The sequence below is a fragment of the Armigeres subalbatus genome, chromosome 3 (assembly GCF_024139115.2).
Source record: "Armigeres subalbatus isolate Guangzhou_Male chromosome 3, GZ_Asu_2, whole genome shotgun sequence".
Lineage (NCBI taxonomy): Eukaryota > Metazoa > Arthropoda > Insecta > Diptera > Culicidae > Armigeres > Armigeres subalbatus.
This window is the reverse complement of record NC_085141.1, coordinates 8,622,137-8,744,032: the sequence shown is the minus strand read 5'-3', so window position 1 is coordinate 8,744,032 and position 121,896 is coordinate 8,622,137. Positions and strand designations below refer to the sequence as shown.

The 121,896-nt window shown below is 42.0% G+C and overlaps 12 protein-coding genes, 7 long non-coding RNA genes and 1 pseudogene across 26 annotated transcripts in view; 8 read left to right on the top strand and 12 right to left on the bottom strand.

Moving 5' to 3' along the window:
- Positions 1-2,382: 2,382 nt before the first annotated feature.
- On the top strand, positions 2,383-11,756 carry LOC134220279 (uncharacterized). Its single transcript, XR_009981833.1, has 6 exons — positions 2,383-3,231; positions 3,317-3,597; positions 3,733-4,091; positions 4,145-11,159; positions 11,239-11,351; positions 11,603-11,756. It is a non-coding gene; the product is annotated as an uncharacterized LOC134220279 (long non-coding RNA).
- A 2,614-nt stretch (positions 11,757-14,370) lies between these two features.
- On the bottom strand, positions 14,371-21,978 carry LOC134221454 (RNA-binding protein spenito-like; annotated as a pseudogene).
- LOC134227151 (uncharacterized) lies at positions 17,548-19,188 on the top strand. Its single transcript, XM_062708452.1, has 2 exons — positions 17,548-17,813; positions 17,905-19,188. The coding sequence occupies exons 1-2, from the start codon at positions 17,613-17,615 to the stop codon at positions 18,253-18,255; spliced, it is 552 nt and encodes a 183-aa protein (XP_062564436.1). The 5' UTR covers positions 17,548-17,612; the 3' UTR covers positions 18,256-19,188.
- LOC134227152 (uncharacterized) lies at positions 19,497-20,255 on the bottom strand. 2 transcript variants are annotated; one of them, XR_009983620.1, is made up of 3 exons: positions 20,132-20,255; positions 19,857-20,076; positions 19,497-19,791 (listed from the first exon to the last, which is right to left on the bottom strand). It is a non-coding gene; the product is annotated as an uncharacterized LOC134227152 (long non-coding RNA). The 2 variants fall into 2 exon arrangements; XR_009983621.1 differs by having other exon boundaries at positions 19,857-20,054; positions 20,132-20,250.
- Positions 21,979-26,963: 4,985 nt separating the features above from the next.
- On the bottom strand, positions 26,964-29,042 carry LOC134226131 (uncharacterized). The gene is made up of 3 exons (XM_062706708.1): positions 28,653-29,042; positions 28,370-28,585; positions 26,964-27,787 (listed from the first exon to the last, which is right to left on the bottom strand). Exons 1-3 carry the CDS (start codon positions 28,721-28,723, stop codon positions 27,166-27,168), a joined length of 909 nt encoding a protein of 302 aa, XP_062562692.1. The 5' UTR covers positions 28,724-29,042; the 3' UTR covers positions 26,964-27,165.
- A 3,875-nt stretch (positions 29,043-32,917) lies between these two features.
- LOC134225847 (uncharacterized) lies at positions 32,918-61,519 on the top strand. Of its 4 annotated transcripts, XM_062706256.1 has the most exons (5): positions 58,077-58,183; positions 58,270-58,715; positions 58,791-59,113; positions 59,294-61,049; positions 61,111-61,519. In XM_062706256.1, exons 1-5 carry the CDS (start codon positions 58,100-58,102, stop codon positions 61,448-61,450), a joined length of 2,949 nt encoding a protein of 982 aa, XP_062562240.1. In that variant the 5' UTR covers positions 58,077-58,099; the 3' UTR covers positions 61,451-61,519. The 4 variants fall into 4 exon arrangements, with proteins under 4 accessions (XP_062562242.1, XP_062562240.1, XP_062562239.1 ...); XM_062706258.1 differs by lacking the exon at positions 58,077-58,183 and adding an exon at positions 32,918-33,209 and having other exon boundaries at positions 58,270-59,113; XM_062706255.1 differs by having other exon boundaries at positions 58,270-59,113.
- LOC134223703 (uncharacterized) lies at positions 35,582-36,633 on the bottom strand. Its single transcript, XM_062702893.1, has 3 exons — positions 36,435-36,633; positions 36,205-36,354; positions 35,582-36,112 (listed from the first exon to the last, which is right to left on the bottom strand). Exons 1-3 carry the CDS (start codon positions 36,487-36,489, stop codon positions 35,982-35,984), a joined length of 336 nt encoding a protein of 111 aa, XP_062558877.1. The 5' UTR covers positions 36,490-36,633; the 3' UTR covers positions 35,582-35,981.
- Positions 39,424-40,185, top strand: LOC134221167 (uncharacterized). The gene is made up of 2 exons (XR_009982237.1): positions 39,424-39,554; positions 39,655-40,185. It is a non-coding gene; the product is annotated as an uncharacterized LOC134221167 (long non-coding RNA).
- LOC134227504 (uncharacterized) lies at positions 41,087-52,062 on the bottom strand. Its single transcript, XM_062709047.1, has 6 exons — positions 51,924-52,062; positions 51,376-51,868; positions 50,760-51,309; positions 50,390-50,693; positions 49,949-50,283; positions 41,087-42,631 (listed from the first exon to the last, which is right to left on the bottom strand). Exons 1-6 carry the CDS (start codon positions 51,952-51,954, stop codon positions 41,087-41,089), a joined length of 3,258 nt encoding a protein of 1,085 aa, XP_062565031.1. The 5' UTR covers positions 51,955-52,062.
- On the top strand, positions 43,620-45,406 carry LOC134219117 (uncharacterized). The gene is made up of 2 exons (XR_009981490.1): positions 43,620-44,204; positions 44,629-45,406. It is a non-coding gene; the product is annotated as an uncharacterized LOC134219117 (long non-coding RNA).
- Positions 47,030-48,038, top strand: LOC134219118 (uncharacterized). Its single transcript, XR_009981491.1, has 3 exons — positions 47,030-47,576; positions 47,647-47,686; positions 47,763-48,038. It is a non-coding gene; the product is annotated as an uncharacterized LOC134219118 (long non-coding RNA).
- Positions 61,520-61,628: 109 nt separating the features above from the next.
- Positions 61,629-62,901, bottom strand: LOC134225849 (large ribosomal subunit protein mL44). Its single transcript, XM_062706260.1, has 2 exons — positions 62,715-62,901; positions 61,629-62,650 (listed from the first exon to the last, which is right to left on the bottom strand). The coding sequence occupies exons 1-2, from the start codon at positions 62,770-62,772 to the stop codon at positions 61,728-61,730; spliced, it is 981 nt and encodes a 326-aa protein (XP_062562244.1). The 5' UTR covers positions 62,773-62,901; the 3' UTR covers positions 61,629-61,727.
- A 3,816-nt stretch (positions 62,902-66,717) lies between these two features.
- Positions 66,718-68,123, bottom strand: LOC134220930 (uncharacterized). Of its 3 annotated transcripts, none has more exons than XR_009982120.1 (4): positions 67,700-68,123; positions 67,320-67,629; positions 66,949-67,235; positions 66,718-66,888 (listed from the first exon to the last, which is right to left on the bottom strand). It is a non-coding gene; the product is annotated as an uncharacterized LOC134220930 (long non-coding RNA). The 3 variants fall into 3 exon arrangements; XR_009982119.1 differs by having other exon boundaries at positions 67,035-67,235; XR_009982118.1 differs by having other exon boundaries at positions 66,718-67,235; positions 67,700-68,122.
- Positions 68,124-77,065: 8,942 nt separating this feature from the next.
- Positions 77,066-78,947, bottom strand: LOC134220070 (arrestin domain-containing protein 3-like). The gene is made up of 3 exons (XM_062699025.1): positions 78,550-78,947; positions 77,593-78,483; positions 77,066-77,518 (listed from the first exon to the last, which is right to left on the bottom strand). The coding sequence occupies exons 1-3, from the start codon at positions 78,716-78,718 to the stop codon at positions 77,352-77,354; spliced, it is 1,227 nt and encodes a 408-aa protein (XP_062555009.1). The 5' UTR covers positions 78,719-78,947; the 3' UTR covers positions 77,066-77,351.
- A 7,052-nt stretch (positions 78,948-85,999) lies between these two features.
- LOC134221453 (uncharacterized) lies at positions 86,000-86,864 on the top strand. Its single transcript, XM_062700643.1, has 2 exons — positions 86,000-86,461; positions 86,541-86,864. The coding sequence occupies exons 1-2, from the start codon at positions 86,000-86,002 to the stop codon at positions 86,862-86,864; spliced, it is 786 nt and encodes a 261-aa protein (XP_062556627.1).
- Positions 86,865-88,631: 1,767 nt separating this feature from the next.
- LOC134221452 (uncharacterized) lies at positions 88,632-89,767 on the top strand. The gene is made up of 2 exons (XM_062700642.1): positions 88,632-88,770; positions 88,938-89,767. Exons 1-2 carry the CDS (start codon positions 88,632-88,634, stop codon positions 89,765-89,767), a joined length of 969 nt encoding a protein of 322 aa, XP_062556626.1.
- A 7,189-nt stretch (positions 89,768-96,956) lies between these two features.
- Positions 96,957-99,032, bottom strand: LOC134226081 (arrestin domain-containing protein 3-like). The gene is made up of 3 exons (XM_062706620.1): positions 98,367-99,032; positions 97,410-98,300; positions 96,957-97,167 (listed from the first exon to the last, which is right to left on the bottom strand). Exons 1-3 carry the CDS (start codon positions 98,479-98,481, stop codon positions 96,992-96,994), a joined length of 1,182 nt encoding a protein of 393 aa, XP_062562604.1. The 5' UTR covers positions 98,482-99,032; the 3' UTR covers positions 96,957-96,991.
- Positions 99,033-100,912: 1,880 nt separating this feature from the next.
- Positions 100,913-102,052, bottom strand: LOC134224700 (uncharacterized). Of its 2 annotated transcripts, none has more exons than XR_009983025.1 (4): positions 101,899-102,052; positions 101,743-101,831; positions 101,617-101,686; positions 100,913-101,544 (listed from the first exon to the last, which is right to left on the bottom strand). It is a non-coding gene; the product is annotated as an uncharacterized LOC134224700 (long non-coding RNA). The 2 variants fall into 2 exon arrangements; XR_009983026.1 differs by having other exon boundaries at positions 100,913-101,505.
- A 4,218-nt stretch (positions 102,053-106,270) lies between these two features.
- LOC134226080 (arrestin domain-containing protein 3-like) lies at positions 106,271-107,861 on the bottom strand. The gene is made up of 3 exons (XM_062706619.1): positions 107,675-107,861; positions 106,674-107,588; positions 106,271-106,609 (listed from the first exon to the last, which is right to left on the bottom strand). Exons 1-3 carry the CDS (start codon positions 107,787-107,789, stop codon positions 106,401-106,403), a joined length of 1,239 nt encoding a protein of 412 aa, XP_062562603.1. The 5' UTR covers positions 107,790-107,861; the 3' UTR covers positions 106,271-106,400.
- Positions 107,862-108,014: 153 nt separating this feature from the next.
- The window catches only part of LOC134226079 (arrestin domain-containing protein 4-like), a 17,390-nt gene continuing 3,508 nt past the window's right edge, over positions 108,015-121,896 (bottom strand). Inside the window, exons 2-3 of the mRNA XM_062706618.1 lie at positions 108,715-109,731; positions 108,015-108,257 (exon numbers count right to left, since the gene is read on the bottom strand). Of these exons, the coding sequence (XP_062562602.1) occupies positions 108,115-108,257; positions 108,715-109,731 (1,160 nt within the window). The 3' untranslated portion in view covers positions 108,015-108,114. The remainder of the gene's footprint in view (positions 108,258-108,714; positions 109,732-121,896) is intronic.

Here is a 121,896-nt window from a genome sequence, read left to right as displayed (position 1 = left end):
CCATCTCCTTCTCTCTGTTGCTCTACTGTAAAAACCCATAAAGAACTGTCATTGTTTGTGTGAAGAATTTTGCTTCGACTTCGCGAATGCGTATATATTGAGTTCTCCAGATGAATAAAAGTGTGCGTGATTCCGCAGTACTCCTGTCGATGTATGCTGTCTTCCCCTTGAATTCGTGATATTTTTGCTGCAACTAGATTACCACCCACATTTATTTTATATATCCTACACTGTTACCGAAGACGGCTAATAACAAGACACACAGCTCCCTCTCTTTTTCAGTCTACACTTTCGAAGCGCCCTCAGCGGGTCACGGAAACACTACGATGAAGTGTTTGTGTGTGTGAATTTGTTTCGACAGCGCGAGGACTAGAGAGCTTACTAACGGCTAATCATCTTTCTCTTTCCAGCAGAATAGGATTTGTTTCATGTTTCCTGCTGGAAATTGAAACACAATCAGACGACAACTAGCACTATTATTAGTGAAAATAATCTGCACGTTCGCAAGTATTGTTGCGAGATCTGCTGCCAGTGGATAATAAATTCAAATAAGTCAAATTATTCTCAGCATACTCCTCAGGTTTTCATAATTTATTCACATACAAGAAGCTCATGCACTTGATGGTAATCGACATTGTCCTCTTTTGTAAATAGCGGAAAATAATCAAATCAAATAGGGATAAAATCAGTTGGTTTATAGTGCTTTGCATTTTTTTTTCTAGGTTCCTTTCTGACTTTACGATACCGGACGGTTTATCTCACCTATAATTAATAAAGTTCGCATCCAAATTGTTGTGTCGGTTTCCATTCAATTTTGTCGATTTACCGTTGCACCGGATCATCGCAAATAGCGTTCGCTACCATCCATGCAAAAGATATTTTTCCGGAAAGAAACCGCTCGTGGTTCGGAATGTTCAATGCAAAAAGAAATGGCCTTGACGTTTCTCCTTGCATCAAACGGAAACGAACACATGATATAGTTTGAGTTTATCACGCACACAATCATGTTAATATTACTGGGAGTCGTTGGGGGCGCAAGTGTACATGATGTTTACACTGTATATGCAAGGATTTGACAGCTGTGTGTCTTGTTATTAGCCGTCTTCGCTGTTACTTTAGTGTGCGTGAAACTGCATGCATGCGCTTGGAGAACTCAATATATATATTGGCAAAAATCCATAGATTTAACTTATGATGTATATCAGCGCACACATAACCATTCTCTACGCGAACTACTAATAAAATATATATTCAAATAAACTTTATGTGTGGTCTCGAATTAGCAATTCTCGCTTAACTTTTCAAAAGGACCTAAGTAACATTTTTTTCATGAATTAATTTGAATACTGCAATCAATAGCTTTCATGTTGTTATGTTGATTGCGCTATTCAAATTAATTCATGAAAAAAATGTTACTTAGGTCCTTTTGAAAAGTTAAGCGAGAATTATTTAATTTATGTGTGGTTCTATATCGATTATATTAGGGTGGAGCTATTGCAAAAATTTATAACGGCGACACATATATCTTATATAGATATTTTTGGCAGTGTAGTCATTTAGCATGACTTTCAAACTATTTAGTATAAATATATTTCTGAGTGTACAGTGAGATGGAGACCGTGACCGTCCTTCAAATTCTACCAAAATTTTGATATTTTTCAAAAAAACCGCATTAGTTATAACTAGGATATATCCATGACTCGGCCCCATTCCTACACAGAAAGAAAAATCATTAGTAATGTTAAGAAAAACATTGGTTAAAATAAAAAGTTGCGTTGGTTCTTTTTCGTAGAGAGTTGGTTATGTTCAAAATAAAAGTATGGAAACTTTTGCAACTACCATGGCTTAAAAGCTGCTTACCACTCTAAATTTAATAGTTTGAACTTTCAAATTAAAATTGTAGAAATGTCAATACAAAATCATTACACTGGTGGAAGCAGCATGTGTAACACTTTAATTCAGAGATTTTTCATTCTTAAAATCCCTCTACCCACCATCTATCGGTTTCATTCAAACCTAATAAAATCGTATTAAATAGCTTTTAATGTTTAATTGCATTTTCAGAATTAATTTGTACTACACGTTACAGCTGCGGCTAAAATGCAAAGGTGGCCGCTTCGGAGTAATACAGTTACTCATCGGAGAGCACGTAGTTAGCATGTGGAGATACTGCGCCATCTTTCTTGTCGGCCAGAAGTTCCGACTCATGCGAATTATCTGCAAGGCAAAAACAAAAGAAAATCTCGCATAAGTATTTATCGTGATGTGTTCCGTTATTTCAACGCTGTTTAATTAGAATTAGTGAACACTGGCACTGCTTTGCATTTCACATTTTTCACGTTATAATTAGGAAAATACGGAGAATATCCATTGACGAATACATAGACGGAGGGGTGGCCATTTTTCCGGGCACCACTATATACCCCTGGGGAGTGACGGATTACAATTATTACAATCACTCGACCATTGAGAAGCCCCTCAATTCGAACCACGTCAGTTTGACAACAGTTGTCATTTTCATTTTTGTTTATGTTTTTGTTATGTTTTTCAGTTTTTCCCTCGCGTGCCGCACAGCAACAACTTTTTCGGTTATTCTTTTTTATTTATTTAAAAGTTATTTAAACGAGGTCGTCTACTGATCCGCCAGCAGCGGATAAAGAAAGGAAGTGACTCATCCTCGTCCGGTCAGCAGTACGGGTCCGACTTGGACACGCTGGACGTAACGAACATGTACCCGCAAAACCTATTGACGATTCCGGCGCACCATCATTTTGAAAGGCAAATTTCCGAACCGATCATTCCAACATCGCCGGCCGTATCGTCTCCACCGGAAGCGCGATCAGCACCCGCGGATCGTTCACACGGTGGACATCATCTCACCGTATCTCAGCAGCCATATCTTGCAAGAACATGACATGACAAACAACACTCCCACCCATTGTTGCCAAGGCGTTTCAGGCTATTTCGTCATACCCACCACACAAAGCTCAACTCCGTTGACCCTGGTCACCAGTAGTAGTGGGTCCACCCACTATCTAACGCCGTCCTCCTCTCTGAAAACCGATTCGGACGATGAACCGTCGACACCCGTACCCCCAATTCCACAAATCCGACAAATCCACCTGAAAACGGATCGCACATCGAGTCCAACGGTTGTTCTCGTTTCCGATATGGAATCGCTCCAACAGCAGCACCAGCACCATTTATCGGGAAGTGCGGTTGCCAGTACAAGTACCATACCTATAATTATATACAAACTACTAAATTTGCTACTTTCTTTGTAACAAAAAAAATCTAACATTTTTTCATTTCATAGTGACGGTGAAGATGCCCTAATAACAAAAATCCAACCATGGTACCAGTATTTACGATGACTTTGTGGATTCTGTCTGGGCGACCGTACGGTCCACGGATATACGCCGCGGCGATGCAGATATACCTAAATGAACGTGACACGCCTTCCGCACAGTCGCCAAGTGTTTTGCAATCCAGCGACTATTCACTATCGGTTATGCTAAAAAAAGAACCGTGGGTGCACAAACCTAGTTGGCGGTGCGAGTATCCAGGATGGAAACTTTGTTTATCTACCCCAGGATGGTAAGTGGTTCTGTTTCCTTAATTTTCAAGTGCCAAAGACTTTTTTTTAATTGATTCAGCATATTGTGAAGGATCGTCTACATTGCAGAAAAATCAAAGTAAATATTCCTCAAACATGTTTTTTTATTTTTTCAGGTACCTAATCAATACGTTCCGTTGATTGTGCCATGCACAAGCTAGAGAATAGGAACTGCAAGCTATACGGCCAATATGGCATGTCGAGAAGGATGTAAAGCAATGAGTAGTTTTATCCCCCTGCGATTATCTATTTTAACGCAAACAGATGCCTTTCAAATCCTGCGACTGCAGGAATCCATGCTTGGTGCTCGTTTGGGACTTCACCAGGTTCCTAAAACAATCGTGGTGGAGCTCACTTATAAGTTAGTGGATGCCGTTTGTCCGGACCATGACGTGACAAGCACTGGAATTTTAAAGGATCGTCTCCAGGAGGAAAATAATCTAAAGGCTCAAAATACTGCCAATATGTATAAAATGTAAGCAGTTACTATTCACAGCAACAAAAAGTCACTGACTGAATTGCATCAAGTTGCAGAATTCTCTTACTTTGATATGGAGGCTATTCGTTCGATTCGATTGAAGTCATGCCCGTTCTGTTCTTTATGTCCTATAATCAACGGCCTGAAATAATGTAGTCTGGACTATAACTTGACTTATTTGGAGGTAGTCGGAAAAGGCTGAATTTTGCAATCATGTGCAAAAGTGTCCCCAAGGGGCATTTTCGTATGTGAGAATAGTACCACTAATGCTGGACTGACCGTGGCTGTTTGAAGTTTGAACAGAAAAAGGCTCACGAGAATACTTGAAAAGAGTACTGGCAGATCAGGATGCTCGTTGTATCAATGAATTAGATAAATTGTCCGAAAACCATCAGATATTGTTGGAAGCCATGGAGTAGCAAGTTTTAGGCGTGGCTAAAGAAGGAGTTATTTGTTCACTACCCTTGTATCTTAGTCAGTCTCCTATAATGAAACCAGCTTTCTTGTCTTGGTTTTCATTCAACTTGATCGACCGAATGCCCATCTGGACAACATGCTAGCAGCTACGTTCAACGACTATGCGGCTATATACTATAGTTGTTTTGTTGGTTGCTTGAATGGTTGATTGATTAGTTGGTTGGTTGATTGATTGATTTGTTAGTTGGTGAAATGATTATTTGCTTGATAAGTTAGTTGGTTGATTGAGAGCTTGTTTGATTCGTTAATTGCTTGATTGGTTAATGGTTGCTTGATTGATTGGAAGTGGTCTTGAATGATTGTTTCCTTGATTGGTTGGTTGCCTAATTGGTTGGTTAGTTGCTTGATAGGTTAATTGGTTGCTTGATTTATTTTTTAATTGATTGGTAGCTTGCTTGAATGGTTGAATGATTGGTTGCTTGGTTGATTGGTAAGATGCTTGATAGGATGGTTGTTTAATAGGATGGTTGCCTAAATTAGTTTATTGGTAGCTTGCTTGAATGGTTGATTGATTGTTTTATTGTTTGCTTGAATGGTTTTCATGTTGGTTGCTTGAAAAGTTGATTGGGTTACTTGATTGATTAGTAGGTTGTTTGATTAGTTTGTTGTTTCATTGGTTGGTTGACAGGCTGGTGGATTGGTAGGTTGTTTGAATGGTTGGTTGGTTGATTGGTATAGCTTGCTTGAATGGTTGAATAATTGGGTGGTTGGTTGGTTGATTTGTTAGTTGGTTGAATGGTTGGTTGGTAGCTCGCTTGAATGCCTAATTGTTTTATTGGTTGGTTAGTTAATTGATAGCTTGCTTAAATGGTTGATTTATTGGTTGCTTGATTTTTTGGTCAGCTGGTTAGTTGATTATTTGTTTTTTGGTTGCTTGATTGGTTGATTAGTTGGTTGGTTGATTGATTGATTAGTTGATTTGTTAGTTGGTTAAATGTTTAATTGCTTGATTGGTTGGAAGTTGATTGGTAGCTTGCTTGAATGGTTGATTGGTTGATTGGTAGATTGGTTAATGGTTGCATGATTAATTGGAAGTGGGTTAGAATGATTGTTTGTTTGATTGGTTTAATTGCTTGATTGGTTTCCCTTGTCATAAGACGAGTTTGTACAATCCCATTGAATTCTACCACTTAATTGTTTCTTGACAGATACGTATTTCAACCAACAGTAAAACCGTCTTCAGTGTTTCGTACTTGACTCGACTCGTCGTCGTCTTATGACAAATGAAGACATTCCACTAAAAAGTTCAAAATAATTTTCTTAACAAATTGATTGGTTTGTTACTTGATTGATTTGTTGGTTGCTTAGTTGGGGGGTTGGTAGATTGATTAGTTGCTTGATTGGTTAATTGTTTGCTTGATTGATTGGAAGTGGGCTTGAATGATTGGTTGCTCGATTGTTTAGTTGGTAACTTGATTCTTTATTTATAAAGTTGATTAGTGATTTGGTTGCTCGATTGCTTGATTTGTTCTTCTTCTTCTTCTTATTGGCATTACATCCCCACACTGGGGCAGAGCTGCCTCGCAACTTAGTGTTCATTAAGCACATCCACAGTTATTAACTGTGAGGTTTCTAAACCAGGTTACCATTTTTACATTCGTATATAATGAGGCTAAGATAATACTTTTATGCCCAGGGAAGTCGAGACAATTCCCAATCCGAAAATTGCCTAGACTGGCACCGGGAATTGAACCCAGCCACCCTCAGCATGGTCTTGCTTTGTAGTCGCGCCTCCTACCGCACGGCTAAGGATGGCCCCTGCTTGATTTGTTAGTTGGCTGAATGGTTGGTTACTTGATTGGTAGTTGCTTGGTAGGTTGGTTGTCTAATACTAATGACACACTGATGGTATTCGTACCATGGTACAAGTTGTACCACAGGTGTGTCACCTTGTACCATGCTGGTACAACGTGGAAAACCGTGGTACAATATGTACTAGGGTACATAACCGTGGTATACCACGGTCCTTGTACCACCAGTGTGTCTTTAGTATAAATGGTTTATTGTTTGGTTAGTTCTTTGGTAGCTTGCCTAAATGATTGATTGCTTGATTGGTTGGTTGATTGGTTTATTGCTTGATTGATTGGATGGTTGCTTAATTGATGGGTTGGTTGATTGATTAGTTGCTTGATTGGTTAATTGGTTGCTTGAGTGATTGGAAGTGGGCTTGAATGGATGGTTGCTCGATTGGTTAGTTGCTTATTTGGTTGCTTGTTTAGTTGATTAGTAGTTTTATTGATTGCATGAATGGTTAATTGATTGGTTCTTTGATTGGTTGATTAGTTGGTTGGTTCATTCATTGCTTGGTTGATTGGTAGCTAGCTCACTAATAACTGTGGAAGTGCTTAATGAACACTACGCTGCGAGGCGGCTCTGTCCCAGTGTGGGGTGTAATGCCAATAAGAAGAAGAAGGTATTGGTTACCAAAGTTTCATGGTTTGCTAAGAACGGAATTTCAGTTCAATGTCTGGAAGCAGTTACGGTTTTACCTTGTCATTCGATAATAAATAGAAACCGGAAGCAGCTGTTGATCGTCGCAAACCTAAAAATATGGTGGCATACTCCGACGGCCTTGTGTTGGAACCAATAAAGGGGTTCAGGAATACAACATTTGCTACCGATGCAGAAGATTATGAGAACGCCGGCGCTCAGATCCTCCAAAGAAGCAAAATGGGAATATTGTCTCGCCAAATTCGGAAACTCGTCGAGAGCAGAAAATTAGTGAAACAGCTAATGAAAACAATATTCGCCAGATGCGCTCAATTTTTCATTTTTCATTGATTATATTAACGAAGATACATTTGCATGACTTGGTGATTCGCATTGCTGCCCACACTACCGTAATATGTAATAGATTACCGTAATGATTACGAATACATACCTATTTTAAGATCACTTCAAAACGAACTTTTGTTGAGAGGCCCGAAGATCCATATTGTTACACATCAATCGACTCAGCTAAGTTGCTTGATTGATTGATTGGTATGGTAGCTTGCTTGAATGGTTGAATGGTTGGTTGCTTAAGTTGTTGACTGTTTGGTTCACTGGTTGATTGATTAGTTGGTCGGCTGGTAAGTTGATAAGTTGTTTTGTTGATTGCTTGGTTAATTAGTTTTTTGGTTGCTTGATTGGTTGATTAGTTGGTAGGTTCCTTGATTGCTTGGTAGATTGATAGCTTGTTTGACTGGTTGGTTACTTGATTGGTTGGATGATTATTTGGTTGGCTGCTGCTTGATTTGTTAGTTGGTAGTATGGTATGGTTGATTGGTTGGTTGCTTGACAGGCTGATTGATTGGTTAGTCGGCTGGTTAGTTGATTATTTGTTTTGTTGGTTGCTTGGTTGATTAGTTAATATGTTGATTGATACCTTGCTTGAATGGTTGGTTGCTTGATTTGTTGGTTATTTGGTTGCAGCTTGATTTGTTAGTTGGAAGAATGATTGATTGGTTGGTTGCTTGATTGTTGGTTGGTTGCCAATCCAACCAACCAATCAGGTTATTTGATTGATTGGTTGCATGACTGGCTTGACTGGTTGATTGAATGGTTGGTCGGCTGGTTAGTTCATATGTTGTTTTGTTGGTTGCTTCAATGGTTGCTTGGTTGATGATTAGTTGGTTGGATGCTTGATTGCTTGGTTGATTGGTAGCTTGCCTGAATGGCTGATTGCTGGATTAGTTGGTTGGTTGCTTAATTGGTTGATTGTTTGCTTTACTGGTTGATTGAATAGTTGGTCGGTTGGTTAGTCGATTAGTTGTTTTGTTGGTTGCTTGAATAGTTGATTGGTTGGTTGCTTATTTGGTTGATTAGCTTGTTGGTTGCTTGATGTGTTGGTTTGTTATTTGGTTTCTTGATTGGTTGACTGGTTGGTTGGTTGCTTGCTTGATTTGTTAGTTGGTTGAATGGTTATTTGCTTAATTGGTTGATTAGTGGCTTAATTGATTGATTGGTAGGTTATTTGGTTGTTTGGTTGCTTGACTGATTGATTGATTGGTTGGTCGGCTTGTTAGTTGATTAGTTGTTTTGTTGGTTGCTTATTTGATTGATTAGCTTGTTGGTTGATTGGTTGATTAGTTAGTTGGTTGATTGGTAGCTTGCTTGATTGGTTGGTTGCTGGATTAGTTGATTGATTGACGGTTGGTTACTTATTTGGTTGATTGGTTGCTTTACTTGATTGATTGGGTGTGGTTATTTAGTTGATTGGTTGCTTCATTGTTTGGTCGTCTCGTTAATTGATAAGTTGTTTAGTTGATTGGTTAATTAGTTGGTTAGTTGCTTGATTGGTTGGTTGCTTGCTTGATTGATTGGTTGGTTGCTTGATTAGTTGGTTGGTTGCTTGATTGCTTGATTGATTGCTGCTTGATTTGTTAGTTGGTAGTATGGTTGATTGGTTGGTTGCTTGACATGTTGATTGATTGGTTAGTAGGCTGGTTAGTTGATTAGTTGTTTTGTTGGCTGCTTGGTTGATTGGTTAATAAGTTGATTGCTGGATTGGTTGGTTAGTTGATTGGTTGGTTATTTAGTTGATTGGTTGTTTGATTGGTTATTGATTGGTTGCTTGATTGTTGGTTGGTTGCTTGACTGGTTGATTGGTTGGTTGCTTGTTGGTTAGTAGGCTGGTTAGTGGATTAGTTGTTTTGTTGATTGCTTGATTGGTTAGTTGATTGATTGGTTAAGTATTTGGTTGATGGGTTGGTTGGTTGCTGCTTGATTTGTTAGTTGATAGAATGGTTGATTGGTTGGTTGCTTCATTGTTGGTTGATTGATTGATTGGTTGGTAATTTGGTTGATTAGTTGCTTGACTGGTTGATCTGCTGGTTGGCTGGTTAGTTGATATGTTGTTTTGTTGGTTGCTTGGTTGGTTGATTGGTTGGTTGTTGCTTGATTTGTTAGTTGGTAGAACTTTTGATTAGTTGGTTCCTAGATAGTTGGCTGGTTGCTTCATCGTATGTTGGTTGCTTGGTTGGTTATTTAGTTGATTGGTTGCTTGATTGACTAATCCAGCAATCAGCCATTCAAGCAAGCTACCAATCAATCAAGCAACGAATCAATTAATCGACCAACCAAGCAACCAATAAAACAACATATCAACTAACCAGCCGTTCAGCCAATCAAGCAACCAAATAATCAACCAGTCAAGCAACCAATTAACCAAATTACCAATCAATTAATCAATCAATCAATCAACCAACAATGAAGCAACCAACCAATCAACCATTCTACCAATTAACAAATCAAGCAGCAACCAACCAACCCATCAACCAAATAACTAACCAATCAAGCAACCTAGCAAACAACTTATTAACCAATCAACCAAGCAATCAACAAAACAACTAATCAACTAACCAGCCTACTAACAAACAAGCAACCAACCAATCAACCAGTCAACCAACCAACCAACAATGAAGTAACCAACCAACAATCAAGCAACCAATCAATCAACCATACTTCCAACTGACAAATCAAGCAGCAACCAACCAATCATGTAAGCTACCAATCAACCAACCAATCAAGCGACCAATCAACTAAACAACTTACCAATTAACGAAACGACCAACCAATCAACTAAATAACCACAACCAATCAATCAAGTAAAACAATCAATCAACCAAATAAGTAACCAACCACCAATCAATCAACTAATCCAGCAACCAACCAATTAAGCAAGCTACCAATCAACCAAATAACTAATCAACCAATCAACCAACAAGCTAATCAACCAAATAAGCAACCAACCAATCAACCATTCAAGCAACCAACAAAACAACTAATCAACTAACCAGCCGACCAACCATTCAATCAACCAGTAAAGCAAACAATCAACCAAATAACCAACCAATTAAGCAATCAACCAACTAATCCAGCAATCAGCCATTCAGGCAAGCTACCAATCAACCAAGCAATCAAGCAACCAACCAACTAATCATCAACCAAGCAACCAACAAAACAACATATGAACTAACCAGCCGACCAACCAATCAAGCAACTAATCAATCAACCAGTCAAGCAACCAATCAACCAAATAACCTGGTTAGTTGGTAAGATTGAGAACCGATCAACAATCAAGCAACCAACCAACCAATCAATCATTCTACCAACTAACAAATCAAGCAGCAACCAATCAACCGATCAACCAAATAACCAACCAATCAATCAACCAACCAATCAACCAATCAATTATCCAACCTACGAACTAATCAAGCAAGCAACAAAACAGTCGAGTCAAGTACGAGACACTGAATACGACCACACAGTTGTGGTCGAAATACGTACACAGAAAAAAATAATATTGTTCTACAGAAAATATCATACTTTGTATATTGAAGTTGCCCAATTTACGTTAAAATAAAAGTTAAATTGTTTTCAGTGAAAGTTAAATTTCTTGGTTAAAAGTTTTATCCGTTTTCATTGAGTGTAGATTTAAAAGTACAACTTTTTGATAAGAAAACTGTTGAATAGTCAATCCACCCAGTATCGTTTGAAGTCGATGACAAACAACAACAATAGAAGTTGTCAACTTGCTTTCCTTTTTGCACGAGTTTGTGTGCAGTAAGAATTCTGCCTTCGACTCCTAAATCTTGTTAGCTGCTGGTAAGTATAAATACTAAAGGCCGGAGTGCTTGCTGACTATCAGCTCATATATTTATTATCTTTATTAATTTAATTACAGATACAAAATAATCAGTTCCCCAGAATTTTTCGTGCGACGTTGCGATAAGGAAAGGCACCGCCCACTCTACGGCCATGGCGCAAACAACCAGAAAAACACCAAGGAGAGATCAGGTGAGAAAAAATTATTGATATGCATGTTAAATGTTACACAAAAATGCTTATGTTTATAGGCTGTTTTTGGTGCTAACTCTAAACTACAATAGCGTGAATGGATTTGGGTTCTTATCCTTGATTTTTATCTAAATTTAGGAAAACAAAAATCTAAATAAGCACCCAATTCCATTCATGCTATTGAAGTGCTGAATTTGGTTACTGTTTTCATGTTGATGATCCTTATGTGAGACTTGTTATTTTTCTTACAGATTCGGCTCGGGATGTTTGACTGGAAGAATGACTATGGCGCGATAAACGGCATTTTGAGGACATACGCATGTATCCGTCAACTCAAATTAATTACTAAAGATGAAGTTCAAAATAAATATATAATAACATAAAATCTAAAATCGATTCCATAAAGTTTTGACAGAAATCATGAATAGACAAACTTATTTTGGGAAACTAAACTTTCGTTTCAGATTGAAAATACTAAACTTTTTTTTCTACAGTTTGACAGACAGTTCCACAATATTATTTTGAAAGTTTTGTACTTTTATTTTCAGATCCTCATGCCACTTTCAAAGCCTAGGTGTAACAAAAGTTTTCGTACTTTTATTCTAAACATACTGAACTCTCTACGAAAAAGAACCAACGCAACTTTTTATTTTAACCAACGTTTCTTTTAATTTGGTTAATGATTTTTTTTTCTATCTGCAAAGATGTCAAAATAATTGGTGGAATTAAATGGAAAGTCCTAAACTCGTCTTGAACGGTTGAACAAAACAGTATCAACTAACCAGCCGACCAACCAATCAATCAACCAGGCAAGCAACCAATCAATCAAATAACCTGATTGGTTGGTTGGATTGGCAACCAACCAACAATAAATTGGTTGATTAGTTGTTTTTTTTGGTTTCTTGATTGGTTGATTAGTTGATTGATTGATTGATTGGTTGGTTATGCTTGATTAGTTAGTTGGTAGAACTGTTGATTAGTTGGTTCCTTGATAGTTGGCTGGTTGCTTAATTGGTTGGTTTATTGCTTCATTGTTTGTTGGTTGCTTGGTTGTTTATTTAGTTGATTGGTTGCTTGATTGGATAATCCAGCAATCAGCCAATCAAGCAAGCTACCAATCAATCAAGCAACGAATCAACTAATCAACCAACCAAGCAACCATTGAAGCAACGAACTAAACAACATATCAATAACCAGCCGACCAGCCAATCAAGCAACCAAACAATCAACCAGTCAAGCAACCAATCAACCAAATTACCAACCAATCAATCAATCAACCAACAATGAAACAACCATCCAATCAACCATTCTACCAACTAACAAATCAAGCAGCAACCAACCAACCCATCAACCAAATAACTAACCAATCAAGCGACCTAGCAATCAACTTATTAACCAATTAACCAAGAAACCAACAAAACAACTAATCAACTAACCAGCCGACCAACAATCAATCAACCAGTCAAGCAACCAACCAACAATGAAGCAACCAATTAAGCAACCAACCAACTATAAACCATTCAACAGTTCTACCAACTAACAAATCAAGCAGCAACTAAACAATCAATCAATCATTCTACAAACTAACAAATCAAGCAACCAACCAATAATCAGGCAACCAACCAACTAATCTACCAATCAAGCAATCAACAAAACAACTAATCAACCCATCAAGCAACCGACCAACAATCAACCAACCAACTAATCAACCAATCAACTAATAAATCAACCAATCAAGCAACCAATCAACTGAATAATTAACTAGTCAACGATTCCAGCAATCAACCAATCAAGCAAGCCACCAATCAAGCAACCAACTAATCAGCCATTTAAGCAACCAACAAAACAATTAATCAACTAACCAGCCAACCAACCAATCAATCAACCAGTCAAACAACCAATCAACCAAATAACCAACCAATCAACCAAATAACCAACCAATCAACCAAATAACCAACCAATCAAGCAACCAACCATTCAACAGTTCTACCAACTAACAAATCAAGCAGCAACCAACCAATTAATCATTCTACCAACCAACCAATCATGCAACCTTCTTCTTCTTCTTATTGGCATTACATCCCCACACTGGGACAAAGCCGCCTCGCAGCTTAGTGTTCATTAAGCACTTCCACAGTTATTAACTGCGAGGTTTCTAAGCCAAGTTACCATTTTGCATTCGTATATCATGAGGCTAACACAATGATACTTTTAGGCCCACGGAAGTAGAGACAACTTTCAATTCAAAAATTGCCAAGACCGTCACCGGTAATCGACCCCTGCCCCCCTCAGCCTGGTCTTGCTTTGTAGCCGCGCGTCTTACCGCACGGCTAAGGAGGCCCACCAATCATGCAACCATTCAACTAAATAACCAATCAATCAACCAACAAACAATGAAGCAACCAAACAACCAACTATCAAGGAACTAACTAATCAACAATTCTACCTACTAACAAATCAAGCAACAACCAACCAATCAACTAATCAATCAATCAATCAACTAATCAACCAACCAGCCGACCAATCATTCAATCAAACGGTAAAGCAACCCATCAACCAAATAACCAACCAACTAATCCAGCAATCAGCCATTCAAGTAAGCTACCAATCAATCAAGCAACAAATCAACTAATCAACCAACCAAGCAACCAACAAAACAACATGTCAACTAACCAGCCGACCAACCAATCAATCAACCAGTCAAACAACCAATCAACCAAATAACCAACCAATCAAGCAACCAACCAACTGTGAAGCAACCAAGTACCAACTAACAAATCAAGCAGCAACCAACCAATTAATCATTCTACCAACCAACAATCAACCAACCAACCAATCAACTAAATAACCAATCAATCAACCAATAAACAATGAAGCAATAAACAAACAATGAGCAAACAACCAACCAGCTATTAAACTGATCCAATATTATTTTTCAGATCGCTCACTGCAGGTAAACTTTTTATCAGAATTCTAAATATTTAGGACTTCTGCTAGATCAAAAATTAACTTTTAAAAATCACATTGAAGGCCTTCAAGCCAAATGTAACAAATATATTAAGTGTCTATATCCACTTATAAACAGAAAATCAAAACTTTGTCTTAAGAACAAACTTTTGATTTACAAACAAATGTTTAGACCAGCCATGTTGTATGCTGGGCCAATATGGACTAGTTGCTGCAATACCAGAAAGAAGGGACTTCAGAGGATTGTTCCTCCTCGGACCACCACGATTACCAGATGGTCTTCCTTCAGTGAGGTTGTGACATGTTCGTTTCAACAATTCTGTCGAAAAATCGCATGGCGGGAATGAGTAGAGCACACCGGTTGCTTCCGTAGTTGTAGAGCACACCGCCGGCCGCTTCTTTCTGCTTCAGGTAGGACACGAGATTCCGCAGACCGCACATCACCGCAATCAATAATTTGCAATTAGTTCTACCCAAGGAATTGGCGTCAGATGCATTCTTCCGAAATAAAAAAAAAACTGGACTGCCAACCCAAGCAACCAGAAGTTCGGATAAGAAGGGCTATTTTTGGCTTAATCAGCTCTCATTTTAAGTAATTTTTTGTATGTAACGGAACTTTAAGTGAACTTTAAAGTTCCGTTAAGGATGCTTGGAACTTGATGTGAACCATAGTGAACCAATTAGTTCGGTTAAGAGTAAATTTAAGTAAAATCTGAACTTTTGGTTGCTTGGGAACAGTGGGTGCCACTCCTGCTGCAAGGACCTGCACGAATCACCGTCTCGTAACGACGAATCCTGCGATAGTGGCATCTTCTCCTGCAGAAATGATCTTTGTTTACGGAGCACATCTATGAACGGAGAATAATTCCTATAGCAAGAATGAAGGGATTTACCATAAATTAATCAGAAGTTACCTAATTTTGATCGTTTAGCAACTGATTCGCTGGATTCCTCTGTTCCAAAAGCTTCTAAAGAACCAGCAACAGACCGACCCTTTTTACAATACAGCGCATTGCACTGTTCCACACGGCCAATCATCGACCTCGCCTCCGACCGTGAGAGAAAGGGAAGTTGTATCCGAGGTTTTATCTGTAATAAATAGTTCAAATTTAGAAACCAATTCCATTGTAAACCCAGGAGGATTTGTATATATACTTATCTTCGATGCTCCGATGATCAATGAACGTCTGGAATCAAGAAAAAACTATGATTTGATATATTTACTTATTTAATATGTGTGCTAATTGCGTGATTCTTTATACACATTTTCTCATAATGATTATAAATATGACAATGAATTATTTAATGTTTTTCCGTTTTTTCAATGTTGGGTACTTCAAGGTACTTTATGTGAGTTAAGTGCCTGCCAGAGTAGACGCGTCTACACGACGCCGCGGAACTGCACGCAAAGGAAAATAATAAGGAGCTGTCAAATCGTATGGACGCTTCGCTTTGCTTCGCACTTCGCGTCTACTCTGGCCGCACCCTTAGGTACAATTAAAATTGCCCTTCCTCAGCTCAAACGTTATATTTAATTATTTAAGCGCATTGCTCATAATCAACATAAAATGGAATAAACATTCATCATAAACTTACTTGTTTGGATATTAGAATCGTTGGCCTTGTTTCTACGCTAGCAATGATCATTTCCGGAACAATCGTATGGTGCGTCGTCGGAGAAAAGTATGGGATATAATTGTTGCTCTTTAGAAGGCCAGTACGAACGCTACGCATGCTCAACTGCTAGCGGTCTTCCCAGGTCGTGTATAGGCGTTTGATGGCGGGGGATTATGCGTAGGTGTTTCATATGTGGGCAGACTTCCAGAAATTATCCCATAATTTACCGGTAGCGATCCTAAATATCCGACTGGTGTTTAAACCATCGGTTCTTAACCGGAATTCTATAGATTGAAGCTGGCGATGAACACATACGTTGGATCGCGAGAAAATGATGAGATACAATCGACGGCGTTTGAACGGTGGTTTACAGGTTGGTTTGCGGAGACGTTTCTATTCGAGTCTGTGGGGAGGTAAACGAGATAAATGATTATCGAAATTTTCATTTCCAAAGCATTTCCATTTACCTTTCATCTGCAAATTAAACTATTGCTTCCTGAATATTAACACCAAATTTGACGCCATGGCCACAACCGTATACGCGAAGACCACATTATCCTTGATAAAGTGGTCTTCGATTTTATGAAGATGAGTTTGGATATCGTAAACATAAGCAAAAATGCAAACACCGAAACGACGACGCAAAGTGAGGGAGAAAAACAAACAGACAAAATGTCAAAACGTTGAGAGGGGTAAGTCAGTACTCGTAAAATATTTATTTATGTAATGTAATTCGTCACCCACGAGGGGTATTTTCTTCAAAATGAAGAAGAAGACATGGTGCCCGATTTTCTGATGGCTTTGTACCGGACATTTCGGTCTATGTATTCGTCAATGGAATATCTACCTTCTTGCTCCGTGAAATAAACGATAGCGTTTTAATATCGACGACACATTTGCGTGAACTTGATGGCACTTCTGGTTTTGGTTGGCAAACGCAATCGAATACAACCGAAAAAGCAATATATTCTTCTTCTCTGTTTTTTCAGAACTTTTTGTTGACAGTTGAACAGTTTTTTGATAGTAACTATCACCATTGACGAATACATAGACGGAGGGGTGGCCATTTTTCCGGGCACCACTATATAGACGAATCCAAGTAAAAATAAGAAGAAGACACACGACGGTGTTAACTTTGACAGATCCTACAGCTCAGCATAGGGAGATGATTTTAAAATGCTTATAATAAATTCTAGACAAATTGTTATTAAAATCTGATTGATGTACGGTACGGAAAAAGTTCCGAATTACATATCTGGAAGCTTATCTCAATTTTTTGATTTTTTTCCAAAAACGTATCTATCATACAGTTCGGAGCTTTTTCCGTATCATACATCAATCAGATTTTAATTACATTTTGTCTAGAATTTATTATAAGCATTTTAAAATGATCTCCCTATGCTGAGCTGTAGGATCTGTCAAAGTTAACACCGTCGTGTGTCTTCTTCTTATTTTTACTTGGATTCGTCTATACCCCTGGGGAGTGACGGATTACAATTATTACAATCACTCGACCATTGAGAAGCCCCTCAATTCGAACAATGAAAACAAAAATGAAAATGACAACTGTTGTCAAACTGACGTGCACGTCAGTTTGACAACAGTTGTCATTTTCATTTTTGTTTTCATCTGAAAACCGATCGCACATCGAGTCCAACGGTTGTTCTCGTTTCCGATATGGAATCGCTCCAACAGCAGCACCAGCACCATTTATCGGGAAGTGAGGTTGCCGGTACACGCACCGGAGGTGCTAGTGCTCCTATCACAACGATCACCACGACCAGCACCACCAGCTCCACCGCCGCAGTGCTACTTGCCGACCTGAGTTCAATTCGCATAAAAGGCGACGAATTGTCGCGGTCTGCTTCATCTCCTTTGGTAAGTGTTAACATTTCCTGAATCAAAATTTACCTTTGTTTTGTACTTAAATGCCAGTATTTACAGTGAATTGATCTATCTTCTCATACAGATGAGCAGCCGATCGAAGGAAATACCCGGCCTGGACAGCCAACGGTCTCGCCACTGTCCGGTGGTACGGGAGGGTCCCGCGCTGGGTTGCAATTTCTGCAGGAACACAAGGAGGATACTGCGACGGAAAACCAAGTACCACTGTCCCGAGTGCCAGACGAACTTGTGCATTGCGCCCTGCTTCCAGGAGTATCACGAACGCCAATCGGCGGAGAACCCTGCCCCCACCAGCAGCGACAGCGGAAGCGGCTGTGTGTATGGTGTAGGTGGATTGTACGCAAAAGTGGATCTCCGATTTGTTGAGAATCTTTACTTTTGCGGAATTGTGTCATTCTCTTTTTTTTATGGGTAAGAATAGAACACTCATTCAGACTATTGCTAGGAAGAAACATGTTTTGTAACGCTGCCTCCGGCTTGGATCGCTCCCCCGATCACGCTCGTCTACTCAGATTTACCTGGACCGTTTTACTGTATTCGGATTTTCTTTGAAATAATCAACCAAGAGGCGGAAAAAGTATACAATTATTAACGAAAATGTTTTACAAATCAAATTCGGTAGAAAAACACACAAATCTGATAGAAGGCAACGATGATCGTAATCCCTTTTGTCGGCGGAGTGACCGCTTGGAGGTTCAGGTCATATTTGTGAAAGTTTTCCCGTACAATATAAAATATTTGGACCGGCACCGGAAGTCGAACCCAGCCACCCTCAGCATGGTCTTGCTTTGTAGCCGCGAGTCTTACCGCACGGCTAAGGAGGACCCTTAATTATTACGAATACATATCTTAGGATCACTTAAAAATGAACTTTTAATAGGATATCCGGAAATCCACATAATACATCAATCGACTCAGCTCGATAAATTAATTGATTGGTTTGTTGCCTAATTGATTACTAAGTTGCTTGATTGCTTTATTAGTTGGTTGGTTGCTTGATTGATCGTAGCTTGCTTGAATGGTAGAATGGTGAGTTCCTTGATTGGTTGACTGGTTGGTTGCTTGATTTGTTAGTTAGTTAATGGGTTGGCTGCTTGATTAATTGGTTGCTTAATTGGTGGGTTATTTGGTTGGTCGGCTTGTTAGTTGATTACCCAAGTAACCGTAAGCATTAATCCACTGCATACTAATGGCCTTATATTGGCATTTGAGCTGCATAAAAGCTTGATAATAGCAATCATGAAGCGGACATGTCTTATACTAGCATCTCTAATGCACTGTAGCACTGACAAATTTGGCATCAATATTAGCATTACATTCGTCTATAGTGCTCATTTAGTGCATTGAAACACTGGACCTCGCATTGGACATTTCAAGGGCATATTTGCCGTAAATCTGCATTAAGAATGCAATCGTCAAATCTATTTTTAGATATTGTGGACCTAATTGACAATCAGCCGCAGCCTTTGTCGCAATTGTATAAATAGCATGGACTTGAAAGAGCAGAAAACATTATAATATATGCAAAATTCCACCCCACAATTCCACAAGTTTCTTCTTCTAAAAACTGGGAAAGTCGGGAAGGTAACACTTTTGAAATCCGGCTCATCATAAACTTCAAGTTTCGGAAAAAATAAAACTCGTTCAGATCACAGGTTTCTTTCAATTTATTGCACCGATCCCTCTTGAACATTCCATTCCATATGCTGTTAGCATAGGACGAAGCTGATGATTTTCATATCGACTTTGCTGCTGTGGATTTCATCATTCCTTCTTCTGTGGTTTACTTCCATCCGCATAGTAGAAAAGTTTTCACACAGCCCGTGATGATGCTCCGCCACATTTTGATTCTTGTCTGTAATTGAGATGTGTCGAAGTCCTGCCATCTTGGAAATTATTCCCTATATGTGACGGAGCCTCAATTCGCCATAAGTTTTCTCTCACATATTGTCTGTAGAAATGCAAAATAATATATTTAATAACACAATAACACGTTAAAAGGTAGTCTAAACTTACTTAGTCGAGGCGGTCGAAATATATCAAAATTGTTGTGTTGCGTTTCAATTTACGCCGGTAGGCGCTCAGCCTTTTGGTATGTGCTTTGACCATCATTTCCCTAATCCGAGAGCTGGAAGAATCACGCGCAACGTCCAGGACCAGGGCTTTCGTTCTCAATTCGCTTCGTGCGACCAGAAGTGCAACCTACGGCGAAAGCTGATCAGGCGACTCATTGTACCTGTACGAAATAAAAATGTATTACACAATATTTTATTCCGTTGTGAATAACTTACCAATAACGCAAAAACAATCAAAATTAACACAAAGTTAATCAGAAATAAAGCATAAAGAGCCAAAAGTTTAAGAATATGAAAGGCTACCAAAATTATACGATTATTGTTTTGTTATGAAGTTGGATTTGACGTTTCACTGATCGACTTTTTAGGGCAGAGCTGCCAGTTTTACGGTATATTCAGTATAACATCCCAATCATTATATAAATATTATTCAAATTATGAAATTTACTAAAAATATAATAGGGATAGAATTTATGAATAAATAGCTTACCAGGGTGCTGATATAACAACGAAAAATCGCATGACGGGAATGAGTAGAGCACACCAGTTGCTTCCGTTTCTTTATTGAGTAAGGATATAACGCCGGCCGCTTCTTTCTGCTTCAGGTAGGACACGAGATAACGCAGTGGACGCGTCTGAACGCTGGCATCATCCGACGATGCTACCGATGACGTCGATCCCGGCAGGCCGAGGAAGATTGCGTGCGACGATGACGTCGATATGCGCTTCTGCACATCTTCCAACTTGGGTTGATCGAGGCGTAGTCGCTGAGTAATACGAAGGTGGTGTTTACCTTCCTCGTCCTTCATCAGGCTGTCCACTATTCCGTTGTCTCCGTCCGTTAGGTGCAACTTGGCGGGGAATAGAGAAATCTGCAAAATCAACGCCCCTTGTCAGACTGTGGTAGATTTCCGTGCCACTTCTGGTAACGTTCTTGCATTCAATAACATGCCATTCCTACAAGACTGCGTCGCCTCGGGGAACGGGAACGAGATCTATCGATTCCTGGTTCACGTGATCCAGAACGACGGCGTGAATCATATTCGCCATCGGCTCCTGATCGACGCCATTCATCATTGTCCCCGTGGTGCGGTGGGCCATCACGATGAAAACCGCCACGGAATCCTCCACGGCCGCGGAACGGTTTTCCACCATAGCCGTACGATGAATTTTCCTCGTATGATGCACCGCCTTCCGGATATTCGTAGTCGGGGCCGCGACGATACTCACCGCCTTCCTCAAAACCTCCACTGTTCTTCGAGAACGATGGTGCTGTTCCGTTATCAGCAAAATCGATACGAATACGACGATCCGGTGCCCCTAACGGGATTCCACGCATTTCCTTCACAGCAGCCGTAGCAGCATCAATAGAATCGTACAGAATGTAGGCCTGGGTGTCCCCTTTGTTATATTCATTCTTTTTGATGGCACCAAAACGGTCGAACTCACGCTCCAACTGAGTAACGAAACGAACAAACAACAAAGGAACCGAAACGACGTCACAAGGTGAGGGAGAAAAACAAACAAACTGTCAAAACGTCAAGAGGGGGTAAGTCAGCGTTCGTAAAATATTTATGTAATTCGTCACCCACGAGGGGTATTTTCTTCAAAATGAAGAAGAAGACATGGTGCCCGATTTTCTGATGGTTTTGTACCGGACATTTCGGTCTATGTATTCGTCAATGCTATCACTGTTTAACAGTTTTTGAAAATGAAAAGATGAACTTTTAAAATTACACTCAGGAAAGTAAAAAAACACTTTTGAATGAAATGCATAATTTTCTTTTATTGTTTTTTCACTTTTAATTTTAAGAAAATTCGCAACTTTTTCGATTAAAAGTGCATAATTTTTAAAGGTACAATTTTATTTTTTTCTGTGTACGGAATGTGCTACTGGCTCCGTCATTGACAAGCACTGCGTCGAGTTTTGCAAGTGCCTCGAGTAACGCTTGTCCTCTCTGATTGGTACAGCGGCTGCCCCATTCCACTGCCCAAGCATTAAAATCTCCCGTTATAACGAACGGGCTTCGACTTACTAGGTCGGACGATAGCCTGTCGATCATCTGGTTGAATTGTTCCATTGGCCACCTTGGTGGGGCGTAGCAGCTACAATAGAACCCACCATTGATCTTGGCTATCGCGACACCCTCCGCGGAGGAGTGTACAACCTCTTGAACCGGGTACCTTTCCTTTGTGCAGATTGCCGCCGACCTAGACCCGTCCGCCACCCAGTTGCCGTTGTCGGCAGGGACGTTGTACGGGTCGGACAGGAGGGCGACATCGGTCCTCGATTCCGAGACCGACTGCCACAGCAGTTGCTGGGCAGGTTCTCCGAAGGGACACGCAGGCCCGGCCATAGCATGGTTCCGGGCCTGCTTCTTACTGGCGCAGATAAGGCACCTAGGTGTCTTGTCGCATTCCTGTGCCTTGTGTCCCTTCTCACCGCAGCGACGGCACATCTTGCTTCGGTCTGGGCCCTTGCAGTCATAAGACTTGTGCCCGGACTCAAGGCACCGGTAGCACCTGTCCACTGAAGGTGGCTGGAGCACGCTTACTGGGCATACTGACCAGCTGATCTTCAGCTTCCCTTTCTCAGTGACCTTTTTTGCGTCAGCCACCGGTAGTCTGAGATAGGCTATTTGCGTACCAAAGAATCCCCCTCTTAGACGTACAGAGGACCGCTCAACCTCTGTGCCGCACTGCTCGTTGACGGCAGATACGACGTCGTTCAGCTGCTTACACTGGAGAGTCACTTCCGCACCCAACGACCTGACCTGAGCGCCGTCACCCAAGACCTCCTGGGCAAGCTGTTTGTAAGCTACCCCGCTGGATTGCGCGCCACGCTTCAGTACCAAGATTATTTCACCGTTCTTGGTACGTCTGACGCTGCGCAAATCCTGGCCCAGGGCCGATAGGCTATCGGCCGCTCGCAGCGATTTCAGGACATTGGCGTATTTGTCCTTGTCGGTTTTCACAAACAAGGCCTCGCCTCTGTCTCTCACCTTCTTCGCGGGTCGAGGGGTGTTCGACTTCCGCACCCTACTGACCAGCTGCCAAGGATTTGCATCCCTTTCGGCGGATACCGATGGCTGGCTGGGGCCAGCTTGTGGCTCAGCAGCTTGGGCCTGTCTAGTGCCTTTCGCCTTCTTGGGCACACGCCCTTCAGGCTCCGGTGCACCATCCAGGCGACGCTTTGCCTTAATGGTAGCGCGTTTGGGTCGCTTCGAGCTTGGCGTTTTCTTACCCTCACTGGCCGTAAGGGCGGTCGCCTCTTTCGCCGCAGTAACACCGCTAGGGGAGGAGAGGGCATTGGTCTGGTTACCTTTGGCTACCTTCTCTGCTGCCGCTACACGCCTGATATAAGCGTCCTGTTCTTGTATTGTGACACGAACAGCTTGCCGAAGCACCAACAGGCTCTGCTTAAGCTCCTTGTTGGTGTTCTGCCTGCCGCTTATGAACTCGATGATCTCATCGAGTTGCTCGGCCACCACCCGTATCCCTAGTAGTGGCTCGTCAGGCGTGCAGGCAGGGCTACTCCCCACCACCACTGGAGACTCTTCGGTACTGCCAATAGCAGCAACCGTCACTCCACTCTTCCCCTCTTTAATAGGGGATCTCGATAGACCCCTTTTGGCAAAGGGGTCCATCACCTACATCTCCAATAATTTTATTCTTTCAATGCTCATTGCTGTATGGGTCCCCCTTGCGGCTGCCGCCGAATCCTACTGGAGAAGTCGCCTTTAGTGAACCCACAGATAACAGATATTGAGGCTGGCATCTGATACGTGTGTAAACAACCGAAACCGTTAATTCAAATGAATTTTAAATTGGGACCGCGTTTGGCAATCGATTGGAGATGGCGCAAGGATCATTGTTATTCAAAACGCTGCCCGAATGCGGCTGTCAAATACATTGGCTGCGTTGGCAAGTCAGGAAAGGGCATCTGAGCCTACTCCCACCCGGTAGGCAAAACTGGATGGCAGGATTGGGCAGCGTGCTACAAGGCCCGCCACGGTTTTATGGGACGGAAGACAGCCTAGCCATTAGCCCACTCGCCGTTTCGAGTCGGTGTCACCCGGCCCTACTAAGAGAGTAGTAGCCCTCCCCAGGCCATCTGCGAGTTGTGGGGCTTGCCTAGGATGTGGTGGTGTTTGACAGTGGGCCATGTTAAATTCCTATAAAAAGCTGCATGTATCCGCAAGTAGGCCCCACCAAAGCGACCGTGTGCCGCTCAAAGCGCACAATCCCAAGGCCTGATGTCGGGTGGGACACAAAACCGACCTGACACGACGGCCCTCCGACGAGACAGGAGGTTTGGGCAGGCCCAATAAGCCGCCTGGAAAACCAATAATTACGAGCAATATAAGAGATAATACGACTCGATATAATCGGCAAAGACCTAGACGACGAATAAGGCCCGATGCCCACGTAGCGTATTTTCAACGCTGCGTCCACACGGCGTTAAAAGGACGCATGTGTGCATCGGAAAAAAGCGGTAACGCAGCGTCGCCGCACCATTGAAAAAACGCTACGTGGGCATCGGCCCTAAAGGATCACGATTGGAAGCTTGGTACATGGAACTGTAAATCGCTAGGTTTCGTAGGTTGCGACAAGATGATCTACGGTGAATTACATCCCCGCAATTTCGACGTCGGTGCGCTGCAGGAGATTTGCTGGACAGGACAGAAAGTGTGGAAAAGCTGGTATCGAGCGGCTACCTTCTACCAAAGTTGTGGCACCACCAACGAGCTGGGAACCGGCTTCATAGTGCTGGGTAAGAACCGCCAACGTGTGATTGGGTATAGCAGCCAATCAAAGGAATGATGTGCAAGCTGAGAATAAAAGGCCGTTTCTTCAACTATAGCATCATCAACGTGCACTGGCCACACGAAGGGAGACCCGACGACGAGAAAGAAGCGTTCTACGCACGGCTGGAGCAGACATACGATGAATGCTTACTGCGGGACGTCAAAATAGTCATCGGCGACATGTACGCTCAGGTAGGAAGAGAGGAAATGTATAGACCGGTTATCGGACCGGATAGATAGCACACCGTATTGAATGATAACGGCCAACGATGCATAAACTTCGCAGCCTCCCGCGGAATGGTAGTACGAAGCAACTTCTTTCCCCACAAAAATAACCACAAGGCCACATGGAGATCCAAGAACCAAGAAATGGAAAACCAAATCGACCACGTTCTAATCGACGGTAAATTCTTCTTCGACATCACGAACATCCGCACTTACCGCAGAGCGAATATTGAATCCGACCACTACCTCGTTGCAGTATGCCTGCGCTCAAAACTCTCGACGGTGTACAACACGCGTCGAAGTCGGACGCCGCGGCTTAACATTGGGCGGCTACAAGACGGTAGACTAGCCCAAGGATACGCGCAGCAGCTGAGTGTGGCACTCCCAACGGAAGAGCAGCTAGGCGCAGCGTCTCTGGAAGATGACTGGATAGATATTCGATCCGCTATTGGTAGCACCGCAACCGCTGCACTTAGCACGGTGCCCCTGGATCAGAGAAACGACTGGTATGGCGGCGAGTGTGAGCAGTTAGTGGAAGAGAAGAATGCAGCATGGGCAAGATTGCTGCAACACCGCACGAGGGCGAACGAGGCACGATATAAACGGGCGCGGAACAGACAAAACTCGATTTTCCGGAGTAAAAAGCGCCAGCAGGAAGTTCGAGACCGTGAAGAGACGGAGCAACACACGAAAGTTCTATGAGAAGTTAAACCGTTCACGTAAGGGCCACGTGCCACAGCCTGATATGTGTGAGGACATAAACGGGAACCTTCTTACGAACGAGCGTGATGTGATCCAAAGGTGGCGGCAGCACTGCGAAGAACACCTGAATGGCGATGTGGCAGACGAAGATGGCGGTATGGTGATGGACCTGGGAAAACGCACGCACGCAGGACATAATTTTACCGGTTCCGGATCTCCAGGAAATCCAGGAGGAGATTGGAAGGCTGAAGAACAACAAAGTCCCTGGGGTTGACCAACTACCAGGAGAGCTATTTAAACACGGTGGTGAGGCACTGGCTAGAGCGCTGTACTAGGTCATTACCAAGATTTTGGAGGACGGAGTTTTGCCGCAGGAGTGGATGGAAGATGTCGTGTGTCCCATATGCAAAAAGGGCGATAAGCTGGATTGTAGCAATCACATTGCTGAACGCCGCCTACAAGGTACCCTCCCAAATTTTATGCCGTCGACTAGCACCAATTGCATGGGAGTTCGTGAGCCAGTACCAGGCGGGATTTATAAGCGAACGCTCCAACACCATTAGCCATTCGCCAAGTATTGCAAAAATGCCGCGAATAACAACGTGTCCACACATCATCTATTCATCGACTTCAAAGCCGCATATGATTCAATCACTATCGAGACCAGCTATGGCAGCTAATGTACGAATACGATTTTCCGAATAAACTGACACGGTTGATCAAAGCGACGATGGATCGGGTGATGTGCGTGGTTCGAGTTTCAGGGACATTCTCGAGTCCCTTCGAAACGCGCATAGGGTTGCGGCAAGGTGATGGTCTTTCGTGTCTGCTATTCAACATCGCTTTGGAAGGGGTAATACGAAGAGCAGGGATTAACACGAGTGGTACAATTTTCAATAAGTCCGTTCAGCTATTTGGCTACGCCGACGACATAGATATTATGGCACTTTGAGAAGATGGAGGAAGCCTACATCAGACTGAAGAGGTCATCAACACGTCGAAGACGAAGTACATGATAGGAAGAGGTTAAAGAGAAAACAATGTGAGCGAGTTTGCATCGGTGGTGACGAAATCGAGGTGGTAGAAGAATTTGTGTACTTGGGCTCACTGGTGACTGCCGAAAATTATACCAGCAGAGAAATTCAAACACGCATCGTTCGGATCGAATAGAGTTCTCCATCGTACCAAACTGACTATCTTCAAAACGCTCATTAGAGCGGTAATTCTCTACGGACACGACACCTGGACGATGCTCGTGGAGGAACAACGCGCACTGGGAGTTGAGCAGACTTCGGATCAAACTATCACAACGATTCGAGGTTAAAAATTTTCGTCTATATTTCGTAATTTGCACCCAAAAATGTATATCAACAATCTTATCGACCGCAAGCTTCATAGCGAACCTACCGGATTAGGATCTTGCGCCTTACATCTATAAGTATGAATTAAAAAAAGAAAACATTGTACATGACATGCATTGATTCACGAATCAGTAGATCATGAGCACTCGGCCCACTACATCTCCACGTCCATACTGTTCAAATCGTTCACCGTGTCCACGTTATTATTGTTCTCCTCAAAATCGAGATCATCATCATACTCTGGCAGATCGGGCAAAACCTCCTCGTCGTCACCCATGGCCTGCTCGCTGTTAGGCCTCGACGGCCGGGTAAACTCCGGTTGTCTATCCTGATCATTGTCCCGTTCGTCATTTTCTTTCGAAGCAGTACCTACCTTCGTCAGGATCTTTTCCAGGACTTGCGGAGGCTGCCACAAAACAAGTGCCGTGCATGGCTTTTCGATCCTTTCCAGTAGCACCTGCGGAAGGATCTCCGTACGATTGTCCAACTTGCGGACTTCCTCGCACAGTGTGATTCGTTGTGCCTTTTTGAGCCGTTCCTCCAGCTCTTGGGGGGACATGAAGATGTGCGACGAGGCGCCGGAGGTGGATGGACCTGCTTCGCCCAGCGACATATCGTCATCCAGTGAGGACGATGGGGATGCCGATAGGGATCCGAGTGTTGTGCCTTCGGAAGCGGATGTCGTTTCGATATTGTGCGATGTGTACTCGGGCGACAGATGCAGATTGTTCATATGGATGGCCATTGATTCGTCGGTGAAAAACTGCTTGGATGGGCTGGGGAAGAAAGCGGGTTTATTGAAAGTAACGATCAACTGTGCGATGTTGATCAAGATGAATATGAATATGATTTAGGGAATTTAGGGTCTCAAAAAAGCAGAACTTTTGTGGGTATTTTGATATTACTCAGCTAGATATCTAAAATCTAGACTGATTATGCAAATTATAAAAACATCTAGACCATTTTAGCACAACCAGTGCACAAGGGCAAACGAGATTACACGCAATTCTTGAGGGTTTATCTTCTCAATACTATTCTTGAGAATGGCTGGCCTGGCATAATAATCCACTATTCAATATCTTGTCGATAGTGGATTATCTCGTTTTGTCAATAGTAAGAAAGGTTGTATCTTCTATTTTTAAATATCTATTTTCAAAAGAAAAAATTGAAGGAGTGTAATTATCTGGCGTTAAAATATAGCAAAAATATACAAAACAGCCTTGCTCTTCGACTTTTTCAAAAAATAATAATATAATATTGTTCTTCCAAATTAAAATGAAATAATAATCTAATGAAGAAAAAACTAAAAACAGAATTCCCCTATGCCCAGATTTCAAGCCTCAGATTCGATAACTTACATCGGCACGACATCCGGTTCCGTTTTTCTTTTCCTCATTTCCGGGTACGGCATCGAATGGTGCAGTGGTGCTTGCAGAATCGGGCTTGGTCTGATCACGGCATTGAATTCCATCAACTGGCCCGGTTTTCCGCTGTATGACCAGGGCATGTCCGCAATGTTGAACGGCATTCCACTCGGCGTTGGCATTATTTGCGAAGGGCTGATGCTTGGATTGCTGCAGAAAATGTAATTGCTCGGCGTTAATTCCATCTCTCGCAGCAGGGTACAATCGGGGAACTTACCGGATTTTGAGCGGCGCTATTTTTCTTGTTCCATGGTTGAAGGCAAAATGATGGAATGGCGAAGAAGACATCGTCAATGATTGTGGGACGTCGGAGACAAGATACGAAGTCTAGGTTTTTCCACGGAATAACTGGTTTACACCAAATGTGCTAGAACAACTGTTGAATTTTTCAGTTTCCTCGCAGTTTTCGCTTATTATCACACATTATTTGATCATGAAATGGTTTGGAAATTATAAAAAGATTGAAAACTTCCGCTACTTCGTAAACTCTTGTTGATTTTCAGAATGGCTGATGTTTTATTTATTTTTTCACTGATAGTTGTGTGTGCGGGAAATGTCAAACCAGTCGTGTTTTGATTCCTTCACCGCGCTGTTTTTGCACCGTTTGACTTTATGCCGACTTTGCATGCGGGGCGAGTCCCATGAGCGCATGTGAACTCCTCATACACCGCCGAACAACTCGCCGAATTGACCTTTCCCGTCAAAGATTTTTATTCGCTCAATCGATTCTTGGCTTAAAAGGCTATTACCAGGCTATTGACATCCTATTGTTTAGCCCATCGCCAGATCGTAGCCAGGATGTCGCGGGCTATAATTTGTTTTCATACTGCGTTTCGATGATGACAGCGGGCTATGTTTATTGATGATGATGACACCACGCTTGACACCGGCTCGGCTATTACCATATAGTCTGTCACGGAAGCCAAGGTTGGTTCTACCCCATAAAACGAACAGTGGGTAATGTCTGTGACATAACCGCTAAGTGGACGTAGGACTTGACTTGACCATGCCTTTAAGATACATAATATTACCAATTTTCTCACATCAACTATTTTGGATAAATAATCGGTGTTGCATACCATTCCTTGGCAAAATCTTCTCATCAAACCTCTGATTTCTGTAATCAAATCTACCTCGAACAAAAATCATGAAAAAAAAATTCAGGAAGTATCTGTCCGGTCACGAAATATTAGCCTCGACAGTGGCAGCCTTCCCACTGATGGCCCGTTTACATATGAGCTAGTTCTAGCGGACAATGCACTATCCGACAATACTAGCGCGAAATTAGCATAATGTAAACGCTTATTAGCGAGGACAATTCCTGTTTACATGATGCTAATATCGTGCTAGTATTGTCGGATAGTGCATTGTCCGCTAGAACTAGCTCATATGTAAACGGGCCAATAGCGACTGAAGGAGAACATTATTTTTAACTCTTAGAGCCTTGAAAAAGGCTGTTTGCTTCGGCTAAGTGCAAAAAGTAAGAAAATGATCTTTTCAAATAACCGCGAATTTCTATAGTGATGGTATAAAAAAGACTGAATGCTCTGCGAGCGAATGCATTTCTCTTTTATACTACTTAATTTTGAATCTTCTCTGCTTCCCAATTGGTGGGCCAATCAGCTAATGTCTTGTATCCCGCTTCTTTGTCAGCCAAAACGTCATCATCATCAACGCGTTCGAGAAGGGCTTCTTCTTTTTTACGCTTGTTGCTCGCTGCTGGCGTCTATTTCCTAATGGCCCGTTTACATATGAGCTAGTTCTAGCGGACAATGCATTGTCCGACAATACTAGCTCGATATTAGCATAATGTAAACACTATTAGCACATGACAATTCCTGTTTACATTATGCTAATTTCGCGCTAGTATTGTCGGACAGTGCATTGTCCGCTAGAACTAGCTCATATGTAAACGGGCCATAACGGGACTTTTCGCTTGATACAGGCCAATAAGCCGGGCAAGTGAGCTTAGAATTGCAGTTCAGGTGGGAAGTATACGTGTTCTTTTCTGAGAAACACCCGGACATGGGATTTCGGGTGATAAGATTTAGAATTCATAACATGGGACGATCATTCAGTCACGTTCGCTTTGTGTGCGGTCAGTATCAAACAATGTTTTTCTACATATTTTTTTATCAATGCCAAAAAATCCAACATTTGATGAAAAATCGATTGATATTTTATTAATGTTTGAGCTGTTATCGGTGGTTTTTTATCCAAATAAGATTATGTGGAAGATTTGGACATCTTATGAATCTTTAAAGGCATGGTCAAGTGAAGTCCTTCGTCCACTTCGCGGTTAAGTCAGAAAAATTATCCACTGTTAGTTTTAACGCTATTTATGAAAATCACGCATAAAATTTTATCTCTAGAATATTGGATTTGGCACCCAAGTACAATTTCAGGGTTGTAACGACCGTTACGACTTGGCGGATTTCGCGATTTTCGCGGATTTTGCGGTTTTCGCGGATTCGGCGCGGATTTACATAACGATTTTAGGACTTTGTGTGGATTTAGTTTTAGGAGTATTTAAACAAATGAAATTCTATATCTAAGGACGTTTATTTGAAAATTAGTTTTATGTCTATCTAGATGGGCTTCATTCTCGTTAGCAAATGTTTTCGAGAACAAAATTAACGTTTGTTGTTATTTACTAACATCAATTTTCGGATATTAACAAACCCTGTTTGAATTCCATGGTTACACTCTTGAGCATTGATTAAACAAATGTTATGAGGAGAGGGGCGCCACTTGTTGTCATTTTTAAACCATTTTGAAGCATGGCGCATACAAAACATGTCTGTTGAAGGACATGAACACCCGTCTTTTAAGTGCTTCCGCAGAAATTGTTTTTGATGTTGATTTTGAAAAAAAAAAATGTTGAAAATTTTTGAAAATGTTTTTCTGTGAAAAATCCTTAAAGTTTAACAACAGATTTTTCGGAAGTTTTTCAGCAGGAAGTCACCAACCAATTTCTGTTAGAATTTCCCAAGCGATTTCTGTAGGAATTAATTAGGGGTGTCCACATACAGTTTCCGAAAATTTCCTGCATGTTGTTTTTGAGGAATTCACAAAAAAATATGAAAAAATGAAATTCCGCATAAATTTCCGGGGAACCTTTTGCAAGAATGGAGAAATTTCCACAGATGTTCTCGGAGAAACACCCGCAGACAATTTTGGAGCGACTTCTTCAGAAATTCCAAGAAGGACCATCTAGATGAGTTGTTATATCAACTGCTTTTTCCTTAATCCTATTTTTAATTTTGTACAAACATGTGTAACGTTGAAGTTAAAACATATACTTAAAATCAGTAATATTATAAAAACGAACTTGAAAAAAGACGTTCACTAAATTGTTGTAATGTTCAGCGTAATATTTAACATTGATATTTAACGTGTATTTGCTTAGAATTTAGTTTTGGGTCGCGCGGATTTGGCGCAGAATGGATTTTCATGTCGCGCGGAAATGGCGTGGATTTGATTTTAGTCGGCGCGGATTTGGCGCGAAAAATATTTCAGGATCTCCATAACAACCCTGCAATTTCTATCCCGAAGGGAATTGAATGCTTTGATATTGATTTCTATCATTGGCTCTCTGAAGAACCGTTTGTTTTTTGGACATACATGCTGCATCATGTGGCTTTTCTTCAGCCTGTCTCAGCTTATCACCGATGCCGGCCGGTCTCGGCTCATCACCGATGCCGGCCGGTCTCGGCTCATCACCGATGCCGGCCGGTCTCGGCTCATCACCGATGCCGGCCGGTCTCGGCTCTACTCTGCTGCTGCTGCCGGTATCTGCTCAGCATTGTTGCTGTGTCGGGTCTGTAGGGTGGTGGACTGCTGCTGTACTGGCTAGGTTTCGGCTGATGATGGTGGCTTCGATGACTTCATTCCCTGCGAAATGGTGTGAGTGCTGTTCAATCGATGATGCGGTTGCTTCGCTTGTCCCGGTCAGAATGAGAGGAAAAAATCGCGTTGCGCTATTTTATGGCTTCTCGGCAGACCCAGCGGCTGCTCATTCGCTGGTGTCTGCACCAATCAGAACGTGGTAATGGAATGATGCAAGAATTATGCGGTACCCATATTTATAGGTTCCCTTGATCTCAATGTTTTTCATTGAAAACAGTTTCATGCCTATTGAAACAAGTTTTTCGGGTCTTATCAAGCATGGACATGAAAGGCATACTTGAAATCTGTCGATTGAGGGGCTTACCGCAGAAATTCGTCCACTGCGACGAACGCTATTAACGTTTAAAATCTTTCAACACAGCGTAACGCGGTCGATTTGAATATTTTGAAAAGACACCCGGTATAGTAAAGAGAGACGTAAGTCCTACGTCAAAACTGTTGTATGTTGGACAAGTCTAATGTTATGTGTACGATGTTTATAATCCCTTGCCAGCCCTGTGAATATGTTATTGTCTATTGTATGTTGAATGTAAATAGAAGTTAATAAATTGACCTCCGCGGAGAGCTAATCGCTTGTGTTTTCTCGTCCACTTTACGCGTCCGAAATACCCCGCCGGGAGTTGTGTCGGTTCCGCTGTGTACCGTGGGAAGCCTCCGTGATCGAGTCCGTGATAACTTCCCACAGGTTATTGGCCCAGTGATAGTGGAGAAAGCGGTGGATTTCGCTGAGAAAATAGACCCGGAGCGCGAAAGTTTGCCCGCGGAAGCTACCCTTTTGTGCTTGTCGTTCGGCGGGAGCAAATTTGTTCCACTCGTTAGACTGTGCTGCAGTGGGTGGTTAAAGCAGCTGAGAACGTTGTACATGGTAAATAGTGATTACCGGGAGGTGGTTAGTGTCCGGATTGCCAGCTGTGTTTCGTTCCATCGAAGCTGGATTCGGAAGCAATTAGTGCGGACTGAGAACCATTTTGTGCGACGAGTTGTAACTGTAGCCGGTGGTGATCGAAGACATTGTTGTGTACCGACTTCGTGTGTGTACGGGAATACAGTGTGCGCCATCAGAAAACGAACGATTTCGAAATGGCTGAAAAAGTTTCGATCGCGCGTTTGGGTAATAAGAATTACCAAACGTGGTAAATAAAAATTGAAATGCTTCTGATCAGTGTCGACCTGTGGCATACGGTGAATGAGAAGAAACCGGAGCCAGAGACTGCGAGATGGTCGAAAGAAGATCAGAAGGCGAGGGCAATGATTATTCTTAACGTCAAAGATAATCAGTTGCCGTTAGTGAAAGACGCCAAATCGGCGGTCGATGTGTGGAAGAAATTGAAGAAGTACCACGAAAAGGCTACGGTTACGTCGCGAGTGTCGCTTCTGAAGAAGCTATGTAGTTTGAACTACGAAGAAGGTGCGGATATGGAAGCGCACCTGTTCGCCATCGATGAGCTGTTTGATAGACTATCGTGTGCCGGTCAAAAGATCGAAAGTTCGCTGCAGGTCGCGATGATCTACCGGAGTTTGCCGGAGTCATACGACATGACGGCGTTGGAGAGCCGGCCAGACGCGGACCAGACGATCGAGTTTGTGAAACAGCGGCTGATGGACGAGTACCACCGACGGATGGAGAAGCGTGCAGGAATGACCCGTGAGTGTGAGGACCGGGTATTAAGTGTGCACAGAAGAAGAAGAAGCGAACGTGCGAGGGAACGAATTTGTTACCAATGCCGAAAACCGGGACACATCCGGATAAATTGCCCGATGCTGCGGGAGCCGGAAGCGAAAACGGCAGCGAAGAGGGACCCCCGAATTTGTTTCGGCGTGGGAGGCGATCGGCAGCATTGCAGTGGTTGCCTCCAATCGAGCGTATGCCGACGGCACTAACACTACACCGTAGTCTAAGAAAACTAAACACTGCAGTGAGTGAGAATGTTCTGAAATGCACAAAGTTTGGATAATGCAAGAAACAACTGTTTCTGCTCAGCACAGAGTTTCTTCTACAAACATAATTATTTATCTGCATATTTCGCGTAAGGAATAAAGTGAAAACACTACATTTTTACGGATTTGGTGTATTTTTGTTCGTTGCAATCTTTAATTTAATATGTGCTTTCGATACCACTCTCTCTTGTAAAAGCGGTAAACAATACAATTTTTTACAAATACCACCACATTTTATGATAGTATATGAGCATTTTGACATTGGAGTATAAATGTATGCGCCAAATAAGAGGGTACTGTCATACTTGCCAAACTCCATATGAAAAAAATCCGTTGTCGCCCCTCTGGTTCTTGCTTAAAGTTTATACCTTATGTAAAATTGTTTTTTGTTATGCGGGTGGCCTTAACAAGTTGTTTGCATAGAGAAAAAAAAATTTTCCAAATATATTTATTGTCTCCAAAAAAGCATGAAATTACACGCTTAGATAAAATTACCTAAAATTAGGCTTTTATTTTACCTAAAATTAGGTAATGAATATCGGTAAAAATTAGCGATAATTCTCGTTTCTTTTTACTTACTTCTAGATTGCTTTGAGAATAGGTCGTATGTGCAAAAAAGAGATTCTCTTTGATCGCGCTCTCTTTCGCTAAAATTTCGGCTAGTTTTGCATGTTTTGCTACATTTCCACTTCAGCATGATAGACAAAGCTATCGTCTTTGGATATCTGCCAAGAAATTCGAAGTAAACTTTTGTATAGTTCCGTAATAATCGAAAGAGAATAGATCCAAAGAGAGACTCTCTTTTGCACATACGACCTATTCTCAAAGCAATCTAGACTTTTAAGTATTTGTCGTTTTTAGACGATGACGTTATTTTTTACCTAAAATATAGATTTTTCTTGACTTTGTAACCCGCTCGGAAAGGTCTTCTAGAAATCTCCCGTGATATCTCTGAGACAGAAAAAATAGTCTCCTAGATATTTTTGGTCGATTTCTAGAACCTGTCAGACCTCAAATCCGCCCCAAATGCAACAACCGTTTAAAGTGAGCCTCACACCTCGGGAATTTGCACTATAAAAAAAATACACAAGAGGACCGTGTGTTTTACACATACATTTGCGCAAATTGTCAAAACAAATCAATGTCATGTGTAAAACTTACGACTTCGCTCAATCAAAACTCATCATCCGTCCATGAACCATCCACACGGCATTAACGTGTAAAACAAATGGATTTGGATTGAATGGCTTGACATGTTCGCTTGTTTTCTAAATGAATTTGATGTATAATCGTGTTGAATTCTATTTGTTAATGAATGTATTTCGTGTTTTCTTTCATATGTTTACAATGATACAGGAATGCAATTTCCGCCCGGAGTCCGATTTTCGTCATCGGATCGAAACCCAATTCAAAAAGCATTGTTTTGCTATAACTTCCAACGAATCAACGGTGGAGGTACATAAAAAAAACAATCTTTCATTGGTTTTCAATTCTCTAACGTAAATCGAATTCCGGACGGATGAAATGAAATAAAAACAAATTTTGTACAAATGTATAAAATATCTTCACCATCGCTAAATAAAGTTTCTAATTTATAAAGTTGAATCATTGGGTTGTATAGCATGTGTCATTGTCGTTGGCATATTTACACTCGAACAGATCCTTGCCGTCTCCATCTTCAGTGGACCAAAAAGCTTCATTACTGTCCTACGATCGATTCCATTGTCATCCACAATGTCAAGAAGTATGTGCTGGCCATGATATGTTGATTCCAGCTTGCCGGTATGCATGTCTCTTCGAAGGAATAATTAAACGTTTTGATGAGGCATTCTGTTACACGGATGTTAAATGAAGGAAAATACTTGTTATTGACATAATAGAAGTATGGCATTTTCTAAAGTCGTGTTTCATTAATAACTTACCTGGTAATAACATGGTGGTTATTGTATCGGTGAGCTTCTGACCATTGAATTGTTCGATGTTCCGAGATCTCGAGTCTTCTGATAAAAATTGTTGAATTGTGATTTGTTGGATTGCTGCGATATTGGTGTACTCTCTTTGCAGAACTCGAGCTGTTTATATGGAAAGGGAAATACTTTTCATAAGCACGGTTTTAAAAATATTTTTCATGGAGAAAGTAGAATCAGCTTACCTCTGTCAATAGGAACACATTTTCTAATCCGATGTTTCTGCCTATGAATTACCATATAGACATATGCTGAATATAAAGACTTTTCATAAATAATCAAGTACCTAGATTATTCTTTATAAGAATGTAATTTGGATCTTATTAGTTAAATGGCTTCACTTATTGCCATAACATAATTTAGTACTAACCCATCAAATTCAACCACCGTAACCAATATGAATTTCGTTGGCTACAGTGTCTCGACTGAATTCTAATATTTTTCTTGTTTTTAACCAGAATTTTAGCAAAACATTAAATTACTACAAAATATCAGCTGAAAAAAGTTAGTTTATACGAAACATGTGCTTTCTCTTCGAAAGAGTGACACAATTAGATGGTTCGAATGCCTACTCAAGTTTGTTTGAATCAGTTCATAACATTTCTAGACCAACATTTGAAAAGGGCGTAACAGCCAAAATTTATTCCTTCTGATTCTTCGTCTACATATAAAGCTATATATGTGGACAAAGAATCTGAAGGAATAAATTTTGACTGTTACGCCCTTTTCAAATGTTGGTCTAGATTTGTTAGATAAATATATGAGATCGCGGTGTATCAAGTATGGAATTGGCTATAAACATTGTCATTTGAACTGAGTTTGTGAAGAACATCTCAGTGATATGAAATGCATTAGATTTCATGGTGTAGTAGAATTGAAATTGATACATTTTGAAACACATGGGTCATATTTGTATTTGTTTTGAGTATCCATTGGTATGCACATCAATTCGTGGTGTAACAAGTATGGAATACGACATAAACATTGGCATTTGAACTGCGTGTGTGAAGTACATCTCAGTGATGTGAAATCCACTAGAGTTGATGGTGTAAGCGAGGGGCGATTCACTGATATTAAATGTTGAATCGTAAGTACACGAAAAAGTATAATGCAAAAAAATGCAAATAATACATAAAAATACAAATATTTCATAAAAATGCATTATCACACGGAAAATTTGAAAATTACTTTCTACTGCAAAAAAATACACTGAAATACATAACATTGCTCGAAATAAACAAAATCGGAAAGCAAAGAAAAATTATATACGCGGTTCAATACTCGGAGGAAAAATACAACATTTCATATTTCATTCTGCAGATCACTCAATATTCTGGGAAAAGCAGCAAACTGTATGCTGCGGCGAAAAGAAATCCAAATCGTCCACAATGCCTGTAAGCTATTTAGTTGAAAAATAAAACCTCTTGCATCGATTTTATGTTAATTGTTATTGCCTTTAACTTCTTCCGAATGTGTTAAAAGTGAACAAGCCGGCCACCACTATAAAACGGAGTTGATTTCCGGCTGAACCAACCCAACAACCGAGTGTCAGTATCGAATCGATCGGTTTTGCATTGATTCGCAGCGTTTGTACTTTGCCGGGCCATTACGGGCTCGGAAAATATGTTATTGGAAATGGGATATTCGTATGAAAAAGGTGCGTGGTTGTGGCACCGACGAACCGACGTGTCACTCCATGGAAAATAATTCAAATTTGTCGCCCACGACGCCATGATGAAAAATTATTGAACACTACCGTCACCCCCATAACGGCTCGCGAAGTTTTCGTAGCTCAGCCACCAACCTACGTGTATTAACATTGCAGCGGAGTTGTGTCTTAGCTCATTTGACAGGATCGATCGCTCGCAAAACCGAATGACCGTTAAAAAGTGTGGGACAATCAGAGAGCGCTAGTGACACGTCGGTTCGTCGGTGGTTGTGGTCAAGAAAACAGCTAGTTATTTAAGGGAGCTGAAAGCATCTTTCTCTTCGTTGTAGCACCAGTGTATACTGCTCTTATTCACGGATTCTGTTTGGTTTTCTTGTTTGCTTTTGATAACAGCCATGTGTAAAAATTTCGACCTACGTCGAGTTTGCTCGATCCACAACTTCTTAGCTGTTTCAAGCTACTCAAAGTAAATTGATTTCAGCTGAATGAACGCTAACTTGAAGTTGGCTAAAACAGCAAAATGTACGCTAAACATCACAAATGGTAAAAATGTAATCTATATTTCGAGTCCTTATTGAGGAGAACAGATAATAAAATTCATCCCTCATAGTGGAAATATAAATAAAACTTTTGTGTATCAACAGCCACGTATTTTTCCCACTTGAACGGCTTGTCTAATATGTATGCTAATTCGTAAGTTGCATAACATTTCAAAACAGAATTTATTGTTATTTCTAGTAACACCGTCTCCTGCCGATTCCAGCAGCATTCCAAACACCCCAGTATTTCTTGAATTTTACATTGAATTCACAAACTCATCCAAAATCTCATCTTGGAATTGGAATAATAAAAAATGAATAATTTCGAAAACGCCAAAACGCAAGTGTAAATAAAGAAATGTCAAAAATTTAACTTAAAATATAAGAAAATTCGATCTCATTACATTTATTCAACAAAAATACATTTAAGAACTAAAATACACGGAGAAATACATTAATGCATAAAAATGCATTATTGCACACAATACGTGAAAATGCACGAAAAATACATCAATACGTGATCAAATACGTTGGCCTGAATCGAAAATACACAAGTGAATCGCCCCTCGGGTGTAAGCCGATTGAAATCATCCATTTTCCGAAACACATGAATCGAACGTGTATATTTTTATCAGTGTGGTCCGCGGATTTTTTCCCCATGTCAAGCTCTATCTAGAATAAGGGCGAATGTCGCAGCAAGCATGAAACGAGAAAAATTGATTTCAAAATTTGGAGCTAATAAAATAATTTTTATTATGATTAAAGGATCTTTTCAGTGACTAATAAAATGTTCAAAATTGTAAAAAAAAGGTATGTTTCTGTAGAGATAATTAAAAAATATGTCCGGTCTAGTTCCCGCACGAAAAAAACAAAAAAGTGTCATACCCCCTTTTTGTTTTCAGAAGTAGTGTTTCGCCCTGATTGATTTCGCCTGCTTGTTTTTGACGTTGTTCGTTTCGCCCCGTTGTTTACGTTTGTTTTCAAAAATATATGGTTGTATCGACCTTTTGCTTCGTAAAGTTTATTATCTTTATTTCACGAAAAACATACATTTTTAATAGTTTTTTAGTTTACAGAGCTATTGTTAGTTGCATGAGGTAAGCTTGACTCAAATTTTATCTTGCAGCGAGATCATTTAATAATAGTGATGGTGTGGTTTTTCATGGTATTTCTATTTTATCTTGAATTGCCTCATAGGAAAATATTTCATCTGGAATGCACGACACCGATGGATGGCGACGGGGTACGAAAATATTGCTTGCTTCATAAGAACGGAAGCCTTCGTTTGATTTGAGTACATACGTCAGCAAAAACACATGAACTTCCTCGCCCTTTCGACGTTGCACAAGCATAATGAAAAATGTTTCTACACTATACGAAAAAAAACCTCCCAGTGATGATATGTTGCAGCATCATTTACGGAAACTAAAGATTGCTTTTTGTGAGAAGGCTAGCATGGAAATGTACCACAGACAAAATCATACCATCAGGAGTTGAAAGGAACATCAGTTGGAAGCAAGAAGACTAGGAATGTAATGTAATTGTAATTTACATGTAGCTGTGCAAGATTTGTGAACAGAAAATTACATTTTTTTGTAAATGATTTATCTATTTACAGTATTTCGTAGTAATTGTGTCACGATGATCCATAATATGAATAAAAATGAAACAGGTGTTCAATCTCCGGCGAGAATTCCGATACAATAAATAATTGTTGTACTGAAATAATTGATTTGTATGATTTATATTTATATATTTTTTCTAACCAATTTTGACTACGGTATACCATATGACGTAGACACAAGTGTAGACATGACATTGCCACGTTTCTTACATCTAATACTAATGACACACTGGTGGTATTTGTACGTGGCCCGGGGCCACGGCCCCCCGCTAAATCCGGCCCTGCTTCTTCTTATTATTAGCATTACATCCCCCACTGTGACATTGCCGCCTCGCTGCTTATAATAACTATAGTTATCATTAGGCACTTCCACAGTTATTAACCGCGAGGTTTCTAAGCCATGTTATTGTAGATCCAGTTAAAAACCGAACTAAGGTCTCGCGACAATCACATTTTCTCACATTTTCGGATGTCGCAACTGCATCGCGAGTAGTGCGCATCTATGCCATAGTCGTGCGCCATCATGCGCACCACTCGTAATGCAGCTGCGACATCTGGAAATGGGAGAAAAAGCGATAGTCGCGAGAGCCTAGTTCGGTTTTAGCCGCTAGGCAAAGGAGGACCCACAGGGGGGAATGATGTCTATGGATATATCAAGATGCACTTTATCAAGTGCTAAAGTTCGTTGTATGAATTGGGTACTGAGGGGAATTGTCATCGGTTCCATACAAATTATATTGAATACTAAATAATAAAATACAAACGGTATATAATATAGATAGTGGAATATATAGATGAGCGAAGATAAATCCTCTGTCTCCAAACGAACTGTCAAACGTGTCTCCAAACGAGCATGACGTCACGATTTCAATGAAAACGTTAAGGGCTGTGACGTCATATGCGCGTGTGCACGGGCAAAAAAATCGACTCAGCCATGCTTTCGCTCATCTATAGATTCTACTATCTATAGTATATAATAATTGCGAGTATTTCTTACGTTTTACATTAAAAATCGTTCTCGGGTTCTAAATCCAAACATGGATCTAAATCGTTTTCAAAATGGTCATCTTTAAAGATTTTCATTGGGCGACCTCGCTTTTTAGGAACTATTTCCTTCAAAAGGGTTGCGTAATATGCCTTGTTAGATACGAATTCTATCAAATCTCGCAAATCTCTCAGTTTTTCATCGGGCAATGAAATTGGCTCATCTGCGATAGGTTCTGGTAGCACCACTGGAACATTGACATTATTTGTCATTTTAAAACTTTTAAAATCGGCGTCGCTTAGATTATATTTGTAGAATACAGATCCGGGATCATCGGTGCTGTACATGAACGCAGATATTTCCTTGAACTTGATAAGTTCTCCTGTGTTGTTCTTCTTGGGACGAGAGAAGTAGTTGTTTAGATTTTTTAGAGCTAAGAATTCACACTGATCCATTTCATGAACGGAAAACGGAATTTTGCGATGGATTGCACCGATAAAGACGGCCCAATCCCTTGGTGTTTCGATATTCACTGTACATCGTTTTTTGGCCTTTTCAATAGCCGCATGTACCGAGTCCACCTCCATGTGGCTATGTCCCACGGTCATGAATTTATGTGTAATTTGCATATTTCTTCCGGCTTCTCTGCATTTCTCGATGAAAGCAAGGAATGTCATACAAATTATAGTGTTGTGGTTTTGCCCGGAACACCTATCTGAGTAATACACCATATGGGTGACGCACTCATCCATGCCATTGAGATCCTTCAGGAGGCACGATCCAATTTCCTGCGAACCACGCCGTGCCTTCGATTCATCCCAGATATAACAGTTAACATGATTTGTACCATTGTGGGTACTAAATACGGTCAGATTTAGAGTGTATAGCTGCCGTTTATAGTACGCTATTCCGGTGGTTAAATGAGGTGTAGCGAGGCACTTCTGCAGATCAAACGACGCAGTGCGAAAGTGCACATTAGATTTAGCGAAATTGACATCGTTCCTTTTTTGGCGGTACGCCTCCTGGGCTTGATTGTGATGTGCATCTCGCGAAGCTTCAACCTCCGATTTCTGTTCACCGCTGGATAGTTTTAATGTGATAGCAAATTTATCACATTCGCCACACGTGTCCATTTTAGGCTTTCTAAAGCTAATGTTCATTTTTTTGAACACTCGCAAATACGTTATGTATTGCACTGGTACCTTGTTGTCCTCTGCACATTTTTTCGCATACAGGCCATGCATCTTCATCACTGATAGATCGGAATTTAAATAAAGCTTCGACGACTTTTCTCGAGTATAATGAGATGAATAAGCTGGAAACGAACGAATGTGCTCGGTAACGTATTCGCGATCCTCGTCAGAAAGAGTTTTGTGCTTCCCATTCTGCGATCGCAAGTCATCCGCTGAAATTCCTCGGCCGATCAACTGTTTTTCCGCCAACAGACGGATCTTTTTGTCCTTAACATCGAAGGTTGACATAAACATGTCCTTGCAAACACGAATCCGCCCGTTAAAACCCGGCAGGAAATACGATCGAGAAAACAAACGCCTTGAATTTAAAACCTGCGAAGGAATACAAAACAGCAAAATTATTAGATATCGACATGGATATCAAGCTGATTTGGCAAACATTTGTCATTATCACGATAAAAAGTATACTAATAGCACTTAATAGCTTTAGTATAAATAAATCATTAATAGCATTGAGCAACAAATTCGTAGGTGGTACAAGTCTGAAACTAGACCACCGAGCTCCTCCGAAAGCACTTCCTCCGGAAGATCCTTCAGCACTTCCTCCGGAAGATCTTTCAGCAATTCCTCTGCAAGTTCCTTCAGCAATTGCTCCAAATATTCCTTCAAGAATTCCTCCGGAAGTTCCTTCAGTATTTCTTTCGAAAGTTTTTTCAGGAATAGCTCCGACAGTTCTTTCATGAATACCACCGGAATTCCTCCAGGAGTTCATCCGAAAATTCCACCAGCAGTTCCATCAGCAACTCCTCCAGAAGTTCCTTCAGCAGCTCCTCCGGAAGTTCTGTTAGGAACCTCCGGAAAAGTTCTCGATGGAACTTCCGAAGAAATTGCTGAAGGAACTTCAGGAGAAATTGCTCAAGGATTTTCCGGAGGAATTCCTGGAGGAACTTTTGGAAGAATTTCTAAAGGAACTTCTGCAGAAATTCCAGAAAGAACTTCCGGAGGTATTCCTGAAAGAACTCCCGGAGGAATTCCTGAAGGAACTTCTGTAGGAATTTCTAAAGGACCTTCTGCAGAAATTCCTGAAAGAACTTCCGAAGGTATTCCTGAAAGAACTCCCGGAGGAATTCCTGAAGGAACTTCTGGGGGAACTCCAGAAGGAACTTCTGGGGGAACTCCAGAAGGAACTTGCAAAGGAAATCCCGAAGGAAATTCCGAAAGAATAGACCTTTCCCGTGAAAAAATATTATTTGCTCAAATAGTTCATTTTATTTTTCTGAGACACTTTTTCCAAGAAACCAGTATTTTTGTAGGCCTGGAACTATTGAAAAACAATCAAAAACTTGTTTTGGGTTTTTTCACCCCTGTTTCCTCTTTAATTTTTTTCGCCACAAAACCCGTTGAGCCCAAGTCTACCCTTTTCCATCCTGTCAGTTTGAGTGGTGAATATAAATTTGTTTTTGTTTTGCTCTGGTTTTGCTTTTGTCCATTTTGTCAGTAAAAACAAAAACAACCGCTTTTTACGGGAAAAATATTGCAAGAATGTTTGCATCTTTATATTAATTATTTATCGTCGTTATCTAGTGCCAGTGAACCTAGTGAACTGTTCGCGCTTTGTCTCAAGAAAACCATCCAAATTCCGGAAGAAGGTTTAATTAGCTCCCTGCAGCTGCGATGATCCAACGGAACCAACTTCCCTCTCCGTTCAGTGTTATTCTTCTGCTGAAGTCAACCAAATTTGCTGTGCCAAGTGGGGTCCTCGCTCGATCGGCCTCGGCACGGAACCTCGTCGATACTCTCCGTGATCTCATACGAATTGGTCAAGAAATGACAAGGGAACACATCTTCGTTGCAACGTTTCTACCTCATTTTCGGCAAAGCCTACGGTTATCAACACTGATCACCGCAAATCCGTGCATTTTTTGGCCTTCGTGGAATCGAAGAGGTGAGTGTTTTTGAAAAGCTGTTAATAAGAGTACACAGAATTCTGTTTTACACGATTTTCTACGTCAAATTTTTGATCGTTTGATTCTAATTTACAACCAAAATCTTTGCACGAAGTCATTCATAGAAAAAGCAGGTGATAATTAATATACGGTGAACTTTGTAGACGCAGAAGTGGAAAAATGTAATAATTGTGTAAAAACAAAATTCTGTGTGCATTACCGTGACCTGCCCTAATTCCGTTCAAACTTATTATGTTTGAATATTTCACCAAATAATGTGATGTCCATGATAGCCAGGTTCTATTTTTTTTTATGAAAACCACGGTATTAGGCGATGCGCGGAATTAGGGCAGGTCACGGTACTAACTTATGCATTTTTGTTAAAAAAAAAATTTCTGTTTCACCTTTGGGATCGGTTCGTAGGTGCCCAAATCGGACAGTACACTCCCGTTTATATGGTGAAGACATTCCCGTCACCCGGCTGCCTGGTATTGTCCGGAACTGCCAACAGCTGCAGCCGCATGATTGATGCCCGTACCTTCAGCAACTGCAACGAATAGCGTGTTAACATTGCACCAGTAGGTACGGTAAGATCCAGTCTCCAAGCGTTGAAGCCCAGGGATAGTCGTCTGTGCCCTGCCGGGACAATATATTGCAATTAACTTCATGATCAGCAGCATAAATCATAAAAATCAAGGAAAAAATAACTGAACGCTGTACAAGGAATGTCCAACAAACGACCTGTTCCTGCTTTATTAATAATACCTCTGGTGAATTCTCCTGATCCATTAGGTCCTGATCTTTACTACTTTTTCCTGAATCCTTTTGATGCTAATATGCATACGTCAGCAGGCCACCTAGTATAAACAACTGTATCTCCTTGCTGCTAATGGGCCTCATTGACAACGGCTTTTTGGAATAAGTTTTTAGACACAGCTCAATTAGTACAAAACCTTCACATGTGAGGGTTTATCTTTATAAACAGCAGGTCGATGTTTTCGTGGCTTAGCTTGTACCTGGTAGAAAGTTCTATTTTCGGTTTCGCTACCGACAACTCTGATGTGAATATGTTTGGTTTATTGTACATACTGTATATAATGGAAAGCCCAGGATTGATAACAGTCTATTAAGACTACAGCTGATCAACCCTAAAAAACGTAAATAAAAAGATAAGGTCTTGATTCAATTAATTTTTATAGTACTTCCTTGACTTTTCACTGTAACAGTAATAGGGAATCAACAGCTGGCGATAGTGAGAATTTGTCGAAGTTGTCTAATTCCAAGTGAGGTTGATATTCCGATGGGACTTGCTTTGAATCGCCATACGAAAAGAAAAAGATGTTTCGGAAATTGCGTCAATTCGTGATTCGGTGATTAAATTATTGAGTGATTACGCGATCACGTGATTTATTAAATGGCTATATGATTGACTGATTAGGTAATTGAGTTCATATTTGTTTTTTCCTATATTTCCATCTGATTTTGACTTTAAATTTGTGTAATAAATTGGGTTACTTTACTTAAATAACAGAGTAATTGACTGCCGTAATCTGAAAAAGTGACGTATACGCCATTTTCCACGCCACTACTCATCGAGCTTTTTAACAGAAAAATGGAAAACATGCATGTTATAAAATGGCTGTTACGTCACTTTTCCAGATTACGGCAGTTCAGATAATAGCGGATTGCTTGTTTGATTGATTGAGTCTTTGATTCATCGATTAAGAAGTTGAGCAAATCAAGGATTGAAAAAATCATTGAGTGATTGTGTTATGTAATGATTATGAAACTGATAAATGATTTACTGCCGGTATACGCATAGTTGTCCCATGTACATAGGAATGCCAGCAAACATGGGACAAATATGTGTATATGAAGGCAGTTTAGGAGTTCATTGATTTTGTGACTATGGAATTATAGAAGTGAATGATGGATTATTTGAGTGATAGAGTGGTTAGATGATTGAATGGTTGAAGTATTTATTGATAATATAATTCCGTGATAGGGGCTGTGCGGTAAGACGCGTGCGGTAAGACACTTTTATTTTGTCTCATCTCCTTGTTCTCCTGGAATATTCCGGAAGGATTCACGAATGGCATTCATGTAACGATTTGATTAGCCGGATGTATTCGCCGAAAACGAGTCGTCAATTTTAGGGCTAACCCCCCGAGACGCACAGAGCATAGAGGCGAGCCCGGCGATCAGCGATTGTAAATAAATCCGCCAGTTGCTGAATGACTGGGATTCTTTTTTTAACATGACAGAGCTTCTACCAGTATTTTTGGTAGTCATTGAGCATTGTAGGTTATTCAATGAGGAATTAGCGATATTCCGTAAAGATAATGTGGAACAGTACTTGCATTAGGTTTATAATGGAGAGAATTAGCAATGGCAGAATCAAGCAGTACAGAATCAATCGAATGTCCATCAGAACTGAAGAGGGCTCCCAATGAAAATTCTTCAGCGATGCAACATGTAGGTAAAATTATAGCGCAAGTTGAAGCAAATGAAAATGTAGTATACGTGTATAGAACCAAGCCGTTAAGAAACCAACCACACAATTGACCACCAACATGACGGATTGTGTGATAATCGATCTGTAAATTTGCTGGAGCCGCGATGGACAGTACTGGGTTCCGGCCAAGTATGTTTTAGTCAAGCATATGCCGTGCTCAATGACTGCACTGATTAACGGCAAAAGCCACATCTAAGTCAATGAAGAAACCACCAATTGGAATGAGCCCGCAATCCTACCGATCAAATGGAGCAAAATTTACCTACAGCAGGAAGCAGCACAAACTGAACCCCAATCAATACTGCCCACGATAGCATAGATGAACCACTCTTCGTCGATTATCGACCTTCCAGCTCCCGCTATGGTACCGGACCGACGGCGGTGGGCATTCTTGAGGCGTATATTTTTCAAAAGCAATGTCCAATCCGATAACAATCCAGGAACTACTGGAATACGCCTTCCACATAATACTTCGTAGCAGTAGCGCCTTCGGAAGCACCTACAAGTTTTCATTGCGTCCTTGAAATTCTCCTCCTATTGCAGCTTCAGCTTTCTTGGTTCCGGCAAAACGTACACATCTCCTCTGGAGGTACGAAACCGAGGTAAACAGCAGTGCCTGGGTATGCTTGTCGATGACATTTGACATTTCAATCATATACACGCTCGTCCGGCTGAACTCAATTTTGAGTCGCTTTAACTCAAAATGATAACTTCTTCAGAGACGTCAAACGCTGAGTAACTGAGAATTATTATTTTGAGTTAGTTTGACTCATTCTGCATAAATCGAAGCAGAACTAAAAAATGAGTTCACAGTGAAAATTTCAAGAAGTCCAACGGTCGATGATAGAAACTTCATGTAAGTTTTAACGAGTTTTTATAACCTAAAGTTTCAACCAAATTGAATATTTTGTTTTGTTTCGTTGCAGAACTAAAACCATGATGCAACAATCCAACTATTCAGACAAGGTATTCTTGTTTCTCTATACAGTATTCTTATTTCCATATGAATCTATTTACTAATCAAGTATTTTGAAAATTGTAGTTTCGGGACTTTGGTGAGGGCCCTTTTAAACAACGTCAGATATCAGCATCAGTGATCGCTATTACGACATCCAGATGCTGTTTAATGCAGATATGAAGGTTCAAAGGAGGTTTGGGCAGAGGTCCACGGTTAGAACCCTAACTAACGACATTTCAGCAGCCCGTGGCAGCTATTTTATTTTAGGAACGTTTTTATTATTATTTTATTATATGTAGTAATCAGAATATGTATTTGTTGTATGTGTATATGATGTAATTCAATTTATATTTGATAAGAAATGTATGTGCTCTGTTTTCGAATTAATTCATTTTTGACTGAAGAGCAAGATTGTTTTTCTCGATTTGACAAACTCAAAATACTATATATCCGATTTTGTGAATTTGAGTTGAAGCAACCCAAAAATAAATATCCTCCTCCGTTACTCAAAATTGAGTTCAATGGCCTTAACTCAATTTTGTCTTGAGCCAGTTTTTACGATTTTGAGTTAAACTGACCCAAAATTGAGTTCAGCCGGACGAGCGTGTAAATAAACATGGCACAGAGTTGCCAGAAAAAGTATTTTTACGATGTTCTCACCACTGTTGAGTGTTGCCAAATATGCTAAATCTCATAGGATCAACATCGTCTGGCAGGAATATTCACCTCATAAAACAGACGATGTTAATTTTTTGAAAAATTTGTAAGAAAACATCCGTTTCATATAACAAGCTTATTTTATGCGCAATGTTATCTAAACTCAAGGACGTTTTAGGGAAAAATAGAAAACATAGGTGTTTGGTCGGACGGGAAAGGTCTATTGAACTCGCCATCTCTGTATTTACAACCCTACGCCTTTGCTCGCAAGGCTAACAGTAGTCTTTTTGGAACGTCATACATGTTATTATCGGTGGGAACATACAATATCAAGTAATATTCGTAGTCTGGCTTTGATATACTCAATCCATTTTTTTGTTAAATATCTTGGCTGTGCATATGCACAGCATATGTTTCGAAATGGACAAATTGATATGAAATTTGCGAAAAAGAATCCACGTGTCTTGGAGGGACTCGAACCCTCAACCTCCTACTCTCTAGATAGGCGTGATAACCCCTACACAACAAGACCACTTAAAGGTCACGTTTGCGGAAAAGCCATCAGAATCCGAGTACCAACCTCCACCGCGGTTAGCTCTCTTTTTTGCAAATTAAGTGGTCTTGTTGTGTAGGGGTTATCACGCCTATCTAGAGAGTAGGAGGTTGAGGGTTCGAGTCCCTCCAAGACACGTGGATTCTTTTTCGCAAATTTCATATCAATTTGTCCATTTCGAAACATATGCTGTGCATATGCACAGCCAAGATATTTAACAAAAAAATGGTTTTCGTACGGCCGAGTTGCCGAATAATATGCAATTAATTGTAATCAAGTGTCGGTCTTTCACCGTCATTAGTCGTCTGAGTACACGCGACCGCTTACGTTAAGGCAATCAAACTCATCAAATGCTTTAGCCAAGCAAGCCTTTGGCACAGCAGAGTGCGATTGAATTCGCATTCTATACCGTCCCGCCCAGACAGTTCCTGGGCGGCATGGAGTGCGATCCTCTCGTTTAATAAACAATGTGCACTCGCTTGGCTGTGGATATACAATAGTAAAGCACATGTGGAGATTGGACAAATCAAGCATCCGAAAGATATTCAATTTGCAAAAAAGAGAGCTAACCGCGGTGGAGGTTGGTACTCGGATTCTGATGGCTTTTCCGCAAACGTGACCTTTAAGTGGTCTTGTTGTGTAGGGGTTATCACGCCTATCTAGAGAGTAGGAGGTTAAGGGTTCGAGTCCCTCCAAGACACGTGGATTCTTTTCGCAAATTTCATATCAATTTGTCCATTTCGAAACATATGCTGTGCATATGCACAGCCAAGATATTTAACAAAAAAATGGTTTTCGTACGGCCGAGTTGCCGAATAATATGCAATTAATTATACTCAATCCAGTTGAAACCCGAAATTGGGTGCTAGCGAAGTCACAATCCTTACGTTAAATCTAACTTCGGAAGTGGTGCGCTGAATAGCGCTTCGCGATATGAAAACAGCGCACCACTTCCGAAGTTAAGTTCAACGTACGGATTGTGAGAAAAATCCAACTTCGCTATCCCCCAATTCCGGTTTTCAAGTGGACTGAGAATATTAGTATATGTTGCTATATTTACCTTTGGTCTTGCAGTCGCCCGGATAGCTATATGATTACCCAAGAACTGATTTTGTAAAGAGATTGAAAGTTTTAAGAGATTCTCCAATAATTTCTTTCGAGTGCTATCTTCGTATTTCTTATGACACCCGAGTTTGGTACAAGTACATGGTTGTTTGATACTGCGAGCAGGTACTATAACACCATTTGGTTGTCTATATTCAAGACCTCGCATCCGCGCATTTTGCAAGATTTTTCGTTGATTGGCTCTAGGCTTTTTAGATGGTACGCAAGATGTGTCAATTTCTTCAAATCCCAGATCTCCACGATTTGCTATAGCTAAAGGTTGTTGTTTACCTAGAATAAAGTAATTTAGTTAACCCAAAAAAATAATAATCAATAAGTCACTGAAAAATATAATGGGTTTTATGTTTATGTTTGAGAAGATCGTTGAATTACTTACCACGATTTTCTTCCATGTTATTTTGCTCATCATCTTCAATCATTAGCGTTAAGTTATGGTACTTCTCGAAATATTCTTCAACAATAAACTCGTTAAATAACGTCAAATCTCCAATACGCACTTCTTGATCTTCGTCGTCGATGTCTCCGCCTTCAGATCCGGAATCCGATTTTTCAATGGAGTTGTTTGCACTGTCATTAGCCTGATGTGGTTCGATATCATGAGAGCTAGGAGAGTACGTATGAGGTTTTCTCGACTCCGGTGAACTGAAGACGTGGACTGACTTTGTCTCGACACGCGATATCTGCACGTCCGTTGAGTTGGAAATATTGGAAGGTATATCTGGATGACTAATGGATTCATCATAAACCTTTGCGATTTCATTTATAACGGTGTGAACTTCGGAGCTCTGTCCGTCACAAGGCACATCGACGTTGCAAGATCGACGATCATTTTCCAAATCGAGATATTTGGTCTTGTTATTTGCGACTAGCATGCTAGCAAATTGCGGTAAAAATGAGGTTTTAGGTACGGGAGACACGTTTTGAGGAAATTGTTCAATAGCTACAATCGATTTGGATTTGCTGCTGACGTTTCGTACTGTCTGGTTATAACGATCTTTCCCAATACTGTACGGTTGATACTCAGCGCTGCTGTGAAGTTTGTAGTTATCATTTTCGATATTGTGACTCGACGACCGAAGAGACCTGTCACAGGTGCTCGCTTCGACGGAAGCGGACGAAGAAAACATACGATGGTGATTATTGCCAGCATAATCACGTGTCATATCGGTTTTAAGATGAAACGATTCGACATCACCAGCGGTAGGAGATCTCTCGGAAGAACTACGAGGCTTGATACAATCATGAGGTAGTTTTCCATAAGAAGAATGAGTCGTTTCCTGGGTTCGTTCGTCGGATCTGAAACAAGATACATATTATTAGAGGGATTTTCACAAGCATTAAATTTCTATAGGAATGACATACCTTTGATGATGATATGATGGTCGGATAGAGTTTTGTTCGTTAATCGGCCTGAGTACTACACGAGATGGTCCGGCAGAGACTGATATGGAATTTCTGGATACCGGCTCGTATTGGAAAGTTTTTCGTTGTTGAGAAATGTTGCGACACACTTGCAGAGTGTTCGTATAGCATTCTGCGTCCGTATATTTCCGTATAATCTTACTCGGGTATCGCAAATCAAGCGGTTCATCATAATTGATGTGCTTTTTTGGAGTAGATGTACAAATGTCGTTGAAAGAGAGTCCGAAAGAATGATTTAAATCTTTAGCTTCAAACGATGGCACAGTTGAATCCATAGAATATCGTTGAGTTTTACTGGCAGATACCTCTTCATACCATCCTACTGACGGAACCGAAATAGGAGGTAGTCGAGGGCACGTTGAATTTTCAGAGAAATCATTTTCTTCAACGCGGTGGGAAGCATCTCCACATTCGGACATCGCAGCAGCAGCATCTAATAGCGGACATACATTATTGCACTTTCTCGATATATTATTAGACTTACATACCCAGAAGTAGTTGTATGCCGGAAAAATCCATACTTTAAAGTTTTTTTTTCACTTTTTGATGTAAAGAAAAGATTTATCAACACTGTTTTTTAACAAATTAAACAAAATAACACCTTCCGCCTTGTTTTATAAAAACATGTCGGTTTCGCCCGGTCTGTGCTTATACAAAAATCAGGGCGAAATTAACACTGCAATTTGTAAACAAAAATATACGTTTTCGCCTTTTTGTTTTTTCTGTTTTTTTAAGAAAGTAAATAGTTTTCGCTGAATATTATTATGTTGTATTTTGTAGTTTTTTATGAACAATATTATAATGCTTTAATCCCAGTTTGTTTACATTTGCGACATTCGCCCTTATTCTAGACGTAAAAAAAAGTAATTATTTTATTTATTCAATTTGATTCATATTCCTCATTACGTATACAGTCGGGATTCGCTGGTTGGGATTTTAATACTTGGGTCACTTTTTAGTTGGGCCTCCGCTGGTTGGGCGGTGGCCCAACTAAAAAGCAACCGTACGTCAAAATTCAATGTAAACACGGAAAATGGGATTGGGCGTCACTGGACATCATTTGTGATGTTCAAGTCGAAATACACGTGTTCAAATGGCTGTCAGTTGGCCCAACTAAAAAACCGAATTCGTTAGTTGGGCCGAGGTCGTGGCCCAACCAGCGAATCGGGACTGTAGCAACATAAAATTCATTAAACGATCAATAGCCTTCATAAAATATTTGTATCAATTTTATTGAGCGTGTTCACATACTGTATTTCATATCACAATGAAAAGTATAAGTTTTGCCTAATGGCAAAAAAGTATAAAGTTGAACTTATACTTTCAATAAGGAATGAAACTGAAGACAAACATGGCGATTGAAAGTTGTGAAAAGGAGATCGTGTTGATTTTGGTAATTACTTAGTGATTTTAATTATTTAATTCATTTATTATAAATTGTATTTCTTTTAATGCAGGGAGACTTTCACTGTGGGATTCGCAACCAACGAAACCAACGAAAAAAAGTGGATCCGATTCAGTTTTCGGTCGGTTTGCAAAACTGTGAGCATGATTAGGTATGGCATTTTTATCATCTTTATTCATTAGGAATGAAATAATGTACTGATAATATTTTCTCTTTCCAGTTATCACAATCTGATATTTTTCGTGATTATATACCGAAGAATAGGAAGCAGTTCAAGAATCATTCATCAGGAAATGATGCCGTTTGTTACAGACACCAAGTTCAGCGGATCATTTTGCTCTGCAAATCTTGTTGCATCCATCGGACTTAATCGGAAGCTCTGGATGTCGCTGAGATCTAATTATTACTGACGGAATTGGACAGTAGCAGTATAGCACGGTAGTAGCAGCAGCGGCAACAGAAGTTTTCTTCTTCAGAACTCTCCGATTATGCCTGATGCAGGCAGCATGATTGGCAAAGCAATGAGATCAGATGGAGTTGGTGACTGCGTTTAACAGCGGTATCCTAATCCCCGATGGATGATCCTACTCTTTTTTTTTTTTTTTTTTTTTTTTATAGAGGGATGAAGGCAAATCTGCATACAGACACCTGAAATTATCACTCAGGGAGTGGGGTTGGCGCGGTTGGCAGAAGGCCAGACCGCCGGACCCACTAAACCCACCCAAGCAACAGAAGGTTACTTGAGTTACCCTCTCTTCTAATGCACAATTCCCCGGGACTACCTTTCAGTATTACTGCTGTGGGGAAAAGCAGTACTAAAAGTACTCCTCCCAAAACAACACCTTTCACAGTGCCTCTCTTCGATGTTTTGTCGTACGTCTGAGCCCTTTGGCTCCCTATTGGTGCCAGCAAGCACACAAAAAGCGTGGGCCCTTAAGCCCTTTACTTTTTTTCCTTGTGCCATTCAGCAACGCATCTACTTTCCTTTTTATTTTTAGAGCCATTTAGCTCTCAACGTGCTCGCAAGCTACTCAGATAGTCCCCCGGCGGCGGATCTACCCTACTCCGACGGGGAGTCCCCCGGCGGCGGAAGCTCCCCCGATACCGACGACCCGCATTCGTGGATGGCTGTTACATTACCAACACTACACATTCACCTGGTATGCATGTTCATAGATCCGCTCAAGTCCTACGCACATTCTCACTTCAACGGGTGACCGGACGAGTGCCGAGGTCAGGCCAAAGATTCCGGGTGGAGATAGCTTCCGGTTCAGTGGTGCCCCGACGACCCGAAGCAGGTGCATTCACGCGGCACGATCTACTCAACTGGTCCCCGGCGGTGGACCTAGCCTACTCCGATTAACCGATTTCCCATGAACTGCGCCTTTCAGCTTCTTGCTTAACCGATGAGCCATTCAGCTCTCACCTTGGTCGCGGACTACTCGGATAGTCCCCGGCGGTGGATCAATCCTACTCCGACAGGGAGTTCCCCGACGTCGGAAGCTCCCCCGTAACCGACGACCCGTCTCAACGGGTGACCGGGCGAGTGCCGAGGTCAATCCAAAGATTCCGGGTGGAGATAACTTCCAGTTCAATGGTGCCCCGACGACCCGAAGCCGGTACAGCCGGATGATCCTACTCTGACGATGACTAAACGGGTGTGCGCCTCCTTTTCGTAGGAGAATTGATCAACAGCTGATGGAATATTTCATGTTCCGGCTACGATCACGAGTTGAGAAGAAATCTGGAATTAACGTATGATATGTGCAAAGTAAATAATATATAATATATAATGAAAATAAAATACGTTTAAATAAATAAAGCCAGCTGTTTAATTACCTCAGATTAATTTCTGGATGCTCTATAGGAAAATAAGGTATATGAACCAAAATAATAAAAGATATATACAAACTGAATTGTTTTATTGTTATTTTTCTTATGAAGTTCATTCGACAATCGTATGTATGTCATTTTTCATCCAATATTGTGTATGCAGGAATGACATGAAATGTATTAATATCATGTTATGATTATCTTAAGACATGCCTCATGACCTTCATTATGGAAACACATATAATTTATACAGAAAACGCAATGGCAAAAATGTATGTGTTTTGCCATATACAATCATTAAGGAAATTTCTTTTCGTGTAGATAGAGCTTGATGTATTTTTGCATATGCGATGTTTTCGGGATTTGGGCACGGAAAATCAAAATCCCGGCCCCATTTAAAATGCACGGGGACCAAATTCCGGCGGAAAATTTTCCCGAGGTGTAAGGCAGCCTTAAACCGGTGTCTACCTCAAATTTTAGACCAGTAAACCGTTTGAACCGGAAGGGATTTGACATATCGATTCTCTTAGACAACGTAGATAGACCAATGCAAGATCTTGACCTAACCTCACTTATTTGACAGTTCACAGAGCTTGTTTACAAGGTGTTAGAATTAAAATCGATCAGCCGGAAATAAAAATCCGTAATTTTCGCTCAAAATCATTTTGATCCGAATATTCTAGTGATATGCTTTAATTCCTACCATAAATCAATCACGAAAGACATCAATATTCTTAATCAATCGCAAAGCAGTTTTTCCGAAAGCTGCTCCAGAGACGAAGTCCCTGTAAACAAGCTCTGTGAACTGTCAACCTACGTCATCTTGCACTGGTCAATATATCTAATAGACAAGGGTACCACAGTTCTTCTAGATTTTTGCTAGATGTGGTAGAGACATGGGTACCTAGCCCGCTCGGAAAGATCTTCTAGACTTCTACCGTGATATCTCTGAGACAAAAAAATTAGTCTCCTAGATATTTTTCTTCGATGTCTAGAATCTGTCAGACCTCAAATCTGCCTCAAATGCAACAACCGTTTGAACCGGTGTCTACCTCAAAATTTTAGACGAGTAGACCGTTTGAACCGTTTAAACCGAAAGAAATTTGACATATCGGTTCTCTTAGAAAACGCAGAGATATCTCCTAGACATGAGTACCACAGTTCTTCTAGATTTTTGCTAGATATGATGGAGACATGGGTACCTATTGATTCTTCTTCTTTTTGTTCTTTATATGCTTCGTTTTGTTTACATTGTAAAATTATATTCAGAACCATTTCAAATATTTTATTAGAATTCTTTTTTACATTTTTGTACAATATTTTAAGAATACGAGTATTGAAACGTCCGTAAATTGATTATTGATTGCTTGCGAGATACGAGCTCCATGGAATCGACGAGAGGCAACAAATGGAACCCGCTGGTGCTGAATAGTCGATGACCATGGCATTGGAATTAGCTATTCTAAGGAACGGATTTCAGGATTATGTTTTAAATTATTAAGTGTTGCGACATTCTATTAATTGCAGCAGGATTTTTCTGGATTCCATTCGGAATTATTTCGGGATAACGTTTGAAATCTTTTGATATCATTCGAAGTTCTTTCAGAATTCTCCATTCCAATTCTCTGAGGATTCCCGAATGGAATCTCGAAATACCGAATAGAATTCCGAAAGGATATAGCGAATAGAATCGCGACATAATTTCAAATGGAATCTTGAAAGGATTCCGAAGGGAACATAAAATCCTAGAAAGATTCAGATCGAAAAGCTAAAGTACTTTTTTGTAGAATTTAGAACGGATTCCAAATAGAATCTCTATACAATTGCTTATCGAGCTGCAGTTCATCATCCGTGCCAGCCAAACATCCTCCTGCAGAACTCTCCAATCACCGAAAAACACTCACATCATGCTGTGAGGAAAATACACAAACACTGAATCGAACTATTGTGACGCCATCGTTTACCGTTCATATCTACGTCTTTCGTATACAGTCAAACCTCCATGAGTCGATGTTCTATGACTCGATATCGACTCATGGAAGCAAATTATTCCATATCAAAAAATATTTTCTGGGTTAAGCCCCAAACGCAATACAACGGAACGGCGACGGAAACGGCAAATTTGACAGAATATATATGGGCTAACTGTCAAATTTTCCGTTTCCGTCGCCGTTCCGTTGTATTGCGTTTGGGGCTTTACTGTGATGGTCCCTCCAAAGAGCTTTCCAAAGATTTCCTATTCCACATCTCGATATTTCCATGAGTCGATGGTCCCTTCAATATCGACTCATGGAGGTTTGACTGTAGTGACCTGCGGTTCACTGATGGGCCGCAAGGCCGTCCCCTGGATGAATCGTTCGTTTCAGATACCGCATACGTACGGTGTTTTCTCCGTGTGCGATCGGATGTGCAGCGTAAAATATCTGGTTGAGCTGTGCGAATGGTCGTTCGTTCGAGTAAATGCATTTGTATGGCCTGTTGAAGATTTGGGAAGGGTATGGATTATGCAAAGGCAATTTCTAAATGTATAAACGTGAAATACTTTTCTCCGGTGTGTACTCGAGTACAGAAGATCTCCACCACCAAACACCAAACTGTATTGAAAAACCTGAAATAATGGGATGTGCTGGAAGATTCGATGGAATTGTGTTTATGAAGGTAGCCTCACTTTTTCCGCAAGTACAACGGATCGGTTTCGTCCAATTGGCTCAAGGTAACTGTTCAGCAATCTTGAACTTCAGACGAATCCACTGGTATCTATGGCCAAGAGGTCATGAGCAGCCAAATTCTTTAGCACTCTCCGCAAATTAATCTATTTTTGATTTTTTCCTTTTTTTTCTACCGGTGAGCAACGACATTATTTTCTCGTCGAAATCAAATTTATTAGTCGAGAGTATAGACGATGGGTTATCGGTTTGAAAACAAAATGGTGGATCTGATCAAATGGACCAAATGTGCAGTTGCTAGGATGAAACCCGTGACACATTCATATGGTTGGCGTCCTAATGAGGTAGATTCTTGTGAGATGCTCGATTTCTTGGAAAGTGGGCTAGTGATTCTTCTTCTTTTGATGTATGATACGGAAAATGTTAAGAGCTGTATGATAGATACATTGAGATAAGCTTCCAAATATGTAATACAGATCGTTTTCCGTATCGCACATCAATCAGATTTTAATTACATTTTGTCTAGAATTCATTATAAGCATTTTAAAATGCTTATCTCCCTATGCTGCGCTGTGGGATCAGTCAAAGTTAACACCGTCGTGTGTCTTCTTCTTATTTCTACTTGAATTCGTCTCTTGACGAATTAAACGCAAACTTTAATATTCGGCGAGTGCCATTAAGAATCATAAAGCAAACCCATCAATAGTTTTGAGCATCCCTCGATGAGCGATGTTTTCAATCTTTTGCACTTTGCAGGAAAATGCGGAAAATGTTTTGCTTCAGTGTAGTCGTTGTGCCGTGCGGCGCGGGTTGCGAATCACAACCACGAAGTAAACAAACAACGGTCAGTCCGCTTTTCAAAAGTTTTGTGCTGTTTTGTGTTATTTTTATTTTATTTATTAAAACTGCAGTGTTTGTTCTTTTCTTCAGCCATCTGTGAATAAAATTCGCGATTCAATCGGTACCCGTGTTATGTCCGATTCACCACGCAGTATCCTAGCCCGGCTGGAACAGCTGAAACAATGGCAGGAGGAGCAGCAACGGGTATTGCTGCAGAAGCAAATCGCTCAAAGGGAACTGCTTAATCAAGAACAGCAAAAAATGTACGCCATCCTGGGGCTGGACCATGGGAGAGGTACATTGTCGGATGATGGTAGTGCAGACGAAGAGCCGGAATACGAAACAACTAACATGCAGAGGCAGATGGATAATGACCGGTTGCAAAATTTGGGGGATCCAACGCCGGATGACAGTGATGTGAAGGAAGTAGTTCGTTCGAAAGGTCCGTCCAGGCAACAAAAAAGAGAAACTCAGTCGCTGACGAAGAAAGTTCCGACGAAACCTTTCCTCAAGCGGGGCGAAGGGCTAAAAGCTAGGTTTAAAGTTGATCCCAATAGGTTTAAGTTAGACAATTTGCCCAAGTATAAGTATGCTAATCTCGCTAAATCTAGGGCGCAAAACGCCAAGAAACAAGATTCCGAAGACAAGCCGCTAGACGGTGGGAGAAGATCGCAGGAAAATCCGTTCGTCAGCAAGTCAATTCCAAAGGCAGAATCGCCACCGCGGGTTGCATTAGACATTAACAAGGTTCAAGCGAAAAAACTTATTGTACAGCCGGTGGAAGAATCGATGGCCATCAGTGTGCACCAAACAGCCGGCGAATATTCGGAGGATGAGGTGGACGGGACTGATGACGATGATGGTGGAGTCAGTTTGCTGCCAAGTTTGCAAACATTAAAGCAGAGACACGACACTCCGGAGGTACAGCAAAGTGGTGAGTAGTGAGGCTTTGTAGATTAGGTTCACGTTCAATCGATTAAATGTTTAGAGATTATTTACCTTGGGTATTTCCCCTGCTCTTTATGTTTAGCCTTTAATGTTTTTGTTTCATGTAAGTGTGGGATTCGCATTCAAATTGTGGGCTATTAATTATGTTGGCCTCATACATTTTCAGCATCGACTCAAGTCCAAGTCCAACCAAATGTTCCTTGGAAGCAACAGTTGCAGAATGATCCATTCCTTCTCCGCCAACTGAAGGAACTGAAAGATCTTAATCTTTTCGAACTACTCGAACAACGTTTGGCTTCCGGTAATGCCAGTCTTGATACGGACGCCAGTACCTTGTTGAGACTGCTAGCAGAAAGCACAATTGATATTTCCGGAGTTTTAGGTCTGTCTGATTCCACCATAATGCCTTCTGTTGAACCCAAACCCACGAATGAGCCTTTGATTCAACCGGAAGAAGTGTCTTCTTGTTTGGAAATTCATCCTATTCCCGATCCCAAAAGACATTTTCTTAAAGACAATAGTGATCTTTCCAGCAGTTCAAGTTCCACGGAGAGCGATTCCGAAGAAGAAGAACAAGTGCATGTGCATTTTGCAGATGAGCAAGACGTGCACGAAATCGAAACTGACGTAGAATCTCATCTCGAAACCGTAAACTACAGTAGAATGTCTACCCCGAAGGATAAGCCGGATCGTCCGCCATTGATTGATGCGGAACCACGCAATTCAACACACGCAGAAAAAAACAATGAAGACCAGAAACGAATTAGGGAAGACATTCTTCAGAAAAGCGAGCTACTCAAGCAAAGACTGGCCGAGCTTGAGACTGAAATTGAAAGCTTCCGTAAGGAAAATGCCGAATTGCTGCGCATGAAACAGGAGCACGAACTGGAAAAAATCAAGCTGGAGCAAGATCGCGAAGAGATGATGGAAAAGCTTAATGACGAACGCATCAAGATGGAAGTTTATTTCCACGACGAGCGCATAAAGATTGATGACGAGAGGCAAAGAGCGTTGAAAGATGCTCTAAAGCCGACGAAAAAAGAGAAAGAGGAGATACTTAGACTGAAAGAACAGATATCTGAGATGCACAAGGAAGCGAAAACTAAGGAAGCAAAACATGCGTCTTCCTTATCGCGCTTCAGATCCCAAATTAAAAATCTTGAGAAAGATCTCAAAGAAACCCAGCTGGAACTGGACGTCATAAGGAAGGATAACAAGAAGCTGGAAACGGAAAACGCTCGGCTTAAACGACAGAACAATAACCGCATGCTGCTGGAAATTAACAAGAATCTGGCCAAACTGGCGGCACCTTCGGCGGAACCGTCTGCCGAAACTCGACGGAACTCATCCCCGGAGAAGCCCCGTAGCAATAGCAATCTTGCCAAGATGAAACCGATTGAGGTGATTGAGAAAAATATAATCGGAAAAGTGGCGAAAGCGAAAGTGATAAGCCATCCAAGGAAAAGCACGGAGAGCAAAAAATCGAAACACTCCAGCAGTGAAAGTAGCGATTCTGAGTCCAGCGATTCGTCCGTTGGGAGTGACGAGGGCTCAGGTGCGGATAATTTGGAACGATCAGCTTCATCCTATTTCAAAGGTAAAGCCAAGAAAGGATTGTTCAAGGCTGATGCACGGGAAGAAAGTCAACCGGAAGTGGTGGCGGATAGGAGCGCAGAAACGGCCGAATTGATCAACAATCTCAAACGAGAAGTGGTCAACGACGATGGAAGCCGGGACATTTGGTACCCGAATGGAAATTTGAAGAAGATTTCCCCGGATGGGTTGGTGATACGGATGCTGTACTTCAACAAGGACATCAAAGAGACGAATATGAGCGAGGGGACGACCAAGTACTACTACTTTGAAACAAACACGTGGCACACGACCTATCTGGACGGATTGCAGATATTGGAGTTTCCTGAGTAAGATGAAGAATTTTCAAGGATTAAACAGTGGATCTGATTGTTGAGTTCTAATTCACAGTGGCCAGACGGAGCATCGCTTTAAGGACGGCTCAACGGAAGTGCATTTCCCGAACGGGTCCATACGCACAACAAACCCGAACAGCGTGGACATTGCCGAGGAATGGAAGTACCCGGACGGATCGACGGTTATCATCAAAAAGAACGATGACAAGGTGATCAATCTTCCAAATGGGCAGGTGGAGATCCACACGAAGGCGCACAAACGGCGGATTTATCCGGATGGTACGACCAAGTTTCTGTACCCGGACGGGAGCCAGGAGAGCCGGTACTCAAATGGTCGCGTTCGGTTGAAGGACAAGGACGGAAGGCTGGTTTCCGATACGGGTGGCACGGGATGATCCGTACCGCGCAAGTAAGTAGCATGATAATTGTTATAGTTTGTAATAAATGCTCAAATTAAATATTAACATTGGGCAGTACATGCGATTCGATTGTAGAATTTGACAGAACGGATCACAAGAGGCTTAATTAACACTGGTCGGTGATATTGTTTTAGTTCGACGGATTTATCGTACCTCCTTAGCTTTCATGCGGAACAACCTTGCCGCTCCTAGACAATTATTGTTGCAGCATGGTTATATTAACTCACTTCTACAAAAACCGCACAAATACATCTCAGCAGTTCTGCTTATTCGCACGTTTCCTCAAATTTCGGGCCACATCCGTCAGCTGCAAACCGAAATCGATCGGTTTCATGTTCAACTCGGTGCCAAACAGCTGCCGCAGACAATCCCGCGCTGCTTCATCGATGGCCGTCTGGATGTCCTCACCATACCCAGCCCCAACAAACTGCTTGTTACAGTAGATGGCCACCCGTTGCGCAGCCAACAAAGTATTCTTCCCAATCAGCCCAATCGAGCGGGGTTCTGGCTCGCCCAACTGTTTCTCTTTGCAGTATTCTCGCAGCAATTCAAGCGGGTTATCTATGTTCCAGTAATCGTTCACGTCCTGCTGGTTTAGCTGCGTGCAGATAAAGTCTCTCACAAACAGGAATGCTCGTTCCTCGCCGGATGATTTGTGAAGCGCGCCAACCACGGCGCTCAACGTATCCACCAGCAGCTGTTCGGTAATAGGAAATTCTGCCGCCAAAATGATATCTTTCGTTCCCAAGTGTCTGGATACGTTGGCCAATTTTTCCTGGGATGTCAATTCACCGCAAATCGACTCAATACCTTCCGTAGGAAGTTTTGGCAACGCCGTTAGCACAAAAGCTTCCACGTACTCTTCGATCAAACGCTCCCCAAGCGTTATCAGTTCACTATTGTCCTTGAGCCCTACTTCCGGCTTCTCGATACCCACATCCCGTTGCTTCTGTTCCTCCTGTACAATAAACGACCGGTGGGCGAAGGCTTGCTGCAGTACGGCCGAATCGAACTGCTCCGACAGACGTTTTCCGAATGCAAACATCTCGGCCTTGTAGTTCCAGTCACTGTGCGATGAGCGAGGCATTTCCGCTTCCGGTCCCATCTTTGCCCGGCGGTGTTTCAATTCTCTTAGGGTCGGGCCCACATAGCGATGAACCTGTCGGTTGTGGTTCGCTGGACGTGTTTAGGAAAGTTTTGATGACATAATGCGCGGAAGTTTTATGTGTGGTTAACTTACCAGAAACAAGAGATCGCGTAACTGTGCGCGTTAATTTGCTGCTTAAGTTTACAAACATTATAAGGAAGATCTTCCTAATTAATTTCTCTTAACACAATATTAAATTTTGCTATTTTAGTGTCGTCCGCACATGCAACAAAATCGGATTTTTTAGATTTTTAATGGATTTGACAGTTGTGTTTTGTGTTTTCTTTGTTTTCTTCATTCCGCCTCACGGTTGTCGGCATAATGTTACACTGAAAAAAAATCTTATTTTTCCATGGAATTTTATATAAATGGATTCCGATATTGGGTCGTCGTTTAGCTCGCCGAAATATTATGGATTTTTAGGTATAGCAATTTTTTCGCCTTTGCTATAGACAAGGCAAGTGAATTGAGCAAGTCGCTTGAATCGAGCGCGAACTGGACATTAAACACCTTAATTCAATTCACTTGAACGAAAAGAAAGTTGAAATTGTTCAATTTTTGGCAAGTTAATTGAATTCAACTGAGTTGTTCAATTCACTTGCCCTGTCAAAACGTAGCATTAGGGGCAAGCCAGAGTAAACGCGACGTGGGATGCGACGCGACGCAACAGTGCAATTTGACAGTCTGTTGATAATGATTGTTATTCTTTTACGTGAGTTGCGTCGCGTCGCATCGCTTGTTGCGTTTACTCTGGCTTGTCCCTTATATTATATCCACACTACGGTCGAATAACATGTTATTCGCGCTTTGGTGTTATTCGGCCAATAACATGTTTTTCGAAGGTAATATTCCCATACATTTCTGACAGCCGAATAACACCTTTGAATAACATGTTATTGCGAATAACATGATACAACTGATCGAATTTGCTGCTCGACTGAAGGCCGAGGCCCTGCGCATGTTTTCTTGCATTCAAGTGGTTGGTCATTTCGCGTGTCCAATTGGATTATACGGCAATGTCATTTTTGATTTCCTATTCGTTAGTTCTTCAATCAGCTGTGTAGAACAACGGAGCTGAAAATTGGCAAGGTATACTTCATGATGGACTGTCGCATTTAATATTTAATATTCAATATTTAATATTTATTATTTAATATTTATTATTTAATATTTATTATTTAATATTTAATATTTAATATTTAATTTACTCAAAGTTTTATATTTATTTATTTATTTATTTATTCAGACTAAGGCCGAAGTGGCCTGTGCGGTATATAAGAGTCTTCTCCATTCGGCTCGGTCCATGGCTACACGTCGCCAACCACGCAGTCTACGGAGGGTCCGCAAGTCATCTTCCACCTGATCGATCCACCTTGCCCGCTGCGCACCTCGCCTTCTTGTGCCCGTCGGATCGTTGTCGAGAACCATTTTCACCGGGTTACTGTCCGACATTCTGGCTATGTGCCCGGCCCATCGCAGTCGTCCGATTTTCTCGGTGTGAACGATGGATGGTTCTCCCAACAGCTGATGCAATTCGTGGTTCATTCGCCTCCTCCACGTACCGTCCGCCATCTGCACCCCACCATAGATGGTACGCAGCACTTTCCTTTCGAGAACTCCAAGTGCGCGTTGGTCCTCCACGAGCATCGTCCAGGTCTCGTGTCCATAGAGGACTACCGGTCTAATTAGCGTTTTGTAGATTGTCAGTTTGGTACGGCGGCGAACTCTATTCGATCGGAGCGTCTTGCGGAGTCAAAGTACGTACGATTTCCAGCCACTATGCGTCTCCGAATTTCTCTGCTGGTGTCATTTTCGGCAGTCACCAGTGAGCCCAAGTACACAAATTCTTCTACCACCTCGATTTCGTCACCACCGATGCAAACTCGCGGTGGGTGGCTCACATTGTCTTCTCTTGAACCTCTGCCTATCATGTACTTCGTCTTCGACGTGTTGATGACTAGTCCGATCCGCTTAGCTTCCCTCTTCAGTCTGATGTAGGCTTCCTCCATCTTCTCAAAGTTACGTGCCATAATATCTATGTCGTCGGCGAAACCAAATAGCTGGACGGACTTATTGAAAATTGTACCACTCGTGTTAATCCCTGCTCTTCGTATTACCCCTTCCAAAGCGATGTTGAATAGCAAACACGAAAGACCATCACCTTGCCGTAACCCTCTGCGGGTTTCGAAGGGACTCGAGAATGTCCCTGAAACTCGAACTACGCACATCACCCGATCCATCGTCGCTTTGATCAACCGTGTCAGTTTATCCGGAAAACCGTGTTCGTGCATTAGCTGCCATAGCTGGTCCCGATCGATTGTATCATATATATATATATATATATATATAAATATTTATAAATATTTAATATAAAATATAGAAAATTAAATATTAAATATTAAATATTAAATTTTGAATATTAAATATTAAATATTAAATATTAAATATGTATTTAATATTAAATACTAAATAATTGATATTAAATATTAAATGTGTAATTAATATTGAATGTTAAATAATTAATATTAAATATGTAATTAATATTAAATGTTAAATAATTAATATTAAATATGTAATCTTATATATAAAAATGAAATGGTCTGTGTTCGTATCCGCATAACTCGAAAACGGCTGGATGGATTTTTTTCATTTCTTCAGCAGAAACATTCGTTATAGTTTCCGACGGGTTTATATGATATTTCCTAATGTGAAAATTACGAGTAAAGTTGAGCAAAACGGGAATAACTAAAATGATTCCTATGCGAACTTTGCATGGGCAGTTCGGAATGCACATTCTCGCCTACTATGCAGGACAACGTCTGCCGGGTCAACTAGTTAATATTAAATATTGAATATTTAATATAAAATATTGAAAATAAATATTAAATACTAAATATTAAATATTAAATTTTAAATACTAAATATTCAATATTAAATATTAAATGTTAAAATGTTAAAGGCTAGATATTAAATAATAAATATTAAATATCAAGTGTATCACTTAATTTTAATTAAAAGAAAACTCATAATAAAAGTTGAATGGAATTAAATTGGGATTGCATTGAACCCAAGTAACAAAGTTTGTTGAATGAAAGTAAAAAAAACATCTTTTCAACATATATGAAGTGAGTTTTCAATAACATTCGCTCAACATAATATGATCTGTAAATTTAATACAACAAAAGCTGTTGACAAATGTCTCATTTCAAATAAAAATATTTACAGGATTGGATGAAAAAAATACATGCATACATTTTTTAGAATTCCATTTTGATAAAATAAATTAAAATACACATACATGGTATTTGAAATTCATGTGGATCATAACTACATATCTTCTAACTAAGGGGCCGTACACTAATTACGTAAGCATTTTTTCTGGGTTTTTCAATCCCCCCTGCCCCCATGTAAGATTTTTCCAATATAAATCATTTTATATTTATATGGAGCGTAAGAAAATAGCAGACCCCCCCTCCCCCCATAAGTGCTTACGTAATTAGTGTACGACCCTTTGTAAGAGAGAAATCATCCATCATTCGAGAAATCATCCTGGCCAAACCAAACAAATATCAAAAAATTACATGTTATCAGAAAGTCGTGAGAATGTAATACAAAACATCTTCTGTCAATCAATAAGTTTAACAGAAACCTTTTCACAACTTACTTCAAACACGTTATACATCAAATTTTAAATTCGATAATACTTGGGAAACTTTCATAAATAATTTTTAAATTCATAAAAAATAAAGCTAGATTAAAATTGAATTGAATCCATAGTTTATAAAAACAGATTTTCAGGTTGCTTATATTTTATTTGAACCGTCTAATTCATATTAACTTGAATATATTTAGCCCTTAAGCTATCTGCCTTCAACTGAATGCGTAGGACTGCGAATCCAGAGTTAACAAGTTTGATTTTCGGTTAAGTCAAGTATGTTGTTGGGGTGGAAAACAATCTCGATTGCTTGGGCATAATGTATCCATTGTACTTGCCAAACAGGACATACACTTATGCAATGGCAGGCATAGAAAAGCTTTCAAACTTTAACTGAGAAAATGGTGAAGGATACCAAGTTGAAAAGCGCGCCATGTTCCACTTGGAATGTAGACCCATAGAAGAAGAAAAAGAAGAAGAAGAAGTGAATGCGTTTGAATATCTTTATTTCGTTTGAATTATTTTACTCTAGTATCTATTTTAGTTAGTAGTACTCCACGATCCCTTCCTAGCGAAACACAACAACGTAGCTCCGTGCCTGGCCTCGTTCACCTAAGTTGAGATATAAATGAAATGTGATGAATAGTTTTAGCTTATTTTGGCAACTAATACCATCTCCTCTGATGATGATTACGTGCGATATCATCCTGCGTTGTTTAATTGTTATTTTATTATAAAAATTGGAAGTTACTACGTACATCCTCTTGTGGGTTTCTTACTCTTAAAACCAATTATAATACTATCACTACCGGCAACTTGTGGTTTTCCGATTGGTGACCTTTTGAGCAAAACTGGATCTACAAAATAGGTGCAGAATAATCCGATCAACGATACAATCAAATAGGGGAGGACAACCAACACTGATGACACTTCCCATTGGGTCCAAGGACTAGATGCATCTAAATACATAAAATTATTACCGTCAGTAACATTATTTCGAAAATTTCAAAAATATATTGCATAATAAACTGTTTCGGACTTACCGCAGTAAAAAGCCGTCGGTCACTCCAAACGATAGCACTGAATATTTTTGGAATTTCCACCGTAGTTCTCGAGTTAGTTCGGGTTCCAGGAATCCTGTTTTCTCGCGCTGAAGTTGTTCCATGAATTCCATTGTCACACTGTTTTGGCGATACAATTTTGTTTAACTTGAATTCACGTTGGCTCGTCTTGCAGCTGTTAAACATTGTATTATTTCTGATCCATCTTGACCTTCCAGGCTCCATTGATGCTTTCTGCCTGTGTAACATTTATGGAATCCTCGACTTCACATCCGTTCACCGGTGACGAAACCTAAGACAAACAATACACACCATTTTATATAGAAAGCAACATCAGTAAACAAGCTAATGAAATTACTTACTTGTAATCACAGTTCCTAGCCGATTTCCGAAGGAAAAATGAGCAAAATAAAATTTAAACGAAGCACACAAATACTTCTGGCTTTTTAGCGCACACTAATCACTATCAGTTTCATCCCATACTGAACTCACGCCTTCGGAGTTTAGTCCGCTTCTTGCAATTACGAAGAAAATAGCAAATTAATAAATCTCATTACCGCTGAACAGTTCTTTAGTCGCAAACAGATTAATTGTTTAATAATAATTGAATTCTAATTTGAAGAATCTCGCTGCATATTTGTAAACAAACAACAAACTGCTCGAAAAAAATTGGCGCTTGACACATGCTGTCAGCTGTCAAATAGTATTACCTAAAATGCTAGTGCGAACAGTTTTGTTATTCAGAAGTAACACCTTCGAATAACATGTTATTCAGCTGTAATCTGAACAAGGCATTAGACTTTTATGGAATAAATTTCGTCATACTGCAGATTTCGCTATTGACTACCGTGCGCATTTCACTTGAAGATCGTGACAGCTCCGTCAGCCCCCTCATGTTTACATATATTTTCATTGTTCTCACTTCTCACCCTAATAAAAAATCCCGAAAGAATTACAATAGAAATTATTGTGACAGTACGCAAAAATTAATAGTAATTACATTAAACTCTATTGTGGCTCACAATAGAATTACATTGAAGCCTATTGTTTTCCACCATAAAGCCTATTGTAAATGGCAGTTTTACAATAGAAAATAGGGGTTGTTATGTATCTTTACAATAAAAAAATCGATTTTTTCTCGAACAAATTTTTGCAATTACAATTGAATTTATTGTAATTCTATTGCCGAAATTCTACTGGCAATAGAATTTATTGTACGTCTATTGGAATAACAATATGGCACTTTAATTGGTATGATATAAAAACAATAGAATTTAATGCTCATTAATAAAATGTATTGTATTTTTATGATATTTTATTGCAACTCTATTGTATTTTTTATCCGGGGCAGCTCTCCAGCGGATGGTGCTTCCATGTTTACAATAAGCCATTTTATGAGACAGATTCGAACAGCTGATCGAAATTTTGAGTGGACGGCTCGGTCTTTGTTTTGGTAAATTTGCATGTAAACCATCATCATTTCGTCATCATCATCATCATTTCATTTCATTTTCGCAAATGTTCCTTGTAAAATGTAAATATTAGTGTTTGGTCTCCTGTCATTTGAGCTTTCTACACTACTAAAAATCCACACATATTTATTGGCAAAAATCCATAGATTTAACTTATGATTTATATCAGCGCACACATAACCCTTCTTCACGCGAACTACTTATAAAATATATATCCAAATAAACTTTATGTGTGGTGTCGAATTAGCAATTATTTAATTTATGTGTGGTTCTACATCGATTATATTAGGGTGGAGCTATTGCAAAAATTTATAACGGCGACACATATATCTTATATAGATATTTTTGGCAGTGTATAAAATGGCTTATATAAGCTATTTTATAAAAAGCTCAAATGACAGGAGACCTAACACTAATATTTACATTTTACAAGGAACATTTGCGAAAATGGAATGAAATGATGATGATGATGGCGAATTGATGATGGTTTGCATGCAAATTTACCAAAACAAAGACCGAGCCGTCCACTCAAAATTTCGATCAGCTGTTCGAATCTGTCTCGTAAAATGGCTTATAGAGCTTATAAACTAGAAACCCTATAACCAGAGACCGGCGGAGTGAAAAACTGTCGAAATGGCAACGTATGAAAATGCATGAACGTGAAAATAAGACTGGCAGCACTTGAACTTTTTGCTTGCTTAAGGTCACTCCTGACGGAATCCAAGTTTAAAAGTGCTCGCGTTTTCGGGGGCACACCACTCGATACGGAAGCAAGGGAAGCAACGCACAACTATCATTTTTATTATTTCACGCATGCTGCGACGCAGCAAAGCTAAATCAACAAAAATGACAGTTGTGCGTTGCTTCCGTATCGAGTGGTGTGCCCCCGAAAACGCGAGCACTTTTAAATTTGGATTCCGTCAGGAGTGACCTTAACACGGTTAGATACGAGGTTAGATAAGACAAACCAAAATAAAGTTCAAACAACTCAAAATTAAGTTCATTTCACTTAATTTGGACCGTTGGTGAAGGAAGCCAATTTTGAGTTGGATGGTTGAACTCGGATTTGAGTAGTTTCAGTTTGATCACGTGTGAAAAAGTACCTAAATATTAAGTTGTTTCCGCCTAATGTTAAGTTCAAATAGGTTTAAACAACCTAAATTTAAGTTCAACCCCTTCAACCTAGCGTTGGCTTCCCCCATCGAACTGCTATCGTTGGGTTGTTTTCTTTCTCTGTTTTTGACATCAATGGATAGAATGAAAGAGATGCCAGATCGAAAACTGTGGGAAGTTATCACTGAGGCTTCCCACGGTAAACAGCGGAACCGACACAACTCCCGGCGGGGTATTTCGGACGCGTAAAGTGGACGAGAAAACACAAGCGATTCGCTCTCCGCGGTGGTCGTTTATTTATTCTATTTACATTCATCATACAATAGACAACAACATATTCACAGGGCTGGCAAGGGATTATAAACATCGTACACATAACATTAGACTTGTCCAACATTCAACACTCCTCCTCGAGGTTTATCATCTCTAACAGATATCACAAAGTCCACAAAGTATTACCTCACAAAGTCAAACAAAGTTCTACATAGTTGGACACTCAGTCTTCGGTACTCTCCCTGCGTCGTCAGCCCCTGCTTCGTCTTCTTCACAGCTTAGTCTTCGTTATTCACGACCCGCATAATTCTGGACTATAATTGGACCATCTCTCAGATCATTGCTGATAATAAATAACGTTACTTCTACTATTCAGTTTGCAGTTTAAAAGGATGATAAACTAACCTCTACAGAAATGGTTTTTACTGTATAGTATACTGTCTTTGGCAAATCAACCATATGAGTAATGGGCGGTTAAGTATAATTACTGTACAAAATAGGCTGTTTTCCAGTACATTTTTTTCGATGCACAATATATGCTATTACAATCCTCGTTTTTCGATAAAACAGCATAGGTTATAATATAGATACAGTAAAATGATATATGGATAAAATCGATGGACCGTATCTCTTATCTTTAATTAGTAGGAGCAACCATTGGTATTTTTTTCCTTTTTGTGATGAAAACACGATAAATATGCAACATGCTAATTATGCTTTATTTTCCACCAACCTCACTAGTATAAAAGGCGGAATGTTCCTGAATAAAGTAATTGGATATTTTATTATATATACTTGAATAGAAGCAAAAGTATAATTTAGGGAACCGGTAGTTTGATACCTGTTTACAACGACGAAAGCCGCAGCCGTTTTCTTGGTATATTCGCTTTTCACCTTGAACAGAGTTGCTTGTCATCCAGCGGTACTGCGTTCCCGCGTCTTCATGCGGTCCTTGTTAATATCCAGCTTCAAAATGAGGCACTTCACCTTCATCTTCGATTGGCATCGATCGTACACTAAACTACTGCATCATAGTTCCTCGGGTAAACACTTCCTGCCGTTTGTGTTTCTTGCGACGCGATGCGGTATCATTTTGCATCAGTACCTGGGCAGCCGCATCCCTTTCTTCAAATTGCAGGAAACTGTGGGAAATAACAGGATGAATTATTTATTTTGTTAGAAATTGCTTTTTTTAGCAGACAAATTTGATAATATTCTTACCTTTTTAATGGCGCAACAAACTAATTACTCTGCACAAACAAAAAGACTTGTTTGAGAAAACCCAGCATTAAACACATTAAAACAAAACATGACAGTCGTACGTCTTTCAAAAGATACACACACTTATTGCAGAAGAAAAACGCTTACCATAGTTTTATCATTGAACCATACGGTTTTGAAATGTATGTGTGGAATCGCAACGAAATATGATTAGCTCCAGAGGATACATTCAGCATTGTTACTATATCTGTTGATGGACAGCCACATTCAATTACCATTTTCTTCTAGAACAAAATCAAACATGGATTATAAAAAACTGTATAGTAACAATATATTACGAAATTACTGCATATGGTGTCGTAGATTGAAAATTTAATATGGTATTTGTTTTAGATAAACTTACAATCATATTTTAAGTCGATTATTATACAGATAGTAACCATTTCGTTTAATTCATATGAATAATAATTACAGTAAGGCAAACTGTTTTTATTTATGCGGGGACTCATCCGGCACACACACACTTAAATCTGTTCACCGGACTCGGTAAACGAATTACCGATTTCTCAACAGCTGAGCTCTCGGTAGTCACCTCGGTAATCAATTTGAATAACCGAGCTCTCGGTTCAGCATGCCTACAGATGAAATGTCAAAAATTACCGAGTAAAACTGCAAAGCTTACCGAGCAATCGGTAAAAAAAAGTACGGGTGGATCTGTAAAAAGAATGCAGACTTCTGTTGTACCCTGATCTACTGAATAAAATGTAACCAAATTGTAATGGAATTTCTTGTTAATAAAAAAAAGAAAACAACAGAAAATGCAAAATTCATGAATATTTCCGTTTATTTCGGTGAATAGACAATGGTTATATGTACATTGCTGCAACTTATTCTACTCCCAGAAGATACTTGTTGTGTTGTTTCCGGTTATCAGATATACACAGTAACATCACTAGCGCTACGCCACCAAATCGGAGATAGCGAAAAGCATACCATTATCTGAAATTTCAGAATATAGTATCAAAATCCAAAGAAAACATTGTCAGAATCAAGGTCAGAATGTATAATTATTTTCTTATATATTTACTTACATGAATTTTTATAACTATACAAAATTGCTGCACGAACCAATGTCAACACCGCTTCTAATTTTTTGATTCGACTGAAAAAAACATGGCGTCACTTGAACCATCATAATTTTTGGTCGATACTGAGAGCCCGGTATTTAACTTACCGTGTACTCAGTAAACCATATATTCTTTACTGACTAATCGGTTTATTTTTGACAAGTGCGGGTAGATTGTTATAATACGGAGTAGATCGGTAAATTGTATAACTGAAATTCAGTATTTTATTTAAATCTGCTGAGACGTCGGCGAAAATTGTTACAGATATCGGTTATTTCTTAAAAATTTACTGATATCTCGGTTGAAACTTGTTTTTACCGGTTAAAATCAGTAAAAAATATTACCGAGCTGAAATTCTGGATTTACACACTTAAATCTATTCACCGGACTCGGTAAACGAATTACCGATTTCTCAACAGCTGAGCTCTCGGTAGTCACCTCGGTAATCAATTTGAATAACCGAGCTCTCGGTTCAGCATGCCTACAGATGAAATGTCAAAAATTACCGAGTAAAACTGCAAAGCTTACCGAGCAATCGGTAAAAAAAAGTACGGGTGGATCTGTAAAAAGAATGCAGACTTCTGTTGTACCCTGATCTACTGAATAAAATGTAACCAAATTGTAATGGAATTTCTTGTTAATAAAAAAAAGAAAACAGAAAATGCAAAATTCATGAATATTTCCGTTTATTTCGGTGAATAGACAATGGTTATATGTACATTGCTGCAACTTATTCTACTCCCAGAAGATACTTGTTGTATTGTTTCCGGTTATCAGATATACACAGTAACATCACTAGCGCTACGCCACCAAATCGGAGATAGCGAAAAGCATACCATTATCTGAAATTTCAGAATATAGTATCAAAATCCAAAGAAAACATTGTCAGGATCAAGGTCAGAATGTATAATTATTTTCTTATATATTTACTTACATGAATTTTTATAACTATACAAAATTGCTGCACGAACCAATGTCAACACCGCTTCTAATTTTTTGATTCGACTGAAAAAAACATGGCGTCACTTGAACCATCATAATTTTTGGTCGATACTGAGAGCCTGGTATTTAACTTACGGTGTACTCAGTAAACCATATATTTTTTACTGACTAATCGGTTTATTTTTGACAAGTGCGGGTAGATTGTTATAATACGGAGTAGATCGGTAAATTGTATAACTGAAATTCAGTATTTTATTTAAATCTGCTGAGACGTCGGCGAAAATTGTTACAGATATCGGTTATTTCTTAAAAATTTACTGATATCTCGGTTGAAACTTGTTTTTACCGGTTAAAATCAGTAAAAAATATTACCGAGCTGAAATTCTGGATTTAAGTGTGTAAGTGTGTGCAGCATCGGGTTTTTCCTCAATATTCGTCCACACAGTCATAAAAATCGGTTTCTTCTATCAGGCGCTCCTCCTCAAGCGAACGCCCATTGCTAGCTTTGCTTTGCACACTCGTACGCCAATTCCGCTTTCTTTCCTCTCCAACTCTCAAGGCATATAATCCTCCACGAAGTTCAGCAACGGCTTCCACTCTTCTTCCGAGGCTAATTATTTCGCACTGCGCTTTGTCGAAGTTCACTCTCAGTCCTTTCTGAGCCAGTTTCCGGACCGAAATCAATCCACTGTCCAGTCTCGGAACGTACAACACTTCCTTCATTACTACCTCGTTCACTTCGCCGTTGCCATCGATACACTTCAGCGTGCCTTCGCCTACTCCGGCAGATTTCACGGTAGAACCATCCGCCAACGTCACATCCCGCTTCACATTCACATCGATTTTGCTGAAGAATGCCCGGTCACTGGTCATGTGGCTCGAACAGCCACTATCCACGTACCAGTTCCCCTGCTGCCGATCGCCTCCCACGCCGAAACAAATTCGGGGGTCCCTCTTCGCTGCCGTTTTCGCTTCCGGCTCCCGCAGCATCGGGCAATTCATCCGGATGTGTCCCGGTTTTCGGCATTGGTAACAAATTCGTTCCCTCGCACGTTCGCTTCTTCTTCTTCTGTACACACTCAATGCCCGGTCCTCACACTCACGGGTCATTCCTGCACGCTTCTCCATCCGTCGGTGGTACTCTTCCATCAGCCGCTGTTTCACAAACTCGATCGTCTGGTCCGCGTCTGGCCGGCTCTCCAACGCCGTCACCAGACCGTCGTATGACTCCTATGATGATAGTATAGTCGTATGATAGCCTATCATGCTGCTCTTCGATAGCGAACAGATGCGCTTCCATATTCGCACTTTCTTCGTAGTTCAAACTACACAGCTTCTTCAGAAGCGACACTCGCGACGTAACCGTAGCCTTTTCGTGGTACTTCTTCAATTTCTTCCACACATCGACCGCCGATTTGGCGTCTTTCACTAACGGCAACTGATTATCTTCGACGTTAAGAATAATCATTGCCCTCGCCTTCTGATCTTCTTTCGACCATCTCGCAGTCTCTGGCTCCGGTTTCTTCTCATTCACCGTATGCCACAGGTCGACACTGATCAGAAGCATTTCAATTTTTATTTTCCACGTTTGGTAATTCTTATTACCCAAACGCGCGATCGAAACTTTTTCAGCCATTTCGAAATCGTTCGTTTTCTGATGGCGCACACTGTATCCCGTACACACACGAAGTCGGTACACAACAATAATGCTGTCCAATGATCAGCTCGAAGTAGCTCGAAGTTGTTCCCGTCCTGCTCGTTCTTTTTTGTCAACAAACGGGCATGAGCGTGACAGGAACAACTTCGAGCTACTTCGAGCTGCTTATTGGACAGCACTAATGTCTTCGATCACCACCGGCTACAGTTACAGTTCGTTGCACAAAATGGTTCTCAGTCCGCACTAATTGCTTCCGAATCCAGCTTCGATGGAACGAAACACAGCTGGCAATCCGGACACTAACCACCTCCCGGTAATCACTTTTAACCATGTACAACGTTCTCAGCTGCTTTAACCACCCACTGCAGCACAGTCTAACGAGTGGAACAAATTTGCTCCTGCCGAACTACAAGCACAAAGGGTAGCGTCCGCGGGCAAACTTTCACACTGTTTTTAGCGAAATATACCGTTTTCTCCACTATCACTGGGCCAATAACCTGTGAGAAGTTGTCACGGAGGCTTCCCACGGTACACAGCGGAATTGACACAACTCCCGGCGGGGTATTTCGGACGCGTAAAGTGGACGAGAAAACACAAGCGATTCGCTCTCCGCGGTGGTCGTTTCTTTATTCTATTTACATTCATCATACAATAGACAACAACATATTCACAGGGCTGGCAAGGGATTATAAACATCGTACACATAACATTAGACTTGTCCAACATTCAACAAAAACAACTCAAAATTTGGGTTGTTTGATCTACCCGTCGTGAAGGCTACCATCAACGTCACTACACTATTGCGCTATTGCGCACATATTTCCGTTCACTTTTAGCTTTATCCGCCAGCCTGGAATGGCTGCTTATCAGTTATTTTCAAAGGTGTTTTGATCGCGACTGGTATTAACATAGGAACAAAAGAAACAATTGCTGCTCCGAACTATTACAAACACTATTATTGCTAAGCTGCTTGTAGCTGTCTGTGGTTTGGTGGGTATTATGCATCCCAAGATAAACGCTCAGATTATAATCATCTCAATCAGCCTCCGTCAAATCGCGCTGGGGCGCGTCCATTTACTTTTACACACGGCGGCTATTCAGCTATGGCAACCCCATTGGGCGGCTTATTAAATTTGAAAGCACAGACACGCACCCTGTGTAAAAGCTTACGCAACGTAAAAACCGCTAGGTGGACATCAGCCCTTTGCTTGCGCTTTACCACCGCGAAGAGCTGAGCGTTTTAGGAGAGCGCGACAATATTTAAAACTGATCAACTACCGCACGAGATTGTGGTTGCAATTTATTCACCTTCATTCACTAGACAGGTCACACACGCAGCTATGGGACTATGGGATTCGGAGTTATGGCCAAAATACATTTTTTTTTACAAAAAAATCTCACTTATTTTTAGGCACTACCCTCAGCCGATTTGCTCGCAACAAGTTGCATTCGACGCATAATCCATAATCGAAATTGGCCGGATCGAACTATGGGCTCAGAAGTTATGGCCGAAATACTTTTTTCACATATCAAAAGTGCGTAGAAATTACTCACTCGAAAAAAACGAGAAAGGCACCATCGCCGCTAGGTGGATAAATCTGTTTTTTTTTTAAATTTCTTGACATTCTGCCTACTACTCTGCCCTACCGTCAGGGAGGACGCTATCATTCTTTGCCAGTTTTTTTGTCATTCGTTTTTTGAAATTTTTGCCCTTCCGTAAGGGAGCCTACCGGGGACCGAAGCATTATTTTTTTGCTGTCTTTTGTTTCTCATTTTGCCATCTTTTTTGCAATTTCTTGTCATTCGGTCTACTCCTCATACACTTCACAACTCTCTTCCGGGAGCAAAACTGAAAACACGAGGAAAAAACGGTTATAAAACTACCGGCTGCGCCATTGTCGTGACCCGGACGAGAATCGACCATCCGTCGCAACAATACTCAGCAAACTGATTGACTCTCGTGTCACTTTGCTTTGCCACGATCATTCATCGGAATGTTTACAAGTTGGATCGAACCAACATGTCTCACAATCGAAGGTAGTGTGCAACACGTTCGGTGAAAATACTCTACGAAAGAGAATATTCTATTTCAGAGTTTACTGGTTGCTAATATCACAATAGCATAATGTGAAACAATGTTTTGTTTATTACCGATATAGCTTATGACTTCTTATCTATGTATTTTCGTATTTTATTTTCAATTTTTATATCACAAGTATTTTTTTGAATTTGAATACGGGTGAGTTTTATCTTCCTCGTTGAAATGGTAAATCGTGTAGCATGGTGTATACTCTTTCCATCCAATCTTGTTGGTTTCTCCTTTTTCTTGAACATTATTTTCACAAGAAAGAATCGCTTCCTCATAACTGGGTGGACCTGTTAGTAAATATATTCAAGAGATGGTAAAAAGTTAAGCGAGAAAGATGATTTTAAATAGCTCCTTCACTCACGTAAATTCTCATGCAAGACCGTCATTGGTTGGACCACTATCGAGGTAGATGTGCTTGCTGCATTGTCAAAATTCGGAACGGCGTTGGTTGTTAGCGGAATAGTTCCCAATGTTATGGGGATCTGGACTTTGGGGTTAGAAGCAGGGCCGGATATATTTCCTTCCACCTCGACGAAGTAGTTGACGGTCATAACTTGACAAGTCCTGTTAGTCGGAGGCAAAGGTGGAATATTGAGATATTGCATGGTGCTGCCTTTGCTGCGCTTTTCAACGCCAATGCACTGAACCTCTGAAACTACTGTGTAAACCGGCTGGACTTTGGTGTGCGGAGATTGACTGATGAGGGACACTTCTCGAACTAGCCTGGTGATAATTCCTTTCATTTGCCTATTGCTTTGGTTGTCGACTTCGATGCGAACAGCTATGGTTTGACCTGGGGCGTACCCGGATATGGGAGTCTCTATTATCATCAACAACGGAGCGGATTTGAAAGGTCCCCAGAGAAAATGCTTCTGCTTTGCAACTTTTGATGGTAGACGTACTTCCAAATTTTCTTCGTTCAGATTTACGTGACGTAGAACTGTAAAAGCCTTTTTGTACGAATAATCAACTTTCCAGGAACGCTCGAGCATAACTTTGACGGTGTATCGAATGTGGCCTTTGTCTGCTTCCAGAGATGTGACCAAATCAGTCGGTAAAATAAATGAGAATCGATATGCGTGTAGCCCTGTAGGCAGTTCGATATTGGATCCATCGTTCGACCCGATTAAATACGTTGTAGAGTTCATATAGTCCTGTCGGCCACGATATTTAACTACATAATGACTGTCTCCTATAGTGGATGTTTTGGACCATTTAACTTTTGCTCTGCCCTTGATTTGGAGAACAACTCCTATAATAATAGTTCAATTTTTATTTCTAGATGACGAACTAATTGAAATCCTTACTCATGTTTTACCTTTCATGGTCAGCGTGTCCTTCAAACAAAGCTCTACGGTTCCGGATAGGGTCTGTCCCGGTAGATACACTCCGTGAGGATTGTGATCGAATTTAATTTCGCAGTTGGCGGACATTATTATATTTACATTGATTCCTAAAGAGTCAGCTCCAAGTGAGCCAATCAGCATTAAAATATCTACTGGTATGATACTGGAATGAAAAACATTTATAATTTGTGAACGCGATGCATGATAAGATTAATATAAGAGAAAAGTCTTTATCTTATCAATTCTCGAACAACATATGATTAAGGCCGAAAAGCCAACAATGCTGAACCGAGAAAAATGAGGTTTAAAGTTTTCTATGACTAATTTAATTAATTCATTGAAGTAGAAACTCATTTCATTACCAACAATATTTATGTCAATTCTAAACGTAAATGGTTATATTCTCAATCCAGTAGAAAACCGGAATTGGGGGCTAGCGAAGTTGGATTTTTCTCACAATCCGTACGTTAAACCTAACTTCGGAAGTGGTGCGCTGTTTTCATATCGCGAAGCGCTATTCAGCGCACCACTTCCGAAGTAAGGTTTAACGTACGGATTGTGAGAAAAATCCAACTTCGCTAGCCCCTACTTCGGGGTTTCAACTGGATCGAGTATATTATATCAGCAAATTTAGATCAATTGAAAAACCATTCGAAATCTACAAAATTTCAGCTTAAACTAAAATCGCGTTGTTTTCTCGCATTACTGGTAACACGTCTGGTTATAAAGCCGTTTGCTCAAAGCTAGTAATATCAACGGATTTTTTTAGATATGTTAGCCAGAGAAGTTATGCTATGCTGTATATTGAAAACCTAGTAAGAATATAACTATTATAATAACTTGAAGCTAGATTTGGCTTAAAAGCAACACTCCGCATGGTAATCAAAGCTACTATTCACAAAGCTACTATTCAAATAATCATTAGTTGACCAATTGACCGACCGCGGCGCACCAATCGCTTTTGTTCGAGTTTGACGTTTGCTCACTACCGCCACCTGGTTCGCGATTTGCCCAAGTCGATGTAAATAACAGATGTCGTTAGTGTTTGAGCGACGATGAATTTCGTCGGAAAATGTTCCATGTGTTATGCGGCTGTTCGGCCACATTGAGAGTTGTCGTAAAGTCAATGTCAACTTCTCTCCACGAACAGCCTAGATAGCCGTGTGGTGTCGGCAGCTAATTAGGTTTTCTGCGAGCGTGTACGCACACGCACATTTCACTCACACTTTTATTCAATTTGTTTGCAACCACGAGCAGCTGTCACGGCAAAATCAAATGGGATTGTTTGCAACCACAACCGTGCGTTCGTGTTGGTGGGAAATGTCGGCTAGACCTTAATTATCTGGTTAAGAATAACATTACGGATTGCCTGTTCCAGTGGTAAAAGTCCACCATACAGGTGACCCCTAATCCTCGGTGTGATGCTTCTTTATGCTTACCGTGCCTACGAATGAATGGTTAGGGGGTCTAATAAGAACCTAACCGCAAACGGAGCCTGTGAAGCACCAGGGCCCCCTTCACAGTATTTTAGCCCTCGCTGCGCTTACCGGAGCTATGGCGTAGTTGACTTTTTACTTCTCCGAGATAATCGGCTACTCTTATTCAACCTTATCGTGAGGTTAAATAAGAGTAGGGTTATGAATATGTGTTTTACTTGTTTTCAACAAATTGTCACCTATATGGATTCGCATTATGCGTTTTTACAATGTGCTTTGTGTATGTTACCTATATGGATTCGCATTATGCGTTTTTTCACAGTGTCTCTGTTTCTGTGTCTCGTCCTTGACGTTTGGCTTCGGCTACTCTTGTTCAATCTCAGCGTGAGGTTAAATAAGAGTGGGGTTATGAATATGTGTTTTACTTAGTTTTCAACAAATTGTCACCTATATGGATTCGCATTATGCGTTTTTCACAGTGTACTCTGTGTCTCGTCTTTGACGTTCGGCTTTGGCTACTCTTGTTCAATCTCAACGTGAATGTGGGGTTATGAATATGTGTTTTACTGAGTTTTTCAACCTTCCAACTTCCACCTATATGGATTCGTTTTTTACAATGTACTTTGTGAGTGTTACCTATATGGATTCGCATGATGCGTTTTTCACAGTGTACTCTGTGTTGCGTTCTTGACGTTCGGGTTCGGCTACTCTTGTTCAATCTAAACGTGAGGTTCAATAAGAATGAGGATATGAATATGTGTTTTACTTAGTTTTCAACAAACTTGCACCTACATATATGGATTCGCAATGTACGCAATTTTTTTTTTAACTTATTTTATTTGCTAATTATCTAATACATGCATTCATCTTAGACTAGGTGTTCCGTATTTTCTTAACACTATCATCCTTATTTGCTATGTTACTTTTTAGTTATTATTAATACATTTCAATTGCCTCTGGCAGTTAGGATTTTTCCTCTGGTTTGATTGAACCATGTAGGAATTACAATGTTTTTAACTTAAACTAAATCTAACCTAATTTATACTAAGGGTACAAGGAGCTAATCGTTGTAATAGAAGATTGCAATAGAAGTTGTAATAGAAGAGCACCATCAGCATCCAAAGCCGTCGGCAAACCCGAGCAAAGGCAGATAACTGAAATGATATCAAACTGATAACAGGATTAGTTATCCTTATTATCATCTTGATATTTAGTTATCAATCATGTGATTAACTGATAACTGAATAATAACAAAATGTAGTACAATACAAATTTGGTATTTTCTTCTAAAATTCGCGTCGTTCAGATATCGTTCAGATATTGAAAATTTGACCGGCACGTGGTGGTTTGTAGCGATGAATGCCAGATCTGTAGAAGCCTTGAAAAAATTATCATGGAAGATATCATTTTGTTGCAAGGCACAATACTTACTTCTGCCAAATGTACCCGGCCTATTCTATGAATTGAATATGAATATGAATAGTGTGACAAGAGCTGTTTCCAAACACTTAACTGAAATTTTCATCTAAGCAGACTGTGATTTTCCTCGTTACTAACGATATCTACTGATTTGTTTATTTCTCTGCCAACAAAGGAATTACCACAAAAGTTGAAATATGTATGTCGGATAATCAAGAAATTTTAACGATCTGGTGTGTTGTGGAAAAAACAATCATGCTCGCACTTTAGTCGATTTAGCAATGTGCTCAACCAAAGACTAATTGTTCAACTATTGACAGTTTAAACCTATGTATTAGGTTTGAACGCAAAAGAGCAAGATCACCTCCATGTTGAAAGGACGGTCGACTCATGGGAATATCGAGATGTGAAATAGAAAATCCTTTGGAAGGTGTTGGAGTGGACTATCACGGAAGCCCAAAAAATATACCCGCCAGACATTGTAAGCGAAAATGGGCGTTGTGGATTAGGTACCTACCCATACGACATTTTCATATGAATCCTAATTCCGCGTGGCCATGGCCCCGGGCTCCCACATAACCTTATGTACCAAAATCAACCTTTTCCGTACATTTAGGGCCCCCGAAAACTGTCCGGCCCTGGATCCACCGAATAGCAACATTTTTTCACGGAATAATTCTTCCTGGGATCAGCAGTGTTTATGTTTATATATGCATAGGGGTGGTGGAAATTCGCGGCAAAATTTTCAAAATTTCGCGGACAGCCAATTAAAAAAAATTGAAAATTCGCGTCTATTTCGCGGTAAATTATATTTCGATACAAAAAATAAAACCCGACTTAATCCACCTACAGTGAACGCAACCCTTCTTACACTTTTGAATGGTTGTGTGTGCCCAGTGCATATTACAATTTCTATGGAAATGGCCTTCAATTGAATATAAAATAACTGATATTATCATGTTTGTATCGATTTCAAAATAAAAAAGGGATATTTCTGGAAATTTAACAATTTTTAAAAAATACAAGAAGACTGCAGATTTGATTTGCTGCCTTAAATGGCAATATTACAGCTTCTGTTTAAGCCCAAAAGAGTTCAAATCGGGTCATAGACGGCTGAGATATTGGTGTGACAATTCTTCATTAGTAGTCTGAAAATATGTCTCATATTCGTATTTCACAGATATCTCTGAAACCGAATTTCCAATTGCAGAAAAAAATGAATGGGTCCAATGACAAAAACATAGCTCTCGTTTAAAGATAAAATCGCACAAATCGGTCCAAGGACGACTGAGATCTTGATGGGACATATTTTACCAATGTGTGAAGTTGATACGTCTAATGCTTTATGTTCGTATTTCAGAGATATCTCCGGAACCCAATGTCTAATTGCAAAAACAAAATACAATGGGTTCAATGGCAAAGTCATAGCTTTCGATTAAAGATAAAATCATGCAAATTGGTTTACAGACGGCTGAGATATTTATGTGACATTATTTTGTTAGTTTTCTGAAAATGCACTTCATGTTCGTATTTCTCACATATCTCTGGAACCAAATGACCGATTGCAAAAAAAAATTGAACTCGTACAATGACAAAGTCATAGCTTTCGTTTAGTGTTAAAATCGTGCAAATCGGTCCACGGACGGCTGAGATCTTGATGTGAGATTTTTGTAACGCACACACATACGCACACACGCACACACGCACACACGCACACACGCACACACACACACACACATACATACATGTGCTCAGTTCGTCGAGCTGAGTTGATTGGTATATACGACTTGGGTCTCCGAGCCTCGGATAAAAAGTCGGTTTTTCAAGCGATCTTTATACCCTTCTTAGGGTGTAAGAAGGGTAAAAAGGGATATTTCTGGAAATTTAACAATTTTTAAAAAATACAAGAAGACTGCAGATTGGATTTGCCGCCTTAAATGGCAATATTACAGCTTCTGTTTAAGCCCAAAAGAGTTCAAATCGGGTCATAGACGGCTGAGATATTGGTGTGACAATTCTTCATTAGTAGTCTGAAAATATGTCTCATATTCGTATTTCACAGATATCTCTGAAACCGAATTTCCGATTGCAGAAAAAAATTAATGAGTCCAATGACAAAAACATAGCTTTCGTTTAAAGATAAAATCGCACAAATCGGTCCAAGGACGATTGAGATCTTGTTGGGACATATTTTACCAATGTGTGAAGTTGATACGTCTAATGCTTTATGTTCGTATTTCAGAGATATCTCCGGAAAAAGATAAAATCATGGAAATTGGTTTACAGACGGCTGAGATATTCATGTGACATTATTTTGTTAGTTTTCTGAAAATGCACTTCATGTTCGTATTTCTCACATATCTCTGGAACCAAATGACCGATTGCAAAAAAAATTGAACTCGTACAATGACAAAGTCATAGCTTTCGTTTAGTGTTAAAATCGTGCAAATCGATACACGGACGGCTGAGATCTTGATGTGAGATTTTTGTAACGCACACACATACGCACACACGCACACACACACACACATACATACATGTGCTCAGTTCGTCGAGCTGAGTTGATTGGTATATACGACTTGGGTCTCCGAGCCTCGGATAAAAAGTCGGTTTTTCAAGCGATCTTTATACCCTTCTTAGGGTGTAAGAAGGGTAAAAAGGGATATTTCTGAAAATTTAACAATTTTTAAAAACAAAAAACGGCTGCAGATTTGATTTGCCGCCTTAAATGGCAATATTACAGCTTCTGTTTAAGCCCGAAAGAGTTCAAATCGGGTCATAGACGGCTGAGATATTGGTGTGACAATTCTTCATTAGTAGTCTGAAAATATGTCTCATATTCGTATTTCACAGATATCTCTGAAACCGAATTTCCGATTGCAGAAAAAAATTAATGAGTCCAATGACAAAAACATAGCTTTCGTTTAAAGATAAAATCGCACAAATCGGTCCAAGGACGATTGAGATCTTGTTGGGACATATTTTACCAATGTGTGAAGTTGATACGTCTAATGCTTTATGTTCGTATTTCAGAGATATCTCCGGAACCCAATGTCTGATTGCAAAAACAAAATACAATGGGTTCAATGGCAAAGTCATAGCTTTCGTTTAAAGATAAAATCATGCAAATTGGTTTACAGACGGCTGAGATATTCATGTGACATTATTATGTTAGTTTTCTGAAAATGCACTTCATGTTCGTATTTCTCACATATCTCTGGAACCAAATGTACGATTGTAAATTGAACTCGTACAATGACAAAGTCATAGCTTTCGTTTAGTGTTAAAATCGTGCAAATCGGTCCACGGACGGCTGAGATCTTAATGTGAGATTTTTGTAACGCACACACATACGCACACACGCACACACGCACACACACACACACATACATACATGTGCTCAGTTCGTCGAGCTGAGTTGATTGGTATATACGACTTGGGTCTCCGAGCCTCGGATAAAAAGTCGGTTTTTCAAGCGATCTTTATACCCTTCTTAGGGTGTAAGAAGGGTAAAAAGACAATGTAGATTCCATATTTATTAAAATTGTTGGGTTTATTAATTTCAAATTATTTTCTTTTTATTATTTCTTTGCATTACTGGTCAAAAGCACTTGGTTGAACCGCGAGACCGCGCAAAGTAGTGCATCGTGTGTAGCTTCTATTCATTCGTGTTGTTAGTTTTGTGTGCTTCGAACCTACAGCGTTCGGTTGGCAGTTTGGCGCGCACATTCCGAATATTGACCAAATGGACTTTTCCCGTCAACAATTTTATTGGGGTAATCGATTAATTCTCTTATTTAGGATAAACTCCGGGCCCTCCTTAGCCGTGCGGTAAGACGCGCGGCTACAAAGCAAGACCATGCTGAGGGTGGCTGGGTTCGATTCCCGGTGCCGCCACGGTGCCTTAATTCAGCCAAAATGATAACAAGTTCAGTTATCAATATGTTCGATAACCGGATAATAGAATTTGTTATCAATTAGTTATTCATTTTTGCTCGGGAAGGTGGCCGGCAAAAACCCACCAAAATCAAGTTCGCAGCCAACGCCGCTGCATCCTCCAATTCCTCCTCACTGTGTCTACTGTCCTGTTCCGACAATCACGTCCTACGAAACTGCCCTGTCTTTCTCGGGAAGGATGTAAGCCTTCGTCGAGAATTCGTCACGTTGAAGCGGTTGTGTTGGAACTGTCTGTGCAGCGGACATCAGTCGAAGAAGTGTACATCGAAGTTCTCATGTCGTACGTGCCACGAAAGACACCATTCGCTGCTTCATGATCCTGCTTTATCGTCATCGAGTTCAACCGTGTCATCTACTATTCCCGTTCAACAACCGTCTCCGTCCACTAGTGTGGGCACTCGGAGCTCCGCTCCTCTTCGGCACAGTTGCCGACCATACCACTAAACATCTCGTCGTGGAACATTCCCAGGGTTGGTCTCGCTGACCCACAATTCCACATTCCAGGGAGGATAGACCTCGTTATCGGCAGTGAAGCCTTCTGGGAGATTCATAGTGGTCGGAAGATTCCGTTAGGGGACGGACTTCCATGGTTGACTGAAACACTATTCGGATGTGCTGTCGCTGGCACCGCATCCAGTCAACACATTTTATTCCTCGGATCTGCAACCTTTGTACGAAAGATGATCCGTTAGAAGCTACGCTTAAGAAGTTCTGGGAAATCGAGGACATCTCCGAAGGACCAGCACTATCCGTTGAACAAGATCGTTGTGAGAAGCACTACGTAGCTACTACCACCCGCGATCCTTTTGGAAGGTATATCGTCAGTCTTCCTCGAACCGACAATCCCGATTTTGTCCTAGGAAGCTCAAGGGATATCGCCGATCGCCGTCTTATGAGTGTCGAGCGGCGTCTCGAACATGATTCTGCCCCCAAGGACGCATATCATCGTTTTATGGACGAATACTTCCAGTTAGGGCATATGAAGAAGCTTGACGATCCGGTAGACGACGATCAAACGCACTGCTACGTACCGCACCACGCCGTCTTCAAAGAGTCAAGCACATCTACAAAGGTTAGAGTCGATTTCGATGCGTCGTGCAAAACATCCTCCGGATGTTCATTAAACACTTTTGGTTGGACCAGTCGTTCAGGAGGATCTGCTCTCCATCGTGCTGCGTTTCCGCACTTGCTGCGTCGCTATTGTCGCCGACGTGGAGAAAATGTATCGGCAGATGCTCCACTCTCCGGAAGACCGCAAATTCCTACGGATTCGCTTCCGGACCAACTCCAATGACCCTATTTTCACTTACGAGCTGCAAACGGTGACCTACGGCACCGCGTCTGTTCCGTACCTTGCAACCAGGACTGTGCAGCAGATTGCACGCGACAATGGGAACCAGTTTCCAGCTGCAGTAGATCCAGTCATTTACGATTTCCTTTCGGGTGCTGATGACGTAGATCTGCAATTGAAGTGAGGCAACAAGTGACGTCGATGCTGAAAACTGCAGGCTTCCCAATCAAGAAATGGGCATCGAATGTTCCGCATGTTCTACATGGTGTTCCATGGGAAGATTTAGCTGTTCAACCGCTGCATGAACTTCAGGACGAGTAGGCTATTTCGACTATGGGTCTCGTGTGGGTGCCGAGAACCGACGCACTACGGTTCAAAGTCCAGCTACCTCCACCGGCCATAGTCCTGACAAAGCGAAAAGTGATGTCTTACATCGCGCAAATCTTCGATCCACTTGGTCTTGTGGGTCCTACAATTGTGGTGGCCAAACTATTCATGCAGCGTTTATGGGCACTGAAGCAGAATGGGGAGGCCTGTGAGTGGGATACAGCACTCCCAACCAAGCTACAGGAGGAGTGGAAGGCGTTTCATAACACTCTACATTTACTGAGCGAAGTTCGTGTCCCACGATTTGTTTCGCTTCCAAACGCCGTCAATCTCCAACTCCACTTCCTCGCCGACGCCTCTCAAGGAGCTTACGAATCCTGTTGCTACGTACGAGCAAAAACCAGTGGTATATCTGTTCAGCTATTGACGGCAAAATCAAATGTCGCGCCGTTATCCAGTCGACATTCCATCGCCCGCCTGGAACTCTGTGCTGCACGACTATCAACGCAGCTATTTGAGAAGGTGGTTTTCGCCTTGAAGATGTCACCATCCGCTTATTTTTGGACGGACTCCACTACCGTTCTCCATTGGCTACGATCTCCTCCGAACCGTTGGAAGGCTTTCGTAGCAAACCGAGTGTCACAAATCCAGCACTCGACCGATGTCAGTCACTGGGAGCACGTATTCGGTCTCGAAAATCCCGCTGACGATATTCCACGTGGACTCAACTCTGTCGACATGCTACAATGCAAGCGCTGGTGGAACGGCCCAATCTGGTTGTCACTAGTTCCAGATCACTGGCCAAATGTCATTCCCACTGAAGAAGTAGCAGCAGATACTACTGCCGAAGAACGCAATGTGCAACACGTTGCATTGAGCGTCATTCAGAAGGATTTCCACGATAATCTGTTCGCACGCTACTTCAGTTTCTCCAAGCTTCGTCGCGTTACTGCATTCTGTTTACGATACCTGCAATCCTTGTGATCACGCGCAGTACTGCGCCAAACGGATGCAGATAGCTACCACCAACTCAATATTCGCAACGATACCGTTTCTCCAGTCTCCACCGAAGAATTGCAACGTGCTGAACTTCATCTGTGTCGGCTAGCTCAACAACAGTCGTTTCCTGCAGAAATCTCTAACCCAGAGCTTCCCTAACTTTTGGGTATGCGACCCACCTAGCAAAATTCTATATGTCTCGCGACCCACCTGTGAAAAAAATGCATTTTACCAAGTAGTATTAAGCATTAATTGAATCAGAATGTCATCTGTTTCGGCAAGTTTTACAAAAATATTCACGTTACCTTCATGTACAAATGCAAAAAATGACAAACATGATATTGTTTGTCAAAATGTTTTTATTTTACTTCATTAAGGGGACAGCTTTTAGGCATAAATGTTTTCTAAAATAGCGTGGTGATGAATATTTAAAATAAAATGCGGTTCGAACTGGAAATTATTTTCCTGAAAAAATGATCAAAAGGTTCGGCATTCAAGCAGCAATTAATATTTGTTCTATGCGACCCACCAACAATCCGCTCGCGACCCCCTTGGGGGTCGGGACCCACAGTTTGGGAAACCATGCAACCTATCGAGCGATGAATCAGTCATTAAATCATCCGCCATGAAGTGGCTGAAGCCATACATCGACAAAGATCGCATTATTCGCGTCGGTGGCCGGCTGCGGAACTCCACACTCTCCGATTACGTCAAGCATCCTTCCGTACTCTCTGCCAATTACCCGCTGTCGACTCTGCTGGCTAGTTTCTCTCACTTGAAGCTACTGCACGCCGCAACTCATGCTAGCACACTGCGCCAAAAGTTTTGAATTCGTGGCAGAAAGAATAAATTTGTCCAAATCCGTTTTCCACCATTGATCTTCCGGCATCGCGAGTCTCACCAACTCGTCTATTCTACGTCTGTGGAGTAGACTACTGTGGACCGTTCCTGCTGAAGGCAACCGTCCGCAATCGTGCTCTAACCAAGGCTTACGTGGCAATTTTCGTTTGCTTCGCCACGAGAGCCGTCCACATCGAGCTTGTTAGCGACCTCACTACAGCTGCTTTCCTGGTAGCCCTCCGTCGTGTGGTTGCTCGAAGAGGAAGAATCGCCGAGCTGCACTCGGACAATGCGACAACTTTCAAGGGTGCGTCACACGCACTCAACCGTATCTACCAGATGCTGAAGGTAGACAACAACGATTGGGATCGGATCTTCAATTGGTGTGCGGAGAACGAGATTCGGTGGAAGTTTATTCCGCCATGTGCACCGCACTTTGGCGGGCTTTGGGAGGGTGCAGTCAAGTCAGCGAAGAAGTATCTCCTGAAAACAGTAGGCAACACCAACATTGCCTATGAACAGATGTTGACTCTACTGGCACAGGTCGAAATGTGCCTCAATTCCCGTCCGCTGACTTCGATGCCGAGTGAACCGTCCGATCTGGAGGTCCTAACTCCAGGACACTTCCTCGTCGGGACCAACCTTCAAGCGGTACCCGATGCCGATTTGCGTGGAATTCCTGACAACCGTCTGGAAGCTTACGACGTGGTCCAGAAGCATCTCCAGAACATCTGGGCCCACTGGTACCCGGAGTACCTTCAACAGCTGCAGTCACGGGCAACGAAACGCTGCAATCCCCCGGTCACCGTTGAGGTGGGCCGCATCGTCGTCGTGAAGGAAGACAACATCCCTCCTGCTAGGTGGCCACTCGGGCGTATTATGATTCTGCACCCGGGCAAGGAGGGGTCGTCCGCGTCGTAACTTTACGCACTGCCTCGGGGAAGGACATCGTTCGTGCCGTAGCCAAGATCGCTCTACTGCCATCACCGGATCCAAGTATCTGAAACCGTCGTTCCAGGTAGAGCAACCCGCAAGGGAGAACTTGCTCGAAGCGCACCTGCACTTTTTTTTTTTTTACAAGGGAGAATGCATTTACACACTAACCCAGTACACGTGCATTGTAGTTGCCAAACTACCACACGGAAGTGTACTGGAGTGTCGGACTAGACCATACCGGTAATACCGACTTAACTCCCTTGGGCTCCACCATCGTTTCCCCCAGGAACTACCTCCCAGTACTACTTCTGGGGGATGGCAGTACTAAACGTACTCGCTCGTTCCCGCTCACACAAGCACCCGTCCCGTGCGAGACTGACTTGGGTGCTCGCTCTATCGCACCCTCAAACACACCCTACATACTATGTTGCACCTCTGTCATGCCGTGCGGGTCTAACTTGTGTGCCCACCCTTCTCATGCCATGTGGGTCTAACTTGTATGCCCACCCAAACCCTTGATTCATGCTCATACACTCCATGCTTGCACACACGCTAACGCTCCTATGGGTCTGACTTGTGTGCCCACCCTTCTCATGCCGTGCGGGACTAACTTTTGTGCCCACCCTTCTCATGCCGTGTGGGACTAACTTGTATGCCCACCTTTATCGTACCATGTGAGACTGCTCACCTCTTTCATTCAGTTCGCGCTGACATATACTACTCGAGTCATTCGACCTAACACTCCCTCTGACATCCCTTGTGGGACTCTTCGCTTAGGTTCCCACTTCTGACATACCATGTGAGTCTGACTCACCTCGTTCATGCCATATGAGACTAGCTCAACACGACTCAACTCATTCCTTTCGTACCATGTGAGACTAACTTGGATGCTCATTGCTCACCCACACTCCTCTGCCACGCCGCGGGGTATCAGTAGTCGTAGGAACCAACATTCCTGCGCTACTCCCAGCGCGGCGTGTGCAGTCCATACATACACCTATTCATTCACCCTTCTGCCATGGTTTGAGGTGACGATCTTGGTTGCCACCCGCTGCGCCATTACCTCTGCATGGGCAGACCATTCACACCCTTATTCGCGTTCGGCACTTTCGCTCTAACTTACCAATCACAAGTTAGTCATGCTTGTCGATTGTTGCTCGGCGCGCCAGATTCTCTGCAAGCTGCAGGCAATCTGAGTGGTTGCAGTCGAGACTGCGTTCCACTTCTCCACCGCTTGACACATCCTTTGGATAAGATTATCCGGAGTTGTGTCCCGGCCGCAAACGTCTAGCATTGCTCTTCTTTCGACGTCGAAACGAGGACATACGAACAGTATGTGCTCTGCAGTTTCGTCAACACCTGGGCAGTCAGGGCAGACGGAGACCTCCGCGTGCCCAAACCTGTGGTGGTACTGTCGGAAACAGCCATGGCCTGACAGGAATTGTGTCAGATGGAGGTGAACCTCCCCATGGGGTCTCCCCACCCAGCTTGATATGTTGAGAATCAGCCGGTGGGTCCACCTACCTTTCGAGGAGTTATCCCACTCGCACTGCCATCTGGCAACCGAAGTCACCCTGGTACGCTCGCGGGCTCCTCTGGTGCCACGTAGGTCAAAGCACTCCTCGTCCTCCCGGATGACCAGCCCGACTGGCATCATACTCGCTATCACGCAGGATGCGTCGCGCGATACCGTGCGGTAGGCCGATATCACCCTGAGACACATCAAGCGGTAGGTGCTCTCCAGTTTCTGCAGGTAACTGGTTACCCCCAGTGCTTTTGCCCAGGACGGGCCGCCGTACCTAAGAATAGATGCGGCAACGCCTGCCAGTAGCCTACGTCTACTGGCGCACACCTTGGAGCTGTTGGACATCATCCTCGATAATGCCGCCACAGCAGTCGAAGCCTTCTTGCACGCATATTCGACATGGCTACCGAAGGTAAGCTTGTCCTCTATGATGACCCCAAGAATCTTCAGCCTCCGCTTTGAAGTGATCGCGACGTCTCCCACGTGTACAACTGCATGTTGTGCCGACTTACGGTTGCTGACGATAACCACCTCCGTCTTATGTTGAGCGAGCTCAAGGCCTCTCGCACTCATCCAGTCCGCCACAGTGCTGATCGCGTGTTCTGCGGTTAGTTCTACTTCGGGGATTGACTCCCGGAGACCTCTAGGGTTACATCGTCAGCAAAGCCGACGATCTTCACACCAGGAGGGAACTTTAGCTTCAGAACCCCGTCATACATCAGGTTCCATAGTACCGGGCCCAGGATTGACCCTTGCGGGACTCCTGCGGTAATAGGAACACTTTTCTGACCGGCATCGGTCTCGTATAGCAGCACACGGTTCTGGAAGTAGCATTCCAAGATCCGGTACAGTCCCACCGGCAGGCTAAGCCGGTGTAACGAGAGCGCGATGGCATCCCAGCTTGCGCTATTGAATGCGTTCTTCACGTCGAGTGTCACCAACGCACAGTATCGAATTCCTCGCCTTTTCGTTGGATCGCTACCTCTGCAGTCTTGAGCACTGAGTTGATAGCGATGGTTAGAGAGATGGTTACTCGACAGGCCATCCGTACCCTCTGCATACGAGGTGAGCCTGTTGAGGATGATCCTCTCGAGCAGTTTACCCGTCGTGTCGATCAGGCAAATTGGTCTGTACGCCGATGGGTCACCCGGAGGCTTCCCGGCCTTCGGCAGCAGTACCAACTTCTGCCTTTTCCATCTCTCAGGGAAACAACACTCATCCAGGCATCTCTGCATAGCTAGCCTGAACATGTTCGGGTTCGCTATGATTGCTGCCTTAAGTGCACTGTTTGGAACTCCATCGGGGCCTGGAGCTTTGTTCATCGCAAGGGTGTTAGCCACTGCGAGTAACTCTTCGTTCGTCACCGGAGCCACCATTTCGGCCACACTCCCAGCGCCTTGCAGCGCAGGAGGAGGCCAGGGACTTGTGGCTCGGGACGGGAAGAGTACTTCGATAATCCTCGCCAACTGGTCCGGTTACCGTTTGGGGGGTGAAGAGCCCCCTTTGGTCTTGGCCATCACGATCCTATAGGCGTCACCCCACGGATTCGCATTGGCACCCTCGCACAGGTTGTCGAAGCACGCTCTCTTGCTGCTCTTGATGGCCTTGTTAAGGGCCAGTCTCGCAGCTTGAAACACTTCCCGGCGGACCGCTCTTTCCTCCTCGGTGCGGGCTCGTTGCGTCCTACGTCTAGCCTTGAGGCAGGCTGATCGTAGGGCTGCAATTTCGGCACTCCACCAGTATACCGGGCGTCTGCCATTTCTTGGCAGGGCTTTCCTCGGCATAGTAGCGTCGCACGCGCGTGATAGGACAGCTATCAGCGCATCCCCGCTTAGACTGTCGGTGTTGGCCTCCAGTCCCAGGGCCGCGGTGAAAACTTCGCTGTCGAAGTGGTTGGTCTTCCACCCACGGACCTGACAGGGATCACCCGCCCTCGGACGCTGCACACCATCATTGATCTTGAAGCGAATTGCTAGGTGATCACTATGGGTGTAGCCCTCGTCTACCCTCCAGTCCAGGTCCGAGACCAGACTGAGGCTGACAAACGTTACATCTATCCATGACTCGACCCCATTCCTACGGAATGTGCTACTGGCTCCGTCATTGACAAGCACTGCGTCGAGTTTTGCAAGTGCCTCAAGTAACGCTTGTCCCCTCTGATTGTTGCAGCGGCTGCCCCATTCCACTGCCCAAGCATTAAAGTCTCCCGCTATAACGAACGGGCTCCGACCTCCTAGGTCGGCCGATAGCCTGTCGATCATCTGGTTGAACTGTTCCATTGGCCACCTTGGTGGGGCGTAGCAGCCACAATAGAACACCCCGTTGATCTTGGCTATCGCGACACCCTCCGCGGAGGAGTGTACAACCTCTTGAACGGGGTACCTTCCCGTTGTGCAGATTGCCGCCGACCTAGACCCGTCCGCCACCCAGTTGCCATTGCCGGCAGGGACGTTGTACGGGTCGGACAGGAGGGCGACATCGATCCTCGACTCCGAGACCGCCTGCCACAGCAGCTGCTGGGCAGGTGCACAGTGATTCAGATTCAGCTGTGTTACTTGCACGGCTTTTTCCGATTGGCTTCTCCGAAGGGACACGCAGGCCCGCCCATAGCATGGTTCCGGGCCTGCTTCTTACTGGCGCAGATAAGGCACCTAGGTGCCTTGTCGCATTCCTGTGCTTTGTGTCCCTCCTCGCCGCAGCGACGACACATCTTGCTTCGGTCTGGGCCCTTGCAGTCATAAGACTTGTGCCCGGACTCAAGGCACCGGTAGCACCTGTCCACTGAAGGTGGCTGGAGCACGCTTACTGGGCATACTGACCAGCCGATCTTCAGCTTCCCTTTCTCGATGACCTTTTAGTCTGAGATAGGCTACCTGCGTACCAAAGAATCCCCCTCTTAGACGTACAGAGGACCGCTCAACCTCTGTGCCGCACTGCTCTTTGACGGCAGAGACGACGTCTTCCGCGGTCGTGACCTCATCCAGCTGCTTACACTGGAGGGTCACTTCCGCACCCAACGACCTGACCTGAGCGCCGTCACCCAAGACCTCCTGGGCAAGCTTTTTGTAAGCCACCCCGCTGGATTGCGCGCCACGCTTCAGTACCAAGATCATTTCACCGTTCTTGGTACGTCTAACGCTGCGCACGTCCTGGCCCAGGGCCGATAGGCTATCGGCCGCTCGCAGCGATTTAAGGACATCGGCGTATTTGTCCTTGTCGGTTTTCACCAACAAGGCCTCGCCTCTGTCTCTCACTTTCTTCATTGGTCGAGGGGTGTTCGACTTCCGCGCCCTACTGACCAGTTGCCAAGGATTCGCATCCCCTTCGGCGGGTACCGATGGCTGGCTGGGGCCAGCTTGTGGCTCAGCAACTTGTGCCTGTCTAGTGCCTTTCGCCTTCTTGGGCACACGCCCTTCAGGCTCCGGTGCACCATCCAGGCGACGCTTCGCCTTAATGGTAGCGCGTTTGGGTCGCTTCGTACTTGGCGTTTTCTTGCCCTCACTGGCCGTAAGGGCGGTCGCCTCTTTCGCCGCAGTAACACCGCTAGGGGAGGAGAGGGCCTTGGTCTGCGTACCTTTGGCTACCCTCTCTGCTTCCGCTACACGCCTGATATAAGCGACCTGTTCTTGTCTTGCGACACGAACAGCTCGCCGGAGCACCAACAGGCTCTGCTTAAGCTCCTTGTTGGTGTTCTGCCTGCCGCTTACGAACTCGATGATCTCATCGAGTTGCTCGGCCACCACCCGTATCCCTGGTAGTGGCTCGTCAGGCGTGCAGGCAGGGCTACTCCCCACCACCACTGGAGACTCTTCGGTACTGCCAATAGTAGCAGCCGTCACTCCACTCGCCCCCTCTTTAATAGGGGATTCGCTAGACCCCTTTGGCAAAGGGGTCCGTCACCTCCAACTCCAAAGATTGATTTCGTTCAATACTCATTGCTTATGGGTCCCCCTTGCGGCTGCCGCCGAATCCTACTAGAGTATCGCCTTTAGTGACCCCATGGTTATCTATGCCTGCCTTGCGGCAAGCAGGGAGGCCATGCGAGGGTTGACACTTGCGTGTTCAGAGCCAGATCAGCGCAAGTCAGGAAAGGGCATCTGAGCCTACTCCCACCCAGTAGGCAAAACTGGATGGCAGGATTGGGCAGCGTGCTACAAGGCCCGCCACGGTTTTATGGGACGGAAGACAGCCTAGCCATTAGCCCACTCGCCGTTTCGAGTCGGTGTCACCCGACCCTACTAAGAGAGTAGAATGTCAGACTGCCAGCCCTCACTTCACAATATAACAATATCCAAATACGAAACCAGTACACGCAACCAGTATGCCATAATCAGGGTCTTACTGATATCAACCCTGATGTGCCAGTGGCACTCCCTGGGCTTGTGCTTTTGAAGCGGCACACAGTCGCTTTGATAGAGTCTGCTTACGGGCACTTGTGGTTTTTTGGGAGGGATTTTAGCAGAGCCCACTGCTAAATCCCACCACGCCCTAGGCAGTTCTCCCTGACTCACAGACAGCTGGGGAGGGGTCGTCAAGCCCTTGGACATGGTCCATGCTGTCCCTGCTGTCCCTGCTGCCCCCAAGCGCACCTGCACTTAGCACAGGTAATTGCAGTTCCATTCCTTTCAAGCCAAGTCGTTCGCTCTACTTGATCTTCTTTTTTGTTCCCGGTCAACTGCGAGGATCTACGGCGGAGCGATCACTGAACTGATGTCTTCAACAACCACAACCATCCAAAACTACACATGAATTCGTCCAACGCTGTATTGTTGGAACCCCTGCGTGTTCCAAGGTGGACGGAATGTTGGAGCCGAACCCGACAATAACCAAACAAAATTATTATAAGATATTTTCCATTAATCAATATGCCCATACACTACTCCATTTGTTGAACTATATTTCAATCAGTATTGCTTTCATGCGAGAGCGCTGAGAAGAGCGCATATTGAACAGCGTCCACCGTCTGTGGACTTTTTTTTTGCAAACATTTTTTTTTGGGATAGATTTTTGCAAACCCTGGCCTCTGATGTATTGCCTAATTGCGGGCCGGGGATAAGGACTAGTGAGATTTTTTTTTTTCCCTGGGCATAAAAGTATCATCGTTGTTAGCCTCATGATATACGAATGCAAAAATGGTAACCTGGCTTAGAAACCTCGCAGTTAATAACTGTGGAAGTGCTTAATGAACACTAAGCTGCGAGGCGGCTCTATCCCAGTTTGGGGATGTAATGCCAATAAGAAGAAGAAGAAGAAGAAGAAATTTTCAAAAATTTGAATGCACCGTGGACAATCGACATACTTCCCCAACCCCCTAAACTGTCCACGTGGTATGTGGACAGCCCCTGATTTGTTTGCGGCAATATAGCTGCCACTGTCTTATAAAGGTTAACCCTTTTACATGGAGGAAAATTTGAGACCGCAATGAAGAAAAATGTACCTGAGTTAAATCCTTAAAACACTAGTAAACCTTTCGTTCACTAAAGTGTTAGATGAATTCATTTCTATAGCTTGCAGCATAATCACAAAATCGCATTTTTGTTGAAGAATAGTTGGGTCATCTCCTAAGCCGGTCCAAAATACCTCCCTTACGCTAATTGTACTATTTCTAAATGATTGGTAAATTAATTTGTGTCTGAAGAGGTGTGGAGTTCAAATTGTGAGTACATTTCATTTATTACATCTTCTCATCGTGTAAGTACTGCTTTTTTTGATTCGTAATCTGGTTGCTTTTTACAATCTTCGCTGAAATGGTAGACCATGTACCGAGGACTAAACTCTTTCCAGCCAATCTCATTGATTTCACCTTCTTCCTGAATATTGTTTCCGCAAGCAAGAATCGCTTCCTCATAACTGGGTGGAGCTGTTTATAAACAAAATCAAGAGATGGTAAAAAGTTTAATGGAAAACTCATTTGGGGCCGTACACTTATTACGTAAGCAATTTTTCTGGGTTTTTCGACCCCCCTTCCCTCCATGTAAGATTTTCTCCATACAGAATATTGTTTATTTATATGGCGCGTAAGATATTGACAGACCCCCCCTTCTCCCATAAGTGCTTACGTAATATGTGTACGGCCCCTTTCTAATAATGCTTCTAACTCACGTAAACTCTCAGGCAAGATCGCCACCGTTTGGACCTGTATCGAGGTCGACGTGCTTGCTTCATTTTCAAAATTCGGAACTGCGTTGGTTGTTAGCGGAATGGTCCCCAAAGTGATGGGGATCTGGATTTTGGGGTTAAAAGCTGGGCCGGATATGTTTCCTTCCACCTCGACATAGTAGTTGACGGTCAGAACTTGGCATGTCCTGTTGGTTGGAGGCAAAGGTGGAATATTGAGATATTGTATGGTACTGCCTTTGCTGCGCTTTTCAACGCCGACGCACTGATCCTCCGCCACTACTGTAGGAAACGGTTGGACTCTGGTGTACGGAGATTGACTAATGAGGGATACTTCTTGCACTAGTCTGGCGATAATTCCTTTCATTTGCCTATTGCTTTGGTTGTCGACTTCGACGCGAACAGCTATGGTTTGACCTGGGGCGTATCCGGAGATGGGAGTCTCTGCTATCATCAACAACGGAGCGGATTTGAAAGGTCCCCAGAGAAAATTTTTCTGCTTTGTAACTTTTGATGGTAGACGTACTTCCATGTTTTCTTCGTTCAGATTGACGTTCCGTAGAACTGTAAAAGCTACTTTGTACGATTGATCAACTTTCCAGGAACGCTCAAGTATAACTTTGACCGTGTATCGAATATGACCTTTTTTTGCTTCCAATGATGTGACCAGGTTAGTCGGCAAACTACATGAGAACCGATAGGCGTGTAGCCCTGCAGGCAGTTCGATATTGGATCCATCGTTCGACCCAATCAAATACGTTGTAGAGTTGATATAGTCCTGTCGGCCTCGATATTGAACAGTACGACGGTTGTTTCCAGTACCTGAGGTCTCAGACCATTTTACCTCAGCTATGCCCTTAATTTGAAGAGCAACTCCTACAAAAGTTTCCGAATCATTAGTGCCAGATGTTTGAGTAATTGGAGTTCTTACTCATGATATACCTTTCACTTTCATTGTATCCTTCAAACAAAGTTCTACGGTCCCGGATAGGGTCTGTCCCGGTAGATACACTCCATGAGGATTGTCATCGAATTTGATTTCGCAGTTGGCAGACATTTAATAATACATTTACTTTGAATCGTAAAATTGTCGATTGGGAGTGAGTCAATCACCATCTGAATATCTACTGATACGATACTCGAATGAAGAGCATTTATGAACTGTGAGAGCGATGTATGATAAGATAAACATTGTGGGAAATATAGCGAAACTTTTATCTTATCATTCAATTTTTCAGTAAAATTAAGCATACAAAAAGTATATCTACTGTACGATTCAACATCGCACATATGAATCACCCATCATGTTTGCTTTCACTCGCAACTCACCTAGTGATGAAGGTAGATTCATTTTATGAGATGCAGAAAATATTCCACTCCATTACAAATGAATATAAAAATGCGATGACTGGGTTGTTTTCGCAGTTTGTTCAGGCTCAAGCGTCTTACGTTCGTGATGTCGGAGAAGAATTTACCGTCGATTAGAACGTGGTCGATTTGGTTTTCCGTTACTTTATTAGGTGATTTCCATGTGGCCTTGTGGATATTCTTGCGGGGGAAGAAAGTGCTTCGGACTACCATTCCGCGGGAGGCTGCAAAGTTTATGCATCGTTGGCCGTTGTCGTTCGATACGGTATGCAGACTATCCGGTCCAATGACCGGTCTATACATTTCCTCCCTTCCTACCTGAGCGTTCATGTCACCGATGACGATTTTGACGTCCCGCAGTGGGCATCCATCGTATGTCTGCTCCAGCTGCGCATAGAACGCTTCTTTCTCGTCGTCGGATCTCCCTTCGTGTGGGCAGTGCACGTTGATGATGCTATAGTTCAGCGGTTCTCAACCTTTTTCTTAAGGTCACTCCTGACGGAAATCAAATTTCAAAGTACTCGCGTTTTCAAGGGCACACCATTTGATAGGGAAGCAACGCACAACTGTCATTTTTATTTTTTTTAGCTTTGCAGCGTCAGCTTTTCAGCATCAGCGAAAAAATAAAAATGACAGTTGTGCGTTGCTTCCGTATCGAATGCTGTGCCCTTGAAAACGCGAGTACCTTGAAAATTGGATTCCTTCAGGAGTGACCTTAAGAGGTACCCCTCCAAAATTTCGCTTTAATTGAGGTACCCCCTCTTGAAAGTATGCTTTCAAGCCTTTGAAAGAATAATTCCGATCCCTTTTAATGGAGCCTTCCAAGCCTCTTGAAAGAAGCTTCTGAATCTCTTGAATGGCGGCTTTCGAGTTACTTAAAAGGAGGCTTCCTTTGCATCTTGAAAGGACGCTTATGAGCCTCTTGAAAGAATGCTTCCAAGCCACTTGAAATAAGAATTCTGAGCTTCTTGAAGGGAGGGTTCCAAGCCTTTTGAAAGGAGGATTCCGTTTCACTTGAAAATATGTTTTCGAGCCTCTTAAAAGGAGCCTTCCGAGCTTTTTGCTAGTAGGCTTCCTGTACCTTACAAAAGGAAATTGAGTCTCTTGAAAGTAGCTTCCGGATCTCTTGAAAGTAGGCTTTCTCACTTCTTGATAAGAAACTTCCGAGCGTCTTGTAGAGAGGCTTTCGAGCCCCTTAAAAGGAGGCTTCTTTTGCATCTTGAAAAAAGGCGCTTCTTAGCCACTTGTAAGTAAACTTTTAAACCTCTTGAACGAAGAATTCCAAGGTTCTTGAAGGGAGGCCTCTAAGAGCCTTCCGCGCTTTTTGAAAGTAGGCTTCCGGCCTTCTTCAAATGAGGCTTCCGATCCTCTTGAAAGTAGGCTTCCGGGCCTCTTAAAACGAGGCTTCCCGGTCTCTTGAAAAGATTCTTCCGGGACTCTTGAAAGCAGACTTCCGAGCCTCTTGAAAGGAGCTTTCCGTGTCATTTGAAAAGAACCTTCCAAGCCTTTTGAAAGCAGGCTTCCGTGCCTCCTGAAAGGATGCTTCCGATCCTCTGGAAAGAAGGTTTCCGAGCCTCTTGCACGGAGGGTTCCGAGCCTCTTGAAGGGAGTTTTCCGAGCTTTTGGAAAAGAACCTTCCGAGTTTCTTGAAAGGAGGATTCCGAGCTTTTTGTAAGAAGGCTTCCGACTTTCTTGAAAGGAGCCTTCCAAGCTTTTTGAAATAAGGTTTCCGACCCTCTTAAAACGAGGCTCCCGGGTCTCCTGGAAGGAGTCTCTGGAAAAAAAGGCTTCCGAGCATCTTGGAAGGAGGCTTCCGAGCCTCTTGAAAGAAAGCTTCCGAGGCTCTTGATAGGAGCTTTCCGAGCTTTGAAACATGCTACTTCCTACCCGTTCATAGGATAAGGATCTTCAGGGTCGTATGGAGTGAAACAAGTCATCAGTTCTCTGCAATCCTGTCAGCGACGGTTCCTCGTGTGAGTAGGACAATACGGATTTTTTTTAGGTTCCTCAACGAGTGGAGAACACGTAGAAAGACTGCACAAATAGAAACGGCTAATGGTAACTCTGCTTTGAAGACACTTTCCTGTCTGATGAGAAAACTCCAGAATGTCGAGGCTTGAAGGCTCTTTTTGTAGGCCCGGAGAAAACGCACAAATAGAAAATTAGTGGAAATATTTAATAGACTGGGATTTGCTCTTTAGTACTATTCATTAGGCTCCATTTCTTAATACTAGTTTATTGTACTTGAGGTTACATGGTCACGTTTTGGAAATAGTTTACTTGCGGTTTTGTTCTAGTTGACACTTGGGGCATGGCTTGACCGTAGCAGATGAGTATCTCTTCTTGAGTCCTGGACATTGACCCACCGTTCGGTTTTGGCGGGTTGTTGGCTATCGTGTCCGGAGTCCGCCTCAGACGGACGGTTGATCAGACCGTCCATCTGTTGGGGAACTATGCTGGTTCCGGAGGGTGGACCTGGCGAACATCGCATCGCTAAGATGGCGCATACCGGCAACTCTGGAATGCTGAGCCTGTTCCCGGCTGTTCGATGAGTCAACATATCCCCGACAAGATGGCGAACACTAGGCCTTCACACGGCCGACGACAGTGTTTTGCTGCTCTGGACACTTGCGGAATCAAAAAAGTCTTGTTCCGGTGTACTGGAACGAACCGGTTCCTGCAAAACCGGTTGGATTGCGCTCGTAGCTTTGGCCTAGCCAAGGATACAAAAGAAAAGGCCCGCTTTATGGACCTAAATACGAGTATTAGTTTTCAACGCCACTTGATTTTACAATTTAGTTCACAGTTTCTTCACCGCAATTACCTTTTCTTTATCAACTTGGGTTTATGTGGTAATCGTACAACTGGCTTTATACACGTTTACTAACTGTAATCTAATTTTAAACATTATTGTAGGATACTATTAACTGTTTTAGTCATACGGTCATACTTGCATTCGTCCTACTAACACATTATTTCGATTAATTTTTAATAGCGACGAATTATCGTGCTGTAATAGTAACTAACACGGACTAACCACTAAACAAAGAGACAAAAAGAATATTAAATGTTCCACTAAAAATGAGGTACGGTTCCAAATTCTAACCTCGAATTACGATGCTACACACGCGCGCACTACTACTACGTTCCAGGTTTTACAGCAAAAGAGAGGACTTTGCTTCCAAGCAAAGGGTTTTTATAGGAGATAGCTCTAACTATGTTTTTTTTTTAAATGATGAACGCTTTACATTATTCTTCCATAATCTATGCCACCTATGCTCCACCTGTCGACCAGTGATCAAAGCAAAAATAAGTTTCTTTTTTCTTTCAGTTCAAACTGCTCGACAACGGTTCTAACCGCTGACAGTGACGTTTCAGAGTGAGATGCCCGCCCTATCCTCCCAAAGACAGATGAGCGTCGCTATCTCAATGTTGACCTATTTATAAAAAGGGTGTATTGGGGATATCTGGGAATGTTATGTTAAATAACTTGTGGTGGAGCTACAAGCATTCAATGGAACCAAACGGTTACAGCTTTTTGAAAAGAACCTTCAGAGCCTCTTGATTGTAGCCTTCCGAACTTTTTATAAGAAAGCTTCCGACTTTCTTGAAAGGAGCCTTCCGAGCTTTTTGAAATAAGGCTTTCGACTCTTGAAACAAAGCTTCCTGGTATCTTGGAAGGATACTTCTGAGCCTCTGGAAAGGAGGCTTCCGAGCATCTTGGAAGGAGGCTTCAGAGCCTCTTGAAAGTAGGTCTCCTAGGCTCTTGATAGCAGCTTTCCGAGCCTTCTAAAAATAACCTTCCGAGCCTCTTTAAAGGAGCTTTCCGATTTTTTTTAAAGAACCTTCCGAGTCTCTTGAAAGAAGGCTTCCGAGCTTTTTGCCTTTCTCGTACAACAAAGTTGTACCGAAAGGCTATCATTTCACTACGAAAACGAACTTTTTATAGAAGCCTCGGAGACCCATAGTGTTATATACCAATCGACTCAGCTCGACAAACTGAGCACATGTCTGTCTGTCCGTGTGTATGTATGTGTGTATGTGTGTGTGTATTGTTACGTTTGATTTGTTCAATACTGTAAGATGCATTATGTCCTTAAAAAATGTTAAATCGCAATTAAGAAAATCATTATACCACTCATCGCCATCGAAATCACAACCGTTTTTTCACCGTGTACCATCAAAAAATGAACCGCCAATTTGAATGCAGCTTTGCACTGCACACCTCTGCTGACACTGAATAACATCGCCAAGTCGCAAAGCGACGCGGCAAAAATGCAATTTACGAACACACGCACACCACGATGACCAACGGTTATTCCTGCGCAATTGGTACCGGTAACCGGCTTCATACCGCCATCGCGTCATCGGAAAAAGTTTTCTGGCAAACGCACGAGGTGCAAAAAGTGCTTTAGCAAGCGAGTGGCGAAAAGTGATTCGGGAGGAGTGCGGCGCAGATCCCGACCGCTAGGAAAAGCACTAGCGCAGATCCAGACCGCCAGAAAAAGCACTCTCGCAAATTCCGACCGCTAGGAAACGCACTCAGAGATTCGGGCGTTTGCTTCGTAAAAACGTGTGAAAACCACCCCTTCTTCCGTTTGGCAGTAGCAATCTTCCATCCATTCCGGTGGACCAAAGCAGCCAAGAGCATTCGTCGATCTAAACAGGTTTCAGCGGACAGAAGAACTCCATTCCGAAGATTGGACGAAGACGGTTCCCGTGACACAGCAAACGACGACGACCTATCGCATTGGAGGCCATCGTTTCAGTCTAAAGGCATCTTGGCAGCGCAAAAATCACCCCACTGATTGGGGTATTTGTGCCGGATTTTGTTTTTGTGCTGGATTTTGCTTTGGGCCGGATCGAATTCGTCAGCCGCCGGTGCGCGATCGATGCTGTTTGGCTGGAGGAAAGGTGCGTGCTAGCCTCGACGTGGGCATCGTAGCGATCGGTGGGGACCGGCTTCGAAACCGTCAAGTGGTGTGCACTGGTGCAAGTTTGGTGACTGTGGTGTACGGAGACATCGAAGACTGCCTCGGAGGGACCCCATCCAGCAACCCGGTCGTACTGGACGGCCAGAGGGGTCTCCAGCAGAGGAGTATCGTCGGTGCGAACATCGGGAGCGGCATGCAAGATTCGCGGCGGCGAGATGATCGCAGCACAGGCGAAACGTAGGGGGACGCCCCGTTAGGTGGTACCGTGAGTACTGAACAAATTAGTTTGTAAGATGGAAGAAGTAGAGAAGAAGAAGTAAGACGAAGAGAGTAGGGATGAGAAGGCAGTGAGAGGAAGATTAGGGCAAGTGCCCCAAATATATGTATTGATTTGAGATTTGTGGCTTTATTTGTCTTGTTGGTGCTTTAGCCCTACAGTTTTGTTTGCTTTGTGTCCGCTTTGGTAGTTCTGCTCTACCCGCTACCGGAAACCCGCATAGTATGTGTGTGTGTATGTGTGTGCACAAAATCTAAGAAAAACATTAGACAACTTTTCTTATAGTAATCCTCAACCGATTTTCTCGCAACAAGTTTCATTCGACAGGGGGCAAAGCCCAGTTGATCACTATTGAATTTGATAACGATCGACCGTTGCGTTTAAAAGTTATAAAGAAAATGGTACATCGAACCATATTAGAACCATATAAGCTTGGTGTCTTGGCTAAATGCGAGAAAGGCATTATCACTACTCGGTGAATTAAGTTGGGTTTTGTAAAAAGACTTCCGACTTTCTTGAAAGAAGTCTTCGCCTCTCAAACAGAGGCTTCGGAACCTTTAGATTCTAGATTTCAGTTCAAAAGCATATTCCTAACATATTATTCAACATTTTGTTTAGATCAGGTAGATTGCATTGAAGATTTTTCAAATTTGCTCATTCGACGTTTTGTCCGTTTGATCTTTTGTTCCGCAGCCCTTCATTCGCTGTGGTGGTTGAGCAGGCCAGGATTCAATTTGATTTACTGATCGCCATGCATAGTATGTACAAGACAAAGTTTTGAAATAAAAAATACACAATTATCAAAACTTCATCAATAAGCTTCGATTGGAATTTAATACGTCCGCCATTACGCATTTTTGTCCGAGGTACCCCCTAGAGCCAGCGAAGGTACCCCCAGGGGTACATGTACCCCAGGTTGAGAACCGCTGCTATAGTTGAAGAAACGGCCTTTTATCCTCAGCTTGTACATCCTTGCGTTGATTGACTGCCACCCAATCACGCGTTGGCGCATCTTTCCCAGCACTATGAAGCCGGTACCCAGCTCGTTGGTGGTGCCACAGCTTTGGTAGAAGGTAGCCGCTCGACGCCCGCTTTTCCACACTTTCTGTCCTGTCCAGCAGATTTCCTGTAGCGCTACGACATCGAAGTTGCGGGGATGTAATTCATCGTAGATTATCCTGTCGCAACCTGCGAAGCCTAGCGACTTGCAGTTCCACGTTCCAAGCTTCCAATCGTGATCCTTTATTCGTCGCCTAGGTCGTTGCCGATTGTATCGAGTCGTATTATCTTCTATGTCGTTCGTAATAGTTGTTTTTAAAGGCGGCTTATTGGGCCTGCGCAAACCTCCTGTCTCGTCGGAGGGCCGTCGTGTCAGGGCTGTTTAGCGTCCCACCTAACACCAGGACTTGGGCTTGTGCTTTGAGCGGCACACGGTTGCTTTGGCGGAGCCTACTTGCGGATTCATGCAGCTTTTTATAGAGGTTTAACAGGGCCACTGTCAAACCCCACCACATCCTAGGCAGGCGCCACAACTCGCAGATGGCCTGGGGAGGGATCGTCAAGCCCTTGGACATAGTCCCTGCTGCCCCCTTTTCGGTTGAGGTACACCCTCGTGAAAGTCACCGTCACTTGAACACGGCTTCTCCGGTTTTGTATCCTAGTTCCTACCATCACCTTTAGGAGTTTCCCATTTGGACGAATGTTTTCCGCCCTTGTTTGCTAAATTGATTCCCTGTTTGGGTCGATACTGCTGGTCGTATGTATTGGGGCGTTGGCTCGGGCCTTTACCTCCGGATTGTTGAGCGCCTTTGTGAAAGCTGGTGATTTTCCTGACACCTGGATAGCATTTGCGATTTTTGGCATTGTCTCGTGGATCTTCAACCACGCCCTATAGACCAGTCTCTTCCACGATCGCGTGGGGTTTTTTCGTTAGTCACTACACTGCCGTTCCACGCATAACTGTCCCATGTACATAGGAAATCCCAGCAAACATGGGACAAATATGTGTATGACGGCAGTACACTAGTCACATGAAACCCCCGGTTTTGGACAATTCGCGAATAAGTGGGCTCTTCATTTTTAGGAAACGTCGGTCACGAAACGGAACGATCTCACCAGTAATATTTGAAGGGGAACGTTCAGTGCGGTTTAGAAGAACCCCGACCACTTGGCTTATTTATTGAATGAAATGTTGATTAAATATTCAAGAGTTTTTTCGAGTTTGGTGCGATAGAAAGCTGACTTTAATTGATGTAACAAAGCTTAAGCAAAACAAATAATTTAAATACATATCAAGTAGTGGAATAAAGTGGAATTTCTATGAAGTTGTCTCGTAGATAAATTAGAATACTTGTTTTAATCATAAATTGAGAAACAAATCTATAGATATTTCCCTACTCAATATTTTTCCATAATGGCTCGTTTTGTATCCAACTCCGATACTTGTGGTGGTGGTGCCATCACTGCAGCAGTCGGTTCGGTTTCACTGAATCGATACACCATGTACCTTGGCGTGTACTCCCTCCAACCGATTTCATTTGTTTCACCTTCCTCCTGGATATTGGCCCCGCCGCCACCATGAACAACCTCCTCGTAACTAGGTGGGGCTATATGAAAAACATTGTTAAGAATTATAATTTTATTGTATTCGAATAGATGTTCAATACTCACGTAGATCCGTAGGCAGGGCGGGAGCTTGATCATCTGGATCCGATGTCGTTGGCTGTACCGTAATGGGAGTTGTCGTATTTGGCACGCTTTCAAAATCAGGAATTGCATTGGTTGTCAACGGTATCGTACCCAATGTAATAGGGAGTTGGATTTTTGGGTTGATTACCGGACCGGAGATTTTTCCTTCCACCTCTACGACGTAGTTCACCGTGAGAACTTGACAGGTTTTGCTGGTTGATGGCAAGGGTGGAATGTAGAGAAGTTGTTCGTAGCTAGTTTTGCTGTGCTTGGCAACTCCAATACCCCGGACTGCTGCTACAACTGTAGACAAGTTCTTGACACGAGTGTATGGCGTTTGGCTTATGAACGATACAACACGTAGCAGTTTGGTGGAAATTTCTTCAAGATTTTTATTACTTTGATTGTCCACTTCTATACGAACAGCTATGGTCTGACCGGACACATACCCAGAAATTGGAGTTTCAGCAGTTATCAACATAGGAGCGGAACTACATGGACCACAGCAGAAGGTTTTATGTTTTGCCATTTTGGTTGGTTGACGTACATCGTAATTCTCTTCGTTTAGGTTTACGTGTCGTAGTACTGTGAATGCTACTTTGTACGAATGATCCGTATTCCAGACACGCTCTAGAATTACTTTGACCGTGTATCTAATGTGACCATATTCTGCTTCCAGTGATGTGACTAGGTTGATTGGTAGAACACACGAAAAGCGATATGTATGGATTCCTGGCAGCAATTCAATACTATTACTATCTTTGGAGCCAGCCAAATAGGTAGTGGAGTTCATGTAATCTTGGCGACCATGATAATGTACTGTGCGACGTTTCTTCCCAACACCAGAGGTCTCGGACCATCGTACCTCAGCAACACCCTTGATTTGAAGAGCAACACCTACGATAATAAGTTACCACATAAACGATGAATCATTTCCTCTCATGGATAATTGAAAATAAAGAATGCAATTTTATGTACCATACCTTTCACCTTGACCAGCTCAGCCAACCGAAGTTCCACAGTTCCGGATAAGGTTTGACCCGGGAAGTAAACTCCGTAAGGATTCTCATCGAATTTAATTTCACAGCTAGTGGACATTTGTTGGGGCGTAAAAATCGTGGACAAATCGTTGAAAGTTTCAAAGAACCAGCACAATACAGAACTGTTGATTGTTCAATCATGCAGAGACTAATGTACCATTGAGGTATGCAGATAACCACGCGATACATGATAAGATAAGATTCATGGGCACTTTGCGTGAGTGTGAGTCAGATGGGCTGCGTATTATCATTTCATATTGCAATGTTTATAAACAACTTGGCGTCCCGGGCGCACCAAACATATTTCATTCATTAAGAATTAATTGCGATTAGGGTTGAATATAGTATAATGCTTGTACATGAAAAATGCTATTTGAAGAAAATTATTGCTGCCCTGAACCTGGGTCACCAAAGTTGTATACTGGATACAGAGGGATGAATGGTTTGTTGGGATCCATAGGGGCTGGACCTTCGTCTCCATCTGTGTTAGTCACGGTGCTCATTGCTTCCTCGTATGTGGGTGGTGCTGTGACGGTAATTGAGAATAAAAATAATATGAGACATCTTATCAAGGGTAGTAAAACAATAACGTCGTAAAATCAAAAGATTTGATAAGCACTGCTAAAAAATCGCGAAAGAAACTATCTCAGGTTTCTATGGGAAATTGTTGGAATTTATTAAAAGCCTCGTGTGAGGGTTCGCGAAAAAGATTGTTAGATTGTTCGAATGTTCGTTCAATCCATAAACATTGCTAATGGATATTCCTGTATGCTATTTACTTGGAATGAATTGCTGATTTGTTTTGGTAAAAAATGCTTAAAAGTGTTACAAAATCCAATTATGATTAACAAAATAACAACTGTTTTTATTTGTTTTCTCTAACACAGACATCAGGAACAGTTAAACTTTTGGCAGTTTCCAATTGATGATATGAATTGAGCATTATTCTGCACGTCGGATTTGTAATGAATTTTGATACTTACGTAGATCATGCTGCTGCATTGGTGCACTACTTGTCGCATCGGGTACAAGGGTCGATCCGGTGGCAGCAGTCGTCGTGGACGCACTCGAGCTACCGGCTTTATCGGCGGGTCCATCCGATGGGACTCCATCGAACTTGAACCCGTACGATGGTGGGTAGCCGGGTGGTTGATCGGGATCATCCCCGCCTGAGGGCGGTGGCGGTCTAGCGGATGGAGGCAACGCCACCAACGGAATTGTCCCGATCGTAATCGGTACTTTGAACGAAGGAATGTCGTCGGCCGAAAGATGTACATAAACTGTCAGTTCGTAAGCTATGACAATGAGTGGACTAACGCTGCTCGGTGGCAGCGATGGAATCAGTAGACTCCGTTCAAATGTGCCGTCCACATCCTGCTGGTGGTCTCGGTTTTCGATTTTTACCGTACTGTGTGAGTCGGTTCTGGACTTTTCGTAAGGCTCTGTAGCTGAATAGGTCTCGTGTTTGTGCAATTTGATGCGGATACCTCGGATAGCTGCATTGTTGTTTTTCCATCGGACCACTACAGGAATACTTTGACCGGAGACGTAACCGGTGCAAGGAATCTCGACGGTAATATCCATGGGATCGGATTTGAAGATCCACCAACCGGAAGTTTTGCTCAGTTCTATCATTTTTGGATCTCTCAGAGAAGGAGTGTCGTTAAGGTTAACGTTGCGAAGAACTGTGAATGCTTCGCGATATGTCGTATCCTGTTGAGAAGGTCTTTCAATAACAACCGTTATGGTGTATCGAATGTGACCGTACTGTCCTTCAAAGGATGTTGGAAGTGAGTCGGGCAATGAGCAACTGAATTTGTAGACATTTGTTCCTTGAGGTATTGTGATGGCTGGGGCATGTTCTGTACCCAGCAGGTTGATGAGCGTATTAAAGTAGTCTTGACGCCCATTGAATTGCCGTGATCGGTGCCGTTTGCCATGTGGGGGACGTCTTTCGGTCCATTGCACTACGGTAAATCCTTCGATTTTCACGGTGATAACTGCAAATAATACAAGTTATTTGTTATAACCTTTATTATTCAATGCACACTTGGAAAGAACTATTGAAAAAATGGGATTAAGTTGTCGTGTGTTTCATCATCTACAAAAAACGGTATGCTGGATTGGAGCAACTCATTCTTCTGAACGCAAGGCACTTTTACATTTTATGCCGATGACTAATACCGATTGTGAGAAAGTTCATGGACTGTACCAGGAGGGATTCATGGTCAAGACCAAATGCAAAAAATGTTGCGGTTGAAATTACTATACAGAAGGTTGTTTTTAACTGTGGTCCTTGCAGAATGGTGTTGCGCCCTAAAGTGTGGGAATTGTGGCAACCTCATAAATACGAGATCTGGACAGTGATCGTGGACGCACATTTGCAGTCTTGCAGATATAAGGTGGTACATGGGGAGGCGAATGAACCACGAATTGCATCAGCTGTTGGGAGCACCATCCATCCATAAAACAGTAAAAATCGGACGACTGCTGGGCATGTTATGTAGCCAGAATGTCGGACCCGAACCCGCTGAAAACAGTTCAAGATAGCGTAGACTACGTGACTGTCAAAGTGCAGCTATTGACCGAGCTGAATGGAGACCACTTTTGTGCACTGCAGAGGCTATTCAGACCTTAGTCTAAATAAGCGTCAATTTGTCCGAGCAACACGCAAATAAAAAAAACTAGGTCCAGTAGTTAAAAAATCCAGACTTCCTTGTTGTGAATCCACCAATTGAAATTTATCTCTCAAGTGTGCCGGTCAGTGGTTGGATCACTATTAGACCTATTTAAGAAGAAAAATCCAACACTTGAGTGGCTTGTTCGGTAGTTTGAAAAAAAAAAAACTACTGGACTTTAAATGAAACTAAACTTTGGAGAGAATTGGTAGAAGTTAGGAATAGCGATTGGACCAACAAAATTTGCACGAGGTAAACAACCCTACAGGAATGTAAGCTTAGGTGTTTTGGGGAATCACGATGTGGCGTATATGCAGGCTATCTATCTATGTCTTTCTTTGTTCGTCTGACATTAAAGTCTAATACCTTTTTTTTCTCAGTTTTTTTCTTGTCTCTGTCTTATGAAGTGCTGGCCATCTGGAAGATGCTCTCTGACGAACCACAGCTCGAGCACGACGCTACGCCATACCGTTAATGACGTCATATACCCGGATGAGTAGCTGTAATACCTCAAACCTAAATCCCAACCTCTTCCGTCCTGAATTTACGCAATCTAACCTTGAGTCGCCACGAGTATCTTGGTATATGTCCCTCACCCCTTACTAACTGTTGATAATAATGATATAGATTGTAAATATCATAAAGAGTCTCGACTCCGTTAAGTGTTATACACGCCTGAGCCTGTCAAATAAACGAAATAGTTAAAAAAAAAGTGTCAGATTTAAATAAAAAACGAGAATTTCACTGTATCAAATTTAAATAGATTGCGTGCATAAAATGAGACAATTTATATCAAATTTAAACGCCAGAGTTCTGGTGAAGTGAGCACCAGCATTTTTGCCGTATTTGGTTCATTTATAATTTGATTAATTTATAAATAATGTATGTACTGTAATTGCTACAATTTTATACAAGCAATTCTAGAGTCAAATCCGGGTTTTAATAATGACCTGAATTCTTCGGATGTTCTCAAGAATTTCTATGAAATTAACTTCTAGGAATTATCCAAGAAATTTAGTTAGGAGAATTTTTCCGAAAATTTATTAAATAATGAAATAGGAAATATTTATTTAATTGCATATTATTCGGCAACTCTGCCGTACGAAAATCATTTTTTTGTTAAACATCTTGGCTGTGCATATGCACAGCACATGTTACGAAATGGACAAATTGATATGAAATTTGCGAAAAAGAATCCACGTGTTTTGGAGGGACTCGAACCCTCAACCTCCTACTCTCTTATTCGAGAAACATCACACTCTATGCCCCCAAAAACGGGCTGGGCGGATTTGTAAAGAATGTGAATCAATCACGCTCTGTTGTGCCAAAGGCTTGCTTGGCTAAAGCATTTGATGAGTGTGATTGTTTTCTATGCATGCGAAAATCATAAATTTTCGGAAAAAATCTTCTAACTAAATTTCTGGAATAATTTCTAGAAGTTAATTTCCTAGGCATTCTTGAAAACATCCGAAGAATTCAGGTCAGTATTAGAACCCGATTTTGACTCTAGGATTGCTTGCTAGAAAATTGTAGCAATTACAGTACATATATTTTTTATAAATGATTCATATATCCATTCAAATAATTTAGAAATTTCAATTTTAAAATAAAGCACAACATTCTTTCATGACTGCCTTTCATGCGAAATTGATCAAAGATCCCACGGTTCTTTTATTTGGTCGCCTGAGATAGAAAAAGGCGTTTTGCTCTCTGTCTTATGATGATCACGACCTTTTACAGTACTGGTCTTGAGTAAATAAGTCAAACACTAATTTGTTTCTAAAAAATCGACTAAGAATCGATTAATCCTACACACGGTTTTAAAATGCTATCATCCGAACTACCGGAATTGTTATTTTAAACAAGAGTCATGAATAAAGTTACTTTTTAAATTTATGACTACTGCGTAGTTGGTCTGGCCGTATGAAATGAAAAATGACGGAATTCAGAAACCGTCATTTTCCAGGATGCTTTTAAATATTGGCTTCGCAAGTATGAGATTAGATTAGAATATGATTTGATTAGATTATGATGTGAAAAAAAAATCTTCAATCTGTATTGGTCTGTGACATTTGATAATCTTTTGAGATTTTACTAGTTGTGTATTAACATTTTTTTTAAATATTCATAAACATCCACCCTAATCAGATCTCTATTTGATCGTGCTCTAAAAATAAAAGAGTTTTTAAAACGCAGTTTTAGTTTGAAAAAAAAAAAATATTTTGGCATGATTTTGTGGAGCTGCTAGGGGCCAGGGTGGCCGACGAGGGAAGAGTAACTGTGGCGGAACTTGCGGGGATTGCACAGTCCCTTAGTGTAGGTAAGGCGCCAGGACCGGATGGTATTCCGAACCTGGTTATCAAAGTGGCCATTGCTGAGGCTCCCGAGATGTTCAAATCTGTCATGCAGAGATGCCTGGACGAGGGAGTCTTCCCTGAAGCATGGCAAAGGCAGAGCTTGGTCCTATTGCCAAAGGCGGGAAAACCACCGGGGGATCCGTCGGCATATAGACCAATATGCCTGCTTGATACGGCGGGGAAGGTGCTCGAGAAGATCATCCTCAACAGGTTGTTGATACGCACGGAGGGTGCGGATGGTCTATCGAGTAACCAGTTTGGCCTTCGAATGGGTAAGTCGACCGTAGACGCTACCCTAGCGGCACAGTACTGACAGATTTGGTTGCAGCAACTCTTATGTGACTCGATTTGGTCTTATTTGAGTCACTTAAACTTGTCTATGACAAATGTGCTACTCGGGTAACTTGTCGGTTACCAAATCCGCGGAGATAGCTATCCAGCGTAAGAGGAGGGGAGTTCGCTATTGTGAAGTAGAGACTCTTGACGTGAGGAATGCATTCAATAGTACGAGTTGTGCAGCTATTGCAGATGCGCTCCTGCGTCTTGAAATTCCCGAGTACCTGTACAAGATTCTCGGAAGCTACTTCCAGAATCGAGTACTGGTATAAGACACGGAGGCGGGGTGGAAGTGCGTTGACATAACCTCAGGGGTTCCGCAAGGTTCCATACTGGGTCCGGTGTTATGGAATGTCATGTACTACGGTGTCTTGAGGTTGAAGTGCCCGGTGGACGTGGTAATCGTCGGTTTCGCTGACGATACTACGCTGGAGGTCTACGGTGAATCGATCGAAAAGGTGGAGTTGACTGCAGTCCACTCGATCGCAGTTGTGGTGTAGTAGATGAGTTCCAGGAAGTTAGAACTGGCTCACCACAAGACAGAGGTGGTTGTTGTTAACAACCGAAAGTCGGAGCAACAAGCGGTGATAAGAGCAGGCAACTGCGCGGTCACCTCTAAACGCTCCATCAAACTCTTGGGGGTAATGATCGACGATAAGCTCACCTTTGCTAGCCACGTCAATTACGCCTGCAAGCGTGCCTCCACAGCTATAGTGGCATTAAGTTGGCTGGAACGCCGTTTTTTCGGCTATCGTCCAAATCATCTCGGAGCTACACAGAAGGCGGCGCGTGGACTCGAGAAATGGCTAGTTCAGGCGCAAATAAGAGGTGGTCCAAGGGTTCGGAGTCGGCTTCATGGGTCATACCGGTGCCCTGTGGTCGAACTCGATCCTTTTATCGAAAAAGTGTCCGCGCAAAGAACAACATGGTATCGTCGCTTTCGCGGCGTCGGTCAACCGGGCGGGTTCCGAGCCTGAGGACGGAAAGGGGTCCTTGTCAAGGCTGGGACGAATAGACCCTATTATTGTGTACTGCAAAAACAAATCTGAAAAGATTATTATAAGAGTGCATGACAGCAATTTCATAAAAACAATAAAACAGACCAGAAGGTCTTTCTGTTTCAACACTCGACGACTCCGCATCTTCATTGACTGGCTCCCGAAACCAACCCCAAGCTACAGGCTCCGGATTTAATAGTGGCGACGAGGACAATCGGTAGCGGTGCAGAAGGTTTCAACTGACCGCAGCGAAGAAAACCAGCTCTGGACTACCTCGGCACCAGAATTCAACAAAAATAAAAAACGAGGTAACAGTGCAGTGAAATCAAACAAAAAAAATCGTTTGTGATAATTATCATTTTTCGGCATTTGATTGGCGATATTATTTCGGTAGTGACGAAGCGACTTTGTCAACCGAAACGCCATTTGCTTTGGTGGCGTCGGTTTTTGGGCAACAATAGTTAATTAGACGACTAATTGAAAATTATATTCTTCAAAATAGTGCTCTTGGTGGTTTACAAAAGTTTTTTGACCAGATAATAACAGTGCTTTTTCTCTTATTTTGGGGAGTTTAGTGGCATCAGGCTGTGCAGGTTTGCGCTGCAACAATCGGCTTTGCAGCAGGGAGTGTCATTCCGTTCCACCGGCGGGTTTTGTGTTGCTTATTCGTTGGCATCGAGTTAAGAGTCGTGGTGAGTGTTGCATGTACCGGGTGAGTATCTAAAATTTGTGATTTATTGGCGTTTTGGTGTACAACTTTATTTGCACTGTTTCCAAAGAAAAGGCGCTTTAGCATAATTGATTGAAACAAAATATTGCACAAGCAAAGTGGCGTGTTAAATGTAAAAACTTGATAAATACTCTTTGGTGATTTTATTTTTCGCTTATTTTAAGAAAAGCTGTGTAATTAATTAAAACTAAATAGGTTATTTAGCGCGTTAATTTTTATCAATTCGAAGCGCAGTAAACAGTGATGCTTTTTGGCTTTATTTACTAAAAAAAAAAGAATACAATAGGAAAACAATATAATAATAATCCTGATTGTTTGTCAGTGAAAGCATTGAATGTAATCATTATTTTGATTGATTGTCAGTGAAGGTATTGAAATTATTGAACCATTGTATTGTTTTATTTGCAATTTTTGTTGTGTATTGGTTTAAAACATTGTGTGTATCGTCTTTTTGCAAACATTTTGACAAATATGTCTTACATGGTAGCTCCCAATATTGAATCTTACCGTAAGGGTCAATCATTTGCTTCTTGGACTAAACGTTTATCATGCCATTTCCGAGTGAATAAAGTTGAAGAAAATGACAAAAAATACCAGATGTTACTTTTGGGAGGAGATTTTCTGTTCAATATGGCAGATAAACTCTTTCCTACAGATGAATTGTTGGAAAAAGTTTCCTATGAAGTGTTAGTTCAAAAGCTTAAGGAGAGACTTGACAATAATGATTCAGTCTTACTCCACAGATATAATTTCGGTAGAATGGTGCAACAACCTGGTGAATCAGCCGGTGAATACATATTTTCGCTGAAAATTCTTGCGGCAAATTGTGAGTTCGGTGATCAAAAAGATTACCTTATATTGGATCGCATTCTTGTTGGTCTACAAGATGGCTCACTTAAACATCGCCTTTTGACTGAAAATAACTTAACATTAGAACAGGCTGAAAGGATTATCGCTTCTTGGGAAATGGCGACTTATAATACAAACCTGTTGGCTAACAATAATGTTGACTTTGTGGCTTTAATAAGTGCCAAGTATTCATTTTGTGATTCGAATAATGAAGATTATAGGCATAACTCGCAATTTGGATTCCATTCTCAGAAGTTTAGGTACCGTGCTTCGTCTGCTAGCATATCTCATCGAGGAAGCATAATGGATGGTAAACAATGGACTGGGAACCAGCGTATCTGTGATTACTGCGGACAGCGAGGACACGAGCGAAGAAGGTGCTACAAACTTAAACAAGAGAGAAACGATGAAGTTAATCATGTTGACATCCAAAAACCTAGCCCGATTCCGGATAGCTTGTCCGAGCAACTGGACAGTTTGAGGGAAATGGATGGTGACTCGGATAACAATAATCCAAATGACTTCGAATTGGAGTGTATGCATATTTCTCTCATCAATAAGTCCAGCGAGTCTTGTTTGTTTGACGTATCTGTTGAACGTAGTGCTTTTCAGATGGAGATTGATAGTGACTCTTTGGAAACAGTGACGAACCAAAATTTATTTGCTTCTGAATTCAATCAACCTTTATGTAATAGTTCAAATGAACTGATTGTGACAAATGATTCCAGGGTCAAATTTTCTGGTGAAGTTGATGTTACGGTTGAATTTAATGGGAGAAAAATCATTTTAAATTTGTTAGCGCTTGACTGTGATTACTAGTTTATTTCTTTGCTGGGTAGAACGTGGTTGGATGATTTTTTTTCCAACTGGACTAATATTTTTGGGGCTTCAAGGCCATTAAACAACATTTTTGGAAAACAAATTAGAGCACTAATTGCAGTTGATCAGATTAAACTTGTTGATGTATTTGTCAATTATTTTAGTAAACCTGTGTTTAATGATGGTTGTGAAGCAAAAATGGCTTTGAATAGTAATTTTCCAAATAACAATAAGAATTCTGACATTCCCTACAGCTGGAGGGAGAACATTTTTAAATTGTCGGTGTTTGATTCCAAAATTCAGAATAGACTTTCGTTGTGGATTTATTTTGCGAATTATTTTTCGCGAATTAATGTAAATATGTCAGCTCCCACAGAATATGATGAATATTTGGATAGTGAAATAAATAACATACCTGCCAAATCTTTGGTCAATGCCAGGGAAAACATAAGTAATAATATTGTGCAAGAAATGATCTATTCTGATTGGCTTGGGAAAACTGATAATGTGAGAATTTTGGAAAATCGACAAATTTTAAGACTTTTTGACGTGTGTTCTTTGTTCCATGACAAAGTGAATATACCGCAGACAATTCAAAATTTTTTAAAACTTTTACATGGCAGCAAGTTTGATGTCTTTAGAATAAAACGATCAGTAAAACACGCGGTGCACTTTGTTGGAATAAACACAAATTTTATTGATTCTTGTGATGTCTATGCAAGTGTGGCAATTAATCCAAAACAACACATTATTATTAAAATTTTAAAACGTAAACCTGCTACAAATTTTTTGGCAGTGAATAATTTCTTCCAAAGGGTGGAGGTAAAGTGGTTGATGAAAATTTACAACTGCTTAGTGATTTTGGCAAAGTTAATTCAACTTATTGCTAGTTTTGGATTGCCAGACGTTACAGTGATTGACAAAGGTCTTCTATACATAAGATGCTTTGAAGACCTAACAAATGTATGTTTGTTTCCTAATAACTTGACATTGAAGGACAACTTTCCTTCAGAAAAAGCATATTATCACGTGAAGTGTGTGTTAGTCTATTTGATTAACTATAAGAGGCATGACGTGCAGCATGTACGCGAAAAGCTGAGTAAAGCATTTTTCTTAAAACATGTCTCTAAACGCTCACTACAGATCATGGTTGAACACAAGGAGATAACCACCGTCCATCCAATTCAACTCAGAGTCGTTAACGATGGACGCGGCATGCCAAGGCGATCGATGCGTGTTGTCGAGACTGGTCGGCCGGTACTGACTGATGATTATGACGACACATCCGTGGCTGGTCGGCCGCTACTGACTACCGCAGTATCCATGATGGCATTTGTAGAAGACAGCACTATCTGGCATTTACCAGATATGAGCGCGATGGCACCCTTACCCATGATCGAGAACGATGTCTGGCAGTTACCAGATCGGAGAAGTTCGACGCAGTCTGAAAATAATGTGTTAAGTGGAAATAGAAATAGGAAGAGAAAATTTCCTTCAGAGTTGGTAGTGCTTTCTGGCATACCTTGGCGTTCTGAGACAGCTATAGTAACAAGAATAGATAATAATTTCGAATATTTTTATTTGATGAATTATTGTTCATCTTTCCGAAGGGGGAAGAGCTACTGTGTACTGCAAAAGCAAATCTGAAAAGATTATTATAAGAGTGCATGACAGCAGTGTGCGCTGTGCGCTACACTGCTGTCAATTTCATAAAAACAATAAAACAGACCAGAAGGTCTTTCTGTTTCAACACTCGACGACTCCGCATCTTTATTGACTGGCTCCCGAAACCAACCCCAAGCTACAGGCTTCGGATTTAATACCTATATCAGAGAGGTCAACTTGGGGTGCACGCGACATCATCATTCTTGATACCAGTCATGCAGAGGGAAGCAGGCGCGAAGTCGACCCTTCCCACCTTCCGAGGACATAGGGCGTAGTAAGGCCACCTGGAAAGCCGGCAATGCGCTGGCACGATACCATGGTGTTCTTCTATAAAAGCGAGTCACGATGTTCGGTGCTGCAAGGACACGCAGCTAACCTCGAGGGTACGTTGTGCACTGGCCCCCCTTTGAAGCATTACTTTCTGGTTGTACCGAAGGGACTATGGGCTTGGCGGCAATGGAAACGGTTTAGCGGGTCGGGGATGTAGTCCTGCCTCCCTCGTTCGTGGTTGAAGGTGGTCCCTAACTCCGCACTTCCTGGACAACCCAGGATGTCTGTTGAGCAGATTCCCCCTCCATTGCTTAGGAAGAAAAAAAAAACATATAAATGCATTCATTGATGAACATAGTATTCGTAATGTTGGCGGAACTTGTGGCGGAACTTGCGGGGATTGCACAGTCCCTTCTGAGAAGATCATCCTCAACAGGTTGTGGATACTTGATCGATACTTAATCGTCGGCTTCGCTGACGATATTACGCTGGAGGTCTACGGCGAATCGATTGAAGAGATGGAGTTGACTGCAGCCCACTCTATCGCAATTGTGGAGGAGTGGATGAGTTCCAGGAAGTTAGAACTGGCTCACCTGAACTGACTGAGGTGGTTGTTGTTAACAACCGAAAGTCGGAGCAACAAGCGGTGATAAAGGTAGGCAACAGCACGGTCACCTCTGAACGCTCCATCAAACTCTTGGGGGTAATGATCGACGATAAGCTCACCTTTGGTAGCCACGTCAATTACGCCTGCAAGCGTGCCTCCACAGCTATAGTGGCATTGTCCCGGATGATGTCCAATAGCTCTGCGGTTTATGCCAGCAAGTGGAAGCTTCAGACTAGTGTCGCTCTGTCCATACTGAGGTATGGGGGGCCAGATCGGGGCACGGCCCTGTGTATTAACTGCTACAGAACGAAGTTAGAAAGTACGTATAGGCTCATGTCGCACGATGCACTTTGCGTCATCACCGGTATGATGCCTATTAACATCGTTATCGGTGAAGACATAGAGTGCTTCGAAATGCGCGGCACGAGAGGCATCCGTAGGACTGTCAGATTGGTCTCAATGGTCAAATGGCAGCGTGAGTGGGACCAGGCTTGTAAAATGTCATTTGCATGTCATTTGACTAATTTGTTAATAACTTTCTTCAGAAGTAAAATTAACATCATAATTTTAGATGTACTCATAAAGCTTGAGTAGCGCTATATTTTTGTTCAAGGGTACATTGCTCTAAATATAACATCTAAGGCTGGAGAGTGAAAACTCTCCAAAATGTCACGTGTCATTTGACATAATGTCATTTGAATGACATTTTGCCTCCCACGCCCCAGATTATATATTTAGAGCAATGTCTTGTTAGACAAAGTTGTAGGCACATTTAAGCGCTATAAGTTCGTCATACATCAAGAATCAATAGCTAACTCCTGAAAAAAGTTCTGGGAAAATTATAGAAACGAGTGCAAATGACATTTTACAACACTGAGTGGGACAGTTCCACTAAGGGTAGATGGACACATAGGTTGATACCGGAGATAGATACGTGGGTCAAGAGGCGCCATGGGGAAATCACTTTCCACCTGACCCAGGTCCTTACAGGCCATGGTTGTTTCAGACAGTATCTACACCGGTTCGGACACTCGGCCTCGCCCGAGACACTACCCCGCACAACCTAGTCCGGAGGATGTGTAAAGATTAAGTTGGCTGGAACGCCGTTTTATCGGCTATCGTCAAAATCGTCTCGGAGCTACTCAGAAGGTGGCACGTGGACTCGAGGAATGGTGAGTTCAGGCGCTAATAAGAGGTGGTCCGAGGGTTCGGAGTCAGCTTCATGGGTCATACCGGTGCCCTGTGGTCGAACTCGATCCTTTTATCGATCAAGTGGCCACGCGAAGAACGCTTTTGCGGCGTCGGTCTACCGGGCTGGTTTTGAGCCCGAGGACGGGAAGGGGTCCTCGTCAAGGCTGGGGCAGGCGTAGGCACCGCGCAGAGAGGTCAATTTGGGGTGCACTCGGCATCATCATTCTTGATACCAGCCGTGCAGAGGGAAGCACGTGCGAAGTCGACCCTTCCCACCTTCCGAAGACATAGGGCGTGGTAAGGTCACCTGGAAAGCCGGCAATGCGCTGCCGCGATACCATGGTGTTCTTCTAAAAAAGCGAGTCACGATGTTCGGTGCTGCAAGGACACGCAGCTAACTTCGAGGGTGCGTTGTGCACTGGCCCCCCTTTCAAGCATTACTTTCTGGTTGTACCTAAGGGACGATGGGGTTGGCGGCAATGGAAACGGTTTAGCGGGTCGGGGATATAGTCCTGCCTCCCTCCTTTGCTGCTGGAGGTGGTCCCTAACCCCGCACTTCCTGGACGTCCAACCCAGGAAGTCTGTTGAGCAGATTCCCCCTCCATTGCTTAGGAAGAAAAAAAAACACACACACACACAGACATCATCTCTATTCGTCGAGCTGAGTCGATTGGAATATAACACTATGGGTCTCCGGGTCTTCTATAAAAAAAATTGGTTTTGGCAGCGAACTAATTAGTATACGAGAAAGGCAAACAAGTTCCGAAGGAATTTCTGAATGAATTTATGAAGGCCTTTCTAAAGGATGTCCGAAGGAATCCCATGAGGAATGTCAAACAATAAAGGCGTAATATTCTAAATTATCTCTGGAGGGAACTCCCAAAGTGGAAAGAATTTCTAGAGAACATTCAGAAAAAAAAATCGAAGAAATTTCAGAATGAATTATCAAAGAAATTTTCAAGCCCTGAATGATTTTCGGATAGATTTTTCAAAGGAAATGCTAAAGGTATTTCGAAAGGAATGTTTAGAGGAATTTTCGATGGAATTTCCAATAAAATTACCAGAGAAATATTCATTTGAATTTATAAAGAAATTCCTAGATTTCTCCAAAAATTCTTTCGAAAATAACTCCAAGAAATCTTTCGGAAGTTTTTCCAGAACTAATCAAAATTCTAGGATTTTTTTTCAGATATAATTACGTCATAAGACGAGTTTGTATTATCCCATTTGATTCCAACACTTTAATGCCCTTTGACGGATACGTATTTTGTCCTCAATAGTACGGTCCTCCTTAGCCGTGCGGTAAGACGCGCTGACCATGCTGAGGGTGGCTGGATTCGGTTCCCGGTGCCGGTCTGGGCGATTTTCGGATCGGAAACGATAAAAGTAGCATCGTGTTAGCCTCATGATATACGAATGAAAAATGGTAACTTGGCTTAGAAACCTCGCAGTTAATAACTGTGTAAGTGCTGAAAGAACACTAAGCTGCGAGGCGGCTCTGTCCCAGTGAGGGATGTAATGCCAATAAGAAGAAGAAGAAGAAGTACGGCCGTCTTCAGTGTCTCGTACTTGACTCAACTCGAGTCGTGAAATTGAATGGAATACTACAAACTCGTCTTATGACAACTGAAGAATTTCCACTAAGAGCTCAAAATAACTTTCTTA

Bases quoted from the DNA above. Each gene is read 5' to 3' on its own strand.
- LOC134227151 (XM_062708452.1), top strand. From the start codon at position 17,613: ATGGAATCGCTCCAACAGCAGCACCAGCACCATTTATCGGGAAGTGAG. The intron at 17,814-17,904 runs GTAAGTGTTAAC...CTTCTCATACAG, and splicing joins GGTCTGCTTCATCTCCTTTG to ATGAGCAGCCGATCGAAGGA.
- LOC134226131 (XM_062706708.1), bottom strand. From the start codon at position 28,723: ATGTCTTCTTCGCCATTCCATCATTTTGCCTTCAACCATGGAACAAGA. The intron at 28,586-28,652 runs GTAAGTTCCCCG...CATTTTCTGCAG, and splicing joins ATAGCGCCGCTCAAAATCCG to CAATCCAAGCATCAGCCCTT. The intron at 27,788-28,369 runs GTAAGTTATCGA...TTTCTTCCCCAG, and splicing joins GAACCGGATGTCGTGCCGAT to CCCATCCAAGCAGTTTTTCA.
- LOC134223703 (XM_062702893.1), bottom strand. From the start codon at position 36,489: ATGGTAATTCATAGGCAGAAACATCGGATTAGAAAATGTGTTCCTATT. The intron at 36,355-36,434 runs GTAAGCTGATTC...CCATATAAACAG, and splicing joins ATGTGTTCCTATTGACAGAG to CTCGAGTTCTGCAAAGAGAG. The intron at 36,113-36,204 runs GTAAGTTATTAA...TCCGTGTAACAG, and splicing joins AACCACCATGTTATTACCAG to AATGCCTCATCAAAACGTTT.
- LOC134227504 (XM_062709047.1), bottom strand. From the start codon at position 51,954: ATGGATTTTTCCGGCATACAACTACTTCTGG. The intron at 51,310-51,375 runs GTATGTCATTCC...ATCTTGTTTCAG, and splicing joins CCATCATATCATCATCAAAG to ATCCGACGAACGAACCCAGG. The intron at 50,694-50,759 runs GTTTATGATGAA...ACGGACGTGCAG, and splicing joins TTATAAATGAAATCGCAAAG to ATATCGCGTGTCGAGACAAA.
- LOC134225847 (XM_062706255.1), top strand. From the start codon at position 58,100: ATGCGGAAAATGTTTTGCTTCAGTGTAGTCGTTGTGCCGTGCGGCGCG. The intron at 58,184-58,269 runs GTCAGTCCGCTT...TCTTTTCTTCAG, and splicing joins CACGAAGTAAACAAACAACG to CCATCTGTGAATAAAATTCG. The intron at 59,114-59,293 runs GTGAGTAGTGAG...ATACATTTTCAG, and splicing joins TCCGGAGGTACAGCAAAGTG to CATCGACTCAAGTCCAAGTC.
- LOC134225849 (XM_062706260.1), bottom strand. From the start codon at position 62,772: ATGTTTGTAAACTTAAGCAGCAAATTAACGCGCACAGTTACGCGATCT. The intron at 62,651-62,714 runs GTAAGTTAACCA...AAACACGTCCAG, and splicing joins TACGCGATCTCTTGTTTCTG to CGAACCACAACCGACAGGTT.
- LOC134220070 (XM_062699025.1), bottom strand. From the start codon at position 78,718: ATGCTGATTGGCTCACTTGGAGCTGACTCTTTAGGAATCAATGTAAAT. The intron at 78,484-78,549 runs GTAAAACATGAG...CTATTATTATAG, and splicing joins GGACACGCTGACCATGAAAG to GAGTTGTTCTCCAAATCAAG. The intron at 77,519-77,592 runs GTGAGTGAAGGA...ATTTACTAACAG, and splicing joins GGTCTTGCATGAGAATTTAC to GTCCACCCAGTTATGAGGAA.
- LOC134221453 (XM_062700643.1), top strand. From the start codon at position 86,000: ATGTGCTGTCGCTGGCACCGCATCCAGTCAACACATTTTATTCCTCGG. The intron at 86,462-86,540 runs GTTAGAGTCGAT...CCAGTCGTTCAG, and splicing joins AGTCAAGCACATCTACAAAG to GAGGATCTGCTCTCCATCGT.
- LOC134221452 (XM_062700642.1), top strand. From the start codon at position 88,632: ATGAAGTGGCTGAAGCCATACATCGACAAAGATCGCATTATTCGCGTC. The intron at 88,771-88,937 runs GTTTCTCTCACT...TCTGTGGAGTAG, and splicing joins GCTGTCGACTCTGCTGGCTA to ACTACTGTGGACCGTTCCTG.
- LOC134226081 (XM_062706620.1), bottom strand. From the start codon at position 98,481: ATGTCTGCCAACTGCGAAATCAAATTCGATGACAATCCTCATGGAGTG. The intron at 98,301-98,366 runs GTATATCATGAG...AAACTTTTGTAG, and splicing joins GGATACAATGAAAGTGAAAG to GAGTTGCTCTTCAAATTAAG. The intron at 97,168-97,409 runs GTGAGTTAGAAG...GTTTATAAACAG, and splicing joins GATCTTGCCTGAGAGTTTAC to CTCCACCCAGTTATGAGGAA.
- LOC134226080 (XM_062706619.1), bottom strand. From the start codon at position 107,789: ATGTCCACTAGCTGTGAAATTAAATTCGATGAGAATCCTTACGGAGTT. The intron at 107,589-107,674 runs GTATGGTACATA...TTATTATCGTAG, and splicing joins TGAGCTGGTCAAGGTGAAAG to GTGTTGCTCTTCAAATCAAG. The intron at 106,610-106,673 runs GTGAGTATTGAA...TTTTTCATATAG, and splicing joins CGCCCTGCCTACGGATCTAC to CCCCACCTAGTTACGAGGAG.